The sequence below is a fragment of the Ornithorhynchus anatinus genome, chromosome 11 (assembly GCF_004115215.2).
Source record: "Ornithorhynchus anatinus isolate Pmale09 chromosome 11, mOrnAna1.pri.v4, whole genome shotgun sequence".
NCBI lineage: Eukaryota > Metazoa > Chordata > Mammalia > Monotremata > Ornithorhynchidae > Ornithorhynchus > Ornithorhynchus anatinus.
In genome coordinates, this window is record NC_041738.1 from 27,364,645 (window position 1) to 27,506,224 (window position 141,580).

Genomic DNA, 141,580 nt, shown 5'->3' on the forward strand with positions numbered 1-141,580 from the left:
GCTGAAGTAGGAAGGAGTGGGATTTTAGACAGGGGACTCCGAACAGATTTCCTCGTGCGCGATGCTTTTTACAAGAAGACGGTGTGGCGCGTCTCCGGGAGTGGGAGGGCTATCGGAAGAAAAGATTTCTGATCCCTCAAGTCGTAAGCATGGTGATTGGCAAGAGGGTTTTTCAAGGCACGTGGTTTTGCCATGGTGGCTCTACTCTCCTGGCTGTAGCCAGTAAGACTGATGAATGTACCTTAAATGAGGTCTTCGTCCCAAAGCAAGCCATCTGAACTGCTCCCTTCCATTGGTGACAGCTACATTTGCAGGATGTACTGTAAAAGACAAGGGGTCTGAGGTTACAATTTTTCTGACCCTGGAAAGCCAGATTCCACCAGTTGAACTCTTGGGAGTATCTCCAAGCCCAAGTTTCCTCTTGCTGGCCCCTACGAATCATTTTGAAAAATAATGATAATAATTACGGTATTCGTTAAGCACTTACTATGGGCCAGGCACTGTACTAAGCGCTGAAGTGGATACCAACAGATCAGGTTGGACACAGTCCCTGACCCACGTGGGGCTCCCGGTCTCAATCCCCATTTTACAGATGAGGTAACTGAGGCCCGGAGAAGCGAAGCGACTTGTCCAAGGTCCCACGGCAGACAAGGGGCGGAGCCCGGATTAGAACCCACGACCTCCTGACTCCCAGGCCCCGTGCTCCGTCCACTACGCCAGGCTGCTTCTCACAGCACCTCGCAGATTCTGAAAAGAATAGCCACTCGTGAGACGATGTTCTGATGAGATTCGAGACTTGACCTGAAGTGTAAAACCAGATTCTTTTCTCAGCTTCCTGTGGGGATTTCCAGGGCACGACAGGATGACAATCTGAAATGTATTTATTTACCTCCTGTTGTTTCAAGGTGGATCAGCTGCCACTGTACAAAACGTCCCAATCAAGAACACGCCATCGCCCTACGGAAAAACAAAACGAAACAAAATTCTGTCCATTTCCCTCCTCCTTGGATAATGAGTAGGAAAAAGGGGAAAAGGACGAATCCAAGCTCTTCGCACTTGACTCCAGTGCTAAATAATCTGGAGAGGACCTAATTCTCTTCAATGAATTCCTGCCTGTGTTACCATTGGAGGCAGTTCTCTGTGCCATTTTTCCTGAGCTATTAACAGGCAACTCCAGGCACGATGTAGAAAGAAGGGACACAATTACAGGAAGGTTTCAGGGTTCAGTACTTTCAGATTTTTGAGCCTTATTTTTACAATTTGATTCCTTTAGACGCTGCATTCCGATGGTCTCATTTGCGGGGAAGCTAAAGATACTTCCTGATCCCTAAAAATAAAACCGAACTGCTAAAAATTCAACATTTCTCTCCAAAGCTTCCACCAGCTGGGACTGTCTGCTTTCACTCTAACGCCACGAGGAGCTACAAACAAGATTTTCAAAAATGAACAAGTTTACACGAGGATGCTTAACAGAGTCTCTTTTTTCCTCAATTTGCCAAAACATTTTGGGGGGTTATTATTGAAATACATTCTTTAAAAAAAACACCCACAAATTTTGCTGAGTTGGTCACTTTAATTTTGCGACTCGGTGTTAGGTCAGGGCTTCGAAAAAAAGTTATGTCTCACTGCAGAGTAATTTCTTTCTCTGGAGGGACTCTATCCTTCCTGTGATGGTAAATTACCTTAAAAGATGCCTCAGATTTCCACAGATCTAGTGAAGATCTCCCAAACTCCAGTTTAAGAACTACCCGTTAAGCTAATAAATTAAGTCCACCCTCATTTCCACTGAAACCTTTTTATATAACTATCCGTGGAAGAAATAAATCAGATAAATGAATAAGAACTCCCAAACCAAATAGTGAACTCTAATGGTTATCAGACCAGTTAAAAGAATAAACCTATTAAATAAATAAATTTGCTCTACACCAATTTATGTCACCGCCGTACTTAAGGCAAAACCTTTTAAAGGAAGAGATTTACAGTGCACACAGATCTCCACTGGGTATGTGTAATTATGCAAAAGAAAGGCATTACTTTTAAAGTGGATGAATGGGTGCTACTTTTTGATTTACTGCTAGAAACAGAAAAATGGTAATGGCATGAAATAAGCATTTGCAAACCCATTTTGGCAGACAGAAAATGTTTGATTTACCTAGGGTATCCATCAGATTCTGTATTTTAGATCAAAGTAGATAAATGGCAAGGCAAATGGATATTTGGAGGGGAAATCTACAGCTTTTCTGCCAACCCTGCAAGTTAAATGCTTGGAATGAGAAACGGGGGGAGGGAACCGCAAGTATGAGAAAGAGCTGATGATTTAGCACTAATTTAGCAAATGGAACCGGGTTGTATTTACCTGAAAAGGTGAGATTTTCGTAAAAATAACGGCAGCGTGTACTCTTTGCTACATCTGATGAGGTAGCTGGTTTGACCTACTTATTTTGACTATTTGTGCAACCTGATTCTCCTTAATGATCCTCTCTTCTCGCCTCATAATTTGTTAGGAGCTTGAAAACCGGTGCCTTTCTCCTCCCAAAGCGTACCACCTCGTAGAGGAGAACGATACACCGTCTGTACAGAAGCAGGATGGGGGTTTCAGGTCCTCAAGTCATAATTTTGAGGGTTCTGCTAAACTCAGTATTTGCAAGCCACGATCAGAATAACCAAACAGAAACTAGTAAAAGTCAGGAGTACGGTACCAAAACGTGGTTGGGAACAGAAGCAATTTTTCAGGAAATACAGACTGAACAGACATGAAATTAAGGTGAAAGAAGGCATTTTACCTGGATAATTCCGGTAACTGCCCGATCTTCCTGGCATCTGTTAAGCCCTTACTATGTGCTGAAACTGTTCGAAGCGCTGGGGTAGATTCCAGTTTATCGGGTTGGACACGGTCCCTTTCCCACGTGGGGCTCACAGTCTAAGTTGCAGGGACGAAGATTGAATCCCCATTTTACAGAGGAGGTAACCGAGGCACAGAGAAGTGAAGGGACTTGTCCACGCTCACACAGCAAGGAATTGTCAGAGCCGGGATTAGAACCCAGGTCCTTTGACTGCCCGACTATGCGGCTGCATTCTTCACATAATAGAATGGTACTGTCCAAGCGCTTAATACAGTGCTCTGTACACAGTAAGCGCTCAGTAAATTCGACCGAATGAATGAATAAATGAATGAAAGAAGAAGGATAATGGTATTTGTTAAGTACTTACTATGTGCCAGGCACTGAACTAACTGCTGGAGACTCAGTACTGAGCGCTGGGCTTTTCCAGTGAATGCTGGAATTCAGACAAACACATGCGATCCAAGTCTTCCCCGTATTCCCGCTCTCTGAAAATGATGCAAAACTTTTCAGTGAGAAATTGAAATGAAGCCGGAAGGACCCCCATACAATAATGATAAGTGAGGTATCTGTCAAGCACTTACTCCGAGCTATGCGCCATTCTAGATACGAGATTATCAGGTGGGACCCAGTCCGTGGCCCACCTGAGGTTCCCAGTCTCAGTAGGAGGGAGAACAAGTATGGAATTTCCATTTTACAGATGAGGAAACTGAGGCCCAGAGAAGCCAAGAGACTTTGCCCAAGGTCACGCAGCAGACGAGTGGCGGAGCCGGGATTAGAACCCAGGTCCTCCTGACTCCCAGGCCCGGGCTCCATCCTCTGGGCCGCTAGCTGATTCTCTAGTTGCTGTGGGCATTCTCCTGGTTGAGCAAAAAGATGGGCACGAAACCGACGTTGGAAGCGGTGGGGTGGCAGAAGGGCTTTGGCTGGGGGAAGAACTGCGGTGTGCCAGATAGGTATGGGGAAATCCCTGGGTGAAAATAATACTAACAGTATTAATTGTGGTATTTGTTAGGGGCTTACTATGTGCCAGGCACTGTATTAAGCACTGGGGTGGATACAAGCAAATCCAGTCCCCGTCCCACGTGGGGCTCACGTTCTCGATCCCCATTTTACAGATGAGGTAACTGAAGCCCAGAGAAGTGACGTCATTTGCCCAAGGTCACCCAGCACGACGAGTGGCGGGGCCAGGATTAGAACCCGTGACCTTCTGCCTCCCAGGCCCGCGCTCTATCCACTACGCCATGCCGCTTCGGTGACCCACGCCGGGTCACTGGGCACCCCTGACGGGCATCGGGACTGCCCTAATAATAATCACGGCACCTGTCAAGCGCCTACTACGCGCCAGGCCCCGAACTAAGGGCCGGAGCGGATACGAGCAAATCCAGTTGGACACGGGCCACGTCCCACACAGGGCTCACGTTCTTCATCCCCATTTTACAGGCGAGGTAACTGAGGCACAGAGAGGTGAAGTGGCCCTACCTCTGACCCACCTGGTCTCGAGTTCGATCCCCGCCGCCTCCTTCTCCCTCCCCTTTCCCACTCCTCCCTATTTCTCCCTCCCAGGGAAACTGTGACCCTAAATCTGGCTGCTGCCAGACCTCTTTCTGCTGCCAGACCCACCGCTCACTGGGTGGCATGTCGAATCCACGCAAGGAAAATCACATCTTTGTTCTCTCACGCCACTTCATCACAACCCTGTGGACACTCAGTGGAAAAGGATGAAGATATGTAGGAGCAAATATCAGAGTATAATAATAATATTGGTATTTGTTGAGCGCCTACTATGCGCAGAGCACTGTTCTAAGCGCCGGGGGAGATACAGGGTAATCGGGTGGTCCCACTTGAGGCTCACAGTCTTAATCCCCATTTTACGGATGAGGGAACTGAGGCACAGAGAAGTTTATTCCTCATCGGCTTGCCTCGGGCAAACATCCCGATTTTGAACAAAAGCCCCTTCTCTTCCCTTAAAAGGGGAGAGTTTAGGGCACCGATTTTGGAATAATTGTCTTCTTTTTTTACTTCATTCTGCCTGGGAAGACTCAGCCTTAGAGGGAGTATGAAACTACTTGCCACATTACGGGGGCGGTTACCGTGACGGGTCTGAGGCTCCTTTTTCGCTCCAGCTATGAGTCCCGAGGAGTCTGGGCCTAGCTTTGTGGGGTTTTTATGGCATTTGTTAAGCGCCTAACTACGTGCCGGACACTGTACTAAGCGCTGGGGGAGATACAAGCTGATCGGGCCGGACGCGGTCCACGTCCCACGTGGGGCTCACGGTCTTCATCCCCATTTTACAGAGGAGGTCACTGAGGCCCCGAGAAGCGAAGCGACTTTCCCAAGGTCACGCAGCAGACAAGCGGCGGGAGCCGGGATGAGGACGCAGGGCCTTGGGCCCGGGCTCTACCCACTAATAATAATAATAACGTTGGCATTTATTAAGCGCTTACTATGTGCAGAGCCTTAGTAAGCCAGCGTGCAAAAGCCACGCTGCTTTTGAGGACTAGTTGTAATAATGGTATTGATTGAACACCTAACAGACCCGAACACTAACTGTTCGCAGTGCACTGAGCTTAGCATTCTTGGGAGAGAAAACCCCAATCAATCCATCAAGAAATCGTAATTTTTGAGGGCTTCTTTTGCGCGTTCATCCCTGCCCCCGGCGTGCTTACGGTCTAAAAGGGGGAGACAGACACCGGACAGACGACAGACGCACAGGCCGTGTTTCCTGCCTGCCAGGAGCTAACACTGACAAGCTCAAAATGCTCTATTTCAGAACTGCCTGAAACCTTCTCTTGTGAGGACCGGGAGAATGTCAAATCAGAAATTTCCTTCCCGCCCAGCCTCTGGGCCACGAGGCTCTGAGGATTCTGGTACAGTCTGGCCTAACGGAAAGAGCAGGGGACCGCGGGTCTAGAGACTCGGACGTGAGTCCCGGTTGAACCACTGGACTCCTGGGTGACCTCGGGCAAGTCCTTTAACCTCTCCGGGCCTCGGTTTCCTCGTCTGTAGAATGGAAATAAGAGAAGCAGCACGGCATGAATGTTGGTATTTGTTAAGCGCTTACTATGGGCAGAGCACTGTTCTCACAGTCTCAATCGCCGTTTTACAGGTGAGGTAACTGAGGCACAGAGAAGTGAAGTGACTTGCCCACAGTCACGCAGCTGACAAGTGGCAGAGCCGGGATAGTGGTTAGAGCAGGGGCCTGGGAGCGAGAAGGTCATGGGTTCTAATCCCAGCTCTGCCAGTTGTCTGCTGTGACACTTCGGGCGAGTCACTTCGCTTCTCTGGGCCTCAGTTACCTCATCTGTTAAATGGGGATTGAGACTGTGAGCCCCACATGGGACAGGGACCGGTGTCCAACCCGGTTCGCTTGTATCCACCTCAGAGCTTAGTACAGCGCCTGGCACATAGTAAACGCTTAACAAATACCATAGTTATTATTATTACTGTTATAAACTGTAATTGGGTGTACGTCGGACGGGGACTGTGTCCGATCTCTCATTACCTCGCATCGGCGCTTAGCACATAATAACTGCTTGGCTCGGTGGAAAGAGCCCGGGCTTGGGAGTCAGAGATCACGGATTCGATTTCCCACTGTGCCACTCGTCAGCTGTGTGACCGTGGGCAAGTCACTTCGCTTCTCTGTGCCTCAGTTACCTCATCTGTAAAATGGGGATTAACTGCGAGCCTCACGTGGGACAACCCGATTAATATACTGTTAATATACAGTGGTCTGCACTTAACAAATACCAACATTATTATTATTAATAGAGAGAATATAATAATGAAAAGAGACCAAATATAACGCACTCCTTCCTGACCTTCTTCCGCTTGGGGAGGGCGGGGGAAATGAATCAAGATGGAAAGAGATCGCTGTAGGAAATGCCAACTGGATCTTATCCTCTCTGAACTCAGGGGAAGAATATATTTTACTGGTCCGTTGCAGCAGTAACAATAGTAATAATCGCTGCGGTGGTATTCGTCAAGTGCTTACTTGTGTTCCCGGCATTGTTCTAAACACTGGGGGAGATGCAAGGTTATCAGGTTGGACACGGTCCCTGTCCCATGTGGGGCTCACAGGTAGGCGGGAGTAGGATTTAATCCCCGTTTTACGGATGAGGAAACCGAGACCCAGAAAGATGAAGTGACTCGCCCAAAGTCACCCGGCAGATTGGTAGCAGAGCAGGGATTAGAACCCAGCTCTTCTGACTCCAAGACCTGTGCTCTTTCCACTAGGTCACGCTGCTCCTCTTAGGCTTCGTGATGCTTTCATTCAATCCTTCCTGGATGATGATCAACGGCGAGTTTGAGTAGATCTGTAAGGAGAGCGAAAGGCAGGCCTGCCTCAAAAACTTGGGAAACCAAGCCCAGGGAATGGTATAAGATACCGGAATCTCATTATTGGATTCAAGGGAGCTCTAAAACCAAAACAAGATGGAGCCAGAAAGGCCACCTTAGCTTGAAGCAGCGTGACCTATTGGAAAGAGCACGGGTCTGGGAGTCAGGGGATTTGGGGTTCTGATCCTGACTCTGACAATCGCTTTCTGTGTGACCTTGAGCAAGTCATTTCACTTCTCTATGTCTCCGTTGCCTCATCTGTAAAATGGGGATTAAATCCTCCTCCAGCCAACTTAGACCGCGAGCCCCACGTGGGACGAGGGGATGCGTCCGACCGGATGAACCTGTATCTCTCCCAGCACTCAGGACGGTGCTTGACGCATAGTAAGCACTTAACAGATACCATAAAAGAACTCTCCGTGAAGGGTTCTGGTTAAATCCGTTCCCTCAAAGAGTTCAGCTGTCGCGCTAAAAAAACCTGGTGAGAAGTCTCCAAACTTATCGGGTCAGGAGATCGATACCGCAGCTTGAATCTCCGACTGACAGTAATCCTCAGATTTTCCTCCCGTCTAAGAGAAAGTGCCTTGGTGACTTGGGAGCTAAAGAAACTCAGTAGCCGAGAGATTTATAGAGTCAGAATACGCTAACGTCCTTTGACCTGTTTAAGAATAAATACGACCTACTAAATTGTCATTTTTATGGGTATTTACAACCGAGGCACTTTGTAAACCTAAGAACTAATATTCCCCAGAGGAAATCTGTGCTCTCGAATCTTGATAAATTATTGAAAATACGAAGCTCCACCATCCCAGGAGTTTCTCTCCGAGGCGACCCTTATTTTTAGCTACCGAGGAATTGCCGTAACAATCGGCTCCGGGGCCCTGCCTGTGACCGGTTCTTCTGGTGATGAGTCCGCAGGAGGAAAAAATGACGGCTCCACCTGCCCAGTGTAACAGAGCTGACCATCGCATTATTAATAATAGCCGCGATATCAACCACACTGCTTTTTTTGGAGGATCTTCCTTCCAAAGCGTTCATCACGTTTCACGTTTCAACGTTCACAGAACGCCCACTGTGTGCCGAGCACCGTAGTAGGTAGGGTGAAAAGGGAAAAAAAAAAAAAAAAGGAAGATCCAACCTTTTCCCTCACGGGAACTGTCATCTGACGGGGAAGACGTGACAGACGCAAATACACCGATATGCAAGTAGACGTAAATCACAAGTGACAGAGGGGCGCTAAATGTTTCTCCGACAAACTGTCACCTGAGAGCTGACGATCCTCCCAGCCCGGTCTGTGGGTCGCGAGAGACGTCGGGGAGGAAACCAGGAGAGGGCAAGGTGGCGGGAGGGGGGGGTGATGGAGGGAAAGCTGGTGGGAAAAGCTAACCGACTCTACTTCGTCTCATTTCCTCATTTCCCACACCCCGACTTGCTCCCTCTATTCATCACCCGCCCCACTTATGCCCATATCTGTCATTTATCTATTCATATTAATGTCCGTCTCCCCTGCTAGACTGTAAGCTCGTTGCGGGCAGAGAACGCGTCCGTCATATTGTTGCGTGGTACTCTCCCGAGTGCTTAGTACAGTGCTCTGCACCCAGTAAGAGCTCAACAAATACGATCGACTGATCAATTGAGCCAAACTAACTCGGGAAACGAGGATCCCTTCCCTCCATGTGGTTTTCCCACTTCTGCGGTCGATATTTTGCAAAGGAAGTAAGTGACCATTTGTCTGAGATAGATAGATATAATATATAATAATAATATATATCTAATGTACCTTTGCACTTGTATTCAGTGGTATTTGGAGGTTGCTGGAGTAGTGAGAAACAGAAACAGTGACCAGGATGACCTTGGAATTATTATTAACATCACTCATTCATTCATTCAATAGCATTTATTGAGCGCTCACTATGTGCGGAGCACTGTGTAATCTGTGCAGGGCACTGTAATAAATGCTTAAGGAACGTACAGTGGACGAGGCCCGATCCCCGCCTCGGAGGAGCTTTCGACTGAAGCAAGATGGCTTTATGGAAAGAGCCCGGGCCTAGGAGTCAGAAGGACCTGGGTTCTAATCCAGCCTCTGTCACTCGTCTGCGGTATGACCTTGGACAAGCGGCTAAACTTCTCTGGACCTCAGTTACCTCGATCTGGAAAATGGGGATTAAGATTATGAGCTCCATGTGGGTCACGGACTGATTAGCTCATCTTTACCCCAGTGCTTAGCATAGTGTCTGTCGCACAGTAAGCGCCTAATATTCACACTAGCCTCACAGCACTTTTTAACGTCTCTGTTTTATACATCTCTACACGGGGAAAGCAGCCTGGGAGTCAGAAGGACCTGGGTTCTGATCCCACCCCGCCATCTGTCTGCTGTGTGACCTTGGGCGACTTCTCTGTGCCTCAGTTACCTCATTTGTAAAATGGGGATTAAGACTGAGAGCCCAGTGTGGGAGAGGGACTGTGTCCAACTCAATCACCTTGCCTCTACCTCAGCGCTTAGTACAGTGACTGGAACATAGCAAGTGCTTAAAAAAAGTCACAGTTATTATTGTCATCATTATTATTACTCTGTGCTTCAGTCTCCACAACTGTAAAATGGGGGATCCCCGTTCTCCTTCGTACCTAGACCTCGAGGCCCGTGCGCGATAGGGACTGCGTCCGACCTAATTCATTTGTACCTACCTCAGCACTTAGAACAGTGTTCGACGCATAGTAAGCGCTTAACAAGTGTCATAAAAAACCCCTCCGAGTGCTCTGAAAAGATCGTTTCACGCGTGGGGGCCGCGCAGTGAGATAGGATGTACATCTCCAAAATCCCAGCCTAGAGAGCTTCCTCCCGTTTGCTTTTTATCTCCTCGGATCTTTCTCTCCGGGGTGGCTCTCTCCTTCTCCCTAGCTAGTCTCCAAGCGCCTGCCATTCCACTGACTCCGCGACATTTGCACCTGCTGACAATTAGCAGCCCCGTGTTGCGATTTCAACACCGTCGCCATGAAATTGACTTCTCTTTCCAGAACACGCCTTGCTCGAAGGGGAAGAGGAAAGGCCTCCGAAAGCGCAGGCGAGGGAATCGAAAAAGCCACAGAAAATCCGACAAGATACCAAGTGACGGTCAAGCTTCAGTTGTCAGAATCATCCAAAAATAACATTCCTTCTGTTCGGATTTTCCCTATCGCTTTATATTAGAGCTACGTCATCATCCCAAGCATTAAGCGACTTCCTTACACTGAATCAATCTCGACAGACAGCACTTGGTATTTCACATCAACTTTCCGCGTCTGCGGTCACTTTGACGGGATTATCCGCGCTTTCCGGATGAGGAATCGGAGCGAAGAGGAGCAAACGTCTTGGACGAGAACCCCGAGGCCGCACCTACGCGGACGAAGATTTCCAGCCACCGAGGTCAGCCGTGCAGCGTGGCTCAGCGGAAAGAGCCCGGGCTTGGGAGTCAGAGTTCATGGGTTCGAATCCCGGCTCCGCCACTCGTCAGCTGTGTGACTCTGGGCGAGTCACTTCACTTCTCTATGCCTCGGTTCCCTCATCTGTCAAACGGGGACGAAGACCGTGAGCCTCACGTGGGACAACCTGATTCCCCTGTGTCTATCCCAGCGCTCAGAACGGTGCTCTGCACAAAGTAAGCGCTTAACAGATACCAAAATTATTATTATTAAACTCTCTCTAAGCCCCGTTCGATGGCAGGGAGGCCTGTTTTGGGTGTAATCTCTCTGTGCTCCAGGCACATCGGGCCAGGGATCAGCGCATCCTCCCCCATCCTCTCGGACTCCTCCATCCCCACCGGGAAAATCATCCACGCAGCCCGGGCCGGCGGGAGAAGCTGTTCCCATACATCATTCATTCATTCAATCGTATTTATTGAGCGCTCACTGTGTGCAGGGCACTGTATTAAGCACTTGGGAGCATGCAACATTAAAAGAAGCAGCTGCATTCTCTGCCCACAATCAGCTTACAGACTAGAGCGTAGTGGGATAGAGCGCAGACCTGGGAGGCAGAGGGTCATGGGTTCTAATCCCAGCTCTGCCACCTGTCTGCTGTGTGGTCGTGGGCAAATCACTTCACCTCTCTGTGGCTCAGTTCTCTCCTCTGTGAAATGGGGATTAAGACTGCGAGCCCCATGAGGGACAGGGGCTGCATCCAACGCGGTTTGCTTGTAACCACCCCAGCACTTAGTACAATGCCTGGCACATAGTAAGTGCTTAACAAAAACCATAATTATTCATTATTACTATTATTATTAGAGGACTGTACAATTTAGAGCGACTAACCTCTCAGACCCTTCCATCGCCGAGAAAAGCACCCATTATAACCGCCACCTTCCTTCCCATCGCTCCTGTCGTACGATCTGTACAGACCAGGCCGGAAATGAAAGCCGTTCCCATCCGTTCTCGGACCCTTCCCTAGTATAGTATAGTTAGGATAATGCTTCGCACACAGTAAGCGCTCAGTAAATATGATTGATCCGGGAGCCCGCTTCTAGACAGTGAACCCGTTTCTAGACTGTGAGGGGACTGTGGGCAGGGACTGTCTCTATCTGTTGCCGAATTGTACTTCCAAGCGCTTAGTACAGCGCTCCGCACACAGTCAGCGCTCAATAAATACGACTGAATGGATGAACGATTCTTTCCCCACCGAGAAAAGCATCTGTGAAACCCGCCACCTTCCCTCTCGTCACCAGAAGTCCCCGTAGCCGGCATATGCTCGAGAAAAGTTGGTTCTGTACATTCTCAGATCCTGCCATCACCACCGAGAAAAACATCCGTGAGAAGCAGCAGGGCGTAGCGGAGAGAGCCCGGGCCTGGGAGTCAGAGGGTCACGGGTCCTAAGCCCGGGTTCGCCACCTTACTGCTGCGTGAGCTTAGGCGAGTCGCTTCACTTCTCTGGGCCTCAGTTACCTCATCTGTAAAACGGGGATAATGACTGTGAGTCCCACATGCCACAGGGACTGTGTTTCAACCCAATTTGCTAGGATCCATCAGCGCCCAACACGTAATAATAATGACAATGATGGTATTTGTGAAGCGCTTACTATGTCCAAGCACTGTTTTAAGCGCTGGGGGGGAGATGCAAGGTAATCAGGTTGTTCCACGTGGGATTCGCGGTCTTAATCCCCATTTTACAGATGAGGGAACTGAGGCCCAGAGTAGTTAAGTGGCTTACCCAAGGTCACAGAGTAGACGAGTGGCAGAGCCGGGATTAGAACTCACGTCCTCTGACTCCCAAGCCCGGGCTCTTTCCACTAAGCCACGCTACTTCGCGCTTAACAGATACCACGATTATTATCGGTATTATTATCGGCCACCTTCTCTCTCGCCGTCAGGGGTAACCGCTCACGGCGTATGTTCTGTGCAAACTGGGCCAGGGAGAAAAGCCGCCCCCGTCCAACTCTCGGACTCCTCTCTCGCCACGGAGAATTTGAGCCCTTTCTGCGGTGGATCGACTGTGAGCTCGTCGAGGGCAGGGAATGTGACCGTTGGTTGTCGTGCTCTCCCAAGCGCTTAGTACAGTGCTTTGCACACGGTAAGCGCTCGATAAATACGTCTGAAAGAATGAACGAATGAATCGATCTGCGCTTACCAATTATCGAGTGCTTACCGTACGCGGAGCACTGTACTAAGCATTTGGGAAAGTCCGGGACAACGGAGCCGGTAGATATGATCCCTGCCCACAAGGAGCTGATGGTCTGGAGGGGGAGACAGACCTTAACCCATAAATGGAACTCACTGAATGCTTACCGTGTGCAGAGCGTTGCACTAAACGCTTGGCAGAGTTCAGTTCAACGGAGTACTGGTATTAGTATTAGCAGTCGGTTCTAGTATTAATAGAGCGCTCTGTGTTTTTGTCCGGTTTGGGTTTTAATGTTCCCTAATTCCTGATATGTCTATCTTCAATCCCTTCTCCCCTTAATAAGTGATTAAAAATAACCACGATCACGGCGTTTAATCTAAATATTTACGATAATCCCGGCTGTTTCAGTCCCTTCCACTCGCTAAGTTCAGTTCAATCATTTATCGCTTGCAGCTCCAAGGGCAACAGTTTCATCTTTTAGGCAGGGAGATCTGGGAAGTATAAGTGAATGAAGAGGCAGATTTCCCATCCTCAAGGAACTTACACTCTATCCGGGGAGTCAAACATAAAACTAGGTTTAGTGTTCAGAGGCTAAAGTTGCGATCACAAACTTAGATTATGAATCCCCACCTGTTTGTTTTCTCCCAGCGCGCAGCGTACTCTCTGCACACACAAAGCATTTCATACCATTACTACTATTATTTCTAGTATCACTACTCTCCGGAGCATTCAGTACAGTGCTGCGCACCCCGTGGACACTCAATCGGTACCGATCGACTGACTCAAATAACTACCCAGAAGCAGGCCAATCAGAAGTTTTAAAATAGAATTATTTTCTTAGCTAGAAAACGGTTTTGCAAAATCGTTTAGGTGGCAAAAACTATTCTTGGGCAGCGATTACAGCAGGCTATGTTAGAAATATTTCCATTCACGATGCCAGCGGGTAAGTGATACAATAAGGGAAATCCTCCTCCCGTGCCACAGTTTCATCTATCTATTTCGCTGCCGACCCCTTTCCCGCATCTTTCCCTCTGGCCTGGAACTCCCTCCCCGTCCACATACAAAGGGCCACCACTCTCCTGATCTTCAGAACCTCATTAGGGTCACATCTCCCCCGAGAGACCCTTCCCGATTAAGCCGTCTTTTCTCCGGCTCCCTCTCCCTCCTGCGCCGTCCATGCACTTGGATCTGCGACCTTCAGGCGTTTGATATTCACCCCACAGTTAGCCCCACCGCGCTTATGTACGTATCCGTAAATTAGGTATTACCGATTATTTATTTATACTGATATCCGTCTCCCCATCCAGACGGTAAGCTCGTAATGGACAGGGAACGTGCCTGCCAACTCTGTTGTATTGTACTCTCCCAGGTGTTGAGTAGAGGGCTCTGCACAAAGCAAGTGCTCCAATAAATACTACTGACTGATTCTTAACAAACCACCCCCTCTCAAATCAGTCCGTTGTATTTACTGAGCACTTACTGTGTGCAGAGCACCGCGCTAAGCGTTTGGGAGATTACAATATAGCAATATAAAGGCCGCAGTCCAATCACCCTCTCGGCCCTTTTCAAGCCGGCCTATTATCAGGTACTCGGCTTTCGTCTCCCCACCTCCAATCCACCTCCCTCACACCTCTTCCCCTCAGAGAATTCCCATTTGCTCTCCCATCTGCTGAACCACGTCCGTCCCCAACCCACGGTGGCTTCCTAAAAATCCACCCTCTTCCAGAAGGATTCCGTGACTATTCCCCACCTCCCCAGACGTGCCCTCCATCACTCTCGGGTTGATCCGTTCGCTTAATTCTGGATCTCCTGGCCCACTTTGAATTTTATCATTTGCATCTCCACTCTTCAGCCTCCGTTTATCACCTTTGTCCACCTGGTCTCCCACGGTGAAGTGTACGCTGTTCAGGGGTGAAGGCTGGCCTTTCTCTAAAATCCATCAGTCCACTGGATTCATTCATTCATTCATTCATTCAATAGCATTTACTGAGCGCTTACTATGTGCAGAGCACTGTACTAAGCGCTCGGAATGAACAAGTCGGCGACAGATAGAGACGGTCCCTGCCGTTGGACGGGCTCACGGTCTGATCGGGGGAGACGGACAGACGAGGACGATGGCGATAAATAGAGTCGAGGGGAAGAACGTCTCGTAAAAACAATGGCGGCTAAATAGAATCGAGAATATTTCCTGGGAACTTCTCTATGGAGAATGAAGTAGAAGTGGAAGCTCCTCCTCTAGACTGTAGGTTCGTTGCAGTTTTCTGGATTGAACTGTACTTGGGTCTGTCTGAGATTCAGCACATAGAGAATAATAATAATAATAATAATAATGATGATATCCGTTAAGCGCTTAAGTGCTGGGGTAGATACAAGAGAGTAGGGTTGGACACAGTCCCTGTCCCACTAGGGTTCACAGTCTCAATCCCCATTTTACAGAAGAGGGAACTGAGGCTCAGAGAAGCGAAGTCACTTGCCCAAGGTCACGCAGCAGACGAGTGGCAGAGCCGGGATTGGAACCCATGACTTCTGCCTCCCAGGCCCGTGCTCTATCCACTAGGTCATGCTGCTTCCCTAAAATCCACCGGGCTCCTGTGGAAAACAGACAGCACCTCTATCTCCCTCCAAAAGAGATCGGACTTTCTAGCCCAGTCTTCTCAAAGGGAATTTTGCCTCCAGGATTAAAAAAAAAAAAAATCCTGTAAACAGCAGTGGCTCACTGCCCATAATACTGGCTTTCGTGAAAGCCAAAACATGCACATTTTTTTTTTTTAAAGTGCCTGACTAAAAAAATAAATAAATAACAAAAGAAAACAAACACGGAATCTTAGCAAACAAGCTTTTGACAGCTTGAACATAAAAAAATTCCTAACAAATGTAATCAATTTTTTATCAAAACAAAGCCATCTTCCTGTTGCTCGTTGGACTGGGGAATTTCCCACGGGATCGATTCTCCCGGTGACGCCTCTTCCTCCACCTCTCGGGACTGACCCTGGCTTCACTTCGGGATGGGGAATTGTCCATTTCCTCTGCCTCAGAAGCCTTCCCTTGAGGACATGTGATTAAGTCGCCTCTCATCAAGCTCGGAGGCGAGCTGAAAATGCTCCGCATCAAATTCTGTCCCGTGCCTCCTCACTAAAATGATCCGTCCAATCACTTTTACATCTCGTCTCCGTGAACGTCACGAGAACAGGCACTGGGTGTTTTGTACACTCTGTGCACCGTGGTCCTTAATAAGTGATTAGTAATAACCATAATAACGGTGTTTAATCACTCTAAATATTTATGATAATCACGGCTGTTTCAGTCTCTTCCATTCGCTAAGTTCATTTCAATCATTTATCACTTGCAGCTCTAAAGGCAACGTTTTCATCTTTTAGGTACGGAAATGTGGGGGGGCGTAGGACAACGAAGCGGCAGATTTCCTACCCTCAAGGAACTTACACCCTACCCAGGGAGGCAAACGTAAAACTAGGTTTAGTGTTCAGGGGCCGAAGTTGCGAAGATAAAAAAGTATTTACAGCCGGGGAGGTCAAAAGTAAAGGAGGTCCAAAGTAAAGAAATTAAGCCGATCTAAACGAGTGCTAAGGGAGGATGTAAATACATTAATGAATACTAGATTGGCTGGAGGGATGATATGGCTGGGATACCGGGGAATTAACTGTTAGGGGAGGTGGGCGTTTAAGGAGGGATTTACACGTGGGAGAGCTGATGAGTGGAGAGAAGGAGAGAATGCCAAGCTGAGGGAAAAGAGGGAGCGAGGACCTCAACCTCTGAACCCCAAAAGCGATCGCCTGTGGGACTCCCAGCTGACACGTTCCTGTCCCGCTTCGGAGCACACGAAGCGCAGATTTCCCGTTCCTTCCGGGCCCCTTGGCCATTCAGGGCAGTCGCATTCATCATTACGGCACTCGATGAGCGCTTACTACACGCCAGGCACTGTTCTAAGCGCCCGAGTCTTGTCTCAAGCCGTCGAGTGGTCTCCGACCCACAGGGACTCCACGGACCCATCTCTCCCAGAACGCCCCACCTCCGTCTGCGGCCGTTCTGGTAGCGGATCCAGAGAGTCTTCTTGGTCAAGACACGGATGTGGTCTACCACTGCCTTCTTTCGCCTGGTAAAACTGAATCTCCGTCCCCGAGTCTCTCCCGTGCCGCTGCCGCCCAGCACGGGCGAGTTTTGACTCGTAGCCGATGGCCTTCCACTTTCTAGCCACTGCCCAAGCTGGGAGTGGAATGGGTAGGCCTCTGCTTGACTCTTCCTCCCATAGCTGAGACCGGTAGAGGACTGGAAGGTCTCCGGGTGTGATCCTGAGAAGGTTAGTGCTGGGATAGATACAAGTTAATCAGGTTGGACACAGGCCGGGTCCCGCCTGGGGCTCACCATTCTTATCCCCATTTTACAGACGAGGTAACTGAGGTCCAGAGGAGTGAAGTGACTTGCTCAAGGTCACACAGCAGACATTCAGGGGAGCGGGGATTAGAACCCAGGTCCTTCTGACTCCCAGGCCCATTAAGCCACACTTCTTCCCCATTAGGGTGCGGGGTCTTCTTGATCGCACTGTCTTTCAGCCCACGGGAGCGAGGAGGGGTCCACCTCTCCCCCTGTGGCTTTCTCAGGAGAAGGAAGTAAAGGGGATGTGAGGTGGGGGAATCTCGGCTACCTGGTTCCTTCTCTTCAGGGCTCCCTCCCCTACAGATTCATCCATCCGTTCGATGGCATTTATTGAGCGTTTACTGGGTGCGCAGCACCTTACTAAGCGCTTGGAAAGTACAATTCAGCAATAGAGAGAGACCGTCCCCGCCCACACCGGGCTCACCGTCTCTCCTGTCACCACCCCGCCCGATCTCCCATCAGAGGATCGATCGATCGGATTTACCGAGCACTTACTATATGCGGAGCACCGTCCTAAGCCCTTGGAAGAGCACGGCGGAATCGGCAGACACCATCCCCCGCTCGTAATGAACCTGCGGCCCAGAGCTGACCACTGAGCTGCCCCGGTGGTTCGCTGGGAAGAACCTTTCGTCCACGATGGCCTAGCCCCAGCGGACATATCCCCACTTTGGGGTTCAGCACCCCCCACTGCGGCGACGTGCGTTCAGACGCTGGCGGGAGGGGGGAAGATAGCGGCACTAAGGAGAAACACAAAGCGGCTCCACCTTCTCTCAGACCTCCAGACTACAGCGTCCTTTCCTCATCCGTAACAAGGGGATTCAATACCTTGTTCTCTTTCCTACTTCGACTACGAGCCCCGCGTGGGAGGAGATCTGGATGATTTTGTCTCCTCCCCCGGATCTGGTATAATGACGCCGGTATTCGTTAAGCGCTTCCTACGTGCAGAGCACCGTTCTAAGCGCTGAGGTAGATACAGGGTAACCGAGTTGTCCCACGGGAGGCTCACGGTTAATCCCCATTTTACAGATGAGGAAACTGAGGCACAGAGAAGTGAAGTGACTCGCCCACAGTCACACAGCTGACAAGTGGCGGAGCTGGGATTCGAACCCCTGACCTCTGACTCCCAATAATGCTTGGCACATAGCGAGCGCTTCGCACACACCACATTCTCCTATCTGCCCTTCCCTCACCGTCGCCTCTGCACTTGGCTTCGCACCCCTTCAACATTTTATTACTCCCTCCGTCCCCACGGCACTTAATACTTGATTAGACCGTAAGCCCGTCAAAGGGCAGGGACCGTCTCTATCTGTTACCGATTTGTCCGTTCCAAGCGCTTAGTGCAGTGCTCTGCGCATCGTAAGCGCTCAATAAATACTATTGCACGAATGACTATTTCTCCCACCACAATCTATTTGAATAGCCACCTCCCCCTGTAGACTGTAAACTCCCTGTGGGCATCTACCAACTCCGTGGAGTTGTACTTTTCCAAGTGCCCAGTACAGTGCTCTCTGCCCAGAAAGTGTTCATTAATTACCTGATATTATTAATAATGATAATATTTAAAAACACAAGAGGAAAAAAAGATCCGGCAAAAAAATTAACCGTTTTCTGACCTTTGAAAAGGGCAAAATCGTAAGCGATCGACACCCGAGAAAATGCTTTTCTGTGGGTCGAGGTTTGACGTAGGATATTCTAATGAAACTAAAAAGGGTCCAACTGCCTCGCTGGAAGTTGACACAAGACGGTCTCTTCACGTATTGTAGCGACACCCTTCAAATTAACGAATATTCCCTTGGAGATCATTTGATTGGCGAGCTATTTAATTTTAGAATTCCTATGCATCACCACCACCCTCTTTGTTCTTTTCAAAAGTTAATCATGCCCTGACTATAGGATTTTGAAAACGTCCAGGCTGAGAAGTGAAGTTGTGTTCTCCAAAGAGAGGGCTCATCTGTGCCTCCCCGTACGCTCTTTCCCAGTGCTCAGTACGGTGCTCTGCGCGTAGAAAGCGCTCGATAAATACTATTAAAAAAACTGGGGATTTTAACAGTAAAGAGCTGGAAGAGAGTGGCTTTAGGGGAGAGAGCACGGGCCTGGGAGTCAGAGGGAAAATGGGGATGAAGACTGTGAACCCCACGTGGGACAACCTATTTATCTTGTATCAACCCCAGCGCTCAGAACTGTGCTTGGCACATAGTAAGTGCTTAACCAATACCATAATCATTATTATTACCATCATCCAAGGCCACACAGCAGACAAGTCGCAGAGCCAGGATCAGAACCCAAGTCCTGCGACTTCCAGACCCGCGATCTATCCATTGGACCACACCGCTTCCCGGAGGTCATCCTCCCAGTGTCTCCAGTCAGCCTTGTGGGAGTAAGGTGGGCTTCTGGGGAGGAGCACTAATTCTTGCAGACAACCAGGGATCGTTTTTCACACCGCTGCAGGGCACTAACTCAGAGGTTGTCAATGAGAGTTCGAGACAACAAAAATGGGGGCATTTGTTGAGCGCTTACTATGTGCAAAGCCCTGTTCTAATCGCTGGGGGATACAAGGTGATCAGGTTGCCCCACGTGGGGCTCCCAGTTTTAATCCCCTTTTCCAGATGAGGTAACTGAGGCATAGAGAAGTGAGGCGACTTGCCCAAAGGCACACAGCCGGCAAGCGGCGGAGCCGGGATCAGGACCCACGGCCTCTGACTCCCAAGCCCGGGCTCTTTCCGCTGAGCCACGCGGCTTCTCAACCTCCCGAGTACAAAGCATTCAATCTACTGAGCGCTCACTGTGCGCAAAGCGGCGTGCTAAGCGCTAGGGAGAGTCGAACGGGACAACAGACGGACGCACCCCCGCCCCCGAAGCACCGAAGGGTTGCGGTCACGACGGCCAGGATTGGAGACGAGCGTGGGAAACTGCTACTCCGACTCTGAGGGGTGGAGGAGGCGTCGGTTTGGGTGACCTTTCGCTGCCGCCGTGCTCTTCTTGTGCGAGGGGAGACGCGTGTGGGAGGGTGTGTGGGGAGCAGCTGGGGAGAGGACGAGCACGGGGGAGGTGAACTAATAATGATAGTATCTGTGAAGCGCTTCCCCCGTGCCAGGCCCTGTACTGAGCGCTGGGGTGGATACAAGCAGATCGAGTTGGCCACGGTCCCTTTCCCACGTGGGGCTCACAGTCTCCATCCCCATTTTACGGATGAAGGAATTGAGGCCCAGGGAATAACGGCAATGATGGTATCGGCTAAGCGCTTACTACGGGCCAAGCGCCGTTCTGAGCGCTGGGGGAGATACGAGGAAATCGGGTTGTCCCACGGGGGGGGGGGGCTCACAGCCTTCATCCCCCTTCTACGGATGAGGCAACTGAGGCGCGGGGAAGTTAAGCGTCTTGCCCAGAGTCACACAGCTGACAGTGGCGGAGCCGGGATGAGAACCCTCGACCTCCGACGCCCGGGCCCGCGCTCTTTCCACTGAGCCGCGCTGCCTCTGTGGCTCGCCCAAGGGCACGCGACAGGCAAGTGGTGGATAAGGATTAGAACCCGTGACCTTCTGAGTCCCAGGCTCTACCCACTGGGCCACGCTCCTTCTCGAGAGCGAAGGGGAGTGGGAGCCTTCGGACGAAACCTCGAAGACTCAGGGGAGCGAAAAATAAAGATAATGACGGCATTTGCCGAGCGCTTTTTTACGCAGTTCGTTAACTACTTACCACGTGCCAGGAACCGCGCTAGACGCCGGGGTGATCAGCTTGGACACGGTCCAAATCGTTTCACTTCTCTGCGCCTCGGTTTTGTCATCTGCACAATGGGGATTCGACGTCCGTTCTCCCTCCCACTTAGACCGCGAGCCCACGCGGGACGGGGACGGTGGCCGACCTGATTATCTTCCATCTACTCCAGCGCTTAGAACAACGCCCGGCGCGTAAACGGTAGCAGCGCGGTCTTGGGGATGGACCGCGAGCCCGGGAGGCGGGAGGACCTGGGTTCTAATCCCGACTCCCGCTCCTCTGCTGGGCGACCTCGGCCAAGTCGCTTCATCTCTCTGGGCTTCAGTTATACCATCTGTAAAACGGGGATTAAGAGTGGGAACCCCATGTGGGACAGGGACCGTATCCCACCTGCTTAACTTGTATCTACCCCCAGTGCTTAGAACGGCGCTTGGCACACAGCGCTTAACAATAATAACAGCATCTGTTAAGAGCTTACTACGTGCCAGGAACTATTGTAAGCGCTGGAGGAGATGCAAGGTAATCGGGTTGCCCCACGTGGGGCTCACAGTCTTCATCCCCATTTTACATCTGAGGGAACTGAGGCCCAGAGAAGTGAAGTGACCTGCCCAAGATCACACAGCCGACAAGTTATTGTTATTATTATTGTTATTCAATGTCCCTCCGGCAGAGGTCAAAGGCCAGTCTCTGCCCAGATGGAGGCCGGGCTAGTAGCCTCCGAGCCACCGGTGCAGAGGTCCTGCCTGCAGAGAGGGCTGCATATCGGCAGCGGGCTCAGCAGGGAGTGGGAAAGGGAAAGAAGCCCCCGTCCTCGCCCGTCCCGCCGTCGACCCCCGGGCCGCGTCCTCCCGCGGTCCCGGAACGCCCTCCCCCTCCTCACCTCCGCCAAGCCGATTCTCTTCCCCTCTTCGAAACCCCACTTACAGCTCACCTCCTCCGAGAGGCCTTCCCGGACCGAGCTTCCCCTTTTCCCTCCGCTCCCTCTACCCTCCCCCCCCCCCTTCACCTCTCCGCGGCTAAACCCTCTTCTCCCCCCTCTCCCTCCGCTCCTCCCCCTCTCCCGTCCCACCCCCTCGGCACCGTACTCGTCCGCTCGACCGTCTGTATCTTCATCACCCTGTTTATTTTGTTAACGAGATGTACATCGCCTCGATTCCATTTATTTGCCATTGTTTAAATGAGACGTTCACCCCCTCGATTCTATTCATCGCCGTCGCTCTCGTCCGTCCGTCTCCCCCGATTAGACCGTGGGCCCGTCGGAGGGCAGGGACCGTCTCTATCTGTTACCGATCTGTCCGTTCCGAGCGCTTAGTACGGTGCTCTGCACATACTAAGCGCTCGATAAATACTATTGAACGAATGAGTGAAAAGACAGGGTTCGCCTCCCGCAGAACGAGCAGAGGGCACAAGGGAATGTGCCAGTAGGCCCAGTTCCCTGGGCACGCGGGAGTTCAGCAGGAGAGCAAAAGGGCAACTCTGCCTTATTGTTTTGCGTGGCGGGGGAAGGGGGGCTGTCCAGTGGGTTATACGCAGCCCGTTCTCCTGTTCGGAGACTTACAGCTCCTCTCGTGCACGCAGTCTTGAAAGATGGGAAGAGAAGAGGAAATCGATCCACAGAACCCAAGCCGAGCTCCGGGCCCCCAGGAAGCCTCGCTCGGAAGGACGGGGTTTGAACAGTTCCGGGGGCGAGTGAGGGCTGCTCCGGGGCGGGGGGGGAAGCGGGGGGGAAGCTGCTCTTCTGGCACACGACGCCAAGCGGGGTGCTGCCAATGACGGGGGGGGGGGGCGGGGGGGCCGGGTAGCAGGAGGGGGGACAGGAGAGTAGGAAGTGAAGGTGTGAAGCCGGTCCCTTCGGGAGGCTTCGGATTTTGCGGAGAGAATCTCATTTAAATAAAGGATCCTCGGATGGGCTTCGGCAGCCGAGGAAGAAAACGCTTTGGTCTTTAAAGCGTCGGTCGAGCGGCGTGCGATGCGAAGCTTGGCTTTTTCCACCATCTGTACCCGTCGACGCGAGGTTTGGAAGAGTGCCTTACCACGTGATACCCACAGGCCTGCTCCGAGGCCTCTCCCGCCGACACCGGCATCCCGTCCCTTCTTCTCTTCTTGTTATGGTATTTGTTGAGCGCTCGCCATGTGGCGAACGCTATTCTAAGCACCGTGGTAGGTGCCAGGTAATCGGGTGGGATTCAGTCCCCGTCCTACATGGGGCCCACGGTCTAAGGGGTATCGAGTGAATAAATGAAAACGGGTGTTTAATCTCCATTTCGGAGTTGAGGAAACCGAGGCGCGGAAAAATTAAGCGACCGACCCAAGGTCGGCCAGCAAGCAGTCGGCAGACCGGGGATTAGAACCCAGGTCCTCTGACTCCCAGGCCCGGGCCGTTTCCCCGAGGCCCCGCCACGCCCTCCCATAGCGATGCCCGAAACCGCAAGAAGCCCCTCTGTGGTCACCCCGGACGGAGAATCCTCTTGTTCCGAGAGGACAACCGGGAGCCAGCGGGTGTACCATGAGTGCAAAAGGCGATGATTTGCACACAGAGTTAGATCTGGGACAAGAGTATTTTTTTAGTTTGTAGAGTTTCGCTCTCTGAAGTCCCAACTACTACTACCGATGACGGCGACGGCATCCGTAAGCACCAACCACGTGTCGGGGACTGTCCTAAACGCCGGGGTAGATTCGCGCTCACTGGGTCGGCCCAGGTCCGTGTCCCACATGGGGCTGACGGTCCTCATTTTGCAGATGAGGGAACTGAGACCCGGATAAAGGAAACGACTTGCCCAAGGTGGCACGGCAGACGAGTGCCAGAGCCGGCACGAGAACCCAGATCCTTCTGACTCCCGGGCCTGTGATCTCTCCTGCAGGCCAGTGGCTTGACCTGATGGAAAAAGCACCGGCCCGGGAGGCAGAGGACCTGAGTTCTAATCCCGGCTCCGCCACTCGGCTGCTGAACGTCCTTGGACGCATCCCCTAACTTCTCGGGGACTCAGTTTCCTCATTCTGCAAAATGGGGATTTAATACCCGTTCTCCTTCCTCCTTAGACTGTGGGCCACAGATGGGACAGGGACGTGTTCGACCTGATTACCCTGCATCTACCCCGGCGCTCAGTACGGGTTTGGCACATGGTAATAATGATAATGATGTCGGCATTTGTTAAGCGCTTACTCTGTGCAGAGCACCGTCCTAAGCGCCGGGGGCGGTACAGGGTCATCGGGTCGTCCCACGGGAGGCTCGCAGTTAATCCCCATTTTACAGATGAGGGAACTGAGGCCCAGAGAAGTGAAGTGACTCGCCCACAGTCACCCAGCTGCCAGGTGGCAGGGCCGGGATTCGAACCCATGACCTCTGACTCCCAAGCCCACGCCCTTTCCACTGAGCCACGAGTACCTAACGAATATTACAATCACCCCTTAATCAGGACTTCTTTTTCCCAGGTACCCTCTCAGTTGCATTCATTCATTTCAATCGTATTTATCGAGCGCTTACTGTACGAGGCGCTTAGGAATGCACCCGCTGGCTCCTCAGCCAGAAATGCCGAAAACCCCGAAACCTCAGTCATCCGCGAGAAGGAGGGAGGGGAGGAATCGGGCCCCGAAAACGTAGGCCGCTCCCGATCCTGTCGAGTGGTAGAAAAATCAACTTTAACACTAATACCCAAGAAACTATAACATAAATCAACAGGGACACCCAAAAGTATGTCGTACAAGAAATATAAGAAGTTAGCGTGAAAGAGCGTCAACGGGTACAGATGGCGGAAAGAGCCAATATTCAAATTGAATGCTGTTTTACTAACACATTAAAGAGCAACATTTTGCTACCTGCTGCTCACGATAGCGGGATTAAAAAAGAGACACACACACGCACGGGGAGAGAAACAACCGAGATATTCTGGCTCTGCGGAGCGGAAGCGCTTTAAAGAGACCGTCGAGCGCATTTTATAGTCGGCTAGGTTTTCTTCTTTAGGGCTTTACCTTTCGGTGACCAGTTTCAAACGAAAAAAAGTGAAGCCTTTTCCACGCGGTGTGTCCCGTACGCTTGAGACGCCTCGGTCGTCCGCGACGGGGAGACAGCGACGCCAGTGGCTGCGGACGGAGAGCTGCAGAAGGCCTCTTTAACGCGGTCTGTCTTCTCCGTCTACGTTGCCGTCGCACCGCTGGGGTTTGTAAAATAGAAACGGGTAACGTCTTACGCACTCGCCTAGTTCCACTCGACCCCTTTATGGAACAACCAGCCAGGGACGCTTAACGGGGGCTCCGAAAGACCCCTCCCGGGCTGCACTCAGAACTGTAAGAAGCCCGCTATGGACAATGTGTCTGTTCTACTGTCCTCTCGCACGCGCTCGGTACAGTGCTCTGCACACGGTGAGCGCTCGACGATCGATAGATCACTGTTGACTGAGTGACCGAAGCGATAGAGTGGGCCTTCGTCCCATTCAAAGGACTAACTATCAATCGGTCAGGGGTATTTCTTGAGCCTTCACTGTGAGCAGTGCACTGTACTGAACGCTAGGAAGAGTACAATGTAAGAAGTGGTAGACAAATTCCCTGCCCACTTAATAATAATAATGTTGGTATTTGTTAAGCGTTTACTATGTGTAGAGAACTGTTCTAAGCGCCGGGGTAGATATTGGGTAATCAGGTTAACTGAGGCCCAGAGAAGTGAAGTGGCTCGCCCACAGTCCCACAGCTGCCAAGTGGCAGAGCTGGAATTCGAACCCATGACCTCTGACTCCCAAGCCTGGGCTCTTTCCACTGAGCCACGCTGCTTCTCTGATTTTACTTACTGAAAGTAAGGGCAAACAAAGACCTGATCGGCCTAGACCCACCCCTTCCTCTCCATCTCAGCTTCTTAGGGGCAGGGAACGTTTGCTAATTCTGTTATTGTATTCTCCCGTGCGCTTAGTACAGTGCACATAATAAGTGCTCAATAAATACCACTGACTGCTTGAGAGACCCAGGTAAAACACATACCTCAGAGAGGTCAAATCATCTTATTAAGATTACATCGGAAGGTACGTGGATCCAAATTAAACAAAGAAACCTTCGGTTCCAGTCTCAATGAGGCGACAAACAGGCAAAAAAAAACACCCCCCCCGTGATAGAATGGAAAGAGGTTTTCATTCCTACATTGGTTTGACACAATATTTCTAAATACTCTTCACTTTATTTTCTCCCCTACTAAAAACACATTCCTTTTTCACCTTGGCAGGAATGTGACTTTTAGCACGTGTAATGAAGGATTTTAAAAAGCAACCCTCTTCACTGGAGTCGTTATCAAATCATCTGTCAGTTTTCATAACGGCTGCCTAAAAATCCTCCGCTTCAAAACGCTCAGAAAGTAATACCTCTGCATTGTTAACAACGTGGCTTCTCTCACGAGTCTTCACGATTCTCTCGGCAGTTCGTTGGGAAGTCGGTGGCATTTATAGTTCTACTAAAAGATCTGTGACACGAAAACCAGAATAGCCTCTAAAATTTAAATAGGGTCAGAAATACATGCTTTTGAATACCGGGGGGGGGGGGGGTGGGGCGGGAAAAAAGATCAGATGGGGGGAGCAATTTGTACTTTTTATAAAACTCTCCCCGTGCTCTGGCAAAAACCTTCCCATCTGTAAATTCCAAACATTCTATTTCAGATGTCACTGGAATACTGAGTTACAGATGTATCTCTGTGGCAAAGCAAAGGCCTCAGAGGAATTTGGTGGGAAGTATTTAAGGACAATAAATGAGCTTCTTAAAGGAGGGATAGTTTCACATTTCAGTAGCCTATGGCTCAGGGAGAAATTTCAAAAACAAGCAGCCTCGAAAGCCATGTCCACCTGTATTTTCACACCTGACTCTGGATTGAATCTGTCTCCTCCAAGAGTACGGCCGCTCGGTCAGTCGACGGTATTTACTGAACCCTGACCGGGGGCCGTGTGTTACGCTAAGTGCTTGGGAAAATACAACAGGGTTGGTGGACGCGACCCACGCCCACGAGGACCTGCCAGTCTCCGATTATGAAACTGGATCCCCGACGGTGCGATGAGGGCTCCCCACGAACGCGGTTCGGCTGTAAACTTCGGTCGCTCTGTGTTATTCTTGTTTCCGAAAAGGTCGGAAAAACAGGCCAGATGAAATTTCTCCCCGGTCTGATGACGTCCAAGAGGCGATTGATGATGGATGAGCTATTCTAGGGCCCTACATCCCTCCAGAAGAAGGGGGGAATACAACTCCCCGGCCTGTCGTCTGGGGAATCCAATTAGGGAGGGCCCTGACGGTGGCAAGGGTTCTGTTACGCGGACGCCCTTATTACATCACCTTCCCTCTCCTCCCCTTGGGCACCTCTCGAACGGTAGTGATCTGGGGGGTACCGGGGTGACGAGGATGCCCAGCAGAGTTTCAGATAGACAGGCCCACAAGTCCCCAGCTCCCACGCGAGGGAGAAAGGTCTAAGAGACGCACCTCTGGAAATTACAGCGCCGGAATTAGAGCGGTAGAAGGGAGGAGGGCATGGCTGCCTCCCTCTAACGTTTCTTCCTCTGTGGGCTTCCTCCCCCGTCCCGGCTCTGGTCGCGCGGGACCTTATCATCGTATCAGACCCCTCCTGAAGCGGCAGATGGGCAGCTTAAACTCTCAAACCTTTCACGGGGCTCCGGGCTCTCTTCAGACGTGCAAAATGAACCCACAGATGGATTATCCCCGTTCGTCTATTGTGAGCCGTTCCCAGGAAAGGAGTGAATGAGAGGAATGAATACGCCACGAACCTAGGGATTCTTTTTTTCTCCCACCCAAAAGCTACACTCCGCAATGACCTTAGAGGGAGAGAAAGAAACCCGGCAGGAGGAAAAAGACGACACCAATTATTTCCAGTCAAGTCTGTTCTCCCACGACGACTCCCACGCACAAACATCTGGGTTCGAAATGACGGCCTGGTTCAAATACACACGTCTCCCGGGGCGCCGGGGGAGGCGTTGAATGGCAGTCACGGGGCACTTCTATGGGACCCTGGAGCGGGTCCAGCGCCGACACCTGGAGGGGCGGAACTGGGGGCCCAGGAATTCATTGGCATCAGCCGGTCGGGACCAGAGAGGGGCCGGGGGAGGCATCGGGGCTGGGTCTTCAGACCCGAGAGCCTCCGGGAGCGGGGACTCGCTTATCTTTCGGGATTCACGAGGTCCAGGGTCGAAGGCCGAAAGCCTCTCGGAACGTAGAAGTCACGCTCGTTCAAGACAGCGGACGTGCTCTTTCGCTTCCGATTTCTTTATTGGGTTTTTCCACGTTTGGGAACAGAGTACTTCCGATCACCGTACCTCGGTACGCTAATCAGCCGAAGAGCCCGGAGAAATCTTCCCGACGCTCCATTTCGTCGTATTTCTTTCGCGTGAATCCCGAAGCCCCACCGCCCAATCGCACCGTGTTAGGGGAGTCACACATAAGGCCCCATTTATGATATTCTCGCTCTTCTTTATCTCGCAGCCCATCACTCTTAATTACGACCGTGACAAACACGCTCCCTAAGCAGTCTGCCGATTTTATAGTACTTGTCGAGTCTGTGATATTTTATCCTGTTTATTTATTTGCAGTGCTATTTTGGGTCACGCTTATTGAAAAGCAGCTTTTCATCGACCATATCCATCGGAGCCAAACGTTCTCTTAAAGGACCTGATCATTTCTGCTACGACGGAAGAGTCTCTGTGTTGATTAGAAAAGGAGAGCTCGTCATTCTTCTGAGATGGGAGGGAAGAAATCCTATTTCCCGAGAACTGAGCCGGTCAATCCCAGGAATACTCCGGAAAGGGTTTCCCAACTATTCCAAAAGTTTAACCCAAAACATCCCCCCACCCCCACCCCATCCCGCTGTTTCTCCATAGAGAGCTAGAAAGGAATCTAAAGTTATGACACGGAGGAACCGGGGGGCTTTCGAGGGGAAAATTTCTCCTCACAAAGAACGCAGTGGCTTGAAGCTAGCATGGGACGAATAGGAGGTGCAGAGAGACCTGAGACACAGACGGTCAAATCCACGTGCAGTGGTTAATTTCTTCCCAAAATGCTCCGGATGGGCAAAATACAAATGGGCTTGCCCAAAGAAAACAATTCGATCCCACTGGCTCCAGCGCCTTTGAGACAGGAGGCAGGTTAGGTTCGCACGTGGCCGGGGAACTTAAATCCGTCCAGAAAGCTGCACCCTTGCCAGCACATGGCGTTCTGGATATCGGGCTTAAACCCTTTAGAGCTTTCCCTCTCGGACTGTGATTGTTTTAGATGAATATACTTTTTTTTTCCTTGATGCACCTGGCACACAGTGAGCGCTTAACAAGTACCACAGGGAAAGGGGGGCGGGGGGGGGGGGAGGGAAGTACTTTCACGCAGGGTTAATTAAGGGGTTGCAACAAAATCCCGGGGTTCTAGACAGAATCTGCAGCTCTGAATGGTGTTCAAAACTCACGATGGGACGGGGAAATCTGAATCGTGTAGGCCCACGGGTACCCGAGATCACACGCACGGCTATATTTTAATCTCTCAGTTTACGCACGTGATCCATAAATGTCTTTACCCTGGTAGGATCGATCTGATTGGCCCAATAACCCCCTTCCTTGAAATATGAACCAATTATCAAGGCATTTGCATTCAAATAGCTCTTCACATTCTCCAGGGTGACACCAGATCCAATCAGCAGCGGAATGTTCACAGCCTGTTCAACCTCTAGAGGGGAATAAAACATCCGGTTAGTTGGGTGTCCAAGCTACCCCTGGAATTCAGCACTCGGTAGAGCGGCCCAGCACTTAGTACGGCGCCTGGTACGCAGTAAGCACTTAAATACCGCATTTTTTATTCTTCTTCTTCTCATTATTATTAATTTGGGGCTCTAAGCCTGGGTGACGGAGATCAGGTCGGAGGTTGTCGGTTCTGAACTCTGATTCGGGAATGACAAGGGTAGATGGCTCATTAATAAGAACCGTGGCATCTGTTGAGCACTTACTACGTTCAAAGCACTGTTCTAAGCGCCGGGCACGGGATACAAGGTGAGCGGGCTGTTCCTCGCGGGCTCGCTGTCTTGATCCTCATTTTACAGATGAGGTAACCGAGGCACAGAGAAGTGAAGTGACTTGCCCGAAGTCCCGCAGCTGACAAGTGGCTAAGCCAGGATTAGAACCCATGACCTCTGATGCCCAAGCCTGGGCTCTTTCCACTGAGCCACGCTGCTCCTCTTTAAAAAAAAACTCCTTTCCTCAATGCATCTTCTCCTGGTCTGCCCGATCCCACTGTTGACGACACTTCTCTGTGCCTCAGTCGCCTCATCTGTAAAAGGGGGCTCACGCCCTTAATCTCCACGTGGGACGGGGACTGCGTCCAACCCAATGACACTCTATCTACTCCAGCGCTTAATACAGCGCCTGACACACAGTGAGCGCCTAAATACCCCAATTACCATTATTAAGGGTACCGTTGACATTTTGGGACTTCCGCTGTACGTTTCTCCGCCTTCCCCGGAACGGAGGCGGTCGTGGCCGAGTGGAAAGAGCAAAGGCCTGGGAGACAGGGGACCTGAGTTCTAATCCCGCTTCGGCCACTGGTCCGCTCTGTGACCTTGGGCGAGTCGCTTAATTTCTCTGTCCCCTCAGTTACCTCGTCGGCAATAAAGTGGCGATTCGATGACCGTTCTCCCTCCTACTTAGACCGTGAGCCCCGTGTGGGATCTGATCACCTTGCATTTACCCCAGAGCCTGGTACACTGCTTGCTAGAGAGTAAGTGCTTAACAAATAACACGATTATTATTATTATTCTTATTATTATTACGGTGATTCCCTGTCCCAGCACACTCCTCACACCTTCCCACACCTGAAAATCGACAATCCCCTCTGCCTCTCAGTTACAATCAGACAAATTCCCTGGGACATCTACCTTATGTTTTTGTCTCATCGGTGAGTTCAATCAATCGTACTTACTGAACGCTCGCTGTGTGCAGAAAACTGAACCATGCGCAGCAGAGAAGCAGAGTGGCTTAGTGGAAAGAGCGCGGGCCTGGAAGTCGGAGGACGCGGGTTCTAATCCCCGCTCTGCCGCTTGCCTGCTGCGTGACCACGGGCAAGCCGCTTCACTTCTCTGCGCCTCAGTTACCTCATCCGTAAAATGGACATTAAGACCGTGAGTTCCTCGTGGGACAACCTGATTACCTGGTATCTACCCCAGCGCTTACAGCAGTGCCTGACACACAGTGAGCACTTAAGAAATACCACAGTCATTTATTTTCTTAGCCCCAACGTCAGAAGGTGGGGAAAAACCACTTCCACCAAGATTGAACCCGCCAGCATCGGTGAGGGATTCGAGAACTATTCCATCCCCGCGGGAATAGGCTGCTTCCTTGTTATCGGTGTCGGACGGTCGGGCTTTCTTCAATCGGCACAGCTATTCAGTCATTAATGGTATCTGTTGAGTATTCACCGTGTGCCGAGCACCGCGCCAAGCACTTGGGAGAGTACAACGCAGCAGAGTCGGCAGAGGCAGTCCCCGTCCTCAACAAGAAACGGCCTAGCCCGGGGACAGAGCACGGGTCTGGGAGTTAGAAGGACCAGCACTTAGCACATGGTGCCCGGCCCATGGTAAGTGCTTACAAATGCCATTAAAACACCCAAAAAAACGAGCTTACGGCCTAGAGGGGGAGACAGGCATTAACATAAATATCTTTTAATATTTCTTTCCCAGGGTGCGCGAGTCCTCTCCTCACTTCGCACTGCATCCTTCTTAGCCCGTGAGCCCCCCGTGGGGCACGGACGGCGTCCGACCCGATTACCTTGTTTCTTAGTCCAGGCTCGGCTCAGCGTGAACGTTACACGAATACCACAGTTACCACGTTTTACCCTACAGACTTAACAAATGTCTTTAGTAACTACAATGCGAATCGGACACTGTCGAAATCTACGAATGATCGCCGGTGACAATCAAGACGGGAGGTGGGCCACTATTTAAGCCTCGGGAACATGGGACGCTTAATTTAAGCCAGGAGTCCAGAGTCAACGGGTCCCCAGTTTGGGTTGAATAATAATAATAGTAACGATAATAGCTGTTAAGCGTCTACCGTGTGCCGAGCAGTGTTTTAAGCGTGGCCAGGGTGGCTGCCAGGTAATTAGGTCGGACCCGATACCTGCCCCACGTGGAGCTCCCAGTCTCGATCCCCACTCGACAGATGAGGTAACCGAGGCCCAGAGAAGTGAAGTGACTTGCCCAAGGTCACCCAGCAGACAGGCGGATTAGAACCCAGGCCCTCCACCTCCCAGCCCCGTGCCCTTGTCCTTTGACCCTGCGAAAGGTACCGAGATGCAGGGGTCGAAAACGGTCACGACCTAGGGACGCCGGTAGAGTCGGCGGGAATAAAACCGACCGTCCTACAGAGATGAAGAATGAGATTTACGACGGGGAATTCAGTGGGGAAATTGGGGTTCTAAATCGGACAGGCGCTAGGATGGTCAGGATGAGTCAATTAAGCCGAGTCCTAAGGCGGCTCTCTCAGGTGGAGAAGGATCCTGAAGGCAGAAAGCAGCTGGGAGCCGAGGGGAAAGAGAGCAACTAAGGCGCTCGCGGGACAGTCACCGGGAGGAATCAGGGAAGCAACTCCGCCTCAGACTCAGAGAGGCACGAGAAAGAGCGGAAGAGAGAAGAAGCAGCGGGGCCTAACGGAGACAACACGGGCCCGGGAATCAGAAGGATCTGGGTTCTCACCCCGGCTCGGCCAACTGCTTGCCGTGTGACCTCGGCCCAGTCACTTCACCCTTCTGGGCCTCGGTCTCCTCAACTGTAAAAAACGGGGACACCCGTTCTCCCTCCTGCTTAGACCGTGAGCCCCACGCGGGACAGGGCCCGTGTCCGACCTAATCGAACTGTACTTACCCCGGGGCTTAGAATGGCGTTGGACACACAGTAAGCGCTTAACGGGTACCGTAAAAAAAAGAGGGACGGACAGGGGTTCTCCCGACGGGGCGAGGAAACCGCGAGGTGCCAGAGGATGCCGGGCGGCGACCTCCGGGGACCGCGAAGTAGGCGAGATGGTCGACGCCTTCAGCGGGTGGGCGAAGCGCCCCGCTGGTGGCAACTGACCGGGTCGGCCTAGTCGAGGCGAGGGGACGCCTTCCTCGGACCAGGTGACAAACTTCAAAATGAAGATCACGGGGACGAGGGAAGAGTTTCCCGGCAGTCGTGACTCACCGGGTCGTATCTGCGGAGCGCTGGCTCCGCGCGGAGCGCTTGGGAGAGCGCGAGAGAACGATCACGCGGACACGCTCCCCGCCCCCGACGAGCTTCCGGTCTGGACTTGGGCCTCGACCGTACAAAGGTACAGGGCCGGGTAACCGTCTCCTGCCTCGGTCCGAGTCCCCCGCCCATTTCCAAGCGGGAGACCTCCCCCGCCTCCCAACCAACCCTCCTGCCGCCCCGCCGCAAGCGGAGACGCCATTCTCGTCGCCATTCATCACGTTGGCTCGGATGTTTTTTTATGGCAAGATTATTAAAGTGGCAGAACTATTCGACGGCGCCGGGCTCGTTACAATTCTTCAGTCATCAGCTTAAATCACAACAACGGCGGCTGGACTGGCATATGTTTCTGCCACGTCTCGCCTCTGGATTTATGCTCCGCTGACGACGAGCGGAGGTTTCTCTGCAGAGGGGCAGGAGCGGACGGGTCTCCTCTCCAGCAGAAGAGAAGGTCGGCGGCCTCGCTTCGTTTCAACCGAGAACCCGTAACCGGTAACGTGCCGAGGGGAAAGGGCAGCGCCTGCTTCCCCCCGGGGGACGAAAAATCAAGGCAGCAACGTCGCCCGGGGGGGGGACCGGAATGTGTTTTTGGAAGGTCCGTGCGTAATCAGCACCGTGCTAGGCACTTGCGGGGGGGGGGAACGGAAAGAGAAAGAAAGCCAAGGGGAGGGAAATCCCCACAGTCCTTTCCATTAGGGAAGCAGCGTGGCTCAGGGGAAACAGCCCGGGCGGGGGAGTCAGAGGTCATGGGTTCGAATCCCGGCTCTGCGACCCGGCAGCTGTGGGACTGTGGGCAAGTCACTCAACTTCTCCGTGCCTCAGTTATCTCATCTGTAAAAGGGGGATGAAGACCGTGAGCCTCAAGTGGGACCACCCGATTGCCCTGTATCTACCCCAGCGCTTAGAACAGTGCTCTGCACGTGGTAAGCGCTTAACAGATACCAACGCTATCCGTGCTCGACCGCTCGATTGTCTATATTTCTATTACCCTATTTATTTTGTTAATGAGATGTACATCGCCTTGATTCTATTTATTGCTCTCGCTTCAGTGAGATGTTCATCCCCCTGATTCTATGTATCGCCATCGCTCCTGTCCGTCCGTCTCCCCCGATGAGACCGTGAGCCCGTCGGTGGGCGATCTGTCCGTTCCGAGCGCTCGGTACAGTGCTCCGCCCGCGGTGAGCGCTCGACAAATACCATTCGACGAACGAATTAGACCGGAAGCTCCTTGAAGGCCGGAATCGTGCCAACCAACTCTCTCGCTGTCTCCCGGATGGAGGCACGGCTCCTCCAAGAGGCACCTCCCGGCTAAGCCCTCATTTATTCCTCTCCCCCTCCCTCCCGCATCGCCCCGGTTTGTTCCCTTCATTCTTGACGGACGTCCCCGTAATTTATTTCTTCTAATGTCCGCCTCCCACATCAATAATAGTAACGACGGTATTTGTTAAGCGCTCACCGTGTGCCAAGCACCATTCTAAGCACTGGCGCAGATACGAGGTTATCGGGTCGTCCCACGTGGGGCTCGCGGTCTCAGTCCCCATCTTACAGATGCGGTAACCGAGGCACAGAGAGGTTAGAGCGAGTCGCCCGAAGTCACGCCGTTGACAAGCGGCAGGGCGGGGATTCGAACCCACGACCTCTGCCTGCCAAGCCCGGGCTGAGCCGCGCCGCTTCTCATCAGGCTGCAAGTTCGCCGCGGAACGCGTCTCCCAACGCCGTTACGCTGTCTGGCTTGGTACAGCGCTCCGCACACGGTACGTACTTCACAGAAACTCTCTCCAGGTCAGGAGGGCCAGACATCTCCGCCTCTCCGAACAAACCGATTCCGTTGCGGGAGGCCGGCGGCAAGGCCGCCGACCGCGGTCCTGCAACCGATGGGAGTATTTCCGGGCCCCTTGGACGTCACCCCTCTCCCGGCTACCCTTCCTCCAGAGATGAGAGGCCGCGGGAACCGGCGGTTAGGGCACGGGCCTGGGAATCGGAAGGTCACGGGTTCTAATCCCGGCTCCGCCACCGGTCTGCGGTGTGACCTTGGGCCAGTCGCTTCACTTTTCCGGACTTAATTCACGGTGGGAATTAAGACTGGGAGCCCCACGCGGTCCTGGGACTGTGTCCAATGCGATCGGTCTCTAACTACCCAGCGCTCAGTCCAGTGCCTGGCACACGGGGAGCGCTTTCTATCAAGTACCATAGCGAGGGGTGGAAGAAAAGATGTCCCGTGCTGACCGTGTGGCAGGGATCGGATCTACCGACAACGTCGCACTGCACTCTCCCAAGAACAGTGCTCTGCATACAGGAAGCGCTCAATAAATACTACTCGTCGACTGATTACTACCGGGTCCGCTCATTTATGTTCCAGTTTACCCCCCCCCACTTATGGGCAAACGTCTTCATACTAGGAGTCATTCACTCACCCGATCTTATCTACTGAGCGCTCGCTATGCGCAGAGCACTGTTCTAAACGCTCGGGAGGGGACAATATAACGATCAACGGACCTCCTGCGATTGGGGAATGAACGCTTAGGTACTTTTTAACCTATCCTCGGCACTTACAAGCCAGTAGATTTCAGGCTCCTTGGGGGTGAGGATCATATCGACTAAATCCGCTGTGCTCTCCCAAGTGCTTCGAGCAGTGCCCTGTACACAGAAGGCACATTCAATCAATACTGCTGCTGGATTTTTCTTTAGAGCGTTATTTGTAAACTAAATTCTTTATCTGCCCAGCTATTTTTGTCCCGCTTCAGATTTTATGCTCTCCCTCCCTCTGGCTTTCACTACCTGTGGGCAACTGCCGTCAGCCTCCTTCCCGTTAGATCTGAGGGCAGAGAGCGGGGGTCAGTCAACCGGTCGTGTTTACCGAGCACTCGCCGAGGGCTCGTAATAACGTTGGTATCGGTTAAGCGCTTATTATGCGCAGAGCACCGCTGCAAGCGCTGGGGTAGACACGGGGCAATCGGGCTGTGCCACGTGAGGCTCGCGGACCTAATCCCCATTTTCCAGATGAGGCAACTGAGGCCCAGAGAAGTGAAGCGACTCGCCCACGGCCACACGGCTGACGCGTGGCAGAGCCGGGATTCGAACCCATGACCCCCGACCCCCCCCCCACCCCCCCCCCCCCAAGCCCGGGCTCTTTCCGCTCCCCCGAGACCTCAGCCCAATACCCAGTAATCGGTGATGATAACGATAACGATAACGATAACGACCGCGGTATCCGTTAACCGCTGACTACGCGCCAGGCACCGTCCCAAGCACTGGGGCAGATGCAGGTTTACCGGGTCGGACCCAGTCCCCGTCCCGCTCGGGGCTCACGGTCTTAATCTCCATTTCGCCGAGGAGGTGACCGAAGCCGGAGAGGCGAAGTGACCTGTCCAAGGCCACGCGGCAGGCGAGGGGTGGAGCCGGGATTAGAACCGGGGATCCCCCGACTCCCGGGCCCGTACTCTATCCGCTAGGCCACGCCGCCTCTCGCCGTGGGCGTTGGATACCTACGAGTCCTAAGACGACAGAAAGAGATGAGAAAAGAAGGTGAAGTGAAACGGAGGCGGTCCTCTTCTAGTTTAGAAGCTCTTTCTGGACAGGGCTCACGCCTACCCGCTCGTCTCGCGCTCTGCGACGGCAGGGTCCGGCGCCCCGCACACGGTTAAGTGCTCGGTACCTATCATCCGATCGACGCATCGATTGATTCCTCCGAACGACCGTTCCCGTCTGAGGAGGTGAGGGGCACCTACCCTACGTCAGACATCCACCGGCCAGCGGTTCACCGTTCGCGACGACCTGATGACGCCGGCATCCGTTGAGCGTCTATCACGTTTCGAGCCCCGGGGTGGATACGAGACAACCGGGCTGGACCCGGGCCCTGCCCCGCGTGGAGGTCACAGGCCCGTTGTGGCGGGGAACGTGTCCGTTTGTTGTCGCACTGTACTCTCCCAAGCGTTCAGTACGGTGCCCTGCTCAGAGCAGGGGCTCAATAAATACGAGCGACAGACCTGACGGGATTTGCTCGTATCCACCCCGGCGCTTAGTACCGTGCTAAGAAGTACTGAGCAGCAGCGTGGCTCAGTGGAAAGAGCCTGGGCTTTGGAGTCAGGGCTCGTGAGTTCGAATCCCCGCTCTGCCACCTGTCAGCCGTGTGACTGTGGGCGAGTCGCTTCACTTCTCTGGGCCTCAGTTACCTCATCTGTAAAATGGGGATGAAGACCGTGAGCCCCACGTGGGACGGCCCGATTCCCCCGTGTCTACCCCAGCGCTTAGAACGGTGCTCCGCACCTAGTAAGCGCTTAACAAATACCAACGTTATTACCGTTATTACCCGGCCCACGGTAAGCGCTTAACAAATACCCTAATCATAATTATTACTATTATCTTCTAGGCCTACCCGATAAATGGGAATTTTAGTAGCGTAGTGGCGATTCCGTTAATGCAGGTTTAACTCCGGGTCCCTTAGCCCTCTCTGCCTTCCATCCCCTTTCTCTCCCCGGCCCTCCGGCCCGCCGGCCTCCATCTGCGGCCGAAAACAATCCACCGTCCCCGGGAAACGAGGACGACGGGCGTCGGTCCTCAACCCGGAAACCCGCTTGCACCGGCAGCAGCGGCACCGGACCAGCTGCGGTCACTTCGAAAACCCCCAAGTCCCCCCGTCCCCCCGTTTCTTCTCCTCATTCACAGGCCTCCAGAGAAAGCGAGAAATCAACCTTTCCACCTCAGAGTCATCCGATCTGAGGCTCTCCTGAAGCTCTTTCTCGTCGGGAACCTTCTCGGCATTTCCCTAGTTTTCTACATTGTAACTAGAGGGCACCGTGATCTTTCATGTAATTATATTTCTTGCGTGCAGGGTGGAGGAAGAGGCGGAGGGAGATTCGGTGACAAAGCAGAGAGACTTAGAAGATGTGGATTAAGGTGAGGTACCCCCGAGTTGAAAAGCCTGGGAAAAAAATAGGAATCTTCAAATGAACGAGTCCCTGCATTTTCCCTCCAATCAGCTATGCTCTCTCTCCCCACGCCACCCTTCCGCATCATCTCTCCTTTTTACTTCATCTGGGCACTTGGATCTGTGGCCTCTGGACACCTGATATTCGCCTCAAAGCATTTATCCGCGCAGCTTCGTATTATTTATTTCAATTACCGTCAGGGACTTATCTATTCCCATTAACATCCCTCTCCCCCGCTTCAACCTTGAGGTCACGGCGGACAGGGAACGCGTCCGCTAATTCCGTCGTACGGTTACCGCCTGGAGCGTTTAGAACGGTGCGCCGCACCCAGTAAGCGCTCAACAGATACCGCCGGTCGACCGGGGATGCGGTGCTCGGCCCCCAGCGAGCGCTCAATAAATACGGTCGACCGACCGACCGACTCCCCATCGCCGGGTCCGGGAATAATCCAGTCGGGTGCATCTGGGTTTTTCGGATTTCCGGGATCGCGCGCGTACAGGAGGGAATGAAAATCCAAAGGGGAGCTCGCAGGATAAAAACCGAAAGCTAACTTTGCCCGTCAATACCTGGCAGTAGCCGGGTGAGGTTCTCGGTTCCGGATGAGAAAGAGCGTCTCCCTCCCCTTCCGGGTCACAGATCCCGAAAGCCCCGCGGGAGTGAGTTTCCGGGGTCGTGGATAGGGACGAGGTCCCTCCGGGTACGAGGACGGGAAGGTTAAAGATCTTAGACCGGACGATGCAACGGTGAAAGGAGGCCACCCTCCGTCTCGAGACCCGGAGACCGTCACAACGTCGCGACTCCGACGGGACGCCCGGGCTCGCCCCGACGCCGGGTATTTGAACGAGCGGGTTGCTTCGGAGTTTCGTGTTGATGCACGGGGAAGTTCTGTATTTCCCAGGCTCCTTCTGTGTTATGCGATGAAGACATCCGCTCCGCCGAAGACACAGTCGGACCCTTTTCGACACGCTGCGCAAGTCTATCATTTCTATCAGCTCCAGCCCGTTGAGGCTCGCTCGCGCGCGCAGAACTGGAAGGGGAAATTCAATCTGGCCATATCCTCTCTGCAACATTTCTTACGAAAGGGGAGGGGGGTGTCTGGGTCGCTGTTTCCTGAAGGGATGAGTGACACCCCGTGGAAAAGGAACCAGGCTGAGGGGGAAAAAAACCGAGGAGGATGCGCCGGTCTGAGCTCTCCCGCGGAAGAGCTGGGTCCCCTTGGCTCCGCCCCGTAACTTCTCTGGGCTTGGGATTCTGTTTTCATCTGTCAGATGGGGAGAACGGTGCCCGCCTTCCGACGTCAGCAGAACGACAGAATCCCTTTAATAACAGTGACAATGTTGGTATTCGGTTAAGCGCTCACTATGTGCCGAGCACCGGTCTAAGCACTGGGGTAGATAACGGGGTAATCGGCTCGTCCCACGTGAGGCTCACAGTTAATCCCCATTTTCCAGATGAGGGAACTGAGGCACAGAGAGGTTAAGTGACTCGCCCACAGTCACGCAGCTGACGAGCGGCGGAGCCGGCATTCCAACTCAGGACCTCCGACTCCCAAGCCCGTGCTCCTCCCACTGAGCCACGCCGCTTCTCTGCCCGGAGCTATCTCCCCCCTCCCCACCCGACTGGAGTCCAATCTCCTCGAAGGCAGGAATCCGATCCTCCGACTCACGTGGCCCGGCGGACAGAGCCCGGGCCTGGGAGTCGGGGGGACCTGCGGTCTGATCCCGTCTCGGCGCTCCTGGGCAAGTCACTTTACTTCTCTGTGCCTCGTGGCCCTCATCTGGAAAATGGGGACCTGGACCGTGACCAAGCTGATTAGCTGGTATCTACCCCGGCGCTTGGTACCGTGCCGGGCGCACGGTAGACGCCTAACAAAACAGCATAAATCACATTCAACTGGACTTTCCCAAGCACTCGGCACGCGGTAGGTGCTCGGTATATCGTCGCTGAGGATGCCGTCGGTGACACAAGACGCCGTTGGCCCCTATCGCCTCCCTTAAGGGCTAAGCAGGTCCCGACGGACAGCCGAAGAGTCCGAAGAAGGGAAAAAGCCCAAACGCCGGGGAGACGACGTTACCGCCAGGAGGCCGTGTGCAGAAAGCAGTGAGATTCTGAGATCTCTGAAGACTCGGATCACGTCTGCTCATTCTGGTCTACTCTCCCAAGCCCCGCAGAAACTCTACTGTTGATGACCCCAAATCAATCCATCGGTGGTACTCAGCGAGAGCTTCCGATAAGCGGAGAGCACTGTACTAAGTGCTTGGGAGAGTACAACGCCACAAAATCAGCGCTACCGAACTCTCCCGACGCTAACTGTGGTATCTGTTGAGCACTTACTACGTTCCAGGCACCGTACGGAGCGCTAAGGAGGATACGGGCAAACCCGCGTGGGGCTCACAGTTTTTATCCTCCTTTCACAGATGAGGTAGCCGGGGCCCAGAGAAGCGACCTCCCCGAGCTTATTCCTTCGATCGCATTGATCGAGCGCTTGCGGATTAGGCTGGGCGACCCTTGGCAGGACACCTCCCCTCCCGGCGCCCGTTATCTCACCTGGAAAATGGGAACTGAGACCGGGAGCCCCACGTGGGACTGGGACGGCGTCCGACCTGATCAGCCGGTACCCACCCCCGCTTAGGAAAGGGCCCGGCACATAACGAGCGCTTTAACGATTACCACGATGGAGTTGGTAGAGTTGAGAAGCAGCCCGGCTCAGTGGAAAGAGCCCGGGCTTCGGAGTCAGAGGACGTGGGTTCTGATCCCGGTTCTGCCACTCGTCTGCTGTGTGGCCTCGGGGAAGCCACTGAACTTCTCTGTACCTCAGTTCTCTCTTCTGTAGGACGCGGATGAAGACCGTGAGCCCCACGTGGAATAACCTGACCACCTTGCATCTACCCCAGCGCACAGAACAGTGCCCGGCACGCGGTGAGCGCTTAACGAATACCATGATTACGGTATTACTATTATTATCGTTGTTGTTGTTGTTATTATCATTATAGACACGATCCCCGCCCTCAAGGAGCAGTCGGGGGAGACAGACGTTAAAAGAAATCCAGATAGGTCCCAAGAAGAGAGGCTATGCCTCCTCACAGAAGCCCCAAAGCCTCTGCACAAGGCCGAGTGCCAATATCAGTGGGTCGGATCCTCTCTCCCACTCTCCCCTTCCGACCCCACAAACCCGCTGAGCCAATTTGGATTGCCCATTTTCTTACCTTCCTCGCCATCCCTCTCCCCCAGCTCTTCTCCTCTCTCCCCCGAGGAAGAGCGCGTCCCAACAGGAGAACGTCTGTCCAGGTTACCCAAGAGGTGTCCGCCGTAACCCACTTCCTCTTTCCCTTTCCCCAGAGCGGCTTCATCCCTCTGGACTTCTATTTTCTTAAAACCCATCTTTTCTTGTAAGATCCCGAAAGCGAGAAACCGTTGCCCGAAAAGGCACCGTTCGGAGAGTCGAATCGGGTACCACATCCTCAACGCTTAAAGCGGTGTCTTTCGGGCCTCACGGCGAGGCTCTCTTGAGACCCCGGGCAGAAACTCATATCAATTTTACTTGGGGAAATGGAGCAACACTCGGTCTCGTCTTCCGGTTCAGAGAGAGCAACGACAACAAAAACGGCTCCACGAAGGACAAAGTTCCCCTTTCCCCTCCCCCTTTCAGGTACCAAGCCACCTAGAGACTGCCCTAGACTGGAAGTTCGTCGTGGGCAGGGAATGCGTCCGTACGTTGTTCTGTCGTACTCTCCCAAGCGCTCAGTACAGTCAGTGCTCTGTGCACGGTGAGCACTCACTCGATACGACCGACTGAATAAAAACCCGGGGGCAATCTCACCGTGCAGCTCCCCGGGATCCGCCTCAACCCCCGTAGCCGGGCCAGTCAGGATGACCCCATCCGCCAGGAAGAACTCGGCGGCCTTGGCCGTTTCTGAGACGCTGACGTCAGCGGTCAGGGCGTGGGCGCTGCGAAGATAAAAAAAAAAAACGGCCGTCGACACGGGGAGGTGACTTCTCCCCCGTAACCCCCGGTGGCGAACGTGTCCCCTTCTCATCCTCCCGACCACTCCACGGGGGCAAAGTGCTGCCCCCTCCTTCATTCACCGGAGGGTCCTTGTCCCCCTGGATGCTCTCCCCGCTGCCCGGGATGGGAGCGGAATTTAAAACGGGTCCGGAGGAGAAAAATCCTCATCTCGGGTCGACACGGGTCAGGATCGGTTCTCCCCCCCCCCCCCCCCCCCCGGGAGTCACACGGAGGGCCGTCCCGGCTCTCGGCCGCGTTGGGGAACGCCCGGAATTCTGCACGTTTTCCAAGAGCCCAGTGACCTTTACGGTCGGTGGCTCCGAGACGGTAGTCGACGCCTGTCCCGAAACGACCCGGCTGGAGAATGCGGGAATACACCACGCGGCATTAAGTCGGGGCCACGGCCCCCTTCGCGCTCCGCTTCCCACGGACAGGCTCTCCGTCCTGGCCGCGTTCTCGGACCCGGACCCGAGGTTAGTCACGGACCACCTGAGAGGATGACGACGACGACGGCATCTGTTGAGCCCTCGCTACGTGTCAGACACTGTACTGAGCGCCGGGGTGGATTCAAGCAAATCCAGTCGGACGCGGTCCCTGTTCCAGGAGGGGCTCACGGTCTCGATCCCCATTTTCCAGATGAGGTGACTGAGGCACAGAGAAGTAAAGTGACTTGCCCAAGATCACACGGCAGACAGGGGGCGGAGCTGAGATCAGCACCCTGTGATCTTCCGACTCCCAGGCCCGGACCCTAACCCGTGAGAGTAACAATAATAATCACTATGGTCCTTGTTAAGCGCTTACTACGTGCCAAGCACCGTTCTAAGCCCTGGGGAAGAAGCGAGGCAGTCAGACCGGACAGAGTCCCCGTTCCACGCAGGTCTCGCGGTCCCCGTCCCCCTTTTACAGGTGAGGTCGCCGAGGCCCCGGAAAAGTGAAGCGACTTACCCAAGGTCACACAGCAGGCGAGTGGCGGAGCCGGGATTAGAACCCACTCCTCTGGCTCCTAGGCCTGGACTCTTTTCACTAGGCCATGCAGGGTGAAGGCACGTCAGATGGGGCCTAAACCGTGAACTGGCCCAGGCTGCAGGGCTGTGGGGAGCGTCCCCTCTCCCGACCCTCCCCCCCGCCCTCCCCCCAACGGCGCACCCCGAGGAGAAACGTCAGAATTCGGTCGTAAAATAGACTCTGGCCTCGGTCATCGCTTATTAGGAAGCAGCGTGGCCCATCGGAACGAGCACGGGCCCGGGAGTCAGGGGGCTTGCCTTCTAATCTCGCCTCTGCCACTTGCCTGTCGTGGGTCCTCGGGCAAGACGTTTCACTTCTCTTCGGTTTGGTTTCCTCACCTGTAAAATGGGGGTTAAATACCCGTGCTCCCTCCCCTTAGGCCGCGAGCCCCATACGGGACAGGGACTGGGCCCACCCCGATTACCTTCTCTCTACCCCAGCGCTTAGTGCGGTGCTTGGCACTTAGTAGACACTCGACAAAGCTCACAATTAATATTATTTTGATTATTAACTATCCTAATCTGTTCGAGTCCCTCCAATCCAAACCCCATTTGGTCTGAAATACCGGAGCTGTATAACTGCATCCGTCCGTCTCCCCCCGGTCAGACCGTAAGCCCGTCAGTGGGCAGGGACCGTCTCTATCCGTTGCCGAACTGTACATTCCAAGCGCTTAGTACAGTGCTCTGCCCGCAGTGAGCGCTCGATAGATGCTACTGAATGAATGAATGGACGGAATGGGCATTCTGGGGTTGGGAGGGGGAGGGGAGCCCCCATTCAGCCGGGCGTCAGGTTTGCCGATGCCCTGCTACTCGACAACCCGTCCTCACGTCCTGTTAAATCTGCCACCATCCACCACCGTGGAAAGCTTCTCGAGCACTGGAAAGGTGAGCCTTAATCAATCGACGTCATTTATCGAAAGCTGACTTTAGGCAGGACACCGTACGGGGCACTTGCGACTTCATTCGTTCACTCCGTCGTATTCACTGAGCGCTTACTGTGCGCGGAGCACCTTCCCAAACGCTCGGGAGAGTACGGTAAGCCAATAAACTGACACGTTCCCTCCTCGAAACGACCCGGCGGTCTAAAAGCGGAGGAGACAGACATTAATATGAATAAACGACAGAGGCGGACACAGACGCCGCGGGGCCGGGGAAGGGAACAGAGGGAGCAAGGCGGGGGGACGCAGAAGGGAGTGGGAGAAGAGGAAAGGCGGGTGCTTAGTCAGGGAAGGCCTCCCGGAGGCGACGCGCCTTTAATAAGGGTTTGAAAGCGGGGAGAGTAATCGTCTGTCGGATTTGAGGAGGGAGGGCGTTCCAGGCCAGAGGCAGGATGTGGGCGAGGGGTCGGCGGCCGGACGGGCGAGATGGGGGCACCGTGAGGTGAGCATTAGCGTACGGGCTGCGCTGCAGTAGGAGAGCAGTGAGGTGTGGAAGGAGGGGGCAAGACCACCGACCGCTTTAAAGCCAACGGTGAGGAGTTTCTGTTTGATGCCGAGGTGGATGGGCAAACCCTAGAGGTTCTTGAGGAGTGGGGAGAGGCGTCCTGAACGTTTCTGAAGGAAGACGATCCGGGCGGCAGGGTGAAGCACGGACCGGAGCGGGGAGGGACGGGAGGCCGGGATGTCGAGGAGGAGGCCGACGCAGTAACCCGGGCGGGATGGTGACTCTGTTGACGCGGTAGAGGTTCGGATGGAGCGGAAAGGGCGGGTTTTAGCCGCGTCGTGACCGACAGGCTTCGGCGACAGATTGGATAAATGGGTCGAAAGAGGGAGGGGAGTCAAGGGTAACGCCGAGGTTACGGGCTCGGGAGACAGGAAGGAGGGTGGTGTCGTCTACGGTGGTGGGAAAGGCAGGGGGAGGACAGGATTTGGGTGGGAAGCTAGGGAGTTGGGTTTGGGACTCTCACCGAGCGCCTTGCCACCGTAGGACGCTCCCAATCATTTGGTTCGGTGCTCAGCACTCAGTCAGTACTCAAGCAGTAAGTTCGACCGATCGACAGATCGGCGATCAATAGTCGATCACCTGCCTACAGATTCCTAGCGGGATATTATCTGATCAGTCAATCACTCTTATCTATCGAGCCCTTCCTACGTGCAGCTCACCGTACTGTACGCTTGGGCGAGGAAAACTGAATCAGCAGACACGTTCCCCGCCCGTAACAGGCTTTCGATCTAGAGGGGGAGACAGACATTGATATGAATAAATGAGAAATGTGTAATACGTAAAGACACCCACCCGAGCGCTTGCGGGGGTGGGGAGAAATTTAAACGTCCAGAGGTCACGGATCCGAGCGTAGAGAAGACGCAGAAGGGAGAGCGAGCCGGACAAAAGAGGGCTTGACGGTGAAAGGCCCCTTGGAGGAGACGGACCCGAATGATGCTCTGAAGGAGGAGAGAGAGGCGGTCCGGCACCTGTCGATCGGTCGATCGTATTTCTTGAGCACTTACTGTGTGCGGCGCACTGTCCTGAGTGCTCGTGGGAGCACCGCACAGAAATACAACAGACGCATCCCCTGCCCACAGCGAGCTTCCAGTCTGAAGGGGGAAACAGACATTAATAGAAATAGATACGATTAGAGATACGAACAAGTACGTGGAAGGGGAGGGAGTAACCAGGCTAGGGGGAGAAGGTGGCAAAGGGGTCGGCGACGAGACAGACGAGACGCGGGGGCACAGTGAGTGAGCTGGAGCGAGAGGAGTGGAGCGTCCCGGCTGGGCTGGAGTAGGAGATCAGCGAGGGGAGGTGGGACGGGGTGAGCCGATACAAGGATAGTCCACGGAACGCGAAGAGTCGGTGCAATTTAGCCATGATCGACAACACCCTCCTTCCTCCCTGCAACCTATCCATTCCTGCCACGGGAAGACGTGCGCAACACATTCGCATACGCACACACACACGGACTCTTTTTTCTCGCGGTTGTAACTCCAGCCCCGTATTTGCTGAGGCGGAGTTCCCACCCCTCCAAGCTCATGTCAGGATTCCCCCCCCGGCTGCAAAGAAAAGTCGCTCACTTCACTCATTCGGTCGCATTTATCAGGCGCGAACCGTGTCAGCGCAAAGCAGCTGCACGCTGCTCCACCTGGGATCCCCCCCTTGCACACTGGTCTTCCCAAAGCTCAACAAGCCTGGAAGCAATTGTGAAGGCCGATCGGTTTATGAGAGATTTCCTCCTCCCTTAGCGATCCGGCTGAATCACACCCCGCTCCACAGCCGCATCGCTTTTCTCCGACTACAGGTTCCTGGAGGACGGGGATTGGATTCCCCCTCCGACCTCACCTCGTTACTTTCCTGATACCACCCAGTCCGCGCACTTCGCTCCGCCAAAGCTAACCCGCTCACTGTACCTCGATCTCATCTATCTCACTGCCAACCTCTCGCCCGCGTCCTGCCTCCGGCCTGGAACGCCCTCCCTCCTCCTATCAGACAGACAGTGACTCTCCCCACCTTTAAAGCCTTCCTGAGGGCACATCTCCTCCATGAGGCCTTCCCTGACTAAGTCCTCTTTTCCTTCCCTTCAACTCCCTTCGGCGTCACCCTGACCCGCTCCCTTTAATCACCTCCCCGACGGCATTTACGTACAGATCTGTGATTTCCTTATTCATATTGATGTCCGTCTCCCCCTCCAGACTGTAAGCTCACTGTGGGCAGGGACTGTATCTGTCGTGCTGTGCTATTGTACTCTCCCAGGCACCTAGCACAGTGCTCCGCACCCCAGTAGGCGCTCAGTAGATACGATGGACTGAATCAGTTCTGCCTACCGCCCAGCCAGACGGTCACGGCATTTACCGAGCACCTACGGAGGGCAAAACCCCGCACAAAACGCTAAGTTCAGCGGAGGCCCAATAAACGTCCTCTGCCCTCAAGGCGCTTACGGTCTAACGGGAAAAATCACCACCCACCATACACCTCGGAAGTTGTTTCAGCTCCTAAATAGCACACGAGGCATCTTCTTGCATTTTAAACCAAGGCTCCACACGGCTACAGAATTATCACTTATGAACTGTACATCGTAACCATGTACGATCGGAAAAAATCAATATCGTAGCGAGACCCTGTGATGACAGATTTTTAATGAGGGCCCCCCCCCGGCCCGAAAAGAGGATCCGATCTACTCGGCAGTTCCCGATATGACCCGAGAGGACCCCGTTGGCCCCCCCCGGAATTTCATAATGCGCTATCTCTTTGCCAGCAGAACCGGAGAAGTAACGGAAAGGTGCAGAAGGCCAGGCGAAGTCAGAAACGGGGGAAAACTGACATCTCCGGGCCCCAGATGACAAAGCGTAGAGCCAGGTCCCCGGTGTGTCAGCAGATGTGTGGAGCCGCACGTTGTGCGCGTTTTTCTTTAACGAGGGGGCCGCCTATTCTCTGAGCATCACGTGCTTTCTCCCCTATCAAGTCACATACGTATTTTCTGATTTCTTTTTCCAAAGCATCTCGAGCCTATCGAAGGGAGGAAATTCGTTCGACTCCTTCAGCCGAATTTACTGAGCGCTTACTGTGTGCTGAGTGAGGCCCCGAGTGAGTCGCTTTACTTCTCTCCGCCTCGGTTCCCTCATCTGTAAAACGGGGATTGAGATTGTGAGCCCCCCGTGGGACAGAGGCTGCGCCCAACCCATCTGACTTGTATCCGCCCCAGCGCTCAGGACAGTGCCTGGCACACGGTGTGCACTTGACGTACGCCGTCACCACCGTCGTCATCATCATCACCATCATCATCATCATTATAATAACGGCTCAGAGAAACCAGGACCCTCTTCCCTGGAGAACGGAAATTCCACACCAAAGCCACCAGACCTCAAACAGCCAATCAATCAATGCTGCATACTGAGCGCTCACCGTGTGCGGAGCACTGTACCGAGCGCTCAGGAGGGTCCGATGTAACAATATAACGGACACGTTCTCCGCCCACAGGGAGCCACGGCCCCCCTCCGCCCCGACAGCTTTTACCTGTGCTTCTTTTTGATATCGGCAAAGATCTGAACGTGCTCCGCTCCAATCCGCCGGCGGTACCTCAGGAGATCCCCCGCGCAGGCGTTTACAAACCCCTCGTCGGCCACGTGGGAAAAGACGAAGCCCTCCGCCCGGATGAAGTCGCAACCTGGAGGAGAGCGAATGACACACAAATTGCGTGCGGACGACTGACAGGAAGGCCGACGACCCGAGGGGCCTGCGGAGGAGAGACGCGTTCCAGAAATAAACCGATACTCGGCTGACCCGCCTCTACTTCTTCGTCCGGCGAGCCCACGCGAGAGCCCCCCCGGAAGGAATTCATCGGATAACTTCAGCTTCCGGCCTTTCCCGAGATCCCGTGCGTTTCTCGTACCTGCGGAGTTCAGTCCTCGGGTTTCCGTCTTAACCTCCCAAGGGTCCAAAATTAGCTCCACGAGCCAACCAAGGAGCAAACGAATTCACAGGTAACAGGAATGTCTTCTTTTACCGCGCGAAGCCGAGGAGCATAAAACACCGATTCCCCTTCTGCGGTTTAGTTCAATTCTCAATACGCTCATATAATTTAGTAACTTTTACCTCTGCTGAGGGCCAAATCTGCACTGAGGTGTAGAGGGAGGGAGGGAGGGAGGGAGGGAGGGAGGCAGAATTCCCCACTAGCAATAGGGTGAGAAGGCAAAACGGCCTGCACTGTTCACACTGAAATTCCCCTTTGGCGGATCCCGGAGGTTTTCCCCCCGAAACAGACGCAAGGCAATCGAAAACTTCCCCAAGCCCTGACCGGGAGCGGCCGCGCAGCTCTCAGAGCATCTTCTTCACCTACTGAGACTTTCCACCTTCCGGAGGCCTGTGATATTAAGCGGTCCCAGGAACGAGAAGTCAGTTTTTCCCCCCGCTCACCCTCCTTGATCTTTCAGGCCCTTAACGACCTATTATAATGCCGACAGCGACGATCTCCTTGACGAGTACAGGGCCCCCTCACAAGCGGCTCAGAGCGCCGTGGGTTGGGTCCCAAGGAGCCGGCCGGGACTCCCGTCTTACAGATGGATAAACCGAGTGCCCTCGGGCCCAGCTACGCAGGCAACCAGCCTGAGACGATCCGGGCTAATGACCCTATCTTCGGTCCTAAATACCTCTTCTTCTTCCAACCTGAGAGCATCTGTGGTGTCTGGTAAAGCGCTAATTCTGTGCCAAGCCCTGTCCCATTGTCATCATTATTAAATCCCGTCGGGTCGCTTCCGATTCACGGCGACTCCGTGGATATACTTTCTCCAGAACGTCCTGTCCTCCGCCATAATCCGCCACCTGCAATCTAATCAGGTCAGACAGTGTCCCGACTCAATCGCCGGTATTTATCGGGCGCTGACTGTGGCCAGAGCACTGTACTAAGCGCTTAGCTTTACGCTCTGTACTAACTGCAGAGGGCTCACAATCCAAAGGGGAGGGAAGACAGGCACACTGAACGCTCATTTTACCGATTTACAGGCGCCGAGGCGTCCAGCGACTAGCCCGAGGTCCCAACGGGAGCCAGGTGGCAGAGCCGGGATCGGAACCCAGGTCTCCTGACTCCCAGGCCGGTCCCTTCCCACTTCGCCACGCTGCCTCCAGACCGTAAGATCGCTACGGGCGGGGAGTGTGTCTTTTAATGGCCGTACCGTCCTCTCCCCGGCGCTGGGGCGGCTACACGATGATGGGGGTGGACACGGCCCCTGGGCTCACGGTCTCAATCCCCATTTAACGGATGAGGGAACTGAGGCCCAGGGGAGTGAAGTGACTTCCCAAGTTCAAACAGCAGACAGGTGGAAGAGCGGGGATCAGAACCCATGACCTTCTGACTCCCGGGCCCGTGCTCTACCCACTGGGCCACGCTGCTTCTCGCCGTGGACTCTATGTCTCTGGAGAAGGAGGGACCGCTGTGGTTGAAAACCCTCTGATCTGGCTTTTGTCTCTGAAGCCAGGGAAGGCCCAGAGGCTCTGGGGCTGTAAGGAAATGCCCTTCCACTGAAACGTATTAGTACTGTTATGGTGGGATCCGTTAAAGAGCCTTCTGTGTGTCGGGCAGTGATAACGTCGGCATCCGTTAAGCGCTTCCTGTGTGCCGAGCACCGTTCTAAGCGCCGGGGGGGATACGGGGTCGTCGGGTCGTCCCGCGTGAGGCTCACGGTCTTCATCCCCATTTGACAGATGAGGTCGCCGAGGCCCGGAGAAGTGAAGTGACTCGCCCACGGTCACGCAGGTAGAGGAGCCGGCATTCGAACCCGTGACCTCTGGCTCCCGAGCCCGGGCTCTCTCCGCTGAGCCACGCCGGGTGCCGTACTAAGCGCCGGGGCAGACACAAGCAAATCGGGTTGGCCACACTCCCCGTCCCGCGTGGGGCTCACCGTCTCCATCCTCGTTTGACAGGATGAGGGAACTGAGGCTCGGAGAAGCGAAGCCGCTTGCTCAAGGTCACACGGCGAACGAGTGGGCCCGTGTTCTACCCACTAGACCGCCCGGCCTGAGGGGGGCGCCTGGCCCCCAGGCTGGTCTTGGGGGGATTGATTCATTCATTCATCCGATCGATCGTATTTCTTGAGCGCTTACCCTGTGCAGAGCACCGTACCGAGCGCTTGGAAAGTCCGGTTCAGCAACAAATAGAGAAAATTCCCGCCCACAGCAGGCTCACGTTTCCCGGCCGCCTTCCGGCAGAAAGAAGGCCACGCGCCGGCAGGAGGATGGGAGGGAGCCCGGTCACTTCCTCTCCAACTTCTCTCAACGCCAGTTCTCTTTTCCTCGGTTTCCCTCGGACGTCACCGTACCGTCCAGGGAATTCGTAAGCCCCGGGCGGAACTTCTGAAGAGCCTCAGGAAGGGAAAGTTGAGTGTGAGAATTTAGGACAGAGGGAAAGAGAATACCGTAAGCTCACCGCGGGCAGGGAACGTGTCTGTCTACTGTTATAGCGTACTCTCCTAAGCGCTTAGTACAGTGCTTTGCGCGCGGTAAGCGCTCAGTAAAGATGATCGGATGAATGAATGGATACTCCACGACCAGGGAAGTGTTATAACGTCTAGAAATTTCTGCCAGCGTCAGCACCTCGCCCCTGGGCAGACGGGACGCGGGGCGCGACGGGGGGGGGGGGGGGCACGCCCTCCTCAAAGATCACCCACTTTGCCTCGGTGGAAAGAGCACGGGCTTGGGAGTCGGGGGTCGCGGGTTCGAATCCCGGCTCTGCCACCCGTCAGCTGGGTGACTGTGGGCCGGTCACTTGACTTCTCCGTGCCTCAGTGGCCTCATCTGGAAAACGGGGATTAAGACCGTGGGCCCCACGTGGGCCGGCCTGGTGACCCCGTGCCTACCCCAGGGCTCAGAACGGTGCTCTGCGCACAGTAAGCGCTTAACAGATACCAACATTAATTAATTAATTTGCCAACTCAGGGCCAGAGGAAGAGGAGTTCGTGCCCGCATTCATTCAATCGTATTTATTGAGCGCTTGCTAGGCGCAGAGCACCGTACTAAGCGCTTGGAATGGACAATCCGGCAACGGATAGAGACGATCCCGGCCCAGTGACGGGCTTAGAGTCTTCCGATCGTGAATAACTCCTAGAATAACTCAATTCGTCAGAGAGGTCCGAAGACCGGAAGCGGCACGGCCTCGTGGAAAGAGCACGGGCCCGGGAGTCGGAGCATCCGGTTCCAATCCCAGCTCCGCCAGGTGCCTGCTGTTGTGACCTCGGGCAAGTCACGCCGTTCATGCTTACTGAGCTCTTACTCTGCGCAAAGCACTGAACTAAGCGCTTGGGAGAGAGTACTATCCGATCGCATTTCTCGAGCGCTTACCGTCGCGCAGAGCACCGTACTAAGCCCCCGAACTCTATGACAACAGACGCGTTCCTGCCCCCGATGAGCTCAGGGTCTAGAGGGGAGACGGACATTAATATAAAGAAACAGATCGATCGATCAATAAATAACTAAGCTTCTCTGGATCTCAGTTTCCTCATCCGCAAAAGGGGGATTTGATATCCTCCTATTTCGACTTGTTACCACCAAGACCCGAGGAGGGGGCTGAGGTGGGCGTGAGTTTGGCGAGAGGCAGGGAATGTGACCTGATGATCTATTTCTCTTCTACCCACCCCTGCGCTTGGCGTGCTTGGCCCACAGCACGTACTTAAATACCACAGTTACTATTAAAAAACGGACCGAACGGACCCGGGCAGGGGCGCGGGTTTGGGGTGATTCCCGCAAATCGGGGGTCCTCCGTGAAGGCGGGTGACTCCGCGGTCGATTTCGGAAACGACCGAGGATAGGCCGCCCGGGCTGCTAGCCGAGACGCCGAAACGGCATTTTCTCTCTTCCTTTCATCGTAATGGATTCCACGGCTCTGCCTGCGGATTCTGGCGATCAGTTCTCGTTAGGAGTTAGCCAAGGCACCGACGTACGTACGCGCACACGTGGGGATATCGACCGAGAAAAGAAGTTCCGATTTGAAAAATGCAAACGCGTTCTAAGAAGGAAATGGCCGATTTTCCGTCAGCCCTCTCCCACAGTAGGGATGGAAATGAACTTGGCTCCCAGGTCCGGGAATGACCGTTATCGGTCCCGGCCAAGCGGTCGTCGCGAAAGCCGTCCGAGGGAACGCCTACCCACCGCTCTATTCCTCATCCGGGTCCGCTACCCGCCCCTTCCTCGCCTCGTCGGCCGAATGGAATCGCCACGGAGGGGAAAGAATGACTCCCATGCGGTCCGTCTCAGATTCGGGAGGAATCGGGAACGTTTCTCGGTGACGGGGCGTTTTCGTTTCTCCTCTTTTTCAAGACGGAATGCTCTAATGACTTTCTCTTGCAAATCAGCCCCCGTGCGGAGGTGGGAGTGGAGCCCGTAATGAGGTTTCTCCGTGGAAAAAAAAAAAATAAAATCTGCTTTTCTTAGCAGACGGGAATGACAATTTACAGAAAATTATGCTTCGAATACTTAATCTGGGGAGAACGGAAATGGTACTGTATAGTAATCCATCCCAACTGACTCCCTATCGTATACGCACCTGCTAACATTTTTTAAACTGGGATTTTATGGATAGGACATTTCGATCATTTCTGAAGTCTGCTGAGCAATTCTTCTCTCTCGCAGGCATACGATCTCGGTGCTGAAAATTTCCCTCACGGCTGCCTCAGTTCACGCACACGCACAATTCGTTTGCGTTACCGTAACAGAGAAACTTCGCAGGTGTAGGATTACGAAGCGGAGGTTGTAATAGTAATAGCATTTGGCACTCACAGTGCGCTTTTTGTCCAAAGATCTGAAAGCATTCTACCAACCTGAATTCATTACGCCTTGGAGCGCTCCGGGGGCGTCCGGAAGGAAGCGCTGGAACTTTCTGGGCCTTCCTGCCTTTCCACTGGCCGAAGCAAGTAGCGGGTCTGGTTTCCCGGGAACCGGGGGGATCCAAACTCCATGGGATCCTCTCCCTAGCCGGGAAGGAGATCCACTGAGGTCCCCGAGGGTCTCCTCGGCGCGCCCGGGATCACAGAGCGGAATAATAATAATAATAATAATAATAATGTTGGTATTTGTTAAGCGCTTACTACGTGCCGAGCACTGTTCTAAGCGCTGGGTACCCCGACTCCGGGGCGGAGGTCTTGCCATCTCCCCGTAGCATCTGCCCCGAGACGATAACGAGAAGCAGCGTGGCCCGGTGGAAAAAGCGCGGGCCTGCGAGTCAGAGGACTTCCGCTCTGATTCCGGCTCTGCCGACCGCTTGCTGCGTGACCTCGGGCAAGGCACTATCACTCCACTTCAGGAAGGAGGTCTGTTCTCCTTCCTGGGGGCAAGGGGCCGGGCTTGGGAGTCAGAGGTCATGGGTTCGAATGCCGGCTCCGCCACCCGTCAGCCGTGTGACCGTGGGCGAGTCGCTTCACTTCTCTGGGCCTCAGTTCCCTCATCTGGAAGAGGGGGATTAACCGTGAGCCTCACGTGGGACGACCCGATGACCCCGTATCTACCCCAGCGCCTAGAACGGTGCTCCGCACAGAGTAAGCGCTTAACAGATACCAAGATTATTCCTACTTAGACTGTGAGCCCCATGTGGGGCAGGGCGAGACCTGCGTCTGATCTAACTAACTCATACCTACCCCTGTCCTTAGAACAGTCTTCGACACACAGTAAGTGCTTAATGCAACACTACTAACAACGATAAGGATCATGGTATTTTTAAGCACTTACCGTGGCTCGATACGATAATGATAATGATGATGATAAGGGCATCTTTAAGCACTTACTACGTGCCAATCAATCAGTCGGTGGTATTTAGCGAGTGCTTATTCCGTACAGGGCAGTATTCTAAGCGCTCGGGAGAGTACAACAAATACCAACGTTATTATTATTATTACCCAGGTGCTTCGTACGGTGCCCGCCACGTACGGCGCCCTTCGCATTTGAAGGCAGCCCAGCCGAGGGGACAGCGCACGGGCCTGGGAGTCAGGAGGTCGTGGGTTCTAATCCCGACTCCGCCCCTCGGCGAGCGACCTGGGGCAAGGCACTTCACTTCTCCGAGCCTCGGTTCCCTCATCTGCAAAACGGGGATCGAGACTACGAGTCCCACGCGGGACAGGGACCGTGTCCGACCCGAGCCGATCGGATCCGCCCTATCGCTCAGCCCGGTGCTTAACGCATACCATCATCGTCATCGTCGTAGTAGGTGCTTAATAAATGCACATCTCTTCTCTTACCTGCCGCGAGGGCGACCGCCACGGCCTCCTGGTTCGCTGAGCAGAGAACCTGGACCCCCAAGGGGAGGCGGGGGCAGGTCATCCTCACGGCGGCACAGACGGCCGTCATGGTCGCCGTCACCTCAGGCCCCGCCGAAGCCGTGTACGGAAGGTCGTGCGTGTTCTCCACAATCAGGCCGTCCTGCGGAGGAAACCGCACGCCATCCCCGTCACGCCAACCGCCGAGAGAAGCAGCGGGGCCTAGGGGAGAGGGCGCGGGCCTGGGGGGCGGAGGACCCGGGGTCCCGACCCCGGCTCCGCCAAACGCTCTGCCCATCGCTAGCCGTGCGACCTTGGGTGAGCGACTTCTCTGCGCCTCGGTTTCCTCAACCGGGAAACGGGGTTTCGATACCCGTTCTCCCTCCCTTTAGACCGCTCCGTCGACTGCTGGCGGTGTGACCTTGGGCAAGTCGCCTCACTTCGCTGTGCCTCAGCTTCCTCCACTGTAAAATGGGGATTCAATACCCGTTCTCCCTCCCCTTCAGACGGTGAGCCCCGGGCGGGGCAGGGACCGTGTCCGACCTAAACGACTCGTATCCGCCCGGCACTCAGAACGGCGTTCGACACGTAGTCGACGTTTAACGGGCCCCATCCGACGGACTCGCCCACGGGGTGACCTCGGACGAGTCATTTCCCTTCTCCGGGTCTCAGTTCCCTCTTCTGTAAAATGGGGATTAAGACGGTGAGCCTCATATGGGATAGGGACTGCGTCCCTCCTGATCAGCTTGTATCTTCCCCAGTGTTGGGGACGGTGTCTGGCACACGGTAAGCGCTTAACAAATACCCCTTTAAAGAAAAGAAATAAGATGCCGCCGTATAATGGCGGCGAGGGGACAGCCCGGACCCACAGTCAAACACCCTCCGGCGCCAAGGGATCCCGACCATCACGCGGGAAGCAAAGAGTGGTCCGGACCCTGGGGGGTTTTTGAGAAGAAGAACAACAATAATGTCGGTATTTGTTCAGCGCTTACTACGTGCAGAGCACCGTTCTAGGCGCCGGGGTGGACGCAAGGGAATCGGGTTGCCCCACGTGGGGCTCACGGTCTTGATCCCCGTTTTCCGGATGAGGCAACCGAGGCCCAGAGAAGCGAAGCGACTCGCCCGCGGTCACACAGCTGACAAGTGGCGGAGCTGGGATTCGAACCCGTGACCACTGACCCCCAAGCCCGGGCTCTTCCCACTGAGCCACGCTGCTTCACGCGGCCTAGTCGAAATGCCACAGGCCTGGGAGCCACGAGGACCCGGGTCCCGATCCTAACTCTGCCGCTCGCCTGCCTGCGTGACCGCGGGCAAGTCACTTCACGGGGTCTCGGTTACCTCGGCCGGAGAATGGGGATTAAGGCCGTGTGCCCCCGGTGGGGCAGGGACTGCGTCCGACGTGATCGGCTTGGATCCGCCCCAGTCTTGGTACAGTGTCTGGCACATGGTAAGGGCTTAACAAATACCGTTAAAATAGCCACTCCCAGGAAGGCCTCAGAGATGAGAGTTAAGGGCAACCCAGTCGGCAACGATCCCGCTCCGCCGATTGACAGTGACGCTCTAAAACAAGCGAGCCTGGCAAAATGACACTGAGAAACAATCCCAGCGGCTACACGAACCTAAAATTTTCCCCAGCTCCCTCTCCTTCTACACCCCCCCGTGCACTTGGAGAAGCGGCGGGGCTCAGTGGAAAGGGCCCGGGCTTGGGGGTCGGAGGTCAGGGGTTCGAATCCCGGCTCCGCCGCTCGGCAGCTGTGTGACCGTGGGCGAGTCGCTTCACTTCTCTGGGCCTCAGCTCCCTCATCTGGAAAACGGGGATGAAGACCGGGAGCCTCACGTGGGACCGCCCGATGACCCTGTACCTACCCCGACGCTTAGAACGGTGCTCTGCACGTAGTAGGCGCTTACCAAACGCTGACGTTATTATTAGAGAAGCAGCGTGGCTTAATGGAAAGAGCCCGGGCTTGGGACTCAGAGGTGGCGGGTTCCGATCCCGCCTCCGCCACTTGCCCGCTGGGTGACTTTGGGCCAGCCACGTCACTTCCCTGGGCCTCAGCGACCTCATCTGGAAAATGGGGATAAAGACCGTGAGCCCCACGAGGGACAACTTGATTTACCTCGTATCTACCCCAGCGCTTAGAAGAGTGCTCGGCACATAGGAAGCGCTTAAGAAATGCCAGCATTATTATCTGTGACCCCTGGGCACCGGCTATTTGTCCCAACCTCCTCCCCACGGCACTTACGCTCATATCTCTGAATTATATATTACGACGATGGCATTTTTTAAGCATTTACTACGGGCAAAGCACCGTTCTAAGCGCTAGGGGATCAGGATGTCCCACGTGGGGTTCAGTTTTAATCCCCATTTTATTTAATTTATTTATATTAATATCTGTCTCCGCGCTTAGACCGAAAGCTCACTGTGGGCAGGGAGAGTGTCTACCAACTCTGTCGTACCGTACGCTGCCGAACGCTTAGTACAGAGCTCTGCACCTGGTAAGTGCTCAATAAATACCACTGACTGATAAAAATGTAGTTGGAGAGAACAGTACTATCAATGATAATACTGACGTTGGGATTTGTTAAGCGCTGACTATGTGCAGGGCACCGTTCTAAGCGCCGGGGGAGATTCAAGGTGATCAGGTCGTCCCACGTGAGGCTCCCAGTTAATCCCCATCTTCCAGATGAGGTCACTGAGGCCCAGAGAAGTGAAGTGACTCGCCCACGGTCACGCAGCTGACGAGTGGCCGAGCCGGGAGTCGAACCCATGAGCTCCGACTCCGAAGCCCCGGCTCTTCCCGCTGAGCCGCGCTGCTTCCCCGACGGGACGACAGTACTACTGCTAATAATAACGATAGCCCAATTCTTCTGTTCCTCCCCAGATCGGATGAGGACGCTACGGCAGTGGTCCCTAGTGTCGGGGCTACGCCGGCAGGACGACACCCCGAAGACGCACATCTGCGGGGGCGGGTGGGGGGGTGGGAGGGTGGGAGGGATGTCTCTCCTCACTCCCTAAGAGCTGTCTGCCTGGAAACACGAGGGCCCAGACACAGGAAAGGACTCAAAATTCCCCCTCTCCTGGAAAAAAAATCACCAGAACAACAGGAGCGGTCACCTACTGAGCAGAATCCCTCACACGCTACTGTCTGTCTGAGAAGCACCGTGCTGGGGAGAGAGCGACTTTCATGTCACCTCTGGGCCGATTCTCTAGGGAGCTGTTCTAACCAGAAGCAGGGGAGCAAGGAGGGAGTTGATCAACAGGTCCGTTGTATCTACTGAGCGCTGCCTTTCCATTCGATAGCATTTACTGAGCACCTACCAGGTGCAGAGCACCGCACTAAGCGCTCGGAACGGACAGATCGGTAACAGATAGAGACGGTCCCTGCCCCCGGACGGGCTCACGGTCTAATCGGGGGAGACGGACGGACGAGAACGACGGCGGTGAATAGAATCGAGGGGGTGAACGTCCCGTTAAAACAATGGCAAATAAATAGAATCGGGGCGATGTACAGCCCATTAACAAAATCGATAGGGTGATGAAGATACAGACGGTCGAGCGGACGAGTACGGTGCCGAGGGGAGGGGACGGGAGAGGGGGACGAGCGGAGGGAGAGGGGGGAGAAGAGGGTTTAGCCGCGGAGGGGTGAAGGGGGGGGTAGAGGGAGCGGAGGGAAAAGGGGAGCTCGGTCCGGGAAGGCCGCTCGGAGGAGGTGAGCTTTAAGTAGGGTTTCGAAGAGGGGAAGAGAACGAGTCTGGCGGAGGTGAGGAGGGAGGGCGTTCCGGGACCGCGGCGGGACGCGGCCCGGGGGTCGGCGGCGGGACGGGCGAGGACGGGCTTCCTGGGAGCAGAGAGCTGTACTACGCACTTGGGAGAGGACAACGTAACAGAAGGAACTTACAATCCAGAGGGGGACTGTAATAACAACGTACATTATACCAACGTAAATAAATTGCGGATGGAGACAGAAGCGCCGTGGGGCTGACGGAGGGGTGAATGAAGGGCGCGAATCCAAAGGCGCGGTGATGCGGAAGGGAGTGGGAGGAGAGGAAAGGAGTCAGGGAAGGCCTCTCGGAGGAGATGTGCCTTCAGAAAAGGTTTGAGGGCGGGGAGAGCGATGGCCTGTCGGATATTTAGAGAGAGGGCATTCCAGGCCAGAACGGGACGCGGAAGAGAGGTCGGTGATGCGACAGACAGGACGGAGGTACAGCCGGTAGGTTGGCATTAGAGGAGGAACCCCTCCCCTTATAACCTGATCGTCCAAGTCAAGCAGTCAAGGAGCCGCCAGCAAACAACACGTCTCTCTTCCCGACGGAGAAATCTGACTCCGCTAATACACTTCGACGCCTTTGGTTTTTTGGTTTTTTTTTTTTTCTGGAATCTGTGCTAAACGGAAACGAGAGGGAGATGAGTAATGGGATTTCTCCGACTGAGACAGGAATCGATGCAAGCATTTTCCGGGGGTTATATCTTTTCCTCCGTTTCCTCGAGATGATGGTAAGAACTCGGTATTTCCGCTGCCGGGCTCGAGATGCGCTTAATAGAATCCTCCGCCATTTACTGTCCACGGAGACCTAATTTCTCACTCCGCAAAGACACGTACTTGGCAAACAGTGGGATAGCTATAAAAAATATTCTGCTGATTTGACTTGCAGCGTGATTTATAGAAAAATCTTCGGGACGTCATACGGAACGCGGCATTGATTTTTATCATCAGTGTACCGAACGAGATCCCCCTCTGCTGCAAATCACACGGAACTGGGTCACGAGATCATGCCATTATATGAAGCTTAAAAGTATATACCTAGAAGATGGATTCCGCCAGAACATTCGGTATTCTAGACAGGGGCCTTAAACACGCTGCGATTCCTCACTCGAACACGGCACGCCTACGCCAGCGAAAGGAACGCGTTACGTTTGCGAAGCCCCCCGGCGATGTTCTTTCTACCCACTGTTCCCGAAGACGGTGGAGATGTTTTCACATTCTAAAACTGAAAATGGCCCCGACCTCCTCTCTTTTTTTTTGCACTTATCGTCAGAGAAGCAATTTGCGATTTAAAAATCAAATCAACGGGGCTTGGCATTAAATCGGCCTGTCAGACAATGGTATTTATTGAACGCTTGCTGGGCGCAGTGGACGGTACTAAGCGATCGGGAAAGAGCAAGACAACTGAAGCCCCGACTCCACTCTAGGCTATGAAGGGTTACTCCGGCACATCCCCGGTCGGTCGTATTTGTTGAACGCTTTCTATTTGCACAGCACCGTACCGAAGGGCTTAGGAGAGTCCAACACAACAGAATTTGCAGACCTCTTCCCTGTCCATAGCGAGCTTACAGTCCCGAGGGGGAGACTGCCATTAATATGAACAGATAATTTACAATATAGACTTTAAAGATACGAACGAACGCGTCGAGGTGAACGTCAGGTGTCCAAAGGTCACAGACTAAAGTACACGGACAACGCGAAAGGGAGAGTGAGACGGAGAAAAGAGGGCTTTTATCGGAGAAGGGCCTTTGGAGGAGACTGGAAGCTCGTTGCGGGCAGGGAATGTATCTGTTATATTATGTTGTGCCCTCCTAAGCGCTTACTACAGTGCTCTGCACGTATTATGGACGACTGACCGACTGAGGTGTGACCTCGGTAGTGCTTTAAAGGTGGGGAGAGTGGTGTTCCGGCGTATATGGAGGGGACGGAGTTCCGGGCCGGGGGAGGACGTGGGAAAGGGGTCGGCGGCGAGATAGACGGGTTTTCCCACCCCGGCACCGCCAAGCCGCGCTCCGTGGGTCTCGGGGGTGGGGCGGTGTAAGCGAGGAGTTGCTCTGAGGCGAGTCAGTTTCCCCAGATACACGCAAGCTGTCCCCTGAAATCACCCAAGGAGCCCGGGGCAGTTTTCACATGGCCTGATGATGTCCTCCCTGCCCGACGGGAAGAGTCCGCAGGGGAGAATTCAAACGGAGCGCAACAGGCCAGAGAACGGAAACGCTCTCTTTTCGGATCTGGAACACGACGGGGGACAGTCACCGTGTTTGACTGCCGTCTCTGTGGTCTCTCCCAACACTTGGCACGCGGTGAGCGCTTACTAAATACTCCGTGCAGCGTGGCGTAGTGGAAAGAGGCTGGGCTTGGGAGTCAGAGGTCATGAGTTCGAATCCCAGCTCTGCCACTTGTCAGCTGTCTGACTGTGGGCAAGTCACTTCACCTCTCTGCGCCTCAGTCCCCTCATCTTTAAAATGGGGATTAACCGTGAGCCTCAAGTGGGACAACCCGATGACCCTGTATCTATCCCAGCGCTTAGAACAGAGCTCTGCACAGAGTGAGCGCTTAACAAATACCAACATCATCATCATTATTATTATTGTTAGAGCACAGGCCCGGAAACCAGAAGGTTCTGGGTTCTCGTCCCGGCTCCGCCACTTGTCCGCTGGGCGATCTTGGGTAAGTCACTTTTCTGGGCCTCAGTTCCCTCGTCTGTAAAACGGGGATCGAGAATGTGAGCCAGGACAGGGAAGGTGTCAACCCAAGCTACCTGTATCCACCCCGGCGCTTAGTAGAGTGCCTGACAAGCAGTAAGTGCTTAACAAATACCGTGGTCATTATTGTTATCATTACCGGTGTAAATCTGCTCTAGAGAAAGTACTTAATCACGGTTAAAGACGACGGCTGTGGGGAACGGGCCTGAGCATAGGGATTTGAATCTGGAATGCTACTTTCTCCTCCCCCAAGCCCCTGCTCGGGACCCCCTCGATGATAACGATAATCATCTCTTAAGGGCCTACTGTGTGCTAAGCACAGTACTAAATGCCGGGGTGGAGACAAGACAAACGGGTTGGGAACAGTCCCCGTCCCACTTGGGGCTCACAGTGTAAAGGAGGAGGGAGAACAGGTACTCGATCCCCATTTAACAGATGAGGGAACTGAGTGAGGCACAGGGAAGTGAAGTGACTAGCCCAAGGTGACACAGCAGGCAAGTGGCACAAGTGGGATTAGAATCGAGGTCCTCTCGTGCCGCTTGATAGCATGAATGTGGTATCTAATTCCATTTTCTCCTCTGTAAACCCGGGTTAACTGTTTGTCGTGGGTCAGAAGATCACAAACTTCGGATTACAAACAAGGATTACGAACTTTGGAGAAAAGAGCAACCTCACTTGAGCTCGAAACGGCTTTACCAAAGGGCAGGGTACTTCCGTGGGCTTTCAAAAAAAGAAAAAGCCGGTAGATTGCATTTGGGTGATGTCTTCCGCTTAGCTGTCGTTTAAAACGGACACCCTCGGGTCTGTCGCTACATGGCAGGCTGACTCGCAGACGCTCTAACTCAAAACTCTCTTACCTTTGTGTGCTAATATCAAAAAATTGTAGCATTAGTTTACCTCATCCTTTGGGACTGCTTTCTAATCCCAGCTCTGCCACTTTCCTACTGTGTCACCTTCGGCAAGACGCTTCATTCATTCATTCAATCGTATTTATTGAGCCCTTACCGTGTGCGCAGCACTGTACTAAGCGCTTGGAAAGTACAATCCGGCAACAGATAGAGACGATCCCTACCCAGCGGCGGGCTCACGGTCTAGAAGGGGGGAGACAGACAGTGAAGCAAGACAAGCAGACGGGCATCAATGTCATCAGAGTAAGTAGAATGATGGATATATACACATCATTAAGAAAATAAATAGAATAATAAATATGTCCGTTTATAGACACACGTGTTGTGGGGAGAGGTGGGGGGAAGAGCAGAGGGAGGGAGTCGGGGCGAGGGGAGGTGGAGCAGAGGAAAAGGGGGGCTCAGAACGGGAAGGCCTCCGCTTCCTCATCCATAAAATGAGGGTTTCAATGCTTCTCCTCCCTCCTGCTTAGACGGTGAACCCCATGAGAGACAGGGACTTGGTTTGGGCCTAACCTGAACCAACCCCAGATCTCAGTACAGTCTGTGAAACACGGTCAGCCCTTAAGAAAGACCACCATAATCAATTCCTGCACCACAACACTCTGCAACTCCTCATGACTCAGGAGCGAAGCTCACAGAAACCCGAACTGCCACGTGAAAATCAAGTTCGGGGACACGCGTGACAGTCGGGGGCTCGGTGCCCAGGGCAGAAGAAGTCCGAGGCTATGCAGCAGGCCGTAAAACAGAGAATATATACACGTCGTCGAAGGCAGTAAATGGCTCCTTACATGTCATCACAGCACCTCTGAAGAACGGAAAGGGCTACGACCTCATCACAGATAGGGTGGGAGCTAAAAGTCAGGAAGGGGAGAGCTGAGGGCAGGCGACGCGAAGGAGTCAGTTCGTTCGAGAGGGAGACAGTGAGCTGGGGTGTGGTGAGAGGAGAGTGGAAAAGGGGCAAGAGAGAAGGAAGAAGGGAGAAGAGGCAGAAGAGAAGGCAGAAGAGAGGGAGAGGAGGCGGAAGAGAAGGAAGGAGAGGTAGAAGAGGGAGAGGAGGGGGAAGAAAGAGAGAATAGAGGGGGAAGAAGGAAAAGAGGGAGAAGAGAGAGACAAGAGAGGGAGAATAGAGGGAGAAGATGGGGGACAGAAGGGAGAAGACAGGAGAGAGAAAGGAGAAGAGAGGGAGAGGAGGGAAAAGAGGGATAAAAGGGAGAAGAGGAAAGGAAGTGATGAATGCCTTAAAGCCGACTGTCAGGAATTTCCGCTTGACGGGGAAAGCAACGGGCAACCGCGGAGTTCTCTGAGGAGACGGGAGACGGAAGCAGAGCGGGTTTGCAAAAATGACCTAGGCAGCAGAGTGCGGCACGGACTGGAGAGGGGCGAGACTGAAGGCGGGGAAGTCAGCGAGGCAGCTGAGATAGGAGCGAGAATATGGTGGGTGGCTGGACGACAAGAGTGGCCCTTTGGATGGAAAGGAGGGACCGGCCCTGTTTTTTCCTGGAAAAACTGAGAGGGTTCGAGATACGGAGGTTGAAAGAGAGGGAGGAGTCAGAGGAAACGCCACGGTGACGGGCTTGAGAGAAGGGGAGGCTGGTCGTGCGATGGGGCCGTTATGTGGGGGAAGGGATTTGGCTGTGGGAAGGGAATGTGTCTGCTATATCGTACTCTCCCAAGTGCTTAATACATGATTCCGCATGTTAAGTGCTCGATAAATTCGATCGATTGACTGGCTGACTGGGAGAGAAGATGAGGAATTCAGTTTGGGGCATACTAAGGGTGAGGTGCCGGTAGCACATCCACAGAACATCCTCGAGGGAGGAGGAAATGCAAGACCGTGACGAAGGACAGGGACCGGGGAAAGCAAGAGAGACTCAGGATCCATCACGACAGCATCCGATCAAACGCCCGCATCGTATCTAATGCTTTCCGGGCCGGCTCAAGATAAATATCCCAGCAGTGCTCTGGCCCCTTCGGCCCATTTCCCGGTGTCAGACCCCCGGACGGGCCGCGATCACGTGGCCCGTTCTCTGCCAACCGGAATCCAGTTGGGACCGGTGCTGGCGGAGCCGGAAATCGATCGTTTTTGCTTTTTTTATGGCATTTAAGCCCTTGCTAGGTGTCAAGCGACGTTCCAAGTCCTGGGGTAGATACGGGGTAGTCGGGTTGGCCACAGTCCCCGTCCCACACGGGGCTCACAGTCTTCATCCCCGTTTTACGGACGAAGGGGACTAGAGAGGCGAAGGGACTTGCCCAAGGTCACCCAGCAGGCAAGTGGCGGAGGCGGGACTGGAACTCACGACCTTCTGACGCCCGGGTCAACGCTCTATCCATTCTGCCGTGCCGCACGAGAGGCCCAGGTTGAGCTGAGCTCTGAGCGCTTCCCATCCCGGCCCCGACTCCGCACACCCCAGCTCCGTACACGGTTATTTACGGCGGCGTTAACTCCGAGCGGTTACTTGATCTAACTTTTGATAAGGCCCGGATTACGGACAGAGGGCTCGGGTAAAGTTCAAACGATGGACCTCGCTTGAAGAGCTACGGGATGATGATGATAAAAACGACGATTCTGGCATCCGTTAAGCGCCTACCGTGCGCAGGGCGCTGTATTGAGCGCCGGAGTAGATCCAAGGAAACGGGGCCGGTCACAGCCCCCTCGTTCCACTTGGAGCTCACGGTCTCAATCCCCGTTTGACAGGCCACCTAACCGAGGCCCGGAGAAGTGAGGTGACTCGCCCGAGGTCACGGACGGCAGACCGGAGGCGGGGCCGGGTTTAGGACCCGGGTCCTTCCGAGTCCCCGGCAAGGGCTCGACCCGCTAGGCCGCGCCGCTTCCACGCGACAGCCGAAAACCGCGAATGGGACCGTTTCCCCAGACGAGGGGGTTCCACGGGGCCTCCCGGCGTTGGTTGCCCAGCACGCGCGGTTCCGCTCGGGGAACCCGAGGCGCGTCGAAGTGACGGTTTAAGGACGCGGACGTGAGGGCTGTGGGTGAGGGGGGCGGGGAAGGATCAAAGTGCAGAGGGCGAGCGGACCCAAGCGCGCAGGCAACCCAGAAGGTAGGGCAGAGGGGAAAGGGAGGGCTCGGTCGGGGAAGACTTGGAGAAGCAGCGTGGCTCAGTGGAAAAAGCGCGGGCTTTGGAGTCAGAGGCCAGGAGTTCGAATCCCCGCTCTGCCACTCGTCAGCCGCGTGACTGCGGGCGAGTCGCTTCACTTCTCTGCGCCTCAGTTCCCTCGTCTGTAAAAGGGGGATGAAGACCGTGAGCCCCACGTGGGACGACCCGATTCCCCTGTGTCTACCCCAGCGCTTAGAACGGTGCTCTGCACATAGTAAGCGCTTAACGCATGCCAACATTACTGTTCCCGGAGAAGACGGGATTTGAGGAGGGCGCTGAAGACGGGGAGAGCGGCGGTCCGTCCATCAGGAAGGGAGAGGCAGTTCCGCACCGGACGGAGGGCGTGCGCAAGGCGTTGGCGGCGAGATAGACGAGGGGATTAGACTGTAAGCCCGTCAGCGGGCAGGGACCGGCTCTATCTGTTACCGAACCAAGCACTTAGTACAGTGCTCTGCACATAGTAAGCGCTCAATAAATGCTACCGAGTGAATGAATGGACGGAAGTGCGGTGAGGAGGTCGGCGTTGGAGAAGCAGAACGCGTGGCCTGGATTACGCCGCCTGTCTACTTTTGTTGCCGTCCGTCTCCCCCCTCTAGACCGCGAGCCCACCGCGGGCAGGGACTGTATCCGTTGCCGAAATGTTCTCGCCAGGCGGTTCGCACAGTGCTCTGCGCACAGTAAGCGCTCGATAAATGCGACTGAATGAATGAATGACGGGAGAAGAAAGAGGATAAGGAGCGGGGAGAGCCGATCGAGGGCCTGAAGACCGACGGAAAGGCGTCTATCTGATGCCGAGATGGACGGGCGACCCTTGGAGATTCGGGGGGAGTGGGGGGAACTGCACAGAACAATATTTTAAAACGGTATTCTTCCAGACCGTAAGCTCCTTTAGGGCAGGGAGCCCGGCAACTCTGCTGTCCCCCCGCTAGCCCAGTCAACTAAGATCACTGATCGCTCAATGTGAATAACGATAATTACGGGATTCGGTTAAGCGCTTACTACGTGCCGGGCACTCTACTAAGCGCCGGGGCAGATACGAGCAGATCAGGTCGGACGCCGTCTCCATCCCCATCTTCCAGATGAGGTAACTGAGGCCCAGAGAAATGACTTAATAATAATAATGTCGGTATTTGTTAAGCGCTTCCTATGTGCAGAGCACGGTTCTAAGCGCTGGGGGAGGTACGGGGCAGTCGGGTTGCCCCACGCGAGGCTCACAGACTTAACCCCCGTTTTACAGATGAGGGAACTGAGGCACAGAGAAGCAGCGTGGCCCAGCGGGGAAGCGGCGCGGCTCAGCGGAAAGAGCCTGGGCTTCGGAGTCCGAGGTCACGGGTCCGACTCCCGGCTCTGCCACTCGTCAGCCGTGTGACTGTGGGCGAGTCGCTTCGCTTCTCTGTGCCTCCGTTACCTCATCTGGAAAATGGGGATGAAGACCGTGAGCCCCACGTGGGACGACCCGATTCCCCCGTATCTCCCCCAGCGCTTAGAACGGTGCTCGGCACATCGTGAGCGCTTAACAAATACCAACCAAATTATTAAGTGACTTGAACACAGCCACACAGCTGACAAGTGGCAGAGCTGGGATCCGAACCCACGTCCTCCGACTCCCAAGCCCGGGCTCGTTCCACCGAGCCACGCTGCTTCTCTGCGTGACTTGCCCTAGGTCACACAGGAGACGAGTGGCGGAGCCGGGATTAGAGTCCATGACCTTCTAGATGCCGAGCCTGGGCGCTAGTCGCTATACGAAAAATATTCCAGGCAGCGATATTTTAAAAAAATACTCCAGGGGGGCAGAGAGGAAGAAGGACAGAAAAAAGAAAGGCAGGCCAGGGCCGTGGAGGCCGATGCTACCGTCTTGAGCTCCTGCAGTAACGACAATAATGTTGGTATCCGTTAAGCGCTTACTATGTGCCGGGCACCGTCCCCAGCGCCGGGGTAGACACAGGGGAATCGGGTCGTCCCACGGGGGGGCTCACGGTCTTCGTCCCCATTTTCCAGATGAGGGAACCGAGGCCCAGAGAAGTGAAGCGGCTCGCCCACGGTCACGCGGCCGACGAGCGGCCGAGCCGGCATTCGAACCCGTGACCTCCGACTCCCCGGCCCGGGCTCTTCCCCACTGAGCCGCGCCGCTTCCTAATCAGGTTGGGCAGAGTCCCGGTACCACACGGGGTTTACGGTCTCCCTCCCCATTTTACAGGCGAGGTGACTGAGGTACAGAGAGGTCGGGCGACCCGCCCGAGGTCACGGAGCAGGACCGACGGCGGAGCCGGGCCGGGCCGCTTTCGACAACGCCGCGGTTATTGTCATCGCCATCCCCGGGGTCCGTTCCCCTCCCGCCCTCGACATCTCGGGTCAGATCCTCTTGACAACGTGTAAAAGGGCCAAATGAAGTAATAATCAATCGAACACACGAGCACACCGAAGGGGTAGAAGGGCAACCTCCCCCTCGGTAAATGTTTACTGCGCGGCCCCGGCCGGGGCAGGAAAATAAATACGGGAATGCGGGTCCCGGCCGAGGGAAGGTTTCCACCCTCCCGCTCTCCCCGGATCGCTCCCCAAACTAATCTAGACGGGAGGAAAATCTTCCTCCTTTTAAAGAGCGGAAAGCGGTGGCTACTCCGAGTGGTGGCCGCCTCGAGGCAACAACAGAAAAAAATCGATGGTTTTTACTGAGAATTTATGGCGAGCGGAGTATTACACCCAGTGCTCGGGAAAGAACACTTCCAACAGAGTAGATGGACGCATTCCCGGTCCACGAGGAGCTTCCCGTCCACAGGGGGATCCAGGTGCTTAGTAGGTGCCCGACACCGTGCTAGACGCTTGGGACGCTCCGGTTCGAATCCCAGCTCTGTCGTTTCCCGCTTCGTGACCTCAGCCTAGTCGCTTAACCTCTCCGCGCTTCATTCGGCGAAGCAGCATTGGCCTAGCGGACAGGGCCCGGGCCCGGGCGGCGGAAGGACCTGGGTTCCGATCCCGGCCCCGCCGCTCGTCTGCTGGGTGACCTTAAGCGAGTCGCTCCGCCTCTCCGGGCCTCAGTCTGGAAAACGGGGGTTGAGAGCGTGAGCCCCCCCGTGGGACGGGGGCTGCGTCCAACCCGATGAGCCAGCGGTCGGCACGGCGCCTGGCGCACGGTAAGCAGCTAGCCAAGAGCACGCGATTAAAAACCGGAGAGCGGGGCGGCGGGCGGGGGCGGGCGACAGAGTCTTACGATTCCAGCGTCGCGGTAAATCTCCGCTTCCCGGCGGGCTTCGGCGACGATCCGAGCCGAGGGCAGGCTGTTCCGCGGGGTCCCTGCGAGGGCGAACAGGCGTCGTGACGGTTCCGCGCCCCAGAAGGCCGGGGGTCACCGGAGGCGGGACGGGGGGGGGGGGCGGCGGGGCCGGGGAGGCGTCGCAGGGAGGGGCCCTCCGGGGCAGGGGGAGCGAGGGGGACGTGACCCCCCCGGGGGGGCAAAAAAAACCCACCCGAAAAACCCTACCCTGGTCCAGAAAGATGCCACGGATCGACCGAAGCGGCGTGGCCCAGCGGATAGAGCTCAGGCCTGAGACTCACGGGATGTGGGTTCTAATGCCGGCCCTGCCACCTGTCTGCTGCGTGACCTTGGGCGAGTCACTTCACCCCTCTGGGCCTCACTCCCCTCGTCCGTAAAAAGGGGATGAAGAGCGGGAGCCCCACGTGGGCCGGGGACCGCGTCCAACCCGATTAGCTCGGATCTACCCCGGCGCCCGGCACACGGTGAGCGCCGAGACGCCGCGAGAGAAAGACGGGCGCTTATCCCCCGGGCCGTGCGGCCGTTCTCGAAGAAGGGCGACGACGACGACGGCACTCGTCGAGCGCTCGGGGTGCCGAACGCTCCTCGAAATGCCGGGGCGGATACGGGTTAATCACGTTGAACCCCATCCCTGGCCCTCGGTAAGGTTCGCGCTCTCACTCCCCATTTTCCAGATGAGGTGACTGAGGCCCAGAGAAGCGCAGTGACTTGCCTGAGGTCACACAGCGGACAAGTGGCAGAGCCGGGATTAGAACCCAGGTCCCTCCGACTCCCAGGCCCGGCCTTCATCCGCTCAGCCATGCCGCTTCTCTAAAAATCAACGGTGTTCCTCGAGCTCTCGCTCCGTGCTAAACGCCGTCCCCAGCACGCTTCGCCCGGCCGCGGAGGAACCGACGTTCAGACCTGAGGCGCCGCAAGCTTCCCCCTACTCGTGAAGTTCATGCAGTATGACGATGATAAAAATAACGTTGGAATTTGTTAAGCGCTTATCACGTGCCAAGCACCGCTGTGACGATAAGAATCACAATGTTGGCATCTGTTAAGCGCTCACTATGCGCCGAGCACCGCTCTAAGCGCCCGGGGGAGATGCGGGGTCATCGGGTCGTCCCACGTGAGGCTCACGGTCGATCCCCATCTGACAGATGAGGTAACCGAGGCACGGAGAAGTGACGCGACCGGCCCACCGTCACACAGCTGGGGCGCGGCGGAGCCGGGATTCGAACCCGTGACCTCTGACTCCCAGGCCCGGGCTCTTTCCGCCGAGCCCCGCTGGGGCCGGGGGAGATCCAGGGTCGTCGGGTTGTCCCACGTGGGGCTCACGGTCCTAATCCCATCTTCCAGACGAGGTAACTGAGTCACAGAGAAGTTAAACGATTTCCTCCAAGTCCCGCCGCCGATGAGAGGCGGGGTCGGGATTAGAACCCACGACCTCTGACTCTCAAGCCTGTGCTCTTTCCGCTAAGCCACGCTGTTTCCCATCTGTAACGTATTTATCCTATATCTATATGTAGATATATGTATAGATATTAAATACATATATATAATACATACATATACCTATAGAGAGAGAGATGTATAGATATATGTGTGCGTGTGTTAGAGAAGCAGCGTGGCTCAGCGGAAAGAGCCCGGGCCTGGGCGTCGGAGGTCACGGGTTCGAATCCCGCCTCCGCCCGTCAGCCGGGTGACGGCGGGCGCGTCGCATCGCTTCTCCGGGCCTCGGCGACCTCATCCGGAAAATGGGGACGGAGACCGGGAGCCTCACGCGGGACCACCCGACGAGCCCGTATCTCCCCCGGCGCTGAGAACGGTGCTCGGCACCTGGGAAGCGCTTAACGGCTACCCACGTTATCATTATCGGTGTCCATCTCCCTCGCCAGGTGGCAAACCCCTCGCGGGTGGGGAGCACTAATCCCACAGCACTGGCCCAAGCCCCGGCCCCAGCGCTCCGCCTACAGAAGGCCCTGAATAAATATTATTATTCTCTCCCCCCGGGAGGAGTCTGCTGGCCCTCGGGTCAAACTGTCCAATCGGCCGTAGCGGGTCCTCTCGAGGAGCGGACGGAGCGGAGGGTCACGGGTTCTAATCCCGGCTCCGCCACGGGTCCGCCGTGTGACCTCGGGCCTCGCTTCATTTCCCCCGCCGTTTAAAATGAAGGACGTCACACCAACAACGCTCTCTGTGAAAAAAAAAACGGCCGGTTCGGTCGTACCCCGAGCCCGGACCAGACCCCGAAAAAGAGCGGGCCCGTTTGGGTGCGAATACACGGTACGTGGGTTCGTAGGCGACAAGATCTGACCCACCGGAGTTGTGATCAGCGTGGCTCGGCGGCGAGAGCCCGGGCTTGGGAGTCGGAGGTGGCGGGTTCGAATCCCGGCTCCGCCCCTCGTCAGCTGCGTGACGGTGGGCGAGTCGCTTCGCTTCCCCGGGCCTCGGTGACCTCATCTGGAAAAGGGGGATGGAGACCGGGAGCCCCACGTGGGACAACCCGATCACCCTGTATCTCCCCCAGCGCTCAGAACAGTGCTCTGCACCTCGTGAGCGCTTACCAAATACCGCCGCTATCATCAATCCAAAGCCTCTGAAGCAACACCATCTCTCCCACCTGGAAGTGCTTTCACGTGCACCATCCCAATGACCACAGATTTCAGGCGTCCAAACAGCTGCATGAACTTCATGGTCTGTGAAAGAGAAAAAAATAAAATCCTCGAGATCCTATTCGGGAAGCAGCGCGGCTCGGGGGAAAGAGCCCGGGCTTGGGAGTCAGGGGTCCTGGGTTCGACTCCCGGCCCCGCCGCTTGTCAGCTGTGCGACTCTGGGCGAGTCGCTTCACCTCTCTGGGCCTCAGTCCCCCCGTCTGTCAAACGGGGATGAGGACCGGGAGCCCCACGCGGGACGACCCGACGACCCCGCATCTCCCCCGGCGCTCAGAACGGTGCTCTGCGCAGGGTAAGCGCTTAACGGATACCAACATCATCATCATTAATATTATTGCTCCTTGACGTCCTGGAGAAAGAAGAAACTACTTTTCGGGGAAGGGTGTAGGAGTGGCTTATTCAAAGTCATCTGTGTGATCTTGGGCAGGTCACTCGACCTCTCTGTGCCTCGGTCACCTCATCTGTAAAACGGGGATTAAAACCGCGAGCCTCACGCGGGACGACCCGATGACCCTGCATCTACCCCAGCGCCTAGAACGGTGCTCTGCGCAGAGGAAGCGCTTACCGGATACCAACGTTATCATTATTATTATTATTCATTCAATCGCATAGTAAGCGCTCAGGAAAGACGGCTGAATGAAAGAACCGGCTCGGATCTCAGAGCCGTCTCCGGCGGGGCAGCCCAAGACGGGGAAGGGGTGGTGTTTGGAGGTGGGGGCGACCCTCACGTCTCCCCGCTATTCATTCGATAGTGTTTATTGAGCGCTTACTCTGTGCAGAGCACTGTACTAGGCGCTCGGGATGAACAAGTCGGCAACAGATAGAGACGGTCCCTGCCGTCTGACGGGCGCACGGTCTGATCCGCTACCATCCCCGTGATGGCGGCGGCGGCGATTTTCTTTTCACTTTCTTTTCCCTTCCCCGGAAAGAGACCGGCCGTCCTCAACCCCGACTCCACCCAATCCGAGTTTCCTTTTCCCAAACTGGGGACGGAACCTCTCCGGACTTGCGGCTCCCGCTCCTCCACCCGGGGCCTGCGCCGCGGGCCGTTGGGAAGCCCGTGGTCGGGCCGGGACGGTCCCTGTCCCTTGCCCAGTTGCCCAGTCCAAGCGCTCGGTCCAGCGCTCTGCCCCCAGTGAGCGCTCCATCCAGTCATTCATTCATTCGATCCATTCACTCATTCAAGGGCTCTGCCCCCAGTGAGCGCTCCTTCCATCCAGTCATTCATTCATTCATTCAATTCATTCACTCATTCAAGGGCTCTGCCCCCAGTGAGTGCTCCATCCAGTCATCCATTCATTCATTCATTCAATTCATTCACTCATTCAAGGGCTCTGCCCCCAGTGAGCGCTCCATCCAGTCATTCATTCATTCATTCAATTCATTCACTCATTCAAGGGCTCTGCCCCCAGTGAGCGCTCCTTCCATCCAGTCATTCATTCATTCAATTCATTCATTCATTCATTCATTCCATTCATTCAAGGGCTCTGCCCCCAGTAAGCGTTCAATCGATACCGGGGAACGGCCGAGGCGCTCAGGAGGGAAGCAGCGGATGAAAGAGCGGGACCTGCTGGCGGCTGCCGGCCGTTTTGCTGTCGGGGCTGCGGCTGCTCGCTGACATTCGCCGGACGCCGCCCGGACACGTGGCTTTTGGCCGCCCCCTCCGGCTTGCGCGCGCGCGCCCGGCCCCGCCCCCTCCGCCTCGGGCCCCGCCCCCTCCGGCTTGCGCGCGCGCGCGCCGGACCCCGCCCCCTTGTCCTCCCGCGCGCCCCGGACCCCGCCCCCTTTTTCCATCCCGCGCGCGCCGGGCCCCGCCCCCTCGCCCGAGACCACGCTCCCTTTTCCCGCGCGCGCGCCGGACCCCGGCCCCCCCCTCCCCCCCCGCATCAAGCCCCGCCCCCTTTTCCTCCCGCTTTTCATCCATAAATATGAAGGAATGAGCGAACGAATCCCCGCGTGCCGGGCCCCGCCCCCTTCACGTCAAGCCCCGCCCCCTTTTCCCATCCCGCGCGCGCCGGGCCCCGCCGTGCGCATGCTCCGCCCTCCGGGGAGGCGGGGGAGGAGGGAGGAGGGAGGAGGAGGAGGAGGAGGAAGGGGGCGGGTCGCGGGGGCGGGGGGCGGGTCGCGGGGCGGGGGCCCCCCCCCCCCCAGCCTCCGGCTCCGCGCCCACACTTTTAAATGTCCCGCTCGGGGCCCGGCGCAGGCACCGCCGTCAACGCCGACAGCGACCTATAAAGAGGGAGGAGGAGGAGGAGGAAGGAGGAGGAAGAAGAAGAAGAAGAAGAAGAAGGAGAAGAAGGAGGAGGAGGAGGAGAAGAAGAAGAGGCGGCGGCGGCGGCGGCGGCTGAGCGTGCTGCGCCCTGGCCGAGCCCGCCAGCGTGACGGCATCGCCGGGGTCCCCGGGGTGAGGAGTCCCGGAGGGGGCACCGGGGGGGTGGGGGCGGCAGGGCGGGGGGCCTATCGGGCCCGGAGAGAGGGAGGGAGGGAGGGAAGGAAGGATGGATGGAGGAGGAGGAGGAGGAGGAGGAAAGGAGGGAGGGAGCCCCGGGTGTCCCCGCCGCCCGGTCCCCTTCCGCCCTCCGTCCGTCCGTCCCTCCGTCCGTCCCTCCGTCCCTCCGTCCGTCCGTCCGTCCCGCCTTGCTTCTGCTCCCCTTCGGCCATTTTTCCGAGGGCTCCGGCCGGGGGCGGGGGCGGGGGCGGGGGCGGGGGCGGCTCAGGGCCGGGGGTTTGGGGCGGCCTCCCCGGGGCCGGGCCTCCTCCCGGCTTGGCCTCCTCAGGCCGCGGTGCCCGCCTCGGGCCGGGCTGGCCTCCCCGTCCTCGTCGTCCTCCCCGTCCTCCCCGTCCTCCCCGTCCTCCCCGTCCTCCCCGTCGTCGGTCGTGGGCCTCCTCAGGCCGGGATGGCCTCCCGTAGCCCCAGGCCTTCCTCCCCGGCCTCCTCCCGCCTTAACTTCCTCAGGCCGGGATGGCCTCCTCGGCCCAAGGCCTCCTCCCGTCTCGTGTCCTCAGCCCGGGTCGGCCCCCTCAGCCCCGGGCCTCCACAGCCCAGGACGGCCTCCTTAGCCCAAGGCCTCCTTTAGCCCCAGGCCTCCTCCCATCTCGTCTCCTCAGGCCGGGATGGCCCCCTCGGCCCCGGGCCTCCCCCTCCAGGCCTCCTCCCGTCTTGCCTCCTCAGGTGGCGATGGCCCCCTCAGCCCTCAGCCCTGGGCCTCCTCAGGCCGGGATGGCCTCCTTTAGCCCCAGGCCTCCTCCCATCTCGTCCCCTCAGGCCGGGATGGCCTCCTTTAGCCCCAGGCCTCCTCCCATCTCGTCCCCTCAGGCCGGGATGGCCTCCTTTAGCCCCGGGCCTCCTCCCATCTCGTCCCCTCAGGCCGGGATGGCCTCCTTTAGCCCCGGGCCTCCTCCCATCTCGTCCCCTCAGGCCGGGATGGCCTCCTTTAGCCCCAGGCCTCCTCCCATCTCGTCCCCTCAGGCCGGGATGGCCTCCTTTAGCCCCGGGCCTCCTCCCATCTCGTCCCCTCAGGCCGGGATGGCCTCCTTTAGCCCCGGGCCTCCTCCCATCTCGTCCCCTCAGGCCGGGATGGCCTCCTTTAGCCCCAGGCCTTCCTCCCCCGCCAAGGCCTCCTCCCATCTCGTCTCCTCAGGCCGGGATGGCCACCTCGGCCCAAGGCCTCCTCAGGCCGGGCCTCCTCCCGCCTTAACTTCCTCAGCCCGGGGTGGCCTCCTCAGCCCGGGGTGGCCTCCTCAGCCCAAGGCCTTCCTCCTCCCATCTCGTCTCGTCAGGCCGGGATGGCCACCTGGGCAAAAGGCCTCCCCACCCCCCAGGCCTCCTCCCATTTTGTCCCCTCAGCCCCGGAAGGCCTCCTCAGCCCCAGGCCTCCCCCTCCCTCCCGTCTTGCCTCCTCAACCCAAGATGACCACCTCAGGCCGGGGTGGCCTCCCCAGTCCTGGGCCTCCCACCTTGGTCACCTCCGTCCGGAGTGGCCACCTCGGCCCTGGGCCTCCTCCCGCCTTGGCCTCCTCGGCCCGGGATGGCCACCTCAGGCCAGGGTGGCCAGCTCGGCCCGGGGCGGCCCCGCTCCCGCTCCGGACCGGGCGGAGGCCGGAGGGCTTCGGGGAGGTGGTGCCCGGGGGGCCGCGAGGCGCCCCCCTCCCCGGCCCGGTCCGACCGTCCCCTCCTTCCCTCCCCGCGCAGTGATGCGGAGGAGGCGCTCGCCATGAGGGAAGACACCAACGCCGACTTCACGGGGCGCTCCAGGAAGAGGAAGGCGGACGTGGCCGTGGTGAGTACAGACGGGGCCGGGGGACCCCTCCGCGCACACGCACCCTGTCCCCGGACCCCCGGGCTGGAAACACCCCCAAGGGCCCCCCACCGCCGCCGGTCACGGGGCGGGAGGGAGGAGGGGAGGCGCGAACCCCGGGCCTGCCCCGCTCGCCCACCGACGCCTCCTTCTTCCGTCCGTGCCGCAGTTTCTGCAGGACCCCGACGAGGAAATCGCGAAAGCGGACGTGACCAAGAAGAGACAATTTGGGAACCAGGTAACGGTGGAGGGGCGGCCTCCGTCGCCCGCCGGCGCGGCCGTTGGGCGCGGGGTTTCCCGCCTCTCGACGTCGGTCTGCGGGCCGCCCTCCTGCGCTGCCCGACTTTAAGACCCTCGCCCGCCCCGCCACCCGCTCGCTCACCGGCAGGTTCGGGATTCTACCTCGCGGTTGAGCGAATGATGGGGGGGGGGGGGGGGTTATTCCGGTTCCCAGCTTAGCGTGGACCCGGCACCCTCTGGGACGAAGAAGGCCCCGGTCTCCCGTTTCACGCGGAGACCCGCGAGAGGCCCGAAAGGCGGCGGGCCTGACCGGTGAGTCGGGGAGAAAGGAGAAGACCTCCGGGGTTGGCAGATCGATGCCCCCCGAGGATCCCCAGGAGACACCACCTCTCCCCTTCTCTAAACAGAAAAAAAACCCTCCTACCCCTCTCCCGTCTCGCAACGCGCCGGATTCGGGCTCGCCCCGAGATATAATGGGTTAGTTTGTGATTCCAGTTGGCGCCCTTCACGGCTTTCGCGTCGTACGTCTAACCGTTAACTAGATAGGCCGCTTTCGACCGAGGTTTTCTTCCTTAAACTAGGGCGGGAGGATCTATTTTTATACTTTTTCCTTCCCCCCCCCCCCCACCCCACCAACAGTCGTACTGTGCCGGCACGCTTATCCGTCCCATAAGGAACCACCCAGTAGAATCACCCCCACACGATGTGATGTCGGACACCCCTCGTGAATAGAGTCTGCGCTATCTACGCTCCTCCAGAAGTGGCTGGCGATCAGAGTTATGTCTCGAGCTTGGGAAGCGCCGTATCTTTTCCCCCTCCTGGGTCGGGTCTGGGGACCTCGCCGAGAAGAGAGATGGGGTTGTGGCCGGGCACGGCGGGGGTGAGCCAGCGTCCTAAGGTGCGGGGGCGTCGTTTCATAGAGTGATGAATAATGCGTTGCGTCGAAACAGAAGCGGCAGCTGGATCTCTACTCTTGAAAGTGCCCCCGTAACAGATGGGCGGCATTGTTAGGAACGGTCGTCACCGCACACGTCGGACTGAGCGTATTGAGCCCTCGTGGGTACGATTCGGTGAACGCTGAAAGGGAGGTGCCCGCCTCCCGTTTTGAATAAATGCACGTGATTAAAATCAAGGCCATCGGTTCCGTTCGCCCCCTTCCTCCCAGGCTGCCCCGGCCGCCCCCCGGAGCCCTCTCCGGTGAAGCCCCGTCGGGTCTGCCCTGGGTGGGTTCTAGAAAACGGCCCCCGGCTCGGCCAAGGTCAAAACGGAAAGTTTTCGGATGCCCTCGGCTTTGAAGTCGACTCAGAAACTCTCCGTGGGTGCTGTTGGTGTTTTGTCTCTTCCCCCTTCCCCGGACAGAGCTCGAGCGGCACCGAGCGCGCGGTGAGACGCTTTGAAGCTCCTGCTCTATCTGAGAGGGGACCGTTGGAACTGATTCCCCGGCCTTCGACGGCTGCCGTCTCCGGGATGATGTCATTGGCTCTCGCTCCTCCGTTTTTATCACCTCTGGTCTCAAACCAAGCGGAACTCCGACGGTAGAACGAATAAAATCTGCCCAAATGTCCATCCCCTGGAACACGATTGAGGAATTTCTCGTGGCCTCCCAAACTTTAATGGAAAGTGGATCCCGGTGCCTTTTTTAATAGCTACCGGGCCATCTACGAACGAGGGGGTCTCTGAAGCTAGAACTGGGGGACTCCAACAAGTCTTTGAGGATAGTAGCGCTTGAAAATCCTCCTCTGATGCGGTGGTTATTACCGGTGTCATCCTTTCGGTGGGCCAATAATTAGGATAGATATTAAGTTCATTAGCAGTGCAACCGACCTGGGCCCCGCTGCCTACCGTCCTGCCGTATCATTAGTAACAGCAGCTTAGTGAAACTTCATCTGCTCAAAGCCGTGCCCAACTTTATGATGATACTGATCTTTTCTTTCCGTAAGGACCGTATTTTTTTTTTTAATGATTTTCCTACAGAGTCACCGTGCGTGCCTCGTGATGTTGATTCCTTTCTCGTTTGGGATTGAACCCTTGAGCCGAATTTTTAAACATTGGAGTTGCCGCTCAACCTTGTCCTTTTGGTTCTTTACGTGGTTCATTCAAATATTAAATGTCGAGAGACGGCACATTCCTGGGATCTGTTACCGGTGAAATGGTGGGGGTTTAGTTCTAATCCAGATGGGCTTTTTTTTTTTTTTGAAAAAAAAAAAAATGTACAACAGAAAATTGGGACATTAAAGAAGGCTTTGAACATACACCCAAGTCCTGTGTTATCATCGGTTTATGCTGTTTTAGAGTTTTTGCAAATCCTCTGTCGACTCAAGGTAGTCGCACTAGTGAAGCGTAGAGTAGCATTATTCCGTTTCCTCGGCTGTGGGCGGAGTTTCTGCCGTCGGGGAATAGTTACTCGGTGCTCAGTTCTGTGATTGTCCCTGTGACCCGCAGTTTTAGAGCTGCTGCCGGTTTATCCGCAAAGGCCCGCTCTCTCAGCCGTGCCAGCCGTCGGGGAGGGCGACCCCACTGCCGTGCCCGCAGAACTAGACTCCGGGCCCTCGGAGGTTGGAGCGAAATGAACCTGAAGATATCTCACGTGGCCCTTTGAATGGGCGTGACCGGGAGCGTCGCAGCAGTCGGCGGGGGGGGGGGGGGCGGGGGGGGAAGGTCGACGCTGTCGCGACACGGGGACCCGTGAAGGCCCGACACCTTGCGGCTCTCTCCAGGAGAGGATCATCTCCTCTTCTCGTTCAGAAAAGAGCATCCCTCCCCTTCCCCTCCCGCCCTCGGCCGTCCTAGCAGCCTGGAAGCGCGCGGGCCGTGTTTTCGACCCTCAGTGATGCTCTCTTGGAACTAGACGGAGTAGAAGCAGGTGGCTGATGGAATTTCAGAGTCGTATCTCAGAGGCGACGGGTTGCTGCCCCTAGTCACGTCGCCGAGCCTAATCGTAGATTGGATTTTGAATGGCAAGCGTCTCGGGCCTCTCCCCCCTCCGTTACCCCTCGATGGGGTAGGGCGGCGCTTGCGGGGAGTATAATAGTCGGGCACTACCCTGGCCCTCGAGGAGCCGACCGTCTAACGGAGGAGGCGGACTCCACCTGAGAGGGAAGGAAGGGGAGAACGGAAAGGGGGATGGGGGGACGAGGAAGTGCCGAGATAGGAGACCGTGCGGGTCGGTAACTTTGGAGGCGGGGAGGATTCCGAGGAAGCAGTCGGGAGGGGGAAACCTGAAGGCCTAGAGGAGGGGGAATTTCAGAAGGGCTTCGAAGGTGGGGATCGCCGTTGCCCGCCGGGTTTGAAGTGAGGGAGAGATCGCTCGAGGGAGGAGGCTGTGAGCGAGGGGTCGGAGGCGATCCCGAGGATCGATCGAGCGCTTTAAAACGATGCAAGTGCGCGTGGTTTCGTCTCCTGGACTGCGCTTCCGTCCAGCAAGGCTCCCTCGGATTCCTGGTCATCAAGATGGCTGCCTGGTCACTCGAAGGCAACTGTCTCCGGTTGGTTGGCGAAAGCAGGAAATCTACTGGAGTGTCTCTATAAGACTTAGTAGCGGCCTGATGGAGTTTGCTCCGATTTTCCCCAAATAGTCACTATTGATCCGAAACCCGTCCTTCGGGGAAGAATCGGAGGAGGGGCTCCGGGGTGTATATTCTGTAAACCCGGCTTGCGTTTGCTCAGAAACCTTCAACCCCAAAGATAAAATCGAAGCTTTCTCGGCGGGGAATGAAGGAAAAAGTTGAGCTGGTGGCTCTTTTTTTGTTTTTTCATTTTTAAGAAACAGACCGTGTGTGTTCTGAAGTCCATTCATTCAGTAGTATTTGAGCGCTTACTCTGTGCAGAGCACTGAACTGAGCGCTTGGAATGGACAATTCGGCCACAGATAGAGACGATCCCTGCCCAATAACCGGCTCACAGTCTCAACGCAAACTCCCGGCCCTAGCTGGCATCCCGATCTGAAGCCCCCCGACCCAAGAGACTTTGGCAGAGGGCTTCCAGCCTGGTAGTGCTGGTCCGGAAGGCGGCAACGAGCCATTTGGCTTGTAGACCTCCGTTTCACGTTTTGATGTCGTTCTGAGGTGAAAGAAACCAAGAGCGAGTGAAGTCGGGGGTGCTTGGAGCCTGGAGACTTCACTTTTCCGGATTCCCGATCCCAAATAGGTGGGGAGTTGCCAGCCGTGAGGACGGGGGGCCACCGGCCCGGGGGCTGGGCGCCGGGGAGAGAGAGGCCTAGCGAAGAGAGCCCGGGCCTGGGAGGCAGAAGACCCGGGTTCTAATCCCAGCTCTGCCGTGTGTCTGCTCTGCGGCCTTGGGGAACTCACTTACGGTCTCTGTGCCTCAGTTTCCTCATCTGTAAAACGGGGCGTCAGTTCCCGTTCTCCCTGCGACTTAGACTGCGAGCCCCGTGTGGGGACAGGGACTGCTTCATCCCGATTAACTTGGGTCTACCCCTGAGCTTAGTGCAGGACTCGGCGCACAGTAACTCTTTCTCAAGTACGGTGAATAATTTTATGAACGGGGAACACCCGGACGTGGGCCGAGTGTCCGGTCTGCGCAGACGACGCTGCTTCTTCACTAAAGAAGTACTTGAACTTCCTCCTCCTCCTCCTCCTCCTCCCCTGCTGTGCCCCATCTCATCTCCCCCCGACCCCCGCCAACACTCTAAAGAAGAGCTGGCCCTCCTGCATGTAAAGGCCGCAAAGCCACGTGGCCTGATGGCTAGAGCACGGCCCTGGGAGTCGGAGGTCCTGGGTTCTAATCCCGCCGCCCTTCTGCTGGGTGACCTTGGGCGAGTCGCTCCGCTTCTCTGTAGCTCAGTTTCCTCGTCTCTAAAACGGGGATTAAAGCTGGGAGCCCACTGTGGGACAAGGATCGGGTCCAACTTGATTAGCTTGTATCTCCCTCAGCGCTCAGCACAGTGCCTGGCACGTAGAAAGCGCTTAACCAATACCATTTGAGGGAAAAAAAAAAAAAAAGCAACGCGCTCAGGCCTCTCCAACCTGTCTGTCCCTCGAGTTCTGTCTAAACTGCAGTACGGCAGACTGAGTTGGCATTTAGACAAGTGGATATTACAGATGAAAATCCTAATATCCCACAGGGCGAAAATTTTCGGGACACAATAAATGAATTTCCTCTTTCTACTCCATCCGTACACATCGCGTTCAAGAGAAATAGCTTGAGAGTATCGTTTTCCTGGTTTGCTCTCGGGCAACAATCGTTCGAGACTAGAGCGTGACCGGGGAAAACGAATCGACTCTCCGTTACTCATCTCTACTCGTTAGCCACTCGAAACCGGCCAAGGTTGCCTCTTAAAAGCTGCTGTAAAATCTTGAAAGGGAAAGGCTAAAATGAGGGGTTCTAGTCTCTGTAACGTGCACGTTCTTAAACTATCCCACGTTACGGTGGGTCGCCGAGAGTAGGTTTTACGTCGAATCGTGGATCCGGGATGCACACCGGATACAAAATGGAAGAATAGTCATTTTGGCATTCGATAAGCGCTTATTGTGGGCCGGGCGCCGGACCAGGCACTGGGGTGGATACAAGCAAGTGGGGTTGGACACGGTCCCTGTCCCGACGGGGCTGACGGTCTTAATCCCCATTTTCCAGATGAGGCCACTGAGGTCCGGAGAAACAAAGCGGCTTGCCCCCGGTCAAACACACGGCAGAGCCGGGATTAGAACCCAGGTCCTCCCGACTCCCGACCGACTGGAGTGGGCTTAATCGAGAGCCGGTCTCGGCCCTCTGTTCCTCCTCACCAAGCCGAGCCGGGTTAGCTACCTCCAACCTAGCCCCGTTTGGAAAGATGGGGCAAACCCCAGTGGTCCTGTATGAAAAGTAGTTTCCAGGCAGTCCGTGTCTCCCATCTGGGGGAAGGCATTGAGGCCTAGGGGAAAGAGTCTGGGTCAGGGAGGCGGGAGCCTCGGGTTGGAGCCCCAGCTCCGGCCCGCTGGCTCAACTCGGGCGAGTCGCACCCTCTCTGCCTCGATTTTCCTCATCTGGGAAGCGGGGGTAAAATCGACCGCGAGCCCCGTCGGGGATGGCGTCCGACGGGAGACCTTGACTCTCCACCCCGGCGGCTGGCACGCGGCGAGGACTTAACGGACGGCGTAAGGAGAAGAACCCGCGCGTGTCGTTTCAGCCGTGGAACAACGGTGACGCGATCTACGGGAATCCCTGCGCCCTGATTCCCACACCCGACAAAGAGGATGATCCGGCATCCCCATCCTCCCCTTATGGACTTCGGAGATTTAATCTGACCAGAACGTCACCGTTACCGTTACTGGGGTGCGTATTTTACCCTCTGCAGGACACCCCCCCCCCCCCCCCATCACCCACCCGCCCCCAAACCACCCCCAGACTCCTTACCTCTTCACTCCGTCGCTTCTCCCGGTGAACACGTAAGCACACTAAGCAAGTGTTTCGTCTTTTGTAGCTGGGCAAACAGAGATGAGGTTTGGAAAATCATGTTAAATAAAGAGCAGACATACCTGAGGGATAAGCACTTCTTGCAGAGGCACCCACTTCTGCAACCTAAAATGCGAGCGATTCTTCTGGATTGGCTAATGGAGGTGAGTCCCTACTGCGTCCGTCGCGGAAAGGGTGATCCGAGCAAGGGGTCCGGCGGGGTCCCGGTCGAATTCCGCCCCTCCCCCCCCCGGGGGTAAAGCGCCCCCGCCGCTCGTCCGGCCGCTCGTCCAAGCTCCTCGTCCGGCCGCCTCTCCCCAGGCGGAGAACCCGGAGGAGACCCGGTTCCGTCTCTTGGCGCGGGGTGGGAAGCATCTGCGAGCCCACCGTCTGATTCCTCTCGGCGGGCGGTGGAGAGGCCGGCCGTTTTTGGGGTGGCTCACCGACGGGTCACCCGGTCCTCTCTGGAATCCGATCCGCCACGGGGAGAGCTCGACCGCCCGGCGTCGGACGGGATTTTCGAACGGTCGGGGCCCTATCTGCCTCCCGCAGCTCTAGCCTGGAATAGAGGACTTTGTATCCCGTTGAGATGGTTTTAATATCGGAAGGTGGCAGATGTGATGTCTTACTCTCACGTCAGCGCTTTAACGAGGTCTCAAAAACGGGCTTCGTTAGGAAGGTTCGTCGATGCCACTGGCTTTGAATTTTTAAAATGGAAATCTCCCTTAAGATGTCGCTGGCTGGATGGGTGTAAATAAGAAGATCTCCCGTATCTTTTTGGATCTAGACATCTGTGGGTTTAAACTCCAGATTACAGATAACTATGGAGCCCTCTAGGTATTCAGAACGCCACGTTTTCGTCACCTGTGAAGTTTTTACCCACTGGGCGCAGCTTAAGCTAAAGGCAGGTGCCGAGTCAAGTTTTACGTCGGAAAACCCGGCTTTACTCTAGAAGCGAAACCACCCCTCGTCGACTGAGCCGCGCTTTGTCGGAAATGAACGGTAAACTCGAGATCTGAAACCCATTCTTAGATCTGAAATCTGCAGACCAACACCGGGCTCAGTCCTCCGGAAACAGACTCCGTCGAAATGCCCGGCCCGGACTCTCTCCTGGAGGCGTGTTCCCAAATTAGTGAAGGGGGTACGGGGTCTATTTAAAAAGCAGTTTGGGGCGCGCCCCGCCTAGACCGTCGGCTTCAGGTTTTGATTGCTGACGGTGCTTCTCGGCGGGACGATGCTTCCTGTTAGTTCATTTTGGTATTTAAATGTGTTAACCTTCCTTTCCAGCCACCTAGTGGTGTGAGATTAACAGGGATTTTGTCGTGCCACAGCGGTTTGAAGAAATCTTACGGTGTAATTTTGCAGTCCCGGTCTGTCCAAAAAAAAAATCCAGGAATTCGGAACAGAAAGCGTGCTCGTGGGGGTGGGAGCTGGAGAGAAGAAAGAGTATAAAAGCGGTTCCCATCCTATAAGAAAAGAGGCTTGTCATCCTCCTGTCTTCGGTGACCCGTCTCCTCACCTAAAGTTAAGACTTTATAGCGTAATAAAAGCTTTCCTGCGGATAACTGTATTGACGGTTTTGTTTTTTTTTTAAATATCTCTCCAGGTGTGTGAAGTCTATAAGCTTCACCGGGAAACGTTCTACTTAGCGCAGGATTTCTTCGATCGATTTATGGCAACGCAACAAAACATAGTAAAAACGCTACTGCAGCTTATCGGGATCTCGTCTCTATTTATAGCGGCCAAACTCGAGGTAAGTTGTTAACGCGTGCGGCGTCTCGGGGGCCCGGGGTGAGGACTGGGGAAGATGATTCAGTCGAATGCGTAGACCAGAGAAAACCCGTGGTCTGGTGCCGAGGGCGAGGACCTGGGTCCCGATCTCAGCTCTGCCGCTCGCCGGCTCCGCGGCTTCTGGGCGGCTCTCTCAGCTCCTCTCATTTCCCCTTCACCCGTTCCCTTCCGCCTCGCGTTTTTGGATTTGCACCCTCTATGCGCCCCTCCTCCCTCAGCCCCACAGCGCTTAGGTACGTATCTCTCATCTGTAAGCTCGTGAGCTCCTTGTGGGCAGGGAACGTGTCTACCGGGTCCGTGTCGTACTCTCCCGAGCGCTCGGCGCCGTGCCGGGCAGACGGCGAACGCTCACGACTGATTCTCTGGGCCTCGGTTTCCTCATCTGAACGGTGCCCGTTGTGCCTTCCGCTTACGCCGGGAGCCCCGCGCGGCTTCGCGACCGGGTCTGACCCGAGCGTGCTGCGTCGAGTCCGGCGCTTGGCACGTAGTGAGAGTCTAACCCAAGCGCCGCTCTCGATATTTCCGCATCCCCTTCGGGCGGTAAAGGATCGGACTGACGGGGAGGGGCCGGACCCGGAAAGGGAAGATGAAGGGTCAAACTCGGAAGCTCCCGGGGAACTCGACCGTTTGCAGAATTTCCTCCGAAGCTCACCCTCTCTCCTTTCTCTGGCGCCCTTCTTTGAGACGTCGATGGCCGTGGCCACCGGAGGGTCCCCGTTGAGCTGCGGGAGCGGAAGGGAGGGCCCGCCGAGGGGAGGTCTGGGGGGCCCGAGGACACCCGGGCCGTTGGACGATCGACTGGTCCGTTCATTGCCCTACCCTTCCAAGCGCTTAGTACGGTGCTTTGCGCGCAGCGCGCGCTCAATAAACGGCGACCGGATGAACGAATAAGGGTAGGGCCCGGCGAGCCCCCGCCGGCCGCCGGGTCACGGCCCGGCGTCGGTGCCGGGCCGCGGTGTCCGTCCCCCCCCCCCCCCCCCCCCCAACGAGGAAAACCGGTGCCCGGCCCCCGCCGGGTCCTAACCCCGCTCGCTGGGCTCGGTTCCCCAGCGGGAGGCCGGCGGGCAGGGGGGTGGCGGGTGGCACTGCCCAGAGCGGCGTGACTTAGTGGATGGAGCGCGGGCCCGGGACTCGTCGGTCTCCCCCGATTAGACCGTGAGCCCGTCACTGGGCAGGGACTGTCTCTATCCGGTTGCCAAATTGTCCGTCCCAAGCGCCCAGTGCACCTAGTGAGCGCTCAATAAAGACGACTGAATGAATGAGTCGGACGCTCACGGGTTCTGATCCCGGCTCTGCCACCTGTCAGCTGCGTGACTGTGGGCGAGTCACTTCACTTCTCTGGGCCTCAGTTACCTCATCTGGAAAATGAGGATTAAGGCGGTGAGCCCCATGGGGGACAACCCGATTCTCCTGTGTCTCCCCCGGCGCTCAGGACGGTGCTCTGCACGTAGTAAGCGCTTCACAGATACCGACGTTATCATCTGCCGTGTGACCCCGAGTAAGTCGCTTAGAGAAGCGGCCCGGCCCAGTGGAAAGAGCCCGGGCTTGGGAGTCCGAGGCCGTGGGTTCGACTCCCGGCTCTGCCGCTTGTCAGCCGTGTGACTGGGCGAGTCACTTCACTTCTCTGGGCCTCGGCGACCTCATCTGGAAAATGGGGACGGAGTCCGGGAGCCTCCCGTGGGACGACCCGATGACCCCGTATCTCCCCCAGCGCTTAGAACGGCGCTCTGCACCTAGTAAGCGCTTAACAGACGCCAACGTTATCGTTGTTATTCTCCGGACCTCGGTTACCTCATCCGGAAAAGGAAGACTGAGGCCGGGAGCCCCAGGTGGGACGGGGATCGCGTCCAACCCGATGTGCTCGTCTCCGCTTAGTACGCTGCCCGGCACCTGCCGAGTGCCTAACAGACGCCAGCGTCGTTATCGACGGGATCAGGCACGAGCCTGGGAGTCGGAAGGACCTGGATTCTAATCCCTCCCCCGCCGCTCGTCTGCTGGCTGACCCTGGGCAAGTCGCTTCACTTCTCCGGGCCTCCGTTCCCACGGCCGGGATTAAGACGGCGAGCCTGATGCAGGACAGGGACTGTGTCCCCCACCCAGTGACCTCCTGTCCACCCCGGCGCTTAGCGCAGCGCCTGGCACGTAGCAGGCGCTCAACAAACACCACAGTTATCCTCATCACCCCCGCCCCCCGGCCGCAGGCCCCGGGCCGGAGGGCTCCGCGCCCGGTGCGAAGCCCGGCCTTCGTTCTCCAGAGGAGGGGCCGCCGTCGTCGCGGCGGCGGCCAGTTAGCCGGTCGTCCGCGACGACCGCGTCGCGCGCGGCGTGTCGCAATTCGCCCGCCTTCAAACCCGTCGACCGCCGTTTCCACCAGAGCGGACTACGGCCGTCGGGCGCACCGCCGCGGAAACAGATCTCCGCCCCGTTTTACGGCGGTGCGTGAGATTTTTCTTTTCCCATTTGACCGCAGGAGATCTACCCGCCTAAGTTGCACCAGTTTGCGTACGTAACAGACGGGGCCTGTACGGAAGATGAAATTCTCAGCATGGAGCTGATCATAATGAAAGTAAGTCCAGCAGCTCAAACCCGACACTTCGCGAACCGGTCCGCGGTCAGACGTCTTCGAGGAAAACAGAGGCTTCGAAGGGGGGGGGGCGGACGCGTGGTGCTTTCCCCCCCCCCCCCCCCCCTCCTTCTTCCGTCCCGCGTGATGAGATTCCTTAAAAGTCACCGGGCTCGGGAGGGCGTCGGCTTCCCCGGGCCCCCCTCGGTGCCGGCCCGCCTCCGGACCGCACCCTCTTCCCTCTCTTCTAGGCCCTCAAGTGGAATTTGAGCCCCCTGACGGTTGTGTCCTGGTTAAACGTATACATGCAAGTCGCGTACCTGAATGATTTTTACGAAGTGCTGGTGCCCCGGTACCCCCAGCAGATCTTCGTCCAGATCACGGAGGTATCGTACGACGGCCCCCCTCGGGAGACGATCGCGTACCGGTAGGCCGCGGCGGAGCGCGACCCACCGCTCCCTCTCTCCCTAGCTCTTGGATCTCTGCGTGCTGGACGTCGGCTGCCTAGAGTTCCCTTACGGCGTGCTCGCCGCCTCGGCCCTGTACCATTTCTCTTCGTCCGAGCTGATGCGGAAGGTCTCAGGTAGGCGAGACCCCGGCGGCCCCGGCGGGGCGGCCGGGAGCCCGTCCGGCGCCGAGCCGAAGGAGCCGACGTCCCCTCTCCTCCCCTCCAGGCTACGAGTGGCGCGACGTCGAGGAGTGCGTGAAGTGGATGGTCCCGTTTGCTGTGGCCATAAGGGAGGCGGGGAGTTCGAAACTGAAACGCTTCAGGGGCGTTCCGACCGAAGACCTGCACAACATACAGACGCACGTGAACAGCTTGGATTTGCTGGTGAGCGACGGGCCCCGCGCGGTTGCTCTCAGGCAGCCGGTCCGCGATCTGAAAACCGGAGGCGACGCCCGCCGTGGGGTCGGCAGATGGAAGGGGGGCGGGGGGGGGGGATCGGGGGCGTCTCTCGGCCCGGCGGTTCGCGGTACCTGTCGGGCGCTACCGAGCGAGCCCGTCGTTGGGCGGGGATTGTCTCTGCCCGCTGCCAAGCTGTCCGTCCCGAGCGCTCAGCGCGGTGCTCTGCACATAGGAAGCGCTCAGTGAATACGAACGAATGAGGACGGAGCGCCGTGCTGAGCGCCCGGGAGAGCCCACGACCGGCCGGTCGCCGGGCGCGTCCCTGGCCCGCGGCGAGCTTCCGGCGGTCAGGTGACGGTAGGGAAGCAGCGTGGCCCGGTGGAAGGAGGCCGGGCTCGGGGGTCGGAGGTCACGGCTTCGAATGCCGGCTCCGACACTCGTCAGCCGTGGGACTGCGGGCGAGTCCCTTCGCTTCTCTGCGCCTCGGTTCCCTCGTCTGGAAAATGGGGATGAAGACCGTGAGCCTCACGGGGGACAAGCTGATTCCCCTGTATCTCCCCCAGCGCTTAGAACGGTGCGCTGCCCGTCGTAGGCGCTTAACAGATACCGACATTATCATCATTATTATTACCGAGAGGATGCTCACGTCGATTCTCCCGGCGTCGTTACGGAGGGAGGAGGCTGACGCTCTCCTTTTTCACAGGGATGAAAAGAGGAATGGGTGGCTCTGATTGGCCCGGGGTGTCTGGGGTAAGTTGTAGAACCGGCGCGACTCAGTGGCAAGAGCCCGGGCTGGGGAGTCAGAGGTCGTGGGTTCAAATCCCGGTTCAGCCGGCTGCGCGACTTCGGGCGAGTCACTTCGCCCCCCCCCCGGGCCTCAGTGGCCTCATCTGGAAAATGGGGATGACGACCGCGAACCCCACGTGGGACAACCCGATCGCCTCGCGGCCCCCCCCCCCCCCGGCGCTTAGGACGGTGCTTCGCACATAGTAAGCGCTTAACAGACGCCATAATTAGAGGGAAGCCGGGTGCCTCAGCGGAAGGAGCCCGGGCTTGGGAGTCGGAGGCCGTGGGTTCGAATCCCAGCTCTGCCGCTTGTCAGCTGCGGGACCGTGGGCGAGTCACTTCACTTCTCTGGGCCTGTTACCTCATCTGCGAAATGGGGAGGAAGACCGTGGGCCTCACGTGGGGCGACCCGACGACCCCGCGTCTACCCCAGCGCTTAGCGCGGCGCTCGGCACGCAGTAAGCGCTTACCGGATACCAACCTTAGTAAACCTAAACTCTGTTGGGCCAAGAATCAGAGAGGGTGATTAATCCGTCGTATTCATCGAGCGCTTACTACGTGCGGGGCAGAGTGCTAAGCCCTCGGGAGAGTACAGCGTAACGGAGTTGAGCCGAACGGCTTCCGACTCTTAGTACCCGGGGGGATTTGTGAAATACTCTCCCCGCCGCATCCCCCGGGCCTTACCGAGGGCCCGTTTCCGCCAAGAGGCCTTTTCCAGCCTGGGCCCCGTTTCTCCGCAACCCCCGTTCCCTTCTGCGTCGCCCTGATCCGCTCCCTCCGTTCTCTCCGCCACCCCCGGCCCCACGGCACTCGGTAAACATCTGTTGTTCTCTTTATCCGTATCGACGTCTGCCTCCCCGGCCGGACCGGGAGCTCGTCGCGGGCAGGGATCGGCACCGTTTATCGTCGTACCGTACTTTCCCGAGCGCCCCGCCCACGGGAAGCGCCTGCTAAATACGATCGAACGAAAGAAGGAATCGAGTCCGGTCACGGGACTCTACTCGGGCTTCCGAAGCGATCTAGGGAAGGAGGTGGACGATCGGGAGGGACCCCCGGCACGCTCCGCTTGGGGATATTTCGTTCCGCGACGCCCGGTTTGCGTCCGCGATACCCCGGTTCCTTTCATTCGATCGTATTTATCGAGCGCTTACCGTGCGCAGAGCACCGTGCCGAGCTCTCGGAGGGTACGGTTCAGCAGCAGGGACGATCCCCGCCCGCGCGGGGCTTACGAGGGGGGGGGGGGGGGACCGGAGGTCTTCGCCGTCTGCCAAACTAACCACTTGCGATTACCGACCTTCCGCATCGCCCCCCGAACTCCTCCCTACGTGCCCGACCTGTTGGCTCGGGAGTGACTTGGGGGCGCGTCCGGGGATTCCCGAGTCGGCGCCGCGGGGAGGACGGCAGCCTAGAGCGAGGATCCGGGAAGGGCGACGGAAGAGCCGCTCTGGTAAGCCTCCCTCCGTTGTCTCGTTCCAGGACAGAGCTCAAGCAAAGCAAGCCATATTGGCTGAACACAATAGGACTTCTCCTCTCCCCACCGGCGTCCTGACGCCCCCGCAGAGCAGCAAGAAACAGACCACTGAGCGGAAGGCAGTGTGACTGCCGACGTTTCCCGTCAGAGACAGTTTTGCCCAAGTGCCCGTTCCAAGTTCTGCTCCGTCCAGTGCCGCCCGGGGAGTTTCTCAGCTTTTATGGAATATTTTTTTTTTAAAAAAAAAAAAACAAAAAAAAAACGGAAAGCCGCCCCTCTTCCCCGGGGGGCGGTTCTCTCGACAGAAGAAACTCCCGTTTCTCTGGGGGCCGGGGGGAGGGTGGGGGAAGTGTTTTTGGTTTGGTTTTTTTTTTACGGAACTATTATTTTAAACGGGTCGAGTACACCGGCCACCTAAAGAACACTGACGAGTGGTCCCGATGCTGCTAAGGAAGGTGATACTTGACTCCGCCAACTCATCACACGCGACACACGCGCACGCTTGAAGTCAAGAAGCGGGATCTCTGCTTCGCGGGGGTCGCTTCAGATCGGCTGGCTCGGGAAATGGCCGAGAGCGTTGGGAGGAGGAGGGCGAGTCGGCCGAGGAAGGTAGCACGTTTTTAAAGCTTTTTTCTCTCCCCCCCCCACCCCCCCCCCCCGCATTATCGACGCCTTTTCCGAACCCCCCTATGTAAATGCTGCTATGTCTCCGTATATCGATTCTTAATAAAGATGCCGTCTTCGAGACGGTTAGTTTTATGGAACTCGGTCTGGTGATTAAAGTCGGAGCTCAGTGCGGTCTTCCGTTTTTGTTTCGGGGCCGGGGGTCGGCGTTGGGATAGGGCGTCCGACCTCTTACTCCGAAACGTGGGTTGGCCCTTTACAAATGCCCTTGCCGGTCGTCTCTCGTGGAGAGGGAGAACGTGGGCGCGGCCGGTAGACCAAAGAGGCTGGCGGGGATCCTCCTCTTGTCTTCATCTTCGTCTCCTACGGTAATTATATCCGTGGTATCGGTCAAGCGCCTACCGGGCGCCGGGCGCCGTACTGAGGGCCGGGATGGATACGAGCAGATCGGGTCGAACACGGTTCCCGGCCCACGCTGGGCTCGCAGGCTCGGTCCCCGTTTTACAGACGAGGAGACCGAGGCCCGGACCAGTGAGGTGATAACGTCGGTACCCGTCGAGCGCCTGCTGTGGGCCGAGCACCGTTCTGAGCGCCGGGGGAGATCCGGGGTCGTCGGGTCGTCCCGCGTGAGGCTCACGGTCAATCCCCGTTTTACAGATGAGGGAACCGAGGGCCCAGAGAAGCGAAGCGACTCGCCCACGGTCGCCCGGCTGACGGGCGGCGGAGCCGGGATTAGGACCCGTGACCTCTGATTCCCAAGCCCGGGCTCTCTCCACTGAGCCACGACACCGTCGGTATCCGTCAAGCGCTTACTGCGGGCCGAGCGCCGTTCTAAGCGACGGGGGAGATACGGGGGTCATCGGGTCGTCCCGCGTGAGGCTCACGGTCAATCCCCGTTTTACAGATGAGGTGACCGAGGCCCGGAGAAGCGAAGCGACCCGCCCGCGGTCGCACGGCTGACGGGCGGCGGAGCCGGGAGTCGAACCCGTGCCCTCTGACTCCCGAGCCCGGGCTCTTTCCACTGAGCCGCGCCGCTTCCCCCAGTGGAGTGACCTGCCCGAGGTCACACAGCAGACAGGTGGCAGAGCTGGGATCCGAATTCCGGCGGAGTAGCCGGAGCGTCCGAAAGGAAGCAGGGTGGCCTAGCGGGAAGCGCGTGAGCCCGGGACCTGGGTTCTCATTCCTGCTCCGCCGACTTGCCCGCTGTGTGACCTTGGGTGAGTCACTTGGCTTCTCTGGGCCTCAGTCCCCTCCTCTGCAGAACGGGGCTTCAGTACCCCTTCTCCCTCCTACTCACTCTGCGAGCCTCGTCTGTATCTTCTCCAGGGCTTAGTACGCCTCTTGTCAGGTAGTAGAATCTACCGAGTGTTTCCCAATTTTATTATCCTCCTCTGATTAACCAGAGTCCAGACCGCATACCGAATGGTTAAATAAGTGACTGGCCAACCTGTTCCGCGTCTCCGCCTCCTGTGCCCCGACCAGAGGGGTACGCGAGTGCTTCGCCCCGCGCGGGGCGCGCGGGAGAGTTGGATCCAACAGTCCGCGGACACGATCCCTGCCCGAAATGAGCTTACGGTCTGGAGGGGGAGACAGAGGTGGGCCTGAGGAAATAAGTTGTATAAAATATATTTTCCGAAGAGCACGTGAGTGCCGCGGGGTTGAGAGCGGGGCGAAGACCGGAGGCCCGGAGGTCACGGATCCCCGAGCCTAGACAGCGCGCGGCCGCCGTCTCGTGAAACCGGCCAAGGAGGGGAAGCGGAGGATTTCAACCTCACCGTGCTCCGTTGAAGAACTGCCAGATCAGTCTTGAGTCCGACTTGTACGAGCCGCGGGGGCCGTTCTATCGGGTGTCAGTCGGGGTTCGTCGGTTAGAATCTTAGCCTTGCCTTTTCTCTTTGTTCAGCGTGGCTCCGAAGCAAATGCTCCGCGAGCCGCCAGCCGATTTTCATCTGGTAACGGGGAGCTGGCGTATTTCAAGGAAGGAGTTCCCCAGAGGAGCTAATAGCTCAATCTCCCTCTTGTAGGGAGATAGGAATGGGAAAACAAGATAGGTGTAATGAAGCTTAGGTGTTTCGGAGAACTTGTTAGGACTGTCATCTCCACCCGATCCTCTTCCCCTGGTCGTCTTAGTAACCTAGGAAGGATAATGTCGGTAGTCGTATCCGTTAAAGCGCTTACCGCTGTGCAGAGCCCCGTTCTAAGCGCCGGGGGGAGATACGGGGTCGTCGGGTCGTCCCGCGTGAGGCTCACGGTCAAGCCCCGTTTTCCAGATGAGGGGACCGAGGCCCGGAGAAGCCAGGCGACCCGCCCGCGGTCACACGGCTGACGGGCGGCAGAGCCGGGAGCCGAACCCGGGACCTCTGACCCCGAAGCCCGGGCTCTCGCCACCGAGCCGCGCCGCCTCCCCAAGTGGGTCGAGTCCGAAGTGCCTCATCGATGGAGACGTTTTTCAGTCATCGGAGCGACCGGCTCCGTTCGCGGCCCTGATTTAACGTGAATAAAACCCAGGACGATCATTTTATCCCCCACCCCCGCCACTAAAGACCGACGCGACTCTGCCGTCCAGTTCCTCTGAGTCAGCGTGGCCTAGCGGGAAGAGCCGGGGGGGGGGGGGGCGGGAGTCAGAGGTCCTGAGTTCTAATTTCGGCTCCGCCCGTTGCGTGCCGTGGGACCCCGGGCAAGTCGCTTAATGTCTTTGTGCCTCAGTTCTCCACTTCTCCCTCCCACTCAGACTCGTGGGAGACGGGCCGTGTCCAGCCTGATTCACTTGTAGCCACCCCAGTGCTCGGGATAGTGTTTCACCACACGGTAAGTGCTTAAGAAATATTAGAAAAATACTCGGCGGCGTCCTTGACGTCGTTCTCTCTCTCTCTGTCTTCCCCTCCCACCCCCAAATTCCGTCTTCCTCTAAATCCTGTTGAGTTCAGCTCTCTACAACATTTTCTACCTCTGTCCTCTCGACCCAGATGATCGACCTCCTAGCTCGAGGGCCTGGCGTAGCCGGACCTCACAACCTCATCGGCCTCTTCACTGCCCTCTGGGCTCCCGATCACTCGATCGACGGTCCCGAGTGCTTGCTTTGTGCGGGGCGCTGCGCTCGGCAGTCGGGAGAGCACGGCGCGACGGCACCGAGTCGAACGACAGCGTCCGTTAAGCGCTCACTAGGCGCCAAGCACTAGTTCTGAGCTCTGGGGTAGTTACAAGGTGACGGGGCTGTCCCACGTGGGGCGCCCGGTCTGAATCCCCGTTTTCCAGATGAGGTCACCGAGGCCCGGAGAAGCGAAGCGACTCGCCCAGGGTCACGCGGCTGACGGGTGGCCGAGCCGGGATTCGAACCCGTGACCTCTGACTCCCAAGCCCGGGCTCTTTCCGCCGAGCCACGCGTGCGCGGCCCTGGGCGAAGAGCTTGGGAGAGGTACATCACGACAGAGCCGATAGACGCGTTCCCGGACCACCGGCGGGCCTACGCTCTCTATCGGCGGTGTTTCTCGGGTGCCTTACTCTGCGCGGAGCACTGTACCGAGTGCTTGGGAGAGTGAAATAGCACCGAATAGGCGGACGCGTTCCCCGCCCAAAACGAGCTTGAAGTCCGGTACGTAAGCCACCGACTACATTGACGATAATGTTGGTGTCCGTTGAGCGCTTACTACGCGCAGAGCACCGTTCTCGGCGCCGGGGGAGATACGGGCTCATCGGGCGGTGCCACGTGAGGCTCACGGTTAATCCCCATTTTCCAGATGAGGGAACTGAGGCGCAGAGAAATGAAGTGACTCGCCCCCAGCCGCACAGCTGACGAGCGGCGGGGCCGGGAGTCGAACCCACGACCTCTGACTCCGAAGCCCGGGCTCTTTCCGCTGAGCCACGCCGTAAGCGCTCGGTCCGGTGCCCTGCAGGCGGTAGGCGCTCAGTAAATACGACTGAACGGATGAATGAGCAGTAACTCATGACGTGCCCCCTTTTCCTTCTTCCTCCTATCTTTCTTTTAGCGTCTCCTCCCTTCTAAAGCTCCTCGAGAGCGGGGACCCCGTCTCGAATCCTAGCCTGGTCTTCCAAACCCTTAGCACAGCGCTCGGCACGCGCGCTCGACAGACGCTACGGCCGCCTGACCGTCGCAGAGGTCTCCGTCATGCGAAGCTCTTGTAGATATTAACGGGAACTCCACTGGCTTCTTTCCGTCCCTTTCTTCCCCAGTTATTCTATCGTCGTCCCCATCTTTCAGGGGACCCAAGTACATCCGGGGCAGATACCTTACAGGCTCTTCACTCCCGTCGAGGTTAGGAATCCTCGCTTCAACCGGCTTGTGCCGTAGAGGACCGTCGGAGAGGGGAAAATAATTAGGAAAGCCGTCTACCGTCGGCCTTTCGACTCCAAGGCGCAACGCCCTCCTGGCATTTCATTCGAACCCTTACGAAGAGTCCGCGTAGGCGGTCGGCCTCCACCTCGGAGAAGGGAGAGAAATAGAAATCCAAACGGATCCGATCGCGTCTAGTCGTGTTTACCGAGCCGCCCGTCTTCCTGCCTCACGGTGAACGTTTTTGAGATTCAGATCACGTCCGCACCTTGGACATTGTCGGAGAACTATTTTTATCCCCGCTGTAATCATCTAATTTGCTGATTACGGGTCTCGGATTGCCACAGAGAACTCAATTTTTCAAAGAATTGTCCTGTTTGATCCAATGCCGTATTCGAGTAATGCAGTCATTTGTTCCACAAGGTTACCTGCCAGGGAAAGTTAACCGACAGTAATAACATTTAGAAGCCTATACTTAAAATCGAGCATCAGCTAATCCGCCTGTAACAATAGAGTCTCAGATACAATTTTCTGCGGGTATTCCAGGGTCTGAACGGGCGGACGTCCGCTCCGGACCTGCGTCGACGATCGCTTCCGTAGTTTGGGACCGTTTCTAAACGTAGCCTCCCCCCCCCCCCCCCCGTAATACGGTTCTTTGGAACTGAATGTAGCCGAAGCCTTGCCGGATTTCCCCGCGGACCGGAGAATACGGCAAACGTAGAGACCGCCTGAATAACTAGGACCGTTTCAGGGGCTAAGCTCCGTTTTCTCGTCTTCGCACGTGCGGCGTGGCCCAGTGGCTAGTTCACGGTCCTGGGAGTCAGCAGGACCTGGGTTCTAATCCCAGCTCCGCCGCTTGTCCGCCGGGTGACCTTGGGGAAGTCACTTCGCTTCTCTGGGCCCCGTTCTCCTCGTCCGCAAAGAGGGGATTGATACCGTGAGCCCCAGGTGGGACGCGGACTGTGTCCGACCTGCTCAACGCGCGTCTACCCCAGTGCTTGGGGCAGGGCCTGGTACATAGCAAGTGCTTAACAAATCCCGTGGGGAAAAAAAATCTGAGAAAAGAAAGATATTTTAGGAAGAAGAAGAAAGGCCCGGGGAGGGTGACGGGCGGAGGAGAGGGGATGTGAGGATTGAAAGATGATGAAAACGAGGAGCGGGATGACGAATCGCAGCAACAGGAACGGAGAAGCCAAGTGGCGGAGGGAAAGGGAACGAGGAAAATGATAGCGACCAACGGGAAGCAGCGCGGCTCAGTGGAAAGAGCCCGGGCTTCCGAGTCGGAGGTCACGGGTTCGACTCCCGGCTCCGCCGCTTGTCAGCCGTGTGACTGTGGGCGAGTCACTTCACTTCTCTGGGCCTCGGTTACCTCATCTGGAAAATGGGGATTAAGACTGTGAGCCTCACGTGGGACAGCCTCATGACCCTGTATCTCCCCCAGCGCTTAGAACAGCGCTCTGCACACAGTAAGCGCTTAACAAATACCAACATTATTATTATGAGGAGGAGGAGGAGGAGGAGGAGAGGACGATCGAGACCAATGGAAGAGTCGAGGATTCTAGCAGGAGAGGAGGAAAGTGACAGAGAGGGAATTGGATGCGTGAAGGGAAGAAAACGGGAAAAGAAAATACATCCCACAATTTGACTCTAAATAGACTGCCTGGAACCTGATGACCTCGTATCTATCCCTGCGCTTAGCAGAGAGCTTGGCACGCAGTAAGCGCTTAAAAAATACTATTATTATTATTATTATTATTATCAAATGACAGCCTTAGAGAGCGAGTCCCTAGTACTCTAATAATAATAATAATAATAATAATAATAATGAGAGTATCCGTTAAGCACCTACTCCGTGTAGTTACAAGCTAATCAGGTTGGACACCGTCCCTGTCCCACGTGAGAGTCAACGGTCTTCGCCCCCATTTTCCAGATGAGGCGACCGAGGCCCAGAGAAGTTAAATGACCTGCCCGAGGTCACGCAGCAGACAAGCGGCAGAGCTGGGATTAGAACCCACATCCTCCTGACTCCTACTCTACAAACCGAAGATCGTTTGGGTAAAGTTCGGGAACCAGGAATCTCCTAAGCACGAAAATACCAGGATGCTTGGGTGATGGAGTACAGTAAGTTTAATGGCAAATGCTTTACCGACTTGTTCAAAAGAGCGCGAGCCCGTCATCGGGCGGGGATCGTCTCCATCTGTTGCCGAATCGGACGTTCCAAGCGCTCAGTACGGTGCCCTGCACGTAGTAAGCGCTCAAGAAACGCTATTGAAAGAATGAGTAGAGCCGAGGAGCTCAGCTACTGTGTTTCTCCTCGGATGTTCTACCGAATCTGTCATATTGTAATAATAATAACGGTACTTGTTAAGCGCTTACTATGTGCCAAGCACCGTTCTAAGCGCTGGGATAGCTACGGGTTCGTCGGGGGGTTGGACACTCTCCCGAGTACTGAGTAGAGTCCTCCGCAGACAGTAAGCGCCCAATAAATACCGCTGATCGACGGACTCTCCTCTAAGAAATGGGCCGGCGGAGCCACTTTTAATCCCCGGGCTACAGCTCTGCCGTTGCCAATAAAGGAGAAGAATGAACAGTATTTGATACTTCCACCGTCGGCCTCCGAATTCGCCTCCAGAGAAGGTGAAATCTGGTCAACCTAGCATTACGACAGAAATGCTCATTTTCAAAGTCGTCCGAGCGTATTTCCCTGACGGTGTATTTTTTCATTACTATTACTCCTATCATCATCATCATCATCATCATCATCGTTGTATTTGTTCAGCGTTCACTGTGTGTCCCGGCACCGTTCTGAGCCCCGGGGTAGATGCCAATTTATGAAGTTGGACCCGATCCCCGTCCCACACGATGATAATGTCGGTGTTTGTTAAGCGCTTACCATGTGCCGAGCACTGCTGTAAGCGCTGGGGAGGATACGGGGTGATCGGGTCGTCCCACGTGGGGCTCCCAGTCTTCATCCCCATTTTACAGATGGGGTCACCGAGGCCCAGAGAAGTGAAGTGACTTGCCCAGAGTCACCCAGCTGACAAGCGGCGGAGCCGGGATCTGAACAAAAGTAGGAGGGAGGAGGGATATTTAATCCCCGTTTTACAGATGAGGCACAGAGAATGATGATAATGTTGGTGTCTGTTAGGCGCTCACCATGTGCAGAGCACCGTTCTAAGCGCCGGGGGAGATACGGGGTCATCGGGTCGTCCCACGTGAGGCTCACGGTTAATCCCCATTTTACAGAGGAGGGAACTGAGGCACAGTGAAGCGACTCGCCCACGGTCACACGGCTGACGAGTGGCACAGCCGGGACCGCTGACTCCGAACCCCGGGCTCTTTCCGCAGCAGGCGAGTGGCAGAGCCGGGATTAGAACTCACATCCTCGGACTCTCGGGCCCGCGATTCTTCCGCTGGCTTCATAAATAACCGTCTCCGCTGGCCCGCGGGGCTCCCTGGGCCAGAGAGAGGCATTCAACCTGGAACAGAAGAAGACAACCCGTGATTAAAACTTCAAGGCGGCAACTGATAGATGAGGGGAAATGAATCCGGAACGGGTCGTGGATTCATTCTTCTCGTCTTCCGAAAGCGATCGGTTTGACTTGATGGGCCATCGAATTCCGATAGCGGAAAGCGCTTTGGGAACGAGCTGACTTCCGCTGTTCCATTGTCCCCCACGGGAAACTCCGCCATCGAACCGACGGCGACCCGGCAACCGCCGCGAAACGGAATCCTAGGAGAATCGTCTCCACCCCGGGACCGCGCCGGGCACCTCCCCGGAAAGATGACGGCCCGTCCTTTCAGTCGAAATCTGAGAAACGCCGCAGCGACGGTGCAGCTGGCTCCAGCGATTCACCGCTCTACATCCGGCGGCCGTGCGACGGAGCTGCCTCGGGATCCGAGCGGCCACTCTTCCGTTCGTTATTCTCGGCTGCCGGCTTCTGGGTTTGGGAAAATCAGACTTCGGCGTACGGAGGGGCGGCCCCTTTCGCCGCGTCTCCCCTCCCTTTCCCGGCGCCGCCTCGCCTCGGCCGGCCTTCCGGGCAGCCGCCGCGCGCGGAGCTGCTGATCTGAAAAAGCCGGCAGCTCCACGTCCGTCGTATTGCGGTGACCCTTTAGAATGATTTAGAATAGACGAGCGGCTTGGCCCGGCGGCAAGAGCGCGGGCCGGGGGGTCAGGAGCTGTGGGTTCTGACCCCGGCTTCGCCACCCGTCTACCGTGTGACCTCGGGGAAGTCACTTAACTCCTCGCCTCTTCTGTAAAACGGGGGATAAGACCGCGAGCCCCGTGTGGGACGGCACTTTCTTCGGCCCCACTCGCCCTGGAAGGCGAAGTAAAGCCGGGTCTGGGAGGGCTGAAGGAAATCCTCAGCGGGATAATAATAATAATAATAATAATGGTACCTGTTAAGCGCTTACCGTGTGCCAAGCGCTGTTCTAAGTGCTGGGGTAGATACGAGGTGATCGGGTTGGATGGGGCTCACCGTCATCATCCCCATCTTACAGATGAGGCAGCCGAGGCCCAGAGAAGTGAAGGGACCTGCCCGACGTCACACAGCTGACAAGCGGGAGAGCGAGGGTTAGAACCCACGACCTCTGACCCGCAAGCCCGCGCTCTTTCCCCGGAGCCACGCCGCTTCCCGCGGACGGACGGAAATCCTCCTCCGTCGGCGGGATGGAAATTGCCAGAATTGAAGTGGTCACCCGGGGCGGTAAACTGGTCTACCGAACCGGTAGGTTTGAGCGTGGCGGGAACCAGGCCTCTCTAGCGGTCTCACGCGATACACGCTCCCCGGAGCCACCGTCCAGCGAATTCTAGCCTCGAGGGCGTTTCGGCCCATAAATGTTCAGATGCGGCGAAGCTGTTGAAGCTAATCTGTCCGGAGAACTCACCGGACCAGGCCCCTCAGCTCCCTCTTCTCCCACCCTCCGCACCCGTCTTCCAATCCCGGCCCCACGGCTTCTCCGCTGCTGCGCGACCTTAGCCAAGTCACCTCTCTGCGCTTCGGGTCCCTCGCCTCTGAAGCGGCGGAGCGAGGCCGGGAGCCCCACGTGGGACGCGGACTGTGTCCAACCCGATCGGCTCGTATCTACCCCGGTGCTTAGTACGGCGCCCGGCCCCTAGTCAGCGTTTAACAGATACCGTGAAAAGCACCACCGATTAGCACGCGGTAAGCGCGTGATCGTGTCGGTATCATTCTTAATAGTAGCACCCTCGTTCCCCAGGATGCTCAGATGTCTCCGGGAACACGCTTAGACGATGGTTTAAGCGGGCGTGTCAAGGCTAGGATCCTTATTTCTGCCTCAGAGGACTGTGAGAAGCCAGGGAGAGAGTGGCGATTCCAGAGCGGAGAGAGTTGGGCCGGCCTCCGTCCCCCGGCCCCGTCCTCCTCCTCCTCCCTCCTCCCGCCCCCGCCACGATCCCCGTCCCCCGGCCGCCCCCCCGCCCCCCCGACCGTAGGGCAGGCGGCGGAAGAGAGGCCGTTGCCGGAGTGCTCCGTGATCCTCCGGTGAAAGGTGTCGGAAAGGCAGACCCGCCCGGCTGTTGAAATTCGGTGTGGCCCCAGACCCTGTAAAAATTATTTTCATAATGACAGCCTGCGAAGAAATCATACATTTAAATTAAAAACCAAAAAAAAAAAAAAAAAAAACCACCCCAGCCTTCTCCAGACGAGCCCAAACCTGCACAGATGGCCTCCGAGAACCGAGAAGCAAAAATAACAAAGCGTGGTGTTTTTTCTTTTTCTCTGTACAGATGTGTTCCCCGTGCATTAAAGGAGCTCGCCGCCTCCCCCCTCGTCGGAATATCCCCCCCCTTTTCATACCCGTTTCCCTCCCATTCAGGCCGCACGACGGCTATGCCCGACCCGGACGTGTGCTTTGTTCTTCACGGCGTTTTCACATGAGCGGGCCCGGTGAAAGCCGGGGGATCGGGAGAAGCGGTTCAAACGGGGAACACAGGAATCGCCGGCGAAAGGAGATGCCGTCCGGAGTCGGGGAGGGCGAGCACCCTGAGGTGTGCCCTTGATGATTGCTTTCAAAACGAAAGAATCGGGCTCCGGCCCTCCGTCTCTGGGTGAGAGAGGAGCGTCCTCCGGGGCTCTTCCTCGGGCAGCTTTGGTTTTCCAAACGGAACGGCTCCGCTTGACGACCCTCGGGTTGGAAGCGGCGCGGCCTCGTGGACGGAGTGCGGGCCTGGGGGGGGCGGAAGGACCCGCGTTCTAATCCCGGCTCCGCCGCTTCTCCGTCGTGTGGCCTCGGGCAAGTCGCCCCGCTCTTCTGGGCCTCAAATCCCTCATCTCTAAAATGGGGACTAAGACCGCGAGCCCCGCGTGGGTCGGGGTTTACAGTGCCTGGAAAACAGTCAGCACTCGACAAATACCATTAAAAAAAAAAAAGAGGTTCTCCAAACAGATGATTCAGCCCCATGACCGCTGCTGGGACTCGATCTCGGTCCTTCCCTAGGAATGGCCCCACTCCCCTAATAATAATACTAATCATATTAATAATCGCGGCCATAATAATAACAACGGTGATATTTGCTAAGCACTTCCGGGGGGGGGGGGGTCAAGCGCCGTGCTGAGAACTTGGGGAGGGAATATACGAGCAGTTCGAAAGCAGTTCCTGTCCCACGAGGATCTAACAGTCTACGGGGGAGTGGCACGTTTCTGCAATTTCTTTATTTTTGTTCACATCTGTCGCCCTCTCTAGACTGGGCGCTCTTTACGGGCGGAGAACGTGTCTGCCAACTCTGCTCCGTATTACCGTTATTATACATCTGCAGAAACATCACGTAACGCCTCGAGAGAGACGTATTTCCCAAGTGCTCGATAAGTACGATTGGTTTGAAACCCCTTGTGGGCGGCGAATGTCACTTTTTATTGTTGTGCTGTACTTTCCCAAGCGCTTGGTACGGTGCCCTGCCCGCGGTAAGCGCTCAATAAATACAGTCGAATGAATGCGTGAAAGTGGTAGGAATAGGAGTCGGAATAATGATAATTACGGTGTTGGGTAACTGTTTATTACGTGTCAAACGCCGTTCCGAGGGCTGGGGTAGGTACAGGTTAGTCAGGTTGGACACGGTCCCTGTCCCACGCAGGGTTCGCACTCTTAATCCCCATTTGACAGATGAGGTGACCGAGGCCCAGGGAAGTGAAGTGAGTTGCCCCGGGTCACACGGCTGACAGGCGGAAGAGTGGGGATTAGGACCCAGGTCTTTCTGACCCCACATCCGCGGTCTAGCCACGGCGCCGTCTTATTTGATCCCCGTTTTAATAGATGAGGAAACCGAGGCACATCTGAGTCACACATCTGAGCCCTCTGCCTCCGTGTCTCCTCGAGGTGCTGTCTAATGACGACGACGATAATGACGGTATCTGGCGAGCGCTTATCACGTGCCCGGCACCGTCCTAAGAGCTGCATCCAAGCAAATCGAGTTGGACACAGTCCCCGTCCCGCGTGGGGATCACCAGGCTCGATCCCCACTTTATAAACGAGGCAACTGAGGCCCAGAGAAATGAAACGGCTTGCCCAAGGTCACGCAGCAGACAAGTGGCAGAGGAGGGATTAGAACCCACGACCCTCTGACCCCCAGGGCCGTGCACCATCCGCCAGGCCGTGCCACTCAGGCCGGCTTCGACGGCCCCCGACTCGTCCACGCGTCCTAGCGGAAACGGAGAGTGGGGACACGCAGTCCTCCGACGGGGCCTCGATTTCAGCCCCGTGTTCCCGTTGGCCTATTAACCTCCAAGGTAAAACCGCTCGGCGTCAATTCTCCCGCTCTTTCAGAAGAGCGGCCTCCAGAATCCGGCAGGGGGCACGGGGCCGACGGCCGAAGGAGACCCTCCGAGCACCTCTGCTCCAGGAAATCGCCTGGGCATAAGGGAGCGGGGAGAGGGGTTCTTTTTCTAAGCGTCGGATGCAAGGGGGAAACCGAAAGGAGCTCTCCGCTTCCGGGTTAGCCTGACCCAACCCTGGGAACTCTTCAAAGAAAGTCTGAGCCGAAGAGCCGCTTCAGATTCAGACTTCAACTATCCCCACGGGGTGGCCACTTTAAACTTCGATTTTTATTTGAAAGGCTTAATTGGGAGATCGTATCACTTCTGATTCAAGTCGCCGAATAGAAAACGATCATCGGAACGCCGCCCGGCAGCGGCTGAGACGGGGCCGCCGACGGCGAGAGGGGAAGGGGGGCGGGGGGAGGAGGATGCTTCCACGGGGGTGCGGGGAGAGAGGAGGCTTCGCCAGAAGCCTAATCAACGTCCGGGAGGGACGGGGAATTGGCGATGACAAGCCACCGTCGGGGAACGCCACGGCCTGCTGAGTCCGAGGCGGGGAGGCTTTCTGCACTGGGATGAGCGCGCCGCCCTTCTGAGACCGGTTGCCAGCCCCAAGATGGAATAAGAAGAACCCTGGAAGGACCTGGGTTCTAATCCCGACTCCGCCACTCGCCCGCTGTGTGATCTTAGAGAAGCAGCCCGGCCTGGTGGATGAAGCGTGGGCCTGGGAGTCGCAGACACCTGGGTTCTAATCCCACTCCGCCACTTGCCTGCTGTTCTGTGACCTTGAGTAAGTCGCTTCACTTCTCGGGGCCTCATTTACCTCATCTGGAAAATGAGGATTATGACCATGAGCCTCAGGTGGGACGGGGACCGTGTCCGACCCGGTCGTCCTGTAGGTACACTGGTGCTTGGTAGACGATAAGCGCCTCACAGATACCATCGATATCATTATTGTTACTTACCTTGGGCAAGTCAGCGTGGCCTGATGGAGAGAACGTGGGCCTGGGAGTTAGAAGGCCGGGGATCTAAATCCAGCTCCGTCGAATGCTTGCTGTGTGACGTTGGGCAAGTCACTCCTCTGTGCCCTCAGTTTCTTCAACTATAAAATGGGGATTTCAATTGCCGTGCTCCCTCCTACTTAGACGGCGAGCCCCTTGTTGGACGGGGATTATGTCCGACCCCATGGACTCGTGCCGACCCCAGTGCTTAGAACACCTGACTAATCGGCCTCCTTTTAGATCGCGGCCCCACCCCTTGCCTGCCATGTGAGCTTGAGCAACTCCTTGCCTCACTTTCCTCACCTGAAAAAGGGGGATTTAATACCCGCTCTCCCTCCGGCTTAGTCTGGGAGCCCCAGGTGGGACAAAGGTTTGAGTTCGACCAGATTATCTTGTACCTACCTCAGCCCTTAGTGCAGAGTTTGGCACAGAGTAAGTGTTTACCAAATACCACTAACGTTATTATAGCTATCTAGCCCGCGGAGCTGGGATTTTTTTTTTTTTTTAATGGTATTCTCTAAGCACTCTGTGCCGGGCCCTGCACTAAGCACCGGGGTAGACGCGAGCTAATCAGGTTGGACACAGTCCCCCGTCCCGCGTGGGGTTCGCAGTCTCGATCCCCGTTTTCCAGACGAGGTAACCGAGGCCCGGAGAAGTGAAGCGACTTGCCCGAGACCACCCGGCAGACGAGTGGCGGAGCTGGGATGAGAACCCGGGTCCCCCTGACTCCTAGGCCGGTGCTCTCCGTCCGCTAATCCCCTCCTCTTCTCTCGGCGGAGGAGTGGAGCCGGTGGGGGGGAGCGGGAGGGAGCGGATCGGCAAGGCCGAGCTACCCGGCCGGCGAACCTTCAAGCGGATGGTTTCTTTAGGCGGGAGGCAGTGGGGAGCCGTGGGAGAATTTGGGGCGAGGAGCGATGAGCTCCGATCGGCGTTACGGAACGAGGGCGCGTTCCAACGTCAGATCCTCTGGAGGGAAAGACCGACGGGCGGCAGTTCGGAGAGGCGGCCTCTACGAGGCGGGAAGGTGACGTGACGGTCTGAACGGGGCTGTTCTCTACGGGTGGAGAGGAGAGGGCAGAGCAGTGACGTTACCGAGGAAGAACCGGCACTACTTAGGGGACGAATGCAAAAGGGGGGGGGGGCGGTTAAATGAGCGCGAGAGAGGGGTCAAAGGCTAAGCAAGTCCGGGGGCAACTCTCCCCTCTCCGGTCCACATCGCACTCTACAGCCTGGATCGTTTTTCTACACAGACGTGCAGTCCGTCTTTCCCCGCGCCCCAAGAGCCTCCGGTGGTTGCCCGTCTACCTCTGCGTCAAACGGAAACTCGTCGCCGTCAGCTCGAGACGCTGGATGACCTTGCCCCCTCCTACCTCACCCCGGGGCTCTCCTGCAACAACCCAGCCCTCACGCTCCTCTCCGCCAACTCCAACCTTCTCGCCGGGCCTCCACCTCGCCTACCCCGCCGCACGCCTCTCGCCCCCGTCCCGTCTCTGGCCTGGGACGCCCTCCCTCTTCCCATCCGACGGACCGCGACTCGCCCCCCTCTCCAAGCCTCATCGAAGGCCCATCTCCTCCGAGAGGCCTCCCCCGACTAAAGCCTCGTTTCCTCTTTTCCCACTCCCTTCTGCATCTCCCTGACTTGCTCCCTTTATTCACCACCCCTATCCCAGGCCCAGGGAACTCACGTATATATATTTCTATTAATGACCGTCTCCCCCTCTAGATTGTAGGCTCACCGCGGGCAGGGAACGTGTCCGTCGGATTGGCGGGTCGCACTCTCCCAAGCACTTAGAACGGTGCTCCGGTCCCGGGAAGCGCTCAACGAATAGGACCGATCGATCGATCGACCGGGATTCGGAGGAGCCGCGTTCTAATCCCGGCTCCATTTCTTACCTCCACGGTCGATCGACCTGTTCTCTCTTCTACTCAGACTATAAGCCCAGACAGGACAGGGCCCGTGTCCAACCTGATTATCTTGATTCTACCTCCGCGCCTATCAAGCGACAAGGTAGGCACTTGATAAATAGCACGATTATCATTAATAGCAGAGCGGAGGCGAACAAAATGGCATCTGGTGGTGACCTCGTGTACCGCTGAATCTTCCTCCTTGTGGATCGCCAAGGTTTTTTGATTTAAAAGAGTCTCGTCCGTGCTCTACCTTTGCCTTCCTTATTCCCAAACCGCCGCCAACGAGGCAAGTTGACCACAACGACAGAAACGGAGCAGGTCCTTCTCGAAGCGACACAACCAACTCCGCCCGGCCAGTGAAGCTTTAAAGCGGAGGCGGGAAGTCGGAAGTGAAGACGATTCCCCGACCGGCCGCAGTCGAATGAGATCCCTCATCTTATAGTCAGAGTCGATACCCTTGCCTGGCTTCCAAATCAACTTAGCGTGATTCACATTTCTCTTAATGGAATAAGCATCCGACGGCAACGGGAAATTACATTAGAATACCTGGAAGTCCCCGTTAAGCCCGCGAGGACGGGTGTCTGTGTCCTCGTTCTACGACGACGACAGAAAAACACGTCATCTGAAAGGTACGTGATGAGGTTTTCTCCATTCATTCATTCAATAGTATTCATTGAGCGCTTACTATGTGCGGAGCACTGGACTGAGCGCTTGGGATGAACAAGTCGGCAACGGATAGAGACGGTCCCCGCCCTCTGACGGGCTCACGGTCCGATCGGGGGAGACGGACGGACGAGAACGATGGCGATAAACAGAGTCGAGGGGAAGAACATCTCGTAAAAACCGATGGCGACTGAATAGAATCGAGGCGACGTACGATTCGTTAACAAAATAAATAGGGTGACGGAAATATATACAGTCGAGCGGACGAGTACAGTGCCGTGGGGATGGGAAGGGAGAGGTGGAGGAGCAGAGGGAAAAGGGGAAAATGAGGCTTTAGCTGCGGAGAGGTAAAGGGGGGGGCGGCGGAGGGAGTAGAGGGAGAAGAGGAGCTCGGTCCGGGAAGGCCTCTCGGAGGAGGTGAGTTTTAAGTAGGGTTTCGAAGAGGGGAAGAGAACCGGTTTGGCGGAGGCGAGGAGGGAGGGCGTTCCGGGACCGCGGGAGGACGCGACCCGGGGGTCGACGGCGGGACGGGCGAGACCGGGGGACGGCGAGGAGGCGGGCGGCGGAGGAGCGGAGCGTGCGGGGTGGGCGGTGGAAAGAGAGAAGGGAGGAGAGGTAGGAAGGGGCGAGGTGACGGACAGCCTCCAAGCCTAGAGCGAGGAGTCTCTGTCTGGAGCGGAGGTCGATAGGCAACCACCGGAGTTGTTTAAGAAGGGGAGTGACAGGCCCAGATCGTCTCTGCGGGAAGACGAGCCGGGCGGCGGAGCGAAGAATAGACCGCAGCGGGGCGAGAGAGGAGGAAGGGAGGTCGGAGAGAAGGCCGACACGGTAGTCTAGCCGGGATATAACGAGAGCCCGTAACGGTAAGGTAGCCGTCTGGGTGGAGAGGAGAGGGCGGATCTCGGCGATATCGTAGAGGTGAGACCGGCGGGTCTCGGTGACGGATAGGACGCGCGGGGCGAACGAGAGAGACGAGTCGAGGACGACACCGAGATCGCGGGCCCGAGAGACGGGAAGGACGGCCGTGCCGTCGACGGTGATAGAGAAGTCCGGGAGAGGACCGGGTTCGGGAGGGAAGATGAGGAGTTCGGTCTCGCTCGTGTCGAGTTTTAGGCGGCGGGCCGACATCCGGGCGGAGACGTCCCGGAGGCGGGAGGAGACGCGAGCCCGAAGGGAGGGGGAGAGGACGGGGGCGGAGATGTAGATCCGCGTGTCGTCTGCGTAGAGACGGTAGTCGAAGCCGTGAGAGCGGATGAGTTCGCCGAGGGAGCGAGTGTAAATGGAGAACGGAAGAGGGCCGAGAACTTACCCTCGAGGAACTCCGACGGTTAAAGGATGGGAGGGGGAGGAGGCACCTGCGAAGGAGACCGAGAATGACCTGCCAGAGAGACGAGAGGAGAACCGGGAGAGGACGGAGTCCGTGAAGCCGAGGCGAGATGAGGTATGGAGGAGGAGGGGACGGTCGACGGTGTCAAAGGCGGCAGAGAGGTCGAGGAGGATCAGAATGGAGTAGGAGCCATCGGATCTGGCAAGAAGGAGGTCACGGGCGACCTCAGAGAGGGCAGTCTCGGTAGAGCGGAGGGGACGGAAGCCAGATCGGAGGGGGTCCGGGAGAGAATGGGAGTTAAGGAATTCTAAGCATCCATCGTAGACGACCCGTTCTAGGATTTTGGAAAGGAAGGGTAGTAGGGAGATAGGGCGATAACTGGAGGGGGAAGTGGGGTCGAGAGTGGGTTTTTTTAGGATGGGGGAGACGTGGGCATGTTTGAAGGCAGAGGGGAAGGAGCCCTTGGAGATTGAGTGGTTAAAAATAGAAGTTAAGGAAGGTAGGTTAGGTTAGGTTAGGTTGGGTTGGGTTAGGTTAGGTTAGGTTAGGTAGGTTCTCTAGTAGTGGTTAGGTTACAGGTGGGGTTGAACAAAATGCAGGAACCAACTGGGAAATGCTGTGATGCCGCGGCGGGGCTGGGGGGGAGGAATTCGTTTCTTACATTCGAATCCTCCCTGAACTCCTCCCTCCTCCAACAGGCTTTCCCCGGATGACTTCCCAGCACCCCGAGCCACATCATCCCCGCGGCCAATTCCGGCACTTACGTGCTCATTTACACCCTCCTCAGCACTCACGTATACATCCGTGCTCGATGGATCGATTTGGGCCGCTCTAACGGTAGTATCTGTTAAGCGTGGGCCATGTGGCGAGCACCGTACTAAGCGCTGGGCTGGATGCAAGCCAACCGGGTCGGACACGGCCCCTGTCCACTTGGGGTTCACCTAGTAGGAGAGAGGACAGGTATTATAACTCTAGTTACGGTATTTTGTGTTCGGACGTAAGCGCTCTGTGGGCAGGGTATTCATTCGATCGTATTCATCGAGCGCTTACTGTGTGCAAAGCCCGTCTGGGCGTTTCGATATTATTTCCCAACGTCTTACTTCGGTGGGTGCTCGATAAATATCATTACTACCACTTCGTTATTGCATCTGATTAATAATGTTGGTATTCGTCAAGCGCTTACTATGCGCAGAGCACTGTTCTAAGCGCTGGGGGAGACCCAGGGGAATCGGGTCGTCCCACGTGGGGCTCACGGTCTCCATCCCCATTTTACAGATGAGGTAACCGAGGCCCAGAGAAGTGAAGCGACTTGTCCAAGGTCACCCAGTGGACGTGTGGCGGAGCTGGGATTAGTACGCAGGTCCTTCGGACTCCCGGGCCTGTGCTCCACCCACTAGGCCGTATTGCTTCCGCTCCTAATTAACCTTTATGACGTTAAAAAACAGTAAGAAGAAATTACATCATTTTGCTGTCATTTCGATTATCAATTGATACTATTAATAGAGTTGGATTTTAATAAGCAAGCCTTTTAAATATGAACTTCTCGATCCCACTATTTATTAACTCTCTCGTCCGCTTCCCCATTACATTGTAAACCAGCCAGAATGTTTATTCTGTTTTTACCGTGCTCTTCCAGTATCTTAGTACAGTGCTTCGCACTCGGGTGGTCAGTCGGCGCTATCGATCGACGGATCACGCTACCGAAGAAAAGCAGCTCGCAAGCCGTTCTCCCCAGGTCTGAGAGAAAAAAGCAGTAGATCAATAGTCCTGGATATCGACCATCAGGATTATAGCTCTGCTCTTTCCTTGCCTTGTGACCAGAGCATTACCTATTTTGCCACTCGTGAGAGTCGGCTTAAAAAAACAAACCTTTTCGTGTTTCTCAATGTGGCCAAATTATTCGCAGGAGGCTCCTTGGTTAAGTCTCAAATAATTCTCGCTGAAAATATCACATGAACGACGGTAACATCTGGTGTGAAAAACTGGGAGGAGGAAACTAAATGCATTTTGAGAAAATTCAGCCTTTAGTTTCTCTCTCTCTCTCTATACACACACATATATATATATACACCGTATACATGTTTATTATTATAATTTCATGTGTGTGTCACCATTAACTCTGGTGTCAAGAAATGAAAACAATATAGACACTGTTCAAGCCCCGTTGCTCAGTCTCCTCCTCTGCAAAATGGGGATTTAAAACCTATTCTTCTTCCCACTTAATAATCGTAATAATAATGGTATTTCTTAAGCACTTACTATGTGCCAAGCACCGTTCTAAGCGGGGGGACAGATACAAGGTCGTCAGGTTGTCCCACGTTGGGGCTCACAGTCTTCATCCCCATTTTGCAGGTGAGGTTAAATGAGGCCCAGAGAGGTGGAGTGGAGTGAAGGGGTCGGGATTCGAACCCATGCCCTCCGACTCCCGAGCCCGGGCTCTTTCCACTAAGCCGCACTGCCTCTAGACTCCGCTACCTATGAGCCTCGTGTGGGCCGAGGACCGGGTCAGACTCGATCATCTTCCATCTTGCCCCGGCGCTTGGCGTATAGGTAAGCGCTTGATCGTTCTATCAGTTATGATTATTATGATCATAGCCCTTGGTTGTGGGAAGGTATCCGGAAATTCCTTCTCATCGGATTCATTATTAATGATGAATTTATATCGACGATTCTATTCATCTTGATGGTATCGACGCCTGACTGCTTGTTTCGTTTTGCTGTCTCCCCCTTTTAATAATGTTGGTATTTGTTAAGCGCCGACTATGTGCAGAGCACTGTTCTAAGCGCCGGGGGAGAGACGGGGTCATCAGGTGGTCCCACGTGAGGCTCCCAGGCTTCATCCCCATTTTCCAGATGCGGTAACTGAGGCCCAGAGAAGTGAAGTGACTCGCCCACAGTCACACGGCTGACAGATGGCAGAGCCGGGATTGTACCGGGAACCCGTTGTTGGGCAAGGATGGTCTCTATCTGTTGCTGAGTTGTACATCCCAAGCGCTTAGTACGGGGCTCTGCACGCAGGAAGCGCTCAATCGATACGATCGAATGAATGAAGGAATGAATGAATTCTGCCTTTTTAATAATGATGATGATGATGGTACTTGTGAAGCGCTTACTATGTGCCAAGCACTGTTCTAAGCACTGGGGGAGGTACAAGGTTATCAGGTTGTCCCGGGTGGGACTCAGAGTCCGAAGCAGCGTGGCTCAGCGGAAAGAGCCCGGGCTCGGGAGTCGGAGGTCGTGGGTTCTAATTCCGCCTCCGCCGCTCGTCCGCCGTGTGACCTCGGGCAACTCACTTCACTTCTCTGTGCCTCCGGTACCTCATCTGTAAAAAACGGGGATTAAAAAATGTGAGCCCCACGTGGAACAAGAAGCAGCGTGGCTCAGGGGCAAGAGCCCGGGCTTGGGAGTCAGAGGCCATGGGTTCGACTCCCGGCTCCGCCGCTTGCCGGCTGTGTGACCGTGGGCGAGTCGCTTCGCTTCTCTGGGCCTCGCTTCCCTCATCTGTAAAATGGAGGTGAAGACTGTCAGCCCCACGGGGGACAACCTCAGTACGCTGTATCTCCCCCAGTGCTTAGAACGGTGCTCTGCACGTAGTAAGCGCTTAACAAATACCAACATTATTATCTACCCCAGCGCTTAGAACGGTGCTCGGTACACGATGATGATGATGGTGGTGGTATTTGTTAAGCGCTTACTACGTGCAGAGCACCGTTCTAAGTGCTGGGGGTGCGGGGGGGGGGGATATACAAGGTGATCAGGTTGTCCCCAAGTGTGGGGTTCACAGTCTTAATCCCCATTTTACAGATGAGGGAACTGAGGCCCAGAGAAGTTAAGGCCTAGTAAGCGCTTAACAAATACCATTATTATCGTCATTATTATTACTATCCAGCGCTTAGAACAGCTTGGCACACAGTAAGCGCTTAACAGACGCCATCGTGATTACTAATCCTCATTTTAGAGACGCGGGAACTGAGGCCCGGGGAAGTGACTGGCCCGGAGTCACACAGCTGACAAGTGGCAGAGGCGGGATTAGAACCCAGGACCTCGGACTCCCAAGCCGGGGCCCTTTCCAACTGCTTAATTACAATCAGCAGGTTCAAGAACCCTGAGACGACGGTGCCAAACGGACGTTGTTATAAACTTGGGCCTTCCCAGCCCGAGCCCCCTCCCGCCCTTCCCTCTCCTCCTCCCCCTTTCCCTCCCCTCAGCACCGTCTTCATTTGTTTCGATTATTTATTACCCTGATTATTTTCTTAATGAGGTGTATACCGCCTTGATTCTAATAAGCCCGTTACTGGGCGGGGATCGTCCGTCTCTGTTGCCGAATTGTCCATTCCAAGCGTTTAGTCCAGTGCTCTGCCCCTGGTAAGCGCTCAAGAAATACGATTGAACGTAAGAATAAACGTTGAACGCTCAGGCCCAAGTTTAGACCGCGAGCCCGTCATCGGGCAGGAATTGTCTCTATCCGTCGCCGCATTGTCTAGTCCAAGCGCTCAGTCCAGTGTGCTGCACATAGTCTAGCGCTCAATAAATACTACTCAACGAATGGATTTGCCTTGATGGAGTCGTCTTGTTTGGTTCCGTTTTGCTCCGCCGTCCGTCTCCCCCGTTATAGGGCAGGGATGGTCTCTCTCTACCTGTAGCCGAATTGTACCCTCCAAGCGCTCAGTCCAGTGCTCTGCACATAGTCAGCGCTCAATAAATACTATTGAATGAATAAATCCAATGAATGAACGACTGTGAGTCCGTCATTGGGCCGGGTTGGTCTCTGTCGCCCAGTTGTCCATTCCAAGCGCTCAGTCCAGTGCCCGGCACATACTAAGCGCTCAATAAATACGACTGACTGACTGACTGACTGACTGAATGAATGAACGTTGAACACGAAGGCCAAGGTTGAGGTCGTGAGCCCGTCATCGGGCAGGAATTGTCTTTATTTGTCGCCCAATTGTCCATTCCAAGCGCTCAGTCCAGTGCCCGGCACATACTAAGCGCTCAATACGAGTGAATGAATGAATGAAAGGAAGGGGAGGCCGAGCGGCTCCACGTGGCCTTTGTTTGGCCACGTGATCCCCCACCTCCAGTCCCCGCCCACCCCTCCTCTGATTGGCTGTCTACGAACCCCGCCCGCTCTCCCCCTTCCCGCCGCCCAGTCCCCGCCCGTCTCTCCGGTGATTGGCTGCTCCCCAAGCCCCGCCCACCGCTCCCCCCGCCCTCCCCGCCGCCAGGGCCCCGCCCGCCTCAGCGATGATTGGCTGCTTTCCAGGCCCCGCCCACTTTCCCCCCGCCTTCCCGGCCGTCCAGGCCGCGCGTGCGCACGAGGGGGGGGGCGGGGCCTCTCGCAGCCTCGTTCTCTTGGTGCTCGGAGGCCCCGGCGAGTCCTGAGCAATTCATTCATTCAATCAAGAGTATTTACTGAGCGCTTCCTAGGTGCAGAGCCCTGGACTAAGCGCTCGGAATGGACAGATCGGTAACAGATAGAGACGGTCCCTGCCCTGTGACGGGCTTCCAGTCTAATCGGGGGAGACAGACGGACAGAAACAAGACAACTTCATCACGATAAATAGAATCAAGGGGATGGACACCTCATTAACAAGATAAATAGGCTTATTCATTCATTCAATAGTATTTATTGAGCGCTTACTCGGTGCAGAGCACTGCACTAAGCGCTTGGAATGGACAATTGGGCAACAGAGAGAGACGGTCCCTGCCCATTGACGGGCTCACAATCTAGACCGTGCGCCCGTCCAACGGCAGGGACCGTCTCTCTCTGTTGCCGACTTGTTCATCCCAAGCGCTTAGTCCAGTGCTCCGCACCTAGTAAGCGCTCAATAAATACTATTGAATGAATAGTCGGGGAAGACAGAGGGAAAAAAACAATAGCAATAAATAGAATGAAGGGGATGTGATAATAATGATGTCGGTATTTGTTAAGCGCTTACTACGTGCCGAGCACTGTTCTAAGCGCTGGGGGAGATACGGGGTAACCGGGTTGTCCCACGTGAGGCTCACACTTAATCCCCACTTTCCAGATGAGAGAACCGAGGCCCGGAGAAGTGCAGTGACTTGCCCACGGTCACACACCCGACAAGTGGCAGAGTCGGGATTCGAACCCGTGACCTCTGACTCCCAAGCCCGGGCTCTTTCCATTGAGCCACGCTGCTTCTCTATTAGCAAAATAAAGAGGGTAATAAAAATATATCCAAATGATAGGATAATAAAAATACATCCAAATGAAGACGGCAGGCCGGTCCCTAACGTTTAGGCCGCCCCCTTTCCCCCAACCACCACCTTTGGGGAGCATCTCCGCTGCCCCGGCCTCCAGGAGGCCCCCAGGGAAAAAGCTCAGCTTTTTTTTCTTTTCTCCCCTGTGAGGAGTATTCACCCAGTCGTATTTATTGAGCGCTCACTCGGTGCGGCAACACCGTATTAAGCGCCGGATAGCTCTGCTATTTCTGCACAGCCATCCGTGCTATTGATAATAATGCCGGCGTTTGGTAAGCGCTTACTATGTGCAGAGCACTGTTCTAAGCGCTGGGGTAGAGGCAGGGTCATCAGGTTGTCCCATGTGAGGCTCACAGTCTTAATCTCCCCTTTTACAGATGAGGTAACTGAGGCACAGAGCCCACAGTCCCACAGCTGACAAGTGGCAGAGCCGACATTCGAACCCATGACCTCCGACTCCCCAGCCCGGGCTCTTTCCACCGAGCCGCGCTGCTTCTCAAAAGTAGTGTCGGTATCTGTTAAGCGCTTACTATGTGCAGAGCGCTGTTCTAAGCGGAGGAGAAGGCAGCGTGGCTCGGTGGAAAGAGCCCGGGCTGGGGAGTCAGCGGTCATGGGTTCGAATCCCCGCCCTGCCACTTGTCAGCCGGGGGACTGTGGGCGAGTCACTTCACTTCTCTGGGCCACAGTTACCGCATCTGGAAAATGGGGATTAACCGTGAGCCTCACGTGGGACGACCCGATGCCCCCGTATCTCCCCCAGCGCTTAGAACGGTGCTCCGCGCGTAGTAAAGCGCTTAACAGATACCGACAGTATCATTACACAGGGTAATCAGGTGCCCCACGGGAGGCTCACGGTCTTAATCCCCGTTTTCCAGATGAGGTAACCGAGACACAGGGATGTGAAGCGACTTGCCTAAGGTCACGCGGCTCCCAAGTGGGGGAGTCGGGATTAGAACCCACATCCTCTGACTCCCGAGGCCAGGCCCTTTCCACTAAACCCACGCTGCTTCTTTATGGAGCACCTACTGTGCGCGAGGCACTCTGCTAGGCTCTTGGGAGACTAAATACACCCATAAACAGACCCATTCCCGGCCTACAGCGGGTTTTCTCTTCGCGGCTGGAGATTTGGAGGAGGGGCAGGCTGGTTCCCGCTTATTTTAGGCTTGGATATACTGAAGAGAGTGTGCACTGAACATCTACGGTGGAAACACCCCGAGTACCTGGAATATAGCGTTTAATAAATGCCATTAAGAAATCTATGAAAGGCAAATCCAACCTTTCTCTCAGTAGTTTACAGAGAGTATTTGAATGGCATCCACGTACTTGCCCTGTGCCGATAATAACATCTGTGCTATCTGTTAAGTGCTTACTACGTGCCAGACACTGTACTAACGGCTGGAGTGGGTACAAGCCGAGTGGACCGGACCCAGTCCCTGTCCCACTTGGGGTTCACGGTCTCAATCCCCACGAGGTCACTGAGGCCCACAGAAGTGACTCGTCCACAGTCACACAGCCGACAGGTGGCAGAGCTGGGATTCGAACCCATGACCTCCGACTCCCCGGCCCGACCTCTTCCCGCTGAGCCACGCTGGGTAGCTACAAATTAATCAGATTGGTCACACCTGATCTCACAACAGGCCCGGTGGCAGATACTTAGGCGAGGGAAGTCAGTTGATTTGATTTACTGAATGCGCGCTGCGGACAGAGCACCGTATTGAGCGCTTGGGGAGGGTGCGATTTAACAGTAAAACGACACGGTCCCCGCTTGCTTCGGCCTAAGGGCGGAAGGAGAAGTCGTTTCGGATCCCCTGCTTTCCATCTGACCGGGTATGTCCTTTTCCCCTGCAATTAGCCGAACCTTCCAGAATATTCCAGCCTTCTCCCCAGTCCCCTCTCCCATCCGCTGTGGCTACTTCCCCCCTAAAATTAGCTCTGGCATATGGGAAGAAGGAGAGAATCAGCTTGAGGATGGTGGAAGATTGAAAGGTTTGACCCAAGGTTGCCATCGGGGGCTCTCAGAACCTTTTTTTGTTGTTGTTTTCCTGCTATTTGCTAAGGGCTTACTACTTAGAGAAGCAGCGCGGCTCAGTGGGAAGAGCCCGGGCTTGGGAGTCGGAGGTCATGGGTTCGAATCCCCGCTCTGCCCCTTGTCAGCTGTGTGACTGTGGGCGAGTCACTTCGCTTCTCTGGGCCTCAGTTATCTGTAAAATGGGGATGAAGGCTGTGGGCCTCCTGTGGGACAACCTGATGACCCTGTACACCCCAGCGCTCAGAACAGCGCTCTGCCCGTAGCAAGCGCTTAACAGATACCGACGTTATTATTTGCCAGACACGAAAGGAAGCTCTGGGTTAGGAGCACAGTTATCTGCTGTGTGACCAAGCGTGGCTCGGTGGGAAGAGCCCAGGCTTGGGAGTCAGAGGTCATGGGTTCGAATCCCCGCTCTGCCCCTTGTCAGCGTGCCACGGTGGGCGAGCCACTTCGCTTCTCTGTGCCTCAGTGACCTCATCTGTCAAATGGGGATGAAGACTGTGAGCCTCACGGGGGACAACCTGATGACCCCGTATCTCCCCCAGCGCTTAGAATAGTGCTCTGCACACAGTGAGCGCTTAACGCATGCCAACATTATTATTAATTCCGACTCTGCCACTTGTCTGCCGTGGGACCTTGAACAAGCCACTTCACTTTTCTGTTCCTCAGTTCCCTCAACTGTATTGAGACGGGGATTGAGACTGTGAACCTCACGTGGGACAACCTGATGACCCTGTATCTACTCCAGCGCTTGGAACACTGCTGGGCACCTAGTAAGCGCTTAAATGCCATAATTATTATTATCGTTAACTTCTCTATGCCTCTGTTACCTCATCTGTAAAATAGGGATTAAGACTGTGAGCACCCGATTAGACCGTGAACCCGTCAGAGGGCGGGGACCGTCTCTATCTGTTACCGATCTGTCCGTTCCGAGCGCTTAGTCCAGTGCTCCGCACAGAGTAAGCGCTCAATAAATACTATCGAATGAACGAATGACTTGGTCTCTGTTGGACTTGATTAACTTTTATCTAACCAGCTTAAGTGCTTGGCAAATAGTAAGTGCTTAACAAATACCATAAAAAATCCCTTCACACCTTATCAAAACAATCGCTCCACCCTTCTTCCCACCCGGATCACCATCTGCTCTGCTTTCAAACGTGCTCATTTCTCCCCTCTCCTAAAAAATGAAACAAACCCTCCCTTGACCCCGTGACTCCATTTATCTCCCCATCTTCCTTCCACTATTCCTCTCCGAATTCCTTCAGAGAGTTAACTATCCCCTCTGTCTCCGCTTCCTTTCCTCCGGTTCTTAAGATTATGAGGAAAGTCACCGAGAAAGTTCAGCCAGAGAGGTGGGAGATGAACCAGGAGGGAACTCTCGCAGAAAAATCAAAGTTAGCGCGTAGCCCCAGAAGGTGGCCCGGAGGTGGAGGAGAATTAGGACAACATGGAATTAGCTCGATATATTTTTGAAATGGTATCGAAGGGCTTGCTTAGTACGGGCCAGACCCTGTACTAAGCGCTGGCGTAGACACGGTCCAAGTCCCACGCGAGGTTTCGGTCGTCGATGACCTCGGAGAGGTGTAGCTACCGGAAAGTACGCGGTGTGATTCTCTGCCCGCTGCGGCTCAGTGGAGAGAGCCGGGGCTTCGGAGTCAGAGGTCATGGGTTCGACTCCCGGCTCTGCCGCTTGGCGGCCGTGTGACCGTGGGCGAGTCGCTTCACTTCTCTGGGCCTCAGTTACCTCATCTGGAAAATGGGGATTGACTGGGAGCCTCGTGTGGGACAACCTGATTATTAGAACAGTGCTCTGCACATGGTAAGCGCTTAAATACCAACTCGGGGGGGATGAATGAAGAGAACCCGGAAGGGAGGAAAGGAGGGCTTAATCAGGGAAGACCTCTTAGAGGAGATGGGCCTTCAGTCATTTTGGAGTCCCCGGGGCAACACCTGCAGCGTCTCTCCCTCCTTTCCTCCCCTCCACCTCCTTAACAATTCTTAACCCGACCCCAGCTCGTTTCTCAGAACCCGAGGACCGTAGCCATTCAGCAGTCATATCCTGCTCCTCTGCTTGTTTCTTCTTGCTGTTCCATCTTTCAGATAGTTTTTGGGTAGCGCTCACTTTGCGCCAGGCACTGTGCTAAACCCTGGGGTAGATATAACTCGATCGGATCGGACTCGGTCCTCGTCCCGTATAGGATTCGGGGTCTTAATCCCCATTTTGCGGATGAGGTAACCGAGGCACTGAAAAGGCAAGTGACTTGGCCGAGGTCACACGGCAGGGAGGGAGAGGAAATGGGATTAGAACCCAGGTCCTCCGTCTCCCAGTTCCGTGCTATAGGCCGCGTCGGCTTCCCTTGTTGCGGGCGGGGATCGTGCCAACCGGTTCCGTTCATTTAGTAAGTCGTACTTTTTGAACGCTTTACCCTGTGCAAAGCACTGGACCGAGCACTGAAATACAGTAAATTCTGTTGTATTGAACTCTCCCAAGTGCTTAGTACAGTGCTCTGCATCAAGTAAGCGTTCAGTAAATTCCATTGATTGATACCATTTTGTTGGGCATTTTTTCCCTGAAATTTCTTATCCCCTGTTGGATTTTCATCGCCTTTCCTCTCTTCTTTCCCATCTTCCTTCCTTCCCTTTCGAGGCTGCGAGCTCTCTGTGGGTGGGGGATTGTGACTGAATTTTTATCCTTTTACTGACCAGTCCTAATCTTTCCCCAGTGATGAGGGCAGGCAGCACCTGACCCAGCGGAATAACAATAATAATGTTGGTATTTGTTAAGCGCTTACTAGTACGCGCAAGAGAGATCTAATCCCGGCTCCGCCACTTGTCAGCTGTGTGGCCTCGGACAAGTTACTTCACTTCTCTGTGCCTCAGTTCCCTCATCTGTAAAATGGCGATTTTACAGAGGCTTAGGGAAGTAGCGTGGCTCAGTGGAAAGAGCCCGGGCTTGGGAGTCAGAGGTCATGGCTTTGAATCCCAGCTCTGCCACTTGGCAGCTGTGTGACTTTGGACAAGTCACCAAACTTCTCTGTGCCTCAGTTCCCTCATCTGCAAAATGGGGATGAGGACTGTGAGCCCAACGTGGGACCAACCTGATCACCTTGTATCCCCCCAGTGCTTAGAACAGTGCTTTCCACATAGTGCTTAACAAATGCCATTATTGTTTATAATTTATTAAAATGGGGATTGAGACTGTGAGCCCCGCGTGGGACAGGGACTGTGTCCAACCCGGTTTGCTTGGCTCCACACCGGCGCTTAGTACAGTGGCTGGCACTTGATGAGCGCTTAACAAATGCCGTGATGATTATCATTATATAAACAATTTTAAAATCTATTCGGTGTTTTGTGAAGTGAGTTCTCCTTTCACTTGGGCCCACTAATAATTTGGGGATCGATATCTGTCTCTGCCGTTGAGTCAATGTTTCTGTGGCCAAATACGAACCTCCCCTAAAAGGTGAGGTGAAAAAACAAAGCCGTAATGAGCAGTTTAACTGCTTCCATCATGAAGCCATTGGGGAAGTCAGTGTAAAGAGGAAAATTCTTTTCAGAATATCTTGCTGTAATTTCCCCGTGCATAGAGACAGATAACCTTCAGAGTTTGAATGGGTCTTTTCACGTTCTCCCTAATCTGTAAAATTGGTCGTTCAAAATAGGTTTCCTTCCATTAGTACAAATAAACAAAATCTGACCCTAATGGGATTATAATCTTTCAAATGTCTCATAGGATTAATAAACAAAAACATAATGAATCATTTAAATATCGTGCCAGAGCGTGATTTTTAGGGTATTTTAATCGGAGGCCAATCTCCATCACCTATCTGGAAATCTCTTACGTAGAATTTATTTCATTTCGCGTAGAACGAGCGAGTAATCCTGCCTGAAACAGGTGAAATAGTAAATCCGTGTTTTGCCTCTAAACCTTGCCCCCTATTCCCAATTGCCCCGACTCCCGCCCCAAAAGCAGATCGGGAGAGAAGTAGCAAAGTCTAATGGAAAGTTTTCAGACCTGGGAGTCAGAGGACCTGCCTTCCGACTCCAGCTCTGCCTCCGTGGCCAAGTCACTTAATTTATCTGGATCTTTGTCTTTTCATCTTTCAAGAGAAGCAGCGTGATGCAGTGGATAGAGCACGGGCCCGGGAGTCAGGAGGTCATCATCATAATAATAATGTTGGTATTGGTTAAGCGCTTACTAGGTGCAGAGCATTGTTTTAAGCGCTGGGGCAGTTACAGGGTAATCGGGTTGTCCCACGTGAGGCTCACGGTTAATCCCCATTTTCCAGATGAGGTAACTGAGGCCCAGAGAAGTGAAGTGACTTGCCCACAGTTCCACAGCTGACAAGTGGCAGGGCGGGGAATCGAACCCATGACCGCGGACTCCGAAGCCCGGGCTCTTTCCACTGAGCCACGCTGCTTGTTCTAATCCCTTCCCCACCCCCTTGTCTGCTGGGTCACCTTGGGCGAGTCACTTCACTTCTCTGGGCCTCAGTTACTTCAGCTGTAAAAAAAAGCGGATTAAGAGTGCCAGCCCAATGTGGGACAGGGACTGTGTCCAACCTGATTGACTTGTATCTACCTCAGTGCTTAGAACAGTGCTTGGCACATTCATTCATTCAATCGTATTTATTGAACATTTACTGTGTGCAAAGCACTGTATTAAGCGTTTGGGAGAGTACGATAAATCAATAAACAGACACGTTCCCTGACCGCAATGAGCTTGCACAGTAAGTGCTTAACAAGTACCCTAATTATTATTATCGTTATCATCTGTAAAATAGGGATTAAATACCAATTCTCCGTCTCCCTGAAACTGTGATCCCCATGTGAGACAGGGACCGTGTCCGGTCGGCTTCTATTTTATCTACCCTTGGCAGTTAGTATAATATTTTGCGTGTAGTAAACGCTTGCAGAAGGAGACAGTGGTAAATCCCTTCCGTATTTTGACCAAGGAAACTCTCTTGATCCACTACCAGAACGACCGCAGATGGAGGTGGGGCGTTATAATAATAACGGTGGTATTTGTTAAGCGCTTACTATGTGCAGAGCACTGTTCTAAGGGCTGGGGGAGATACGGGGTAATCAGGTTGTCCCACGTGGGGCTCACAGTTAATCCCCATTTTCCAGATGAGGTCACTGAGGCACAGAGAAGTTAAATGACTTGCCCACAGTCACGCAGCTGACAAGTGGCAGAGCCGGGAGATGTTACGGGAGAGATGCGCGCATGGCGTCGCTCCGGGTCGGACGTGACTCGACAACATGAAACAACAACAAATAAACTCTTAATAAATACCAAAATGATTATTATTATTGTTGTGGTGATAATAATTGTGATGGTGGTGAAGTGCTTACTATGTGCTAGGCACTGTACTAAGCCCTGGGGTAGGTAAAAGGAAATCGGGTTGGGCACAGTCCCTGACCCACACAGGGCTCACAGTCTTAATCCCCATTTTACGGATGAGGTCCCTGAGGCCCACGGAAGTGAAGTGACAGGTCCAAGGTCACCCAGCAGACAAGTGGCAGAGCCTGGATTCGAATCCAGGTCCTTCTGATTCCCGGGCCCGTCGTCCATCCACTAGGCCACGCTGCATCTAAAACTTCTCGTTTCCACCTCTTCTCCTATGGGAGAGAAGAGAGAGGGGGAATTTTTATGTATTTTCTCTACATGATTTCCCAGTCCCGTGTCCCACAAGTAATGCTAACAATTGGGTGAGCTTCTTTTGCTGTGGCTCCGGGCACTGAGCCCTATTTAATTTCGTTTTGTTGATGTCCCAATTTCTCTTTGTGAGACAGGCACCCACTCATTTCTAATATTACCCTTTCCAAAATAGCTGTTCGGAGTTTTCGTTTGTGAACCTAATCATAATGATGGCATTTGTTAAGCACTCACTAGGTGCCAGGCACCGTACTGACTGCCGGTTAATCAACCCCAACAGGTCCCACGGAGACTCGAACTAGGATCGCCGCATTCAGCGTCCACAGTGTTTCACTGGCCCAGCAACAGGGCTTGAAAATTAAAAAAAACAAAAATAAAATAATGCGATCGAGACCCCAGGCTTGAATCCGTTCTTAGGGAAGCAGGATAGCCTAGTGGGCCCGGGAGTCAGAGGTCCTGGGTTCTAATCCTGGCTCTGCCATGTACCTGCCGTGTGACCTTGGGCAAGTCATTTCACTTCTCTGCGCCTCTGTTCCTTCATCCACAAAATGGGGATTCAATTGCCCCTTCTTCGTCCCACTTAAACTGGGAGCTCCATCTGGGACCTGATTAACCTGACCCCGGTGCTAATGTAGTACTCGGCAGATAGTAAACACTTAATATTATTACTATTTGGATTTCTGTGCTCTTTTGTTCCATCAAAAGCATACAGAGGAAGGGATTAAGAGTAAATAAACAACATGGCATTCCACCCCTCGGGAGTACCAGCAATGAAGTCTCCTGCTCTTCCAACCCTGCCTTTTAACTAAGGTTGTTAAGAGGAGCAAAATGTACAGGTTGCGGCGTAGTAAGAAATCAGTGAAGCAAGGTAGGAGTGGGTGAGCCGAATGAGGGCTTTAAAGCCAATGGTCAAGAGTTTCTGTTTGATATGGAGGTGGATGGGCACCTGGAGATTCTTGAGATGTAGGAGAGACGCGGGCTAAACTGTTTTTAGAAAAACTGGGCGACGGAATGAATGAAAACTGGAGCGGGAGAGACAGGAGGTGGGCAAGTCAGCGAGGACGCTGACGCAATAATCAAAACGGGACATGAAAAACGCTTGCATCGGTATCGTAGCAGTTTGGATGGAGAGCAGAAGGCTCGATTTTAGGATGTTGGGTAGGTAGAGCCGACAGGAATCGGCGGCGGACTGAATATCTGGGTGGAATGAAAGAGATGAGTTGAGGAGATTGCCAAGGTTACAGGTTTTGTGAGACAGGGACGGGGAGGACAGAGTTGGGGTGGGAAGATGAGGAGGACTTCTGAAGTCTGAGGTGTCGGTGAGAGACATCCAAGTAGAAATGTCCTGAAGGCAGGAGGAAATAGGAGACTGCAGAGAAGGTGAGAGAGCAGGGCTGGAGATGGAGATTTAGAATCATCCGCCTAGAGATTTAGAATCATCTGCCTAGAATGAGTTCTACAAGGCAGTGGGTGCAAATGGAGAATAGAGGGGGATCCTGGACTGAGCCTTGAGGGACCCCCAAAGTGAGAGGGTGAGGCAGAGGAGGAACCCTCAAAGAGACCGAGGATGATAATAAAAGGCGACGAGGAAGAAAAGGCAGAAGACTTCTCTAGACCGTAAACTCTTAGCGTTTCTGCTTATTTCTTGTACTGTACTCCCCCAAGCGCTTAGAACAGTGTTCTGCACATAGTAAGTAATCAGTAAATACCATTAATTGATTGATGATAGGCAAGCGGGTTTGAACAAAGGGTTGGTAGAGAGGGAGAGAGGCGATTTTAAGGCAGAGTAAGTAAACTGGTGTTAAAGGAGCGAAGCGTGCAGGCTGGCTGGAAATGGATTCGTCGTCTTGGATGCTCCGCTTCTTGCTCAGCCCCATCTGGTCCAGCTGGCTACAGCTGCCTGTCTCACCTCCAAAAAAGTGGGGGAAAATCATTGTCCCTGGCATCCGGCTGTGGGGTTGAAGGCATTGTCTTTTGTTGGGCGTTTTCCTTTTATTTTACCTCCACAAAAATTTGGGCAGAATCCGCAGCTTTGCTCCTCCCGAGATCTTTGGAAAGACTTCATGTGCTTCCCAGCAGAGCTTAAAAGTCCCGAGGAGTGTTCGAGCAAGGCTGAACGGAACCCAGATCAGATCTTCCTAACCCTTTGGCTTTTGGAAGCCGGCCTTTACTCCCAAGCCGAGCACCTGCTTCCTGGAAAAAGCCTCAAAGGAAAAGTTGGAATCTATGGAGTGAGACTACATGAATTTTTTTTTTTTAAATTGAATTCCTTGGTAAGCAAAGGAGGTAAATGGAAAAAGGCCGTGGCTGGAAGTCAGGGGACCGTGGGTACTAGTTTCAGCACTGTCACTGGCCTGCTGTGAGACCTTGGGTGAGTCATTGAACTTCTCTGGGTCTCAGTTTTCTCATCCCTTCCTCACAGACTTCTCCTTGAATAATCAGCTTATCACGGCAGGAGAGTTAGCGTATGCTGAGGACGCTTAGGGTTATGTCATATAGGGCTACCTGTAATGGAAAGGTCTAAGCTGAAGCTTCAGATAAAATCAATTCAACTGTGCTGGGGAGCGGTGACCTGGCAAAGAGGCAAAGGCAGACGATCAAGTGATCGAAACGTTGATCAAAGACGACGGCAGAGATTCAGGTTTTTACTGCGTGGAAGAAGGCAACGGTAAACCGATTCTGCATCTTCACCAAGAAAACGCTACGGGTACGTACGTCAGAACGACTTTCTGACAGAAGATGGGACCCTCCGAAGAGGGTGCGTCCACGGAGCCGCTATGGGTCGGAAACGACTCGACGGCATTTGAAGAAGAAGACCTCCCGGATATATTACGAGGATGGCGAGAGCACTTTGGGGATAATAAAATGTCTATACAAATCCGAGGTATTAGGACTAGATATTATGAGAACCGACTTATTTATTTATGCAGGTCTTGTCATTAATCGCTCTTCATTCCCGAGCCCACCTTCGGACAAAGGTATGGGAGGGAGAAGGGGGAGAAAGAAGGGCCATAGACAGACTGATCGTCCCCTGAATAACCGAGATTGGCTGCGATCTTCTGTTCAGCCACCTTTTCTCTCTTTCCTTTCAGAACTTTTTCTCAATCTGACGGCTTCCTTTGACTTCTGTCGATCTGCTGCCTATTTCTCTCCGTTCTTGGTGGGAGTTAAATTCCCAGGCTCCGCAGAGAGCACAAGAAATCCATTTCTCTCAGCTGCCCCAGTCGATTTCACCACCGGCACGCACTATTGTGTTCTCGATTAGCCGTAAGGATTTTGGCCTTAATTGCCTCAGAATGGGCCGGGTATCTATACAGTTATACTTCACGAGGCAAGGACGAGGCGTGCGCAAAGGGAAAGACGAATTATTGCTGGTTCCAGCCGATAAAGCAATCACTAGGCGCTTTGAGCCGGATTGCTTTCGGCGCCCTGTAGAGATACCTTTCTCAGGACTCGAAGCGTTCCCGGTGGATTCGTGGGGGCTTCAAGGGATCCCCCCGACTTGGAACAAACGGCTGGTTGGCGATCTAGGTTCAAACGACCCTTTAGGGAAGCAGCGTGGTCTAGTGGAAAGAGCACGGGGCTGGGAGTCAGAGGACCTGGGTTCTAATGGCAGCTCCACCACGCACCTGCTGTGTGACCTTGGGAGAGTCATTTAACTTCTCTGTGCCTCGGTTTTCTTTCAAATGGGGATTCAATCCGACTCCCTCCTACTTAGAATGTGAGATTCATGTGGGACGGGGACTGTATCCAACCTATCTTAAATCTACTCCAGCACTTAGTACAATGCGTGGCACATAGTAAGCCCTTGACAAGCACGACGATTCGAAAGCCCTTGGAAAAGTGCGGTAGAATAAGTAGCCATAATCTCTGTCCTCGAGGAGTTTCCAATCTAGCAGGGGAGACAGATAGGAAAATAAATGACAAGTAGAGGAAGCAGATGAGCACCGGTACGTGCACGTAAATGTACCGGGGGGCGGGGTGAGTATCCAAGTGCTTTGGGTTTCGGATAAAGGGGGGAAGAAACGCGGAAGGGAAGGAGACTAGGGTGGGGAGATGAGAGGCTAGTCTGGGAAGACTTCCTGGAGGAGGTGGGATTTCAGTAGGGTTTTGAAGATGGGGAGAGTGGTGGTTCCTGCCTGATATGAAGGGGGAAGGAGTTTGAGGAGGGAGCAAGGGGTCGACGGAGAGACGGGCGAGATGGAGGCCCCGTGAGTCAGACGGTGTTAGAGGAGTGAAGTGTGCAGCCCGGGGTGGGGTGGGAGAGGAGCTAGGTTAAATAATAATGTTGGTATTTGTTAAGCGCTTACTACGTGCAGAGCACCGTTCTAAGCGCTGGGGGAGATGCAGGGGAATGAGGTTGTCCCACGTGAGGCTCACGGTCTTCATCCCCATTTGACAGATGAGGGAACTGAGGCACAGAGAAGTGAAGTGACTTGCCCACGGTCACACAGCTGACAAGGGGCAGAGTCGCAGGTTAAATGGGAGGGAGAGCCGAACGAACCTTGAGAGACAAAGAAGGTGCCCCGCGCCCTCTGGAAACAAAAAGCCGATTCCCATTACAGGCCGGTATGGGCATTATCGTGGTTGTGGTTAACGGTTTTTAGGACACTCCAGTGACGAAGCATCTATGTCGTGTCGATTAGGGATCATAAGGCCAAACGGTCCACTTTCCGTGCCGCTTGCATTCTGATAGAATGGAGACTTCAACTTTTGTCGAAAAATACGAGCCTCGGGAGAGTCTGGATTATGGCCATCCACAGGCAATCGATCAAGGGCATTTATTGAGCGCTGACTGTGTGCAGAGCACTGTACTAAGAGCTTGGGAGAGGACACTACAATAGAGCTAGTAGACCTTCTCTGGCCACGAGAGTTTACTGACTAGAGGGGAAGATAGAGAGTAAAAGAGCTTTTACCCGGATAAGTACTTAAGCGTTACGGGGCAAGTTATTTATTCAACATCCACTTGCCTTTGGTGCTACCCAAACTGTTAAATGAAAGTAAAAGCAAGAGCTTCCTGGCCCTTGCGAAACGTACAATCTAAATAGACTACACCCCTATAACAAATTTCTCATCTCTTCAGAATGGGATCGGGGAAAGAGTGGCAGAAGAATTTCCCACAAACACCGACAGACGCGGAGTTTTGCCTATCTCTGCCCTTTCCTCAGAATCTCAGAATGGACAACGTGGTCTAGTGAAAAGAGCCGGCGCCTGGGAGTCAGAGGACTCCTAAGCCCGGCTCTGCCACTCTCTTGCCGGGAGACCTCGAGCAAGTCACTTCACTTCTCCAAGCCTTAGTTTCCTCATATATAAAATGAGGATTAAATGCCTGCTTTCTCTCCTACTTAGACTGAAGGCCCATGTGGGACAAGGACTAGGTCCCATCTGTATAACCCCAGCGCTGAGCACACAGTAGCCACTTAATGAAAGTCACCATTATTAATATTATTAGACCAGCTGTGAAGAGGGTACATCTACCCTGGAATGACGGGGTGCTCCACCTTCAGACCCGGCTGATCTCCTTGGGATTCGAGTCACCCCCATTCGCAATCGCCCCCCTTCTCTCTCCAGCCCTCGGCCTCTTCCCTGCTTTCTCCTCGCCGTGAGCGAGCCTGGCACTGAGGAGACTTGTCTCGATTCAAACGTGAGACGAAATTTTGGCAATAGGCATAAATTGAGATGACTCGATAAAATATTTCTTGTTTTCTCGAGTTTACATAGACCAAATTTTCACTGTTGCTATGGGGTAGGTTGGCGGAGAGATGAAAATAAATCTGTGTAATTTTTTTCTTTTTTAATGCGTGAAGTATATTTCCGCTTATTTCGCCCACACACACATAGACACATACATCCGTGCGCGCGCACGCGCACGCACGCATATAGAAGCTTAATAAAATACTTGAACCCCTTTAATGCTCTCTGTGGAAGGAATAAATATGTACTGTACTTTCAACTTCTGTTCTTTGAAATACCATATGTTCTGCATTGTGAGCTTAAAATACACTGGTTAAGGGAGGCTTTAATGCAAAAGATAGCCAGGTGCAGTTTCTCCCCCCTCCTTTTTCGTCTTCCTCCCTCTCCCCAATCTCACAAGGTTAATTAATCCCTTTAAAATACACTCGCAGAGAGGCCCGTTCGTTAAGAACGGGCACCGTCGGCACGAAGCAACCGAACGGCTCTGGTGAAGATGATGAAATCTAAGTACAAAGGCAGATAGGTAAGGCTAGGTTAGAAGCCGGGAAGGCTGCCTGTGACAGCTTACTTTGATGAGTGCACTCATTCACTCAAATATTCACAGTTTGGATCCTGTATAATCAGAGATAACAGGCTGATGGTTTGCATGAATAACTAAGTTTGTCATGTTTAATTTTCCCTCAAAAAAAAAGAGAAGAAGAAAAAGGAACGGCAATTGCTTTACCCCCCATCTCTCAGGCCCGATGCATATTTATAAAGTGCCGGGAGAGGGAGAAGACTGCGAAGGAAAGGGATGGCGCCCTCCCAGAGAGGGAAGAGAAGGAGGGGCAGGTGGAAGGACTGGGATTCGCTAGCTGGAAATCCGGGGAGCGGGCTGAGGGGGGGGAAGGCCCAGCCCGCCCAGCTGTCCTTCAACTGTTTGAGAGAAGAGTGGAGGGAGCCCAGGAGAAAAAGTCCGCCCAGTAGCCGGAGAGCTGCTGCCGACTCGTCATTTCTCGTCCTAGGCCTTCCGGGCCCAGCTCCGCCCCGACCACCGTGAAATACGGTGCCACTGGCGCGGCCTTGTCGGGACTGGAAGAAGAAAAACCACCATCTCCCAGCTGCCTACTGGGAGGGCAGTGGATGGAAGTCGGATGGGGCAGGGACTGTGGCTGCTTATCGTTCCATTGTGCTCTCCCAAGCACTTAGCCCGGTGTTCGGCACACGGTAGGCGCTCGATAAGTACGAATCAGAGCCCTGGGGGAACCTCCCTCTGAGTTCCCCGGCGGGTCGCGAACCGGCGTGAGCGTCTTAGAGACTCAGTCCGATCCTTAAGGGGATCTTGGTTGCTCTTTCACAGAGCTGCTGGCTTCCTTGGCCCTTTAGTAGTTGCCGAATGGTGGAGGACCTCCCGGCCCTTCCTGAATTTTTCCCTGTTGGGGTTTCCCAGTTTTCCAGCTCATCCCCTCCTTTGGTCCAGGGGCCAGTAGATGGTGCTCCAGAGCTTTCTAAACTGAGGCCCATCCTTGATTTAATTTTTTTTGGGGGGGTGGGGGGGGGACACCACAAGTGTCCCATAAAAAGCCAGGTTGGGGCATTTCATTCATTCATCCATAGAGAAGCAGCGTGGCTCAGTGCAAAGAGCCCGGGCTTGACAGTCAGAGGTCATGGCTTCGAATCCCAGCTCTACCACTTGTCAGCTGTGTGACTGTGGGCAAGTCACTTCACTTCTCTGTGCCTCAGTGACCTCATCTGGAAAATGGGGATGAAGACCGTGAGCCTCACGTGGGACAACCTGATTACCCCAGCGCTTAGAACGGTGCTCTGCACATAGTAAGCGCTTAACAAGCATCAACATTATCGTTATTATTAAGTCCTATTTATTGACCACTTTCTAATTCCAGATCGCTGTACTAAGCGCTTGGGAGAGTATCATACAGCAATATAACGGATGCAGACATCACCCACGAGGAGCTTAGAGTCTAGAGGGAGTTTTCACTACCATCCTGCCTAAACCTGGAAGGGGGGGGAGATCCAGGAGTGCACCCCACTCTTCGGGAAACTCTCCTCTCTTTCCCTTCTCTACCACAGGACTGTTTCCAGCCTCCCTTGGAAGTCAGCACTGGGCTTAATAACCCAGGAAAAAAAAGTCACAGAGGGCAAACAACCCCTGATGACTGTATAATAAAAATAGTAAGTGTGGTATTGGTTAAGCACTTACTAGGGGGAGAGAAGCAGCGCGGCTCAGTGGAAAGAGCCTGGGCTCGGGAGTCAGAGAGGTCATGGGTTCGACTCCCGGCTCTGCCGCTTGTCAGCTGTGTGACTGTGGGCGAGTCACTTAACGTCTCTGTGCCTCAGTGACCTCATCTGGAAAATGGGGATTAACCGTGAGCCTCACGTGGGACAGCCTGATTCCCCTGTATCTCCCCCAGCGCTTAGAACAGTGCTCTGCACATGGTAAGCACTTAGCAAATACCAACATTATTATTATTACTAAGTGCCGGGATGGATACGAGTAAATCGGGTTGGACACGGTCCCTGGCCCGCATCAGGCTCACGGTCTTGATCCTCAATTTAAAGATGAGGTAACTGGCTCAGAGAAGTGAAGTGACTTGCCCAAGGCCACAGAGCAGACAAGTGGCAGAGCCGGGATTAGAACCTACGAACCTCTGGCTCCCAGGCCCACGGGAGCCGTGCGGCTTCCTGTCTGCTCTTTGTGGGCAGGGTGAACTCGCCGCGGGCAGGGAACGTGTCCGTTTACTGTTATGTTTAACTCTCCCAATCGCTTAGTACAGTGCTTTGCACACAGTAAGCACTCCATAGATACTACCGAAGGAACGGACGAATGAATGAAAGGGAACGTGTCTACCCACTCCGTTACACCGTCCTCTGTCACACTGTACAACTCTGTGCTCTCCCAACCACTTAGTATAGTGCTCTGTACCCGGTGAGCGCTCAATAAATACGATCGACTGATTTCCCCCGACTGATGACTGGCCCCCGGGAAGCAGCAGGAGGAACCCCGCAGTCTGACTAACCCCCGTCTGCGTGAATGGGGCTGATCGAGATGGCGGAAGCCGTCTGGGCCTTTGGTTCTGATTTCATGCCTCCCCCAACGGGGCTCCAGTCCTGAGATTTCGCTCAGTGGGAGGGGTGGGCTGCCGGGACGGGTTCGAGGCCCATTTAATGGTTAACGGCTATTGAGATATAATGCCCGCAAAGTCACATCCTATTCCGTATTTAATGCTTAAATATTTAATTAATTAATCGCTGCCAAATATTTAATTAAACACCATCAAAGTCATCCTGACACTTCCGCTCTGCATAATTCAAAGGAAATCAAGACTCCTTTCCTCCCTTTCTCTTTCAGATGCCGAAAGTGCTGTCAGTTTAGCGGCCGCTTAAATACGTCCCACCTGGGGGCAAAGGCTGAGGATGTGCAGGCCTTTGGGGGGGCCCCAAGCTGTTTATTGGCCTGTTTCTTCAGCGGGTCCCCCATGAACCCCAAAAGTTTCACCCCTCCCTCCCTCCCCACCTCGCCTGCGTTCTCGACTGAAATAAGAATACGGTCCTGAGGTATTGACTTTTAATTATTTAAAAGTAAATGATGACTAGTTAGTATGGCATATAACTGCCCACGGTTTACCCTTGTTTCCCTTAAATATTTACTCTGTTATTCGGTAGGAAAAGAGTGTGCCCAGCAAGAAATGAGAAGCCTCCGGGTCCCGTGTCGGTCCCGGCGTCTGTGGCTTCGCTGGCGAGCGAGAGTCGCTCTATCTGTTGACTTGGAGCTTTGGAAGGAGCAGGTTTGGTGAGAGCCAGGGCGGCGGTGGGTGGAGATGACGAGAAGCGTGCTGTCATAAATAGCGTCACCACTCCGGCCCCCTACCTCGTGTCCCCGTCTTGGAGCGGCCTCTCCAGGCCCATCCTGAAAAGACTGGACAGAAGTGCAATAATCATCATCATAGTAATGATGGTATTTGTTAAGCGCTTACTTTGTGCCAAGCACTGTTCTAAGCGCTGAGGTAGATGCCAGGTCATCAGGTTGTCCCACGTGGGGCTCACGGTTTTAATCTCCATTTTACAGATGAGGGAACTGAGGCCCAGAGAAGCGAAGTGACTTCCCCAAAGTCACACAGCTGACAGACAAGTGGCGGAGCGGGATTAGAACCCATGACCTCTGACTTCCAAGCCCATTCTCCTTCTACTAAACGACGCTGCTTCCCATAACTGTGGTATTTGTTAAGCACTTACTATGTGCCAGGCACTGTATTAAACGCTTGGGCGATACAAGTAAATCGGGTTGGACACAGTCCCTGTCCCACGTGGGGCTCACAGTCTCATTCCCCGTTTTACAGACGAGGGAACTGAGGCTCAGAGAAGTGAAGTGACTTGCCCAAGGTCACAGCAGCAGACATGCGGTGGAGCTGGGGTTAGAACTTCCAGGCCTGTGCTCCGTCCATTAAGCCCTGCAGCTTTAAAAATGGTATTTGTTGAGTCCCTGTTATGTTCCAGGTGCTGTGGTAGATGCCAGAGTAGGTGCAAGATAATCAGAATGGACACGGTCCCTGTCCCTCTTGGGCCTCACAGCCAAAGGGGGAGGGAGAACGGGTATTGGCTCCACATTTTACAGATGAGGAAACTGAGGCAAAGTGACCCAAGGTGACACAGTAAGCAAGGGGCAGAGCCAGGATTAGAACCCAGCTCATCTGTCTTCAAGACCTGTGCTCTTTCCACTAGGCTAGACTGTAGCCTAACCACCTGAATCTGTCGACCCCACCTAAATTAGCTAATCTTCCCCATTTTCACCACAGTCTACACTTTTTCCAATCTGTTTGTCGATAGTATTTGCTAAACATTTATAATCTCTAGACTGTAAACTCGGTGTGGGCAGGGAATGTGTCTGACGTATTGTTTATACTGTCCTCTCCCAAGTGCTTAGTACAGTGCTCTGCACACAGTAAGGGTTCAGTAAATACGAATGATTGATAATCTGGTCATCACTGGCCAGGTCTGCAGGAGCGGTGTGTCTTTAAAGATCCTTTTTCGTATGAAAGATCTACTAGGGGAATTTGCATGTAGGAATTGTGAAGCTAACGGAAGTGGAGACTGGGACGAGGTGAACGATTTTAATGCCACATTCGACTAGGCCCGGCTCTGAACATCCCCTTCCTCTCCCGAGAAAGTGTGGGTAGGAGACTGTCCTCCTTCCCATCAAAGCCCTTCCCTTCCCAGCTACGTTCAGGGCACCTCGAAGCGCCCCCAACCCCTAATCTTCGGTTTGATATGGTAGGTGGGATGGTCAGTATTTTGGGGTTCCATCCCACGCTTCCCGAAAAGCCTGTGGCGGGACCTTTAGGGTCCTGCTTTTTGGTCAGGGCAGTGGAGGCGGTGGCATGGCAGCTGGGGAGTGGAGGAGGAGGAGGAAGAAGCAGCAGCTCTCTTTCTCCTCTTCTTCCTCCGGGAAGTCTTCCCCGATTAATCCTCACACCCCCTAGTCTTGTCAACCAAACAGCCACCCTTAGCACTTGGACATTTTCTTCTTGCTCTCAGCACTTAGGTTATTTATTCACCTCTCTAACGCCGTTATACTCATACGGATACTCTCTCCACCTTCAAAGCTCATTGTGGGCGGGGAATGTGTCTGTTTATTGTTGTACTCTCCCAAGCGCTCAGTACAGTGCCCCACATCCGGTAAAGCGCTCAATTAATACGATTGATCGAATGAACGAACAAATGAATTGAAGGTACATCTCCAAGAGGCCTTTCCCGACGAAGACCTCGTTTCTCCCACTCTCTTCTGCGTCACCCTGATTTCCTCCCTTTATTCGTCACCGGTCTCAACCCCGCAAGCGCTTATGTACATATCCATAATTTATTCATTTATATTAATGCCCGTCTCCTCCTCTAGACTGTAAGTTTGTTGTGGGCAGGGAATCTGTCTACCAACACCGTTCTATTGTTCTACTGTTCTCTCCCAAGCATTTAGTTCGGTGCTCTGTACACAGTAAGTGCTCGATAAATACGATTGGTTGATTGATTGATTGATCGATCAGCGGTATTTACTGAGCGCTTACTGTATGCAGAACGGTGTACGAAGCACTCGAGAGGGCAGTGTACCGCAGAGTTGGACAGATATGATCCCTACCCACAAGCTAGTGGACCTTGAGTCTAAAGGCTGTTGAGTGGGATACGTCCTCGTTCTTCTGCTCTCTCTCTATCCGTAAGGCATTTTTGTCTGTCCGTATCTCCCACTTGTTTATAAACTCTCTGAAAGCAGGAAATGTGGGTTTTGCTCCTGGTGCTCCTAAGCACTTAATGCGCTACTTGTACTCAGCAGGTGCTCGATAAATTCCTTCGATTGATTCCTCCTTTTTACTTCCTCTTCCACTTCCATTGCCTCTTCCTCTTGGCTGCTCCCGTCGCCATCGCACCTGCAGCTGAACTCATCCATCCTGGAGCTGTTGAGAGGCACCTCCGGAGGTGCTGACACTGCTTCTGCTTAGGTGGTGATGAGAGAGACATAAAGGGAGGATGATCTGCCCTTCTCCCCCTCCCATTTCCTTTCTCCTTTTCACCCTCTGCCTTCTCGCTTTTCTCCTCTCCCCTCTTCTCTCTCTCTCTCTCCTCCTTTCCCTTTTCTCCTTCTTCCTCTCGCCTTCTCTCTTCCCCTCCCTGACTCCTTCTCCTCTCCCTTTCTGCCCACCTCCCTGAATTCTCACCCCTCTCCCACCTAAGGAGAACAGAAATATGTTCTCCTTCCCTCCGTGGCCCCTCTCCCAAGATCGCCATCTATCAGACAGGCAACCGGTGGTATTTACCGACTGTTTACCATGTGCAGAGCGCTATACTGAGCGCTCGGGAGAGTGCGGTGCAGCAGAATCAAGAGACGCGTTCCCTGCCCGCAACGAGCTTTCGGAATAGAGGGATTCACCCTCTCTCCTTGGACGCTCTGGGCCTTTAACCCAAGGAGACCATCCTAGAGGAGGGGAAGCGAAACCCCTTTCCGGGCCAGACCGGGAAGCCGGTCGGAAGCCTCCACGCTGAGCAAACCACGCTGGAAGTGTCTTGATCTGGAAAGGCGGAGGCCCTTTGGCCTCCCGCCTTCCCGTAATGTCCCTGGGTAGCCACCCATGGTCTGCTCCCGGCGGTTCCATCTCGGCTCTCGGAGGCCCTGGCCCTTTCCGCCTCTGCCCTCCCCTTCCCGGCGCTCTTGGCTCTTCCCCTTCTCGACCCCTCCTTGGACATAAAGCGGAGGCCTCGGGCTGGTCGCCCCGGTAATCGTGCAGATGAGGAAGAGGGTAAAAGGCCGGCTCGTTCAGACTCACATCCGTCTCCGGGGGCTCCGAGGCCTCCCGTCGGCTTTCACACGCCAGGAGCCAGATGGACTTTTTATAGCCACAGGCCCCGAGTTCATTTTTATTAGTAGCTTTACGGCATTCGCTTTGAGAGCGTTTATTATTTTTTTTCCTTTTAATGGAGCAGCAATATGAGTATTTATTTTCCTCCTTTCTGTGAAGCTGAGGGCATTTCGCTCGGATGGCGGGGGCCCAAATTCTACTCCTCCAGGTCGGGTTTCCTCTCCCGGCTGGGAAAGCCGCTTCCGAGCTCCCGCCCCGATGGACAGGGACCCATCGGTAGTGGCTGCTTGGGAGGTGGGTCCAGTCAGGAAATTTGACACCGGGGGCAGGAACACTGAGGTACAGTGCTCTGCACATAGTCAGCGCTCAGTCAATACCGTCGATTGATCGACTGAGAACCCCTTTACTTGTGGTGGCTGGCTGGGAGACATACGCAGTAAGTGAATATTATACTCTCCCGAGCGCTTAGTACAGTGTTCTCCACACAGGAAGTGTTTGATAAATATGATTGACTGATTGATTGACTGGAAAGAGCTTCCGCCCTCTGGGGAGACTCGGAAGGAGGGTGAGACTGTTGGGATACCATAAGACTTGTGGGGAAGGACTGAGTCATTCGCGAGTTTGGCTGAGAAGAGTAGGAGCTCAAGGAAGGTATTAATAATAATAATAATAATAATAATGATAATTGTGGTATTTGCTAAGCGATTATTACGTGCCAGGCACTGTACTAAGCACTGGGATGGATACAAGCAAATCAGGTTGGACACAGTCCCTGTCCTGCCTGGGGCTCACAGTCTTAATCTCCATTTTGTGGACGAGGTAACAGCCCCAGAGAAGTGAAGTGACTCACCCAAGGTCACACAGCAGACAAGTGGCGGAGCGGGGATTAGAACCCATGGCCTTCTGACTCCCGGGATCGTGCTTTATCCTCTATGCCACGCTACTTCCTCCACGACAGAGAGTGGGTGTTGTGCCCAAAGAGAAGAGGACAGAGGCGAGACCCTTTACATCCCCGACTGAAACGTTAACCCGGCCGGTGGCCGTGGCCTTCATTATCCGGATCTGCGGCCTCGTGGACCCAAATCCTGTCAGTTCGCTTCCAGGTCGCCCCCCCCCCCCCAAGCCAGGGCTCAACCACCCCCTGGATCTGCCCACAGAAGCAGCGCGGTGCCCAGCGGGAAGGGCAAAGGGCCCAGAGCCGGGGGACGTGGGTTCTAAATCCCAGGTCCACCGCCTGCCAGCTTGGCGACCTTGGACAGGTCACTTACCGTCTCTGTTTTTCCCATTTCCTTATTTGCAAAATGGGGATTCCATAACTGTCCTCCCTCCCTCTTAGACCCGACGCCCCGTGGGGGACGGGGCCCGGGTCTGATCTCTTGACCTCGTATCTACCCCAGTGCTCAGCCCGGTGCCTGGCACAAAGTAAGCACTTAAATTCCACTATTATCATTATTGTTATTGTTGTGAGGTCCCCTGAAGTGTTTGAGTCTGTGCCAACCCCACGGCGCTTTACAAGTTACGAGAGGCGCTGTTGCCTCTCTCGGAACGGAAAGAGAAACTCCATATTGAGGTCTTCTGGGCCTCTAAAACCGTCTGACGGAGTTAGCTGCCTCTTTGTCCAGTCACCTATTGCTGCTGGGCTGGCGATTCAAATGGCCATTCTCCTAAAACCAGAACTGTATTTTCTCCTCCCTCTGTAACTCTCCCGACACCTTTCTTTACGGTACTTGTTACGCACTGAGTATCGCACCAGGCACTGTACTAAACGTCGGGGGAGGTACAAGCTAATCAGTTTGGACACAAGCCCCTGTCCCATTTAGGGATCGTAGTCTCGCTCCCCATTTTAGAGATGAGATTACTGAGGCACAGAGAAGTTAAGTAACAGTACGGTATTTGTTAAACTCTTACTCTGGGCTGGTCGCGGTTCTAAGTGCTGGCTAAGTGGTTTGGACACGGTCCCTGTACCGACTGGAGCTCACAATCTCAATCCCCATTTCACAGAAGAGGTGACTGAGGCGCAGAGAAGTGAAGCGAGGTGCGCAAGGTCGCACAGCGGACAAGTGGCGGAGCCGGGATTAGAACCCAGGAGCTTCCGACTGCCAGGCCCGGGCTCTATCCACTACCTCGGGCCGCTCTGGGGGAATGACTTGCCCAAGGTCTCGCAGCAGGCATGTGACACGGCTGGGACTAAAATCCAGGTTCTCTGTCCCCCCGGGCTCCTGCTCTTTCCACTAGGCCACACTGCTCCCCTGCGCTCTGCCCACAGAAATGACTCGGGGCCTCTTGTTGATCGACCGGCTTCATCTTTCAGATGAAATTCGGAGAAGCCACGGCTCTGCCAATAATAGCGGTGGTAATGGCATTGTGGAATAAGCTTCCAGATGCCCCGCGGCCCTACCGTTGATCCAGAGGAAAGAACTCCGCTTGGGGAAATCGGGAAACGTGGCTTCTAACTAATCCTACTTCCAGTCCCAAGGGCGATGAAGGTTTTTGACCTAAAGACCGATCGATCGATCGATCAGTTGCATTTATTCCACGAGATGGTCAGGTCCTGCGGGATTTCGAAAAACTGGCGCTAATGGTGACCGGGAAAGACCATGATAACTTCCGAGGCCGCTGCCTTTAGAGAAACAGCGTGGCGAGAGCACGGTCTTGAGAGTCAGAGGACCTGGGTTCTCATCCCGGCTCCGCCACTCGTCTGCTCCGTGACCTTGGGCGTGTCGCTTCACTTCTCCGGGCCTCCGTTACCTCATCTGTAAAATGGGGACTGAGGCTGTGAGCCCCACGTGGGACAAGGACTGCGTCCAACCAGATTTCCTTGTATCTACTCCAGTGCTTAGACCGGTGCTGGGCACAGAGTAAGGGCTTAATAAGTACCGTTATAATTATCAATTATTATTGTTATTATTCCAGGGCCTGGCATGTCGGTCAGGCTTTGGGGCTACCCTGCAGTCTCTTCACCCATCGACTGGTCCTGGTAGCCAGAAGCAAAGCCAAAGCGCCTCTCCCTGCGGGCTCTCTGCCACGTGCTGCCCTTCTGCCCATCTGCTGGCTCGTTATGCTGGGGACCCCCATGGGAACACTACTGGTAAGGACAAGAGAGCGAATAGCACCGTGCAAATCCCAAGCCCTGAAATCAATTCCTTTGAGCGGGTTGTCAGGCCTGAAGTCTCAGAATGGACGCCTGTTCAGTGTTTTTGAAGGAGCGGGGCGGAGTGGACAGAGCACGGGCCTGGGAGTCAGAAGGTCATGGGTTCTAAACCCGACTCCACCTCTTGTCTGCTGTCTGACTTTGGGGAAGTCACTTTTGATCAAAAGACCGATCAGTCGATCAATTGCATCTATTCCACGAGATGGTCCGGCCCAGCGGGATTTCGAAAAAGTAGCTGGGTAACGGTGACCAGGAAAGACCGCGATGACTTCCGAGGCCACTGCCTTTAGAGAAGCTGCCTTTAGAGAAGCTCCGCCGCTTGTCCGCTCTGTGACCTTGGGCAAATCACTTCTCTGGGCCTCAGTTATCTCATCTGTAAAATGGGGATTGAGACTGTGAGCCCCACCTGGGACGGAGACTGCGTCCAACTCGGTTTGCTTGTGTCCATCCCAGCGCTTAGGGCAGTACCTGGCACATGGTAAGAGCTGAAAAGATGCCATCATTATTGAGAAACTCCTTCCCTGAAAGCTGGACTAAAGGAAGTACACCAAAATGGTTTTCGAATCTGCACAGTTTGGTGTGATTTTTGGAGCTGGCTGCTGCAGGCAATCCTGTGAGTCTTAACTCTTTTCTAAATGGCATTTATTAAGCTCTTATTCATTCATTCAATAGTATTTATTGAGTGCTTACTATGTGCAGAGCACTGTACTAAGCATTTGGGATGTACAATTCAGCAACAGATAGAGACAATCCCTGCCCACTGACGGGCTTCCAGTCTAATCGGGGGAGACAGATGGACAAAAACAAGACAACTTAATCACGATAAATAGAATCAAGGGGATGGACACCTCATTAACAAAATAAATAGGGTAATAAAACTATGTGCCAGGCACTGTACTAGGAGCTGGAGTAGAAAGAAGCTAATTAAGTAGGACACAGTTCAGGTCCCACAAGGGCCTCACAGCATTAATCCCCCATTTTACAGATCCAGTAACTGAGATACAGAGTGGTCAAGTGACTTGACCAAGGCCACACAGCAGACAGGTGGTAGAGCTGGGACCAAAACACAGGTCCTTTTTTCACTGTGTTTGTAAAGTACTTACTATGTGCCGAGCACCGTTCTAAGCACTGGGGTAGATACGAGGTAACCAGGTTGGAAACCGTCTTTGTCCCACACGGGGCTCACAGTTGTAATCCTCATTTTCCAGATGAGGTAACTGAGACCCAGAGCTTTGAATTGACTTGCTCAAGGTCACACAGCAGACGAATGGAGGAGGGGGAACTAGAACCCAGGTCCTTCCGACTCCCAGGCCCATGTGCTATCCACTAGGCCAATATGGGCACTTCTACCCTGAAGAGGTACACATGGCGGATGGGAAGAGCGTGTCATTGTCGACGAGAAGCAGCTTGGCTTAGTGGAAAGACCAGGGGCTTGGCAGTCAGAGGTTGTGGGTTCTAATCCTGGTTCCGTCACTCGTCAGCTGTATGACTTCGGGCGAGTCACTTAACTTCTCTGTGCCTCACCTGTAAAATGGGGATTAAGACTGTGAGCCCCACATGGGACGACCTGATTACCTTGTGTCTACCCCAGCTCTTAGACCAGTGCTTGCCACGTAGTAAGCGCTTAAATACCATCGCCACCATCATCGCGTCTCTCTCCGAGTCTGACACTGGTGATAGATGGACTCGCCAATCATAATAATAATTGTGGCATTTGTTAGGTACTTACTGTATGCCGTATGCTAGGGTAGATACAAGAGAGTCGGATTAGACGTAGTCTTCATTCCCTACGGGACTCACGGTCTAAGCGGGAAGGAGAACGGGTATTTACTGTCCATTTTATGCGTGAAGAATTTGAGGTGCAGAAGTGAAAGGATCTGCCTAAGGTCAAAAAGCCAGCAGAGAGAATCAGGATTAGAACCCACGTCCTCAGACCGCTCTTGAGTTTATTTTACTAGCCGCGCCTCTTCTCACACCTCTTTAAGCTAGGATCAATGCCTTCCGCGTCTTCTAGGACACTGACCGACCGGCACCACTGCCAGGGGAAGGAGAAGAGATGAAGACATTTTCGTACTTTTCTCTCTATACTTTCTGAGAGTGAGTTATTTCATTTTAATTTTTTTTTGGTAGAGCAGGAGCCAATCAGCACTCTCACTTTCGGAAACAGCATGAGGCGATGACACTCTCAGGAAGATGAGAGCTTTGGGGTTTGGGAGAATTAAACGTACTGATTAACTGGAGACGAGACTCTGATTTATAACCAAACAATAAAATTATTGCAATTTGTTCCTCCCGCTGCCTGAGAGACTGATTCGAAGGCAAAATGTTCCAGGAACATTGGACACGGCCCCGGATCTTATTTCAAAATAAATCCACTTTCCTCTCAACCGCTAAGGGTTGTGAGATTCCGGGACGTAGCGATGGTTGGACTCTGATTGATTTTGAAGGGGGGGAAATAAAAGGAAAAAGGAAAAATTGATGGCCCGGTCAGGAAATTGCAAAGAATCTACTGCCATCTTGTGGGCAAGCCACCTTGCTCAACTGGATTCTGCAGGGGAAAGCTGAACTCTTCTTAAACCTAAAGGTCCCTTGAGAATAATAATAATAATGTTGGTATTTGTTAAGCGCTTACTATGTGCAGAGCACCGTTCTAAGCCCTGGGGTAGATACAGGCTCATCAGGTTGTCCCCCGTGAGGCTCACAGTCTCCATCCCCATTTGACAGATGAGGAAACTGAGGCACCGAGAAGTTAAGTGACTTGCCCACAGTCACACAGCTGACAAGTGGGCAGAGGATGCCCAGGCACCACATCTTTTGACAAAACCCAACCGCTTTGGGATTTGAAAGGGATCGTCTGTGGTGAAAATATTCATCAGGAAAAAAAAAATTGCCGCCGGAATCAAGGCATTGGAACATCCGTCGGAGGCTCCGGATATGTTTTTCACCACTCCCCTTCCATATTTAAAAATCAAACAGCCTCCCCAGACTTCCTGATTTATGAAGGATAATCTTCGGGGAGACTTTCACTCGGAGACAACTTGGTTTTAAATTAAGCTCAGTGGAAACGACTTCCTCGGAATATCTGCCGAAATAGTAGGGCCTCCAGATAATAGTAAGCAGCTGTTTTGTATAAATACGTCTTTCTTGGGTCAGCCAGGCTTGAGGTCAAGAAACCCTATCCTCGATCAAAAAGCAGATCGCGTTCTATATTTGGGTGGGTGGGTGGGTGTTGCCTATCATATGGGGCTGCGTTGTGGGGGAGGGGAGTTCACAGTCTTTCATGATTATTGGTGTGGATTTCATTCAGCCTTGCAAAAAAATGAGAAAAAAAAATGGACCGGTCCAGTTTGTTTTCTTACCAGCTTGTGCATTTCCCCCCTCGACCCACACATCTCCCCTCTTCAGAAGAGTGGCAGAAAATCTAATAGAACGAAAGCGTCGCTTGCTTCTGCTTGCCCAGCATGAATCTCTGTTGGGCAAAGACAAGCCAGCAAGGTTTTGCCATGATTGCCAAGGTTTTTGGTTAGATAGTCTAACCAAGAGGGAAGACACCATAAAGCTTCTAGCAACGGACAGCCTCGGGGAAATGGACCCGCCCCTGAACTCATATTGGACTCAAAGTGCTCCTTGCCTTTCCCGGTCTAAGGGTCTCTCAAAATCTTGAAGCCGTCTCATCTCTCCCTTTTCTGACTTCTTCTGAGGACACTAAATGGAAATCAACTTTTTGGAGAAATAAGAGCCAAACTGCCTTTCTTCCCCCTCCTCTTCTCTCCTCTCCCTGCCCCGCTCCCCTCCCCCAAGTCCCCCCACTCCCACCCCAAGAGTTTCGGGGTTTATTCGTCAAGGTATATGTTGCAGGCGATTCCATCAGGCGTATTGCTTTACGTATATCTGGGCCCATAACATAAGGTGGCCTACAAAAAAGATGATAATCACATGATACATCTGAGAGGAAGGGAGGAGACAGTAGGGAAAGAGGGCTTCTCTTTGCTTTGGCTCTGAAAACTCCAGCTCAGCCTCCACAACCTGGTGGCTATGTGCAAATTTAAAGGTATCAAATATTTACCTAGTTGTTGAACATTTCTTCCAATAATATACTCCAGACTACTTCACATCTAGACTCAATGTCTTTATTTCCCCAAAACCTTCCTTCTGGATCAGCCGGTTGTACGTTCAGAGGAGAAAGGTGTCCTATATTCTAAAATTAGGATCTAGAATAATGGACACACACACGCACACACAAACACAGAGTAGTATTTTTGTTTGATAATAATAATTATGGTATTTGTTAAGCGCTACGTGCCGGCCTCTGTACTAAGCTCTGGGGTGGATACAAGCAAATCGTGTTGGACACATTCCCTGTCCCATGCGAGGCTCACGGTCTCAATCCCCGT

The 141,580-nt window shown here is 54.9% G+C and overlaps 2 protein-coding genes and 1 long non-coding RNA gene across 4 annotated transcripts; 1 reads left to right on the forward strand and 2 right to left on the reverse strand.

The window, feature by feature from the left end:
- Window positions 1-28,091: 28,091 nt before the first annotated feature.
- Window positions 28,092-72,765, reverse strand: LOC103171071 (uncharacterized protein F13E9.13, mitochondrial-like). The gene is made up of 7 exons (XM_039913464.1): window positions 72,632-72,765; window positions 71,065-71,140; window positions 68,397-68,479; window positions 54,681-54,861; window positions 47,980-48,130; window positions 41,843-41,970; window positions 28,092-29,550 (listed from the first exon to the last, which is right to left on the reverse strand). The coding sequence occupies exons 2-7, from the start codon at window positions 71,135-71,137 to the stop codon at window positions 29,360-29,362; spliced, it is 807 nt and encodes a 268-aa protein (XP_039769398.1). The 5' UTR covers window positions 71,138-71,140; window positions 72,632-72,765; the 3' UTR covers window positions 28,092-29,359.
- A 650-nt stretch (window positions 72,766-73,415) lies between these two features.
- On the forward strand, window positions 73,416-90,266 carry CCNE1 (cyclin E1). Of its 2 annotated transcripts, XM_029075757.2 has the most exons (12): window positions 73,416-73,520; window positions 75,309-75,396; window positions 75,584-75,652; window positions 81,779-81,924; window positions 82,073-82,208; window positions 83,651-83,797; window positions 86,306-86,401; window positions 86,650-86,784; window positions 86,870-86,981; window positions 87,073-87,230; window positions 87,949-87,995; window positions 89,508-90,266. In XM_029075757.2, exons 2-11 carry the CDS (start codon window positions 75,331-75,333, stop codon window positions 87,952-87,954), a joined length of 1,071 nt encoding a protein of 356 aa, XP_028931590.1. In that variant the 5' UTR covers window positions 73,416-73,520; window positions 75,309-75,330; the 3' UTR covers window positions 87,955-87,995; window positions 89,508-90,266. The 2 variants fall into 2 exon arrangements, with proteins under 2 accessions (XP_028931590.1, XP_028931588.1); XM_029075755.2 differs by lacking the exon at window positions 87,949-87,995.
- Window positions 90,267-94,600: 4,334 nt separating this feature from the next.
- Window positions 94,601-98,096, reverse strand: LOC114815225. Its single transcript, XR_003762994.1, has 2 exons — window positions 97,799-98,096; window positions 94,601-94,845 (listed from the first exon to the last, which is right to left on the reverse strand). It is a non-coding gene; the product is annotated as an uncharacterized LOC114815225 (long non-coding RNA).
- Window positions 98,097-141,580: the final 43,484 nt, after the last annotated feature.

What these genes read in the sequence shown, in the direction of transcription:
- CCNE1 (XM_029075755.2), top strand. Translation starts at nt 75,331, where the DNA reads ATGAGGGAAGACACCAACGCCGACTTCACGGGGCGCTCCAGGAAGAGG. An exon ending in TTATAGCGGCCAAACTCGAG is followed by an intron (nt 83,798 to 86,305) that starts GTAAGTTGTTAA and finishes ATTTGACCGCAG; the next exon opens with GAGATCTACCCGCCTAAGTT. An exon ending in GCTGATGCGGAAGGTCTCAG is followed by an intron (nt 86,982 to 87,072) that starts GTAGGCGAGACC and finishes CCTCCCCTCCAG; the next exon opens with GCTACGAGTGGCGCGACGTC.
- LOC103171071 (XM_039913464.1), bottom strand. Translation starts at nt 71,137, where the DNA reads ATGAAGTTCATGCAGCTGTTTGGACGCCTGAAATCTGTGGTCATTGGG. An exon ending in TTTACCGCGACGCTGGAATC is followed by an intron (nt 54,862 to 68,396) that starts GTAAGACTCTGT and finishes TTTCCTCCGCAG; the next exon opens with GACGGCCTGATTGTGGAGAA. An exon ending in GGCGGTCGCCCTCGCGGCAG is followed by an intron (nt 48,131 to 54,680) that starts GTAAGAGAAGAG and finishes GCTCTCCTCCAG; the next exon opens with GTTGCGACTTCATCCGGGCG.